Source organism: Musca domestica, unplaced genomic scaffold (genome assembly GCF_030504385.1).
Source record: "Musca domestica strain aabys unplaced genomic scaffold, Musca_domestica.polishedcontigs.V.1.1 17, whole genome shotgun sequence".
Lineage (NCBI taxonomy): Eukaryota > Metazoa > Arthropoda > Insecta > Diptera > Muscidae > Musca > Musca domestica.
This window is the reverse complement of record NW_026712230.1, coordinates 11,381,075-11,525,253: the sequence shown is the minus strand read 5'-3', so window position 1 is coordinate 11,525,253 and position 144,179 is coordinate 11,381,075. Positions and strand designations below refer to the sequence as shown.

Below are 144,179 nucleotides of genomic sequence, written 5' to 3'. Positions count from 1 at the left end.
AAAATTTGAAATTTCCAGCTTCCCTCCGTTCAACTTTAAATAAATTGTTCCAAATTCAGTACCATTTAGTACACATAAGTACGAATTTCCAAAACTACCTACATAACTCAATTCTACAATGTAAGTAATCTAATTACAAATTAGTACCAATTTCGAAAACTACCTTCATGTCCCAACCCTACACTCCAACAGTAATGTTAATTATAAATTTAGTACTTTTCATATACATGAGTACACACTTCCAAAAATACCTCCTTACATCGATCCTAGTCCTCGCCCTTGATTCCCATTCCAAATTTCAAGTTTTAAGCTCAAATCGTTCACATGATACGAAATGGTAGGAAATATAGTATATTTTAGCACTTTTCGTACACTTATAGTGCGATTTTTTAATAAACCCCTTAGTACATCCATCATATACTCACTGGTTTGTCTTTAGAATGTTGTTTAAGCTTTAAACGTTTGCAGAGGAGGTGCCAAATTTAGCAGGACCCGACCTGTTAAAAATTATTCCAGTGACAGTTCATTATATTGTTTACAAGCGTACAAAAGCATTTTGGTGAGAATTTTCTAGAAAAAAGTTATTCGTGATGAAATTCAAACGTGATAGTGTGATTTCTATATATTCGGCTGGAAAACCACAAGTGGCTATCGTTAGAGCACTCCAGCATTTAAATGTGAATACATCTTTTGTGTCTCGTGTCCCATCGCTCGTTACCGTGATACTGGTAGCGTAGCCCGATGTCAAGGAAGTGGACGGAAGAAAACAGCAACATCAGCAGAAATGGTTCGAAAAGTAAAGATGCGACTTGATCGAAATCCGCGTCGCGGGGTAAAGCCATTGAAATCCGCGTCGCGGGGTAAAGCCATTGAAATTCCAAAAAGTACAAGAACTTACACCGCAACAAAAGAGCTTGGCCAAAAGAGGTGAACTGCCGAATTTTCTCCGATGAGAGAACTTTCGTTGTCCAGCAGTTTGTAAACAATCAAAATGATCGTGTTTACTTGCCAAAGAGGTCAGCTGAAAATGTGCACCTTCGGTTGGCCACCAGAACTCAAGCGCCGGCCATGGTGATGGTGTTGGCCGCCATAACAGCCGATGGTCGCTCTTCGCTCGTATTAATCGACCGTGGCATCAGAATAAATGCCGAATATTATCGCGAAAATATTCTGTAGGGTGATGGACATTCCAACAGGACTCAGCACCATCACACTCAGAATGGTTACAAAATGAGATTTCTCGCTACATTTCCAGCTCACAATGGCCACCAAAATCTCTGGATAACAATCCATTGGACTTCTGTGTGTGGAATATTTTGGAAAGCAAGGTTGGCACTAAAAAAGATGAGGTGTCGATCACCTCAAGCAAGCGCTTCACCGGGAATGGGCCAAAATATCGCAGAGTAACATTCGGGCAGCGAGTGACGGTTTCATTGGCCGTTGGAAGGCCATATATCTTGCCAAAGGTGACCAATTCAAAAAAATCTAAACTTATTCTAAAATTTGATGCTATTTCCGACATTTTTTGCTTTCATTCAATAAAATTTAAAAAAAAAAAATCTAAAAATTATGGCGTTTGACTTTGTTGCTGTTTTTTATCTCACCCTGTATATTCTTGATCAGCGTAAAATTCTAACATGATTTAGCCCTGTCCGTCCGTCTGCTGTTATCACGCTAGAGCCTAAACGAATTAATTAGGGAGTTCAAATTTTGCACAGATCAGTCTTTTGTCTGCAGGCAGATGAAGTTCGAAGATGGGCGATATCGGCCCTCGATATCGCATATCCCCCATACAACGGTATCTCCAGATACCCGTATTTTTATGATTTAAGTCACATTTTTAATGGAACTGTCTCAGAATTCACACCAGGGGTTCCTTCTGAGTACTTTACCGAATGGAAAAGAATTGTCTATATAAGTCCACGATATCGTATATCCACCATATACTTTGCCCCCCCCCCCCCCCCCCCCCCCACTCGGTATTTTGATGATTTTAGCGACATTTTTGACCGGAATTGTTTCAAATTTAGTATTTAAAGTTTGAAGCTCGTAATAAGTACCACAACCTATGACGAAAAATTGTGTATGCAGGTCCACGTCTTCGTATAGCCCACATATAATGGTACCTCCCATTTTTCGTTATTTTGATGATATTTTCAAGATCCTTCAAAATGGTGGCCGAACATAGCTGCTTTTTTACCTGTTTAAATTCGTGTTTTTTTTTCTTTCTCCTCCTCATAATGTTGACCTTTTATGGGGAAAGTGCCAGTTTTTCTCTACATATAGTTCTGTGAGAAATATTTAGTTGTTCGTCGTTTGAAGAGAATAGCTAGCTGAACCCGGTGTGCTTCGCTACCCTTTTCGATCTTATACACATTCATTTTTATTATTCATTATTTGTTGGTTTTATTAAAAAAAAAATATTTATTTATTAAAATAAATTATTGTAATACTTTAATGCGTAAATAAACAAATAGCTCGGTCTACCAACGCGTAAACATGCTAGGAACTGCTGACACTGAGAAAAGCAGGAACGTACCAAATTTAGTCCGTCACACCTTCCATATTTCATTGAAATTGGTGTTTCAAATGTGTGAAATCGGCCTAGAATATATATATATATATATATATATATATATATATATATATATATATATATATATATATATATATATATATATATATATATATATTAATATATATATGGGAGCTATATTCAAATCTTAAGCGATTTCCAATTAATTTGTCAAATTGATTATTCCGCCTCACATTCTGAATTTGATTGAAATCGGTCATATATATGTGTTTGGTGCATAACATACATGAAATCGGCCGAAATATATATATATATATATGTGACCTACACCTAATTTTCAATTTAATTTAATTTCAATTTTATTCAGCAATTTTTTTAAGCTCCAGATTTCGTATCTCTATCCAAATTTCATTCGAATCCAAATCTAAAAACTTATATTGGAGCTATATCCAAATCTGGATTCGATTTGTATATAACTTGACAAATTTATTGTTGTTCCAAATTTAATCACTCATGTCGATTTTCATTGGAATCTGACATACGTATCTTGTTTGGCGCATCAAATATGTGAAGTCGGCCGAAAATATATATGGGAGCTATACTCAAATCTGAACCGATGTCAATATAATTTGACTAATTTCTTTTCTGATCAAATCCCGTCACTCATTCTAAATCACATTGGAATCGAACATACATATTGTGTTTGGTACATCAAATAAACGAAATTGGTCGAAAATGTATATGGGAGCTATATCCAAATCTGAACCGATTTCAATATAATTTGGCACATTTATTTTTATTTCAAATTCCGTTAGGCATTCCAAATTTGGAGACTGTATCTGTAATCTATCAATACATATGTCATATAAAATCTAAATTTTGGGAGGCACCTCCGATTCTGATCCAAGATTGGGATGCATTTTGGCGACACGCTTGCAGAGGCCCTCAAGGCAATGTTACATATTTTATCAATAAAGCAAATGTCAGAGCAATGTCCAAATACGTCCGTTTAATTCGGAACAGAGTATCTTCTGTCTATAGAAATTCTTTTATATAATTTTTTCTTAGAATTATGATACGAATTTTGAATGCTTATGGAAAATAATTCATTTCAATGGCAATGGTAGCTGGTTCTTGATCATTTTATGACAGTTTCATTGTCACATCAATTATTTGTTACACAATTGCTAACACACCATGTAATTTTCCCATCATCAACATTTTTTTTTTTTAATTTCTTGAATTTTTTCAAAATTATGACACTCTTCTCAAACCACACACACACAAATACATCTATGCAGTGTTGTAAACGATGTAAAGATACAAAACAACATTTATCAACAGTTTCCATTAGTTACCATCTGTCGGCAATTACTCTACGGCAGTGTTGGTACTTCTACCAAGAAATAACCAAAAATTAAAAAAAAAACAGATATTAGAAACAAATTTCGTAAAAAAAAGTTTTGTTATTAAAAAACTCATATTAAAACGACACCAGAGTAGCGTGTGAACTTCTTCACTCTTCGTTGTTTTCATATTGGCTTATTAATACTTTGCAGAGCATTTCTAAAAAGAAAAAACCATAAAAACCTACAAAAATGCTGGCCAGAACCATGAAAACATGTCTGAAAGCGAAAAAATGCCGTCGACTGACTGACAGACTGAGTGACAAACTGAGACACTTCTTAAGCTTCCGTCTGTGTGTGTCAAATTCACTGGAAAGACTCTGTCAGAACTCCACACGCACTTAACAACTTAAAGGTCACAGCGAGAGAAAAATAACAAAACAGACCAAAACAAACATGGACAAGAGCTAAAAGCGACATAAAATTTCGTTAAAACATTTGGCCACCACCAAAAAAAAATTCTTGTCATTTTGTTTTTCTAACAAACTTCAAGTCTGGTGTGGATGGTGTTATTTAATAGTCAAACGCAGAGAGGAGGTCGGCTTGAAAATTGTGTAAACCACGAGGTAGACATGAGAGAGGATATTCTCTGTCTAAAAGAGACCCCCCAGACAATCTTCAAAATACCCCCTGATTGTCTTCTATATATACACATCTAAGAGACCTTTAGAGGGTCCTCTGCATCAAAAAATCTTCAGAGGGTCTGTCATGTCTAGAAAATCGTCAACAGGGTTTTTTATGTCCCAAAGGCCTTCACGAGGTTTTCCATGTCTAGAAAACATTGTTAAAAACTAATAGTTTTCTATGTATAGAACAGTTAGGCATGAGAGACCTCGAGAGGGACTTCTGTGTGTAAAGAATACCCACTGACTGTCTTCTATATATTGAAGAACTGCATACGATATTTTGTCTAGAAAAACTTCAGAGGGTCTTCTATGGCTGGAAGCCCACTTGACTATCGTCACATTTCTAGAAGTCTTCTAGATTACCTCTAGAGGGTCGTCTGTATTAAGGAACTCTAGAGGAACTTCTATATCTACAAGACCTTCAGAGGGTCTTCCATGTGAAGAAAATCATCAAAAGGTCTTTTATGTCCCTAAGGCCTTCACAGGGTTTTCCATGTCTAGAAAACATTGGAGACCCATTCTAGAAAACTACCAGAAGGCCCTCCTCCAGAGGGTTTTTTATTTTTTTGGTTTTTTATTTTTATTATTTTTTTTTTTTTTTGAGTCTAAAGTCCTTTAGGGGGTCTCCTACATCTAGAAAATGTATAATGAGTTCTCCATGTCTGGTAAACTTCACAGGATCTTTCATGTTTAGAAAAATATAAGAGACCCATGTTCAGCAAACCTTCAGATGGTCTTTTGCGTCGTCTAGAGGGTCTACCGTGTCTAGAAAAACTTGGGAGACCCATGTCTAGAAAACCTCAAGAAGACCTCCCGATAGTCTTCTATGTATAGAAGACCTCCCTACAGTCTTCATTTATAGAATCTGCATTTATAGACTTCTAGCGAGCCTTCAATGCCAACAGACCTATACAGTGTATTTTACGTCTACAAGACCTCCAGAGGATCTCCCATGCCCAGACAACTTTCCGAGGATGTTTGTTAAGAAGAGCTTCCCATGCCTTGAAACATTCCCGTTGATGATTATTATTTTTTTTTTAAAGACGAAGATCTCCAAAGAGCTTTCCGAATGCCTTCTATGCTTGAAATACCCTGTGGTAGTCTTCTATATCCAGAAAATAACATGTGGATTTTCGGTCTACAAAAGACCATCAGAAGACCTCTTGGTGGACTCCTGAGAACAGGAAACTTTTTATGTTAAGAAGCCAGGTTTAATTTCGAAGATCTCCAGAGAGTCTGGAAGTCTCCTATGTAAGAAAAACATACCGGCCGTTATCTGTGTAAGGATGACCTCTCGCCGGTCTCCGAAAACTCTTCAAATGGTCTCCACCCTGTGTGAAATTTCCTTATGGTATATGGTATGGCCCAAACTGTCGTCCAAGTATATCGATAAAACATGTATTTTGTAATATCTTCCAACTCTTCCCAAACTCATCATACCCACCTCCCTCGCTACTTTAAGTGATTAGAAGTATTCCAAGAAATTCATATCAGACCTCCACTTTGATTTTCTGTTCCTCATCTTTGTTTTTGTTGTGGTTTCTTTAAATTGTTCAACTTCACATTGTTAGTGCGCTTATAGTATGACTGACAATCCAGCTGTCTATTCGACTCTTCGTGCTCCTCAAGCCCAACATTTTGTTATGATTTGTTATTGTTTTTTTTTTTATTTAATTTATGACAATCTGGCGTAATTTTATGTCATCGCCTGTGATTTATAGGTACGAAATTAAAACATGTTGGCGATAGATGTCGCTACAAGTCCTCCGCTATTTATTATTGCCGGCTGCTGGCTGTATGGGCCACCATCAAAGTGACATATTAAGTTTGGGAGCAAGTTTTTATCATCCCGCTAGCATTTGGTCGGTGGGTCAGTCGACCAGTTAGGCTTTATGTTTTCTTTTTGAGATGACAATGATAAGCATCTGTTATGTTGTACCACAGCAATAACAGCAAAACCAACAACAAAACATACAAAACAAGTAAGCGAAAGTGGTGCAACATACAAATGGGTTTGAATGTCAGGTCTCTGCTGTTTGAAAAATCTTGGAAATTATTATAATTTTGTTATAATTAAGAAAATGAAAAGATGTACCCCACCCTCGGAGTGACAACAACATATTTGAAATATAAGGTCCGGCAAACATGTGTTTTTTGGAAGACCAAAAAAAAAACAAAGCTCCAGGGAAATTAAGCATAATTTAGGCCTAAACTTTTGGTTTTTTAAGATGTAAAGATAAGTTTGATTAGCTGTTGTTTGAGATGATAAGATCCTATTATGTCCCTGGGAACGAAAGGGAAACTAAATTTGTACGTAAATTTATTTTGCAATCAGGTGTTTCCTGTCGCTTGTTATTTTCTACTGTTCCAAGGAATTTGAAAATGGAATTTTTCATCGTTTAACGTATTATTTGTAATTTGACTTGATTTAGGTGTGAACTTTGAGTTAACTTCCGGAGGTTTGACTCAATAACGCATAAAAATATGCGTCATCACTGCTACAGGGAGACGAAGCGATAATTTGTCTTTCCTGGCGCCCAACGTAATAGAAAATATTTTAAGCCTCTCAACTTAACTTATGATTTCATCTCACATTAAATCGAAAGCAACATATGTGAAAGCCCAGTATTATTCCCCATATTGCCTATGACTGCTCCTTAGAAATTTGATAGCTACAAATTCCAGTGACATGAAAAATTGCTACTGAAAATTAATAGATTTTAAAAATTATATCAATCGCAAAAGTAATTGCTCTCGACGATTACCACAATGCTGTGATTATCTCAGCAAATTGACGGAAATGTAGAGCGAGTGGTCAGACAAAATGATTTCTATTATCTGCCAGCACTAAAAACAATAAATACGTAACACACAACTCTCCAAAAATAAAAAGAAGTCAAGAAATAGCCAAAACAGAAACATGATAAAAAAAACAAATAATAGCAAACCACAGCTAAGCGGCATCGAAAAAGAAGCGATTTTTCAAATAGATTCCAATAATGATTAATTACATAATAAAATATGAATGCTGACTTCCAATAAATAAGCAGTAACAACAGATTTTCTCTATGTGCGTTATTGTCCGAGCATGCGTTTGTTGGTGTGGTGGGGGCTGGCTTGTGTTGTATGGCACATGGCGGAATAGTTTGATGCATCCAACTGCATTGTATCTGCGTTTTATTAAATGTTAACTATCAATTGATGGCCGTTATGTCGGCCGCTGCACCCACCAGATTGCGGCCCATTGTGCGTTTGTGACAAAGTTACATGTTGCTCCGACTAGGGGCCAGCCTCTTTGTCATACCATTAGGAATGATCGCATTATGGCTCACAACCGATTGTCCAACATGTCGTTAGAAAACAAACATCGAGACCAAGTTTAACTTCACTAGATTTGATATCAGTGTTGCCGTTTTGGGATTTTTAGACCAAAACTTGTAGAATTTTGTTTGCGCAGTATTTTGGTGTTTTGAACTTTCAATGTGTTCTCCAATGAAAATATAAGTATATACACAGGTTTCCAACCGATTGAATGTACCTTGACTCTTAAATTTCGTATCAAATAAAAATTAATTTTTCGGAAAAATATAGGCGAAATAAACTAAATAAAGATCTTTTTAAGTACCTGATCACATTTTCAGCCGAAATAACTGTATTATTTGAAATCGTAGTTTCCTACCCACAACACTTTTTATATTTATTCAAGATTTTGGAATAGGTCCAATTCAGTATTTTTGTATACCTAGCCCAGATTACTAATTATTACACGTGTATTGGCGTTTTGAAAGTTAACGTCGAAATGTAACTAAAATAGAGGGCACAAGTTCCCCCCCCCCCTCTTTCACACTTTTGGAAATTTTCTAATTAATATTAATCGAAATCAGTGCATTTTAGGTACATAGTGTCTTCGGCAATATTGCAGATAAAAAATACGAAGAATATTTTGGTAGCCAGAGCGAGTCAACGAAGTGGTCTTTTTGGATCTTTTTTTGAATATTGTTTAAAACTCCCTTTAGATGGGATCGAAGGAAGTCAAAATATTCCACAGAATTATTTGTCATAAAATTCTACTATAAGTCGTGAAATACGTCAGGAAATCATATATATTAACAATAAAAAAATAGTAAGTTCGGCCGGGCCGAACTTTGAATACCCTCCACCATTTAGAACGAATTTGGAAATTTTCAAAAAAAAAAAAAATAAAATCCGTTAATCCTCCCTGCTTACGAATTTTATTGTCATACCCATCACGAACTTCAAATACCAAATTTGTTACAATTCCGGTGAATAATGTCGCTGAAATCATTAAAATTATCGATTATCGGGAGCTATCATTATATGGGGGCTATACGAAGACGTGGACCTGCAAAAAAAATGTTTGTCATAGGCTGTATGTTGTGTAGCTGTAGTACCAATTACGAATTTAAAATTTGAAATTTGAAATAATTTCGGTAAATACCGTCGCTAAAATCATGAAAATGACGAATATCGGGAAGTACCCTTACATGGGGGGCTATACGAAAACTTGGACCGACATGGCCCATTTACGAACTTAACCTCCAGTATGCAAAATTTTAGCCTTCTATCTCAATTCGTTCGTAAGATAGCGTGATTACAACAGACAGACGGACAGACATCGCTAGATCGTCTTAGAATTTTACGCTGATCCACAATATATATACAAACGGATTGACAAAGGTATAAAAAACGGTGAAATTTAAATAAAAAACGGTAAAATACATGAAAATACCGAATTTCGGGTGTACCATTATATGGGGGATATACGATATCATGGACCCGTATAGACAATACTCTTCCAGGGGTAAAGTACTAAGAAGAAACTCATTTTGTGGATTTTCATTGAAAAATTTGGCTACAATTATCAAAATACCGTATATCGGCGGTACCGTTATATGGGGGCTATACGATATCGTGGACCGCCCATCTTCGAACTTGACCTGTCTGCTGACAAAAGACTGATCTGTGCAAAATTTTTGCTTTCTTAATTTGTTTTGACTCTAGCGTGATTACAACAGACGGACGAACAGAAAGGGTTATATCGCCTTAGAATTTTACCACCAAAGAAAAGCAATCTTTATTTCAGTTCTATGCCAAAATATTTTTGCATTAATGTTCCGGAAAAATATCGAGAATATTTCTTAATTTTTTAAATTCATTTTACCTCCACTTTCATTGTCTGCTGGATTTTCCCCTAAATTATTTTTTTTTTTTTTTTTTTGTTGCACAGAGTAATAAAATTTTTCACAAAATCAAAATAATTGGATTTGATTCCGTGCGTTAATAATGGGAATAGGACACGAATAAGTTTAAATGATATCTGCTTTTCCAGATTTTGCCAATAAAGAACATTAATTTTGAAAGTAACATTTTTTGGTAGAAAAATTTAGTTTAATATGGCAACATTGTAATGCATACACCACAACATACATAGGTGTTATGTACGTCGTCCGAAACTCTTTCGTTTTCATAACAACCAATCTCATTTGGATGCTTAGCAATATCTTTTATGACATTTTCAAAGTGATCTCAATATGGGAGCCCCTCAAATGTCAGGCGTCTGCCAAAGAAATGGACACTGCTAACAATAACACATTTCCCGTTGTTTCGACAACGATATGAGGGTATGGGGGTTATTATTTTGATGTTTCTCCCATTTAGCAATTGGCCACTGTTTGGCATTCGATTTAAAGAAGTCCCCCACCCCCGGCCTGATGTACTTTGTTACTTAATAAAAAAACATTAAAATTGCCAGAGCAGAATGGACGAAAAACGACAGTATGAGCATCAGTGCAAGCGACAAATAAAATAAAATTCTTTTTATACCCTCCACCATACTATGGAGGATATATTAACTGTGTCATTCGTTTGTAACTCCTCGAAATAGTCATGTCGGACCCAACAAAGTATATATATTCTTGATCAGCGTAAAATTAGCGATGTCCGTCTGTCTGTTGTAATCACGCTATCTTTCGAACAAATTGAGATAGAAGGCTAAAATGCACACATGTTTATTTTGTCAGTAGGCAGGTTAAGTTCGTAAATGGACCATGTAGGTCCACGTTTTCATATAGCCCCCACATAACGGTACCTCTTGATATTCGGTATTTTGATGATTTTAACGTCATTGTTCACCGAATTGTTTCAAATTTGGTTTTTGAAGTTCGAACTAGATACTACAGCCGAAGACAGAAAATTATCTGTGGAGGTACACGTCTTCGTATAGCCCACATATAACGGCTCCCTATATTCGGTATTTTGCTGATTTTAGCGACATTATTGACCGGAATTGTTTCAAATTTGGTATTTGAAGTTCGTAATGGATTCTACAGCCTATGACAGAAAACTGTCTGTACAGGTCCAAGTCTTCGCATAGCCCCATTATAACGGCACCTCCCAATATTAGGCATTTTGATGATTTTAGCGTCATTTTTCACCGGAATTGTTTCAAATTATGTATTTATAGTTCGTAATGGGAACTACAGTCTGTGACATAAAATTGTCTATGTAGGTCCACGTCTTCGCATAGCCCCCATATAACGGTACCTCCCAATATTCGGTATTTTGATGATTTTAGCGTCATTTTTCACCGGAATTGTTTCAAATTACGTATTTAGAGTTCGTAATGGGAATTACAGCCTGTGACAGAAAATTGTCTATGTAGGTCCAGGTCTTCGTATGGGCCCCATATATATTAGTACCTCCATATATTCGGTATTTTGACGAGTTTAGGTACAATACCCACCGAAATTGGTTGAGATGTCGTATTTAAACAGAAAATTGTCTATGCCGGTCCAGGTCTTCGCACGGCTCCGATATAACGGTACCTCCCTTTATACGATATTTTGATGATTTTAGCTACATTATTCACCGTTTATTTCAAGTTTCGAATTTGAATATGGTAATGGCTGCTGACAAACAATGCTACGTCGTATAGACCCCAATATAACGGCTATAATCGGTATTTTTAAAATTTTAACAGAATTTTTTAAAGGGTTTTTTAAAATTTCCAAATTCGTTCCAAATGGTGGAGGGTATTCAAATTTCGGCCCGGCCGAACTTACAGCTCTTTTACTAGTTTTGTTTGAATTTAAAAAAACAAACAACAGCTTTCTTATTCCCAATAAATATAAAATGGGAAATAATGGTGTTATAAATTCCAAGATAGCAGTCAAAGTCACAGTGGTTACAAACTACAAATATTGAGTCAGACCTAAAGACATAAAATGATAAAGACTAGACAAAATGCATTATGGAAAAATAGTTTATGTGAAATATAGGTATGTATGTAACATTTTCTGTAAACCAAAAATTTGGACTCAAATTTTTATTCCATTGAAGTTTTCAATTAATCATATTTGTATTTGCTATTAAAGCCACTTAACATTCGTGAGTATTATGTTATGATATCATAACAACAGAGATAAATTCATTTTCATACTTCTATGACTCTGTCAAAGCTAGGAATAGGACAAAGCCCTAGCATAAAATACCTTGTAGGACCAGGGAATAAAGACCATGTTTCTAAATTTTATTGCCCTAATCCTTTGGAAAATGAAACTATTTGAATGATTTACAAAACGTGAACCAATATGGCCCATTTTCAATACCAAACCAGTAAGGAAAGGTCAAAAGTCAGGCGAGACCCTACTACGCGTATTTAGTAGAGCTCCCATAAAAGTTTATATCTGAATCGATTTGCATCAAATTTGACGGAGGTTTTTGTTTCTCTAGTACCAACTAGCGTTGCTGTATAGTACATAATTATATTATAAAGTATTTATTGGAGCATTAGATATACCGGACCGAGTTTCACCAAATAAAAATTCGGCTAAATATGAAAAAATTATCAAATTTGGGCTGAAATAACATATATGGTTAACAATAACCGTAAAATCGGATAAAGATGTCTGTATATATCGTATTGAAATACCTTTGACAAAGGTATTTCAATACGATATATATAGTACCAAAGATCATTATTGTGGATTTCATATTACGCATTTGTGGAACTTAAACCCCCAAATCGGATGAAACATATATATCGGAGATATAGCTATATCTGCTCCGACTTTCACAAAATAGTCGCAAGTTTGAAATACTTGCTGAATTCCGCAGGAAATACCAAAATTCAGCCCATTTGGGCTGAATCGAATATTAGCCATTTGGTGCACAAAAACCTAAAATCGGATAAAGATATGAGTGGGAGCTATATTCAAATCTGAACCGATCTTGACAAAATTTGAAACATTTATTTCTGAGCTATATCTGATATCTGGTACCAAAGATCATTGATGTTGAGTGCATGTTACGCATAAAACCCTAAATCGGATGAAACATATATGTATATGGGAGCTATAGCTATATCTGAATCGATTTTCAACAAATTTAAAGTACTTATTCCCAGGATTAATTCAGTCGAAATTGCAAAGATTCAGTTCATTTGGGATGATATTAGGCATCTGGTGCACAATAAACCTGATATCGGATAAAGACATATATGGGAGCTATATCCAAATCTGAACCGATCTTGACAACAATTTTTAGATGTATTTGTTATCTGGTACCAACTATCATTGTTGTCAATTGCATATTACGCATGTGAGGAACTTTAACACCAAATCGGTTCAAACATATATATGTGAGCTATAGCTATATCTGAACCGATTTTGAAGTACTTGGGTCTGGGCTGATTTTATGAGAATTTTTTTAGAATTTTTTTATTCATAAACCTGAAACTCCTATAAATACAAAAAAATAGATGTCTTTTTTATAGAATGGCTAAAATCATGAAAATACCCAATGTAGGAGGTACCGTTATGTGGGGAATATACGATATCGTGGACCTATATAGGCAATTCTCCTTGAGGGGCTAATGTACTCACAAAGAACTTCTTGTGTAGACTTTCAGACAATTCCATTAACAAATTGGCCAAAATCATCAAAATACAGAATATCGGGGAACCTTTATTTGGGCGCCATACGATATAGTGGACCTATATAGACAATACTCTTCCAGGGAGAAAACTTCTCAGAAGGAACTCCGTTTAAGGATTTCACACAATTTCGTGGAAAAATTAAAATGGCGAATATTGGCGGTACCGTTATATGGGAGCTATACGATATCATGGACCGATATAGCCCATTTTCGAACTTTACCAGCCTGCAGACAAAAGACTGATCAAAATTTTAGCTTCCTATCTTTATTTGTTTTGACTCTAGCCTGATTACAACAGACCGACATATGGAAAGAATTTTACGCCTTAGAGTTTTATGCTGATCAAGAATATATTTACTTGATGTCTTATTTCGGAATGACGAACTTAATGTACCATTCATACTATGTATGGTGGAGGGTATAAAAACTAGCCATATCACACGAATGCGCACCAATACTGGTCCTCCTGCAAATTTAAAGATTCAAGCTTCTGGGCTTTGATTCTCTGTCATATTTAGATAGATTTTCAGCTCTTTTCATAAAAATAAGACTTAAGTGCGCTTTTGCATTTTGAGCTATAAAACCCACTGTGCAATACCAGTTAGTTCCACCAACACCAGTTCGCAATCGGCAACAATGACATGACCAGTAACCGTGCTATATTAAAACAGAGCCAGCGAACATTGTCTGGACGCGCCATAGGTGACATACAACCCACATATTCCATGGACTAGACAACACCACCATCGACCACAAAAACAACATCTAAATGAAATTAGGTGGCCAAATAGTTGTCTGACAATGATTTAAAGAAAACATTTTTGAAATTGTTTAATAGATTCATAAGACACACGTTACGATTCCGGTTTGATGTGGGACAAAACAAAAACCAAAGACACAAACCGAGGGGAAGGTTGTCTATGGATTAAAATTGAATTGGATGGCTTATTAAAAAGTCTAAGAAAATCAATGTTGTCGATGGAAATAAAATAAGCAGCAGCAGCAGTCTGTTGGAATAATTATGCATATGAGAGGGATATCAAGCTACACTACTGGCCACATTCTAGGGTAATGAAGTTGTTTGTCGCTAATGGTGGTTGTAGTTGAGATATGTGCGTGCGTGTGTTTTGCGTTCCCATTTTAATATCGACTCGAATTGACTTTTTGAACTTGAGCTTCTGGCATTTCCGTCCCCTCCAGTTTTCGAACCAAGTGTATGCTTCAAGTTTAATATCGTAGGAAGGACACTCATTCTCGCCATTGGCCGCTGTGTGGCCTCTTTTATGGGTATTGGATTTCTGGGACATTCTCTCGCTCTCACTGTGGAAAATACACGTACAACAACTCAACGACTTGCCGCATAACTTCATTTAAGGATGTGAAATTGGATACGACTGCCGCCACATGTAAAGGTGAGGTGAAAAAACTTCCATTGGAATATTTTGCCGTTTAACTAAATCGACACATTTAACGGTATCTGTAGCAACATATGGCCAATTGATCACGGCTGGTGGTTGGTGACTGTTAGCCGGTAGCATGAAATTCCTGAAAGTCATTCAGGTCTGTTACGTTTAACATTCTACACTTTACGTGGCGTTGTATGCAAAACGTTCACGGCGACTACGATGCGGAGAGCAACAGAGGCCTCCATCGTTGATCCATCGCTAGTTGGTGGCATTTGTTGCCCTTTCCGTATGAGTGACAGCATCCATAAATAAACAACTGCAACAGCAGCAGAAACATGCTTCATATATACATGGCTTAGGAATTTATCGATTGATAATTGAAATTGAATAAAGAATCTGACCTTATGTTCGTCCATTCGCTGCAACATAATGTTGCCGGAACGAGGCAATATTTTTTGTTTTGAAATTTACAAGGACAACGAGATATTGTATTACAACAAACAACAAAATAGTTTATGATGCGGTTAAAGGTTCATATTTGCATTTTGATTGGTATTTTCAGTTTGATTCATGGACTGGTGGAGGTGGAAAGGTGCGTGATAAGATAATTTAAAAATTACAAGTAATGCACAAAAAATATCCATACTAAAGTTCATTGACATCTTGCGCAATCCTCGGCGATGACATGGTATATCGTATAGATTGGTGTGGATATTTTAAATAAGTAGGACTGGTATTTATAAATCCCATAATAATAAATGGAATGTTTTTCAGATTCTATCAAGTCCGAATATGGCATTTTAAAATTTTGAAAAATTGGTTCTATGTCCTTGGAACCTGAAATTACATTATTTAGGACAGCTAAAATGACGCATGGAAAGCGACGTTTTCACATTTTCTATTTAGCATATTTGTAGTATGGCACAATAAAAAGGTAAGGTATAGTTACAAGCTGATATTTTTCTATGTTAATATTGTGTACGCCTTTATTTTTTGAAAAATTAAAAACAAAATATTTTCCAAACAATAGTAGCAGGAAATGTACACGGGGTGTGCATAAGAGATATTGATCAGTTTTGATATTTAATTGAAGACCTTGGACCACATTTTTAAGAAAAGTAAAACAGCAGCTAAGTTCGGCCGGGCCGAACCACCATTTGGAAGGAACTTGAAATTTTTCACAAAAAAAAAAAAAAAAAAATCCGAAAACTACCACTTAAATTAAAACCGTTATATAGAGCTATACGAAGACATGGACCTGCATACGATTTTTTTTTCGAATTTTGTAGTACGAATGCGAAATTTGTTACCATTACGTTGAATAATGTCGCAAAAATCATGAGAATACCGAGTATCCGGAGGTACTGTCATAGGGAGGCTATACGAAGACGTGGACCTGCATACGAAATTTTTTGCCATAGGTTGTAGTACCCATTAAGATCTTCCAATACGAATAATACGGTGAATAATGTTGCTGAAATCATCAAAATACTGAATATCTGGAGGTACCGTTATATGGGGGCTACACGAAGACATGGACCTGCATAAAAAATTTTTGTCATAGGCTTTAGTACCCATTACGAACTTTAAATACAAAATTTTAAATAATTCCGGTAACTAATGTTGCTAAAATCATGAAAACACAGAATATTGGAACGTACCGTTATATGGGGGCTATACAAAGACGTGGACCTGCATACAAAAATTTTTTCATAGGCTGTAGTATCCATTACGAACTTTAAATACGAAATTTGAAACGATTTCGGTGAATAATTATGCTGAAATCATCAAAATACCGAATATCGGGAGATACCGTTATATGGGGTCTATACGAAAACGTGGACCAATATGGTCCATTTACGAACTTAACCTGCCTACTTGTAAACTATGCTTGTATGCAAAATTTTAGCCTTATATCTCAATTCTTAAACTTTGTAGGGTGTATTATGTTAAGTTACAAAGGAAATAACAAAGCTAAGATACCCTCCATAGAGGGTATAAAAACGTGTTTCATATAATTTTGAATAACTCTGAGGAAAAGCTATCCTAGCCTCAGGGCTGTATTTCCAAAATTGTTCGAAGCTGTTCAATCTCCTTATTGTACCATGATTTATAGCAAACTATTCAGCACTCACAACACTATTTAAAATATTTAATAAAATGCTATACTATATTACTACAATAAAATATTATATGCTGATACTCTACTTATACTGAAATTGTATTGATTCATACTGCACTATAAAACATTTATTTTTAGTTAAAAAGAATTATGGACGTGGCTTAAAGTAGATAAAGGTACAAAAGTCATTTTGCATATTTCTCTAATAGACATTGTCACATTTATATTTGGAGTTTGTACAGCATACCTTTTTGCGCATGCGAATAGTTTTGAAACTTAAAAAAAACCTATACTATATAAACTACTTGTTATATTATAAATAAATTAATTTATTTTTATTAGCTTAAAAATTTTGTGGAGCCCTAAAAGTATACAATATAAATTCTAACGATAAATGTGAAAAATCACTTTACATATGTCTAGACTATCCTTTACTGAAAAGTGATGCCTTATTCTGCGTTTATATTTATATGATTTTCAATGACAAAGATCCCATGGTAAAATGAAAAGGTAAGTTGGAGCTGCTTACAATTTTTTTCTAAGTGTGCCCGACCAATTTTGTGAATGTATGCCTTGCGGGGTGCACATTAAATATGTAAACCAGTGTTGACATGGTATTGAAAGATTAAACGCTATAGATCATATTTTTTCGCGCTTATTAACCCATTTCAAATGCGGAAAAATGTTATATAAATGAAAACAAGTTTGGAATAATTCTGAGAGAAATGGGGACATAGCCTTAGGGTGGTATTTCAGTCATTTTTATACCCTCCACCAAAAATGTATGGAGGGTATATTAAGTTCGTCATTCCGTTTGTAACTCATCGAAATAATCATTTTAGACCCAACAAAGTATATATATTCTTGATCAGCGTAAAATTCTAAGACGATTTAGCCCTGTCCGTCCGTCTGTCCATCTGTTTTAATCACGCTACAGTCTAAACGAATTAAGGTAGGAAGCTAAAATTTTGCACAGATCTCTATTTTGTCTGCAGGCAGGTCAAGTTCGAAGATGGGGTATATCGGTCCACAATATCGTATAGCCCCCATACTAATGCCGGTACCTCCCGGTATTCGGCATTTTGATGATTTTAGCCACATTTTTCAACGGAATTGTCTGAAAATCTACACAAGGAGTTCCTTGTGGGTACTTTATACCTCGGCAGAGAATTATCTATATAGATCCACGATATCGTATAGCCCACATATAACGGTAAACCCAATATTTGGTATTTTGGTGATTTTATCCACATTTTTCACACTTATCAATGGAATTGTTTTAAAATCCACACAAGTAGTTCCTTGTGTGTACTTCACCCCCTGAGAGAGATTTGTCTATACAGGTCCACGATATCGTACATCCCCCATATAACGGTACCCCCCGATATTCGGTATTTTTATGATTTTACCCACATTTTTCAACGAAACATGGGGTATATCAATCAAGTTCGAAGATGGGGTATATCGGTCCACGATATCTTATAGCCCCCATATAACGGTACCTCCCAGTTTTCGGCATTTTGATGATTTTAGCCACATTTGTCAACGGAATTGTCTGAAAATCCACACAAGGAGTTCCTTGTTGGTACTTTATACCTCGACAGAGAATTATCTATATAGGTCCACGATATCGTATAGCCCTTATATACCGGTACCCCCGATATTCGGTATTTTGATGTTTTTAGCCATATTTTTCAACGGAATGGTCACAAGGGGTACTTTGTACACAAGGGGTTCTTTGTGAGCACTTTACCCCCCGACAGAGAATTCTCTATATAGGTTAACGATAACGTATAGCCCCCCATATAACGGTACCCCGCGAAATTCGTTATTTTGATGATTTTAGCCACATTTTCCAATCGTATTGTCTGAAAATCCACATACGGAGTTCTTTGTGAGCACTTTACCCCTAAAACGGAATTGTCTATACAGGTCCACAATATCGTATATCCCCCATATAACGGTACTCGCCTATATTCGGTATCAGTCATTTTTATACCCTCCACCAAAAATGTATGGAGGGTATATTAAGTTCGTCATTCCGTTTGTAACTCATCGAAATAATCATTTTAGACCCAACAAAGTATATATATTCTTGATCAGCGTAAAATTCTAAGACGATTTAGCCCTGTCCGTCCGTCTGTCCATCTGTTTTAATCACGCTACAGTCTAAGCGAATTAAGGTAGGAAGCTAAAATTTTGCACAGATCTCTATTTTGTCTGCAGGTCAAGTTTAAAGATGGGGTATATCGGTCTACAATATCGTATAGCCCCCATACTAATGCCGGTACCTCCCGGTATTCGGCATTTTGATGATTTTAGCCACATTTTTCAATGTAATTGTCTGAAAATCTACACAAGGAGTTCCTTGTGGGTACTTTATACCTCGGCAGAGAATTATCTATATAGATCCACGATATCGTATAGCCCACATATAACGGTAAACCCAATATTTGGTATTTTGGTGATTTTATCCACATTTTTCACACTTATCAATGGAATTGTTTTAAAATCCACACAAGTAGTTCCTTGTGAGTACTTCACCCCCTGAGAGAGATTTGTCTATACAGGTCCACGATATCGTACATCCCCCATATAACGGTACCCCCCGATATTCGGTATTTTTATGATTTTACCCACTTTTTTCAACGAAACATGGGGTATATCAATCAAGTTCGAAGATGGGGTATATCGGTCCACGATATCTTATAGCCCCCATATAACGGTACCCCCCGGTTTTCGGCATTTTGATGATTTTAGCCACATTTGTCAACGGAATTGTCTGAAAATCTACACAAGGAGTTCCTTGTTGGTACTTTATACCTCGACAGAGAATTATCTATATAGGTCCACGATATCGTATAGCCCTTATATACCGGTACCCCCGATATTCGGTATTTTGATGTTTTTAGCCATATTTTTCAACGGAGTGGTCACAAGGGGTACTTTGTACACAAGGGGTTCTTTGTGAGCACTTTACCCCCCGACAGAGAATTCTCTATATAGGTTAACGATAACGTATGGCCCCCCATATAACGGTACCCCGCGAAATTCGTTATTTTGATGATTTTAGCCACATTTTCCAATCGTATTGTCTGAAAATCCACATACGGAGTTCTTTGTGAGCACTTTACCCCTAAAACGGAATTGTCTATACAGGTCCACAATATCGTATATCCACCATATAACGGTACTCGCCTATATTCGGTATTCTGATGATTTTACCCACATTTTTCAACGGAATTGTCTGATAATCCACACAAGGAGTTCTTTGTGAGTACTTTACTCCCTGAAAGAGAGTTGTCTGTATAGGTCCACGATATCGTATATCCCCCATATAACGGTACCCTCTGATATTCGGTATTTTGATGATTTCAGCCACATTTTTCAACGGAATTGTCTGAAATTCTACACAAGAGGTTCTTTGTGAGCACTTTACCCCCTGACATAGAGTTCTCTATATAGGTTAACGATATCGTATAGCCCCCATACAACGGTACCCCCGTTATTCGGTATTTTGATGATTTTAGTTATATATTCCAATGGTATTCTCTGAAAATCCACACATGGATTTCTTTGTGAGCACTTTAACCCCTGAAAGGTATTTTTCTATATAGGTCCACAATATCGTATATCCCCCATATAACGGTACCCCCGATATTCGGGATTTTGATGATTTTAGCCACATTTTCCAATGGAATTATCTGAAAATCCCCACAAGGAGTTCCTTGTGAGTACTTTACCCCCAGACATAGATTTGTCTATATAGGTCCACAATAGCGTATATCCCCCCATATATCGGCACCTTCTGATATTAGGTATTTTAAAGTTTTTAACAGAATTTTCAATGGATTTTATTTTTTTGAATATTTTCTAATTCGTTCCATATTGTGGAGGGTATTCAAAGTTCGGCTCGGCCGAACTTTATTTAAGAACGGCCTAGTTCAATTGAATAATTCACTGAACAGAACATGGTCACAGGTAACCTGATCAACTACACCTTTTTATACCTTCAGTCATATGTGCCTCATCGAAATAGCCGTGTGAATGGTGCGCACGAAAACTCTCTAGGGAGGTATCCGATTTTATCCGAATTTTGTACATTGTAATATAATTATCAAAGTTAGACCGAGTTCAAAGATGGGAATATCGGTCCACTCCTTCTAGTCAGCAACGCATTCCAAACCCGGTATATCTAAATATTTCTCTCAACCAATGATCTGATGTGAATGTATAATTTATCGCCCAACCTCTCAACCCAACCCCAACCTCTTCTGGTACCTCCCCCACAAAAAGTTCGAATTTTGCATGAAATGTTCGATTTTCTTTAAATGTTTCAACCGAAATATTTTTATCAGTATTAGAGAAAGTGGAATACTACATTTCACTAAATCTAGTGCCTCAGGTACATTTCAAAAATTTCCAAAAACTATCACATACACATTTTTATTAGAATTTTTGTTGTTATCCACCAGCAACAACTGCATAACACTATAACTCAAAAGTTCGACTTATTGTAAAATCATCCTTTTGTGTTTCTAATGTAATCACCAACGGCTGTAATCAGTGGCCAAAACATAGTTTAGGTTATTAAATGTTATATTTCTAAAGAGTTTTCGAGCATCCCAAGAAATCAATGTGTAATACAATTGTCCAATCACAAGCCAATAAATTCGATTTTCCTAAAAATAGATAAATGTATTATATTGAGACAACCTTAATCTTTACAGAAAACGTTTATACAGAAGTTTTGATATCTAAACATTTTAGAATTCATAACCCGGTATGACTTATATTCTTTAGAAAAAAAAACACAGAAAATTGTAACTTACCTGTGTAGAATTTCACATTGCGCATTTTTGATAGGATTTCCCATTGGAACGTATTTATGTGAGCTTTTCATAAACCTGTGAAACCCTTACGAAACGTTGTTTTCAAGTTATCGCTTAAAATAGGACAGCGGCGAATATTCAAGAATTAAATTAAATTTTCAATTTACTAAATTCAGATTTCCAATTTACTAGACAATTAGTAAATAATAATTATTCACAGATATGTTTGATATAAGTGTTCACGTACCGGTCGATTGAAAGTGTTTTAAAATACCTGTACCCATATTTAAGCCGTGGGCTTCAAATGTGTGGATGTGCTATATAATCTATTAAAAAGTATATATCAATCTTATCCCCATGTAAGGGATCAATTTAATTTCCAGTCATTTGGAATTTACTGTATTTTGTACACCTCATAATTGAGGGCTGAATGATTTAAGAATAGCCAAAGTTAATTACTTTTTCAAACCCATTAGAACCTTAGATTGTGCATTAAGTCCTCATAAGTCCCCCTAACCATGTCGGTCTGTTTGTCCGCCAAAAGGTGGACTATTACATGGAGAAATTTCTAAAATTTGTAGATATGTTGAAATTTTATGCGAAGAGGTTCTCTACCCCCTTAGAAACAAAGATGCTAAATAAGGGCCAAGAAATGAAAAAACTGGCCAAGACCCCAAAAATAGCGTAAATCATACGATGGTTATATAAATATGAAATCGGATTGAACCCTTATCCGTGAGTTATGATCGATATCATGACCTGCAAAAACGATTTAAGGTATCTTGAATGTTTGGGAAGGATAGAAATCCTTTTTTGCACCCTTTATATTTGGTATTTTATTGATTGTACTCCCAAATAATTTTGCATTTTATGCTCTCATTGGTCGGATTATTGTCACATGAGGCTTTTTCGGTCATTTTTGTTAGTTTAAATGTGTTCGCATCTTCCAGCTGAACCACGATGTAGGCCCTGGAGTTGAAAGGTAGATGTCAGTTAACATCGTAATCCGCACTTATTTCATTTTTTGGTGAAAAATTGTATATAGTGAAAAATTATTCTTTATTTTGTTCACAAAAAATCCACTGAATTCAATATGATAATACAAATTGAAAAAATTGACAAAAAAGAATAAAAAAATAAAAAATATTAACTTGTTCGCTGATTTTTTACAGCAAATGTTTAAAGATCCTTACAAAGTTTGTCAATTTAATGTACTATTATTTTAAAATTCGATTCCATTGAAATTGTTTTTTGATTTTTTTCCCGATTTGAGAATTTTTTCTTGTGATTTTTTAGCGATTTTGAAAAAGTAATTAGCTTTTAACTTTGGTGTGACTGCATTAAATTATTTCGATATCATCTATTTCGTTTCGAAACTACATTATTCGGTACTACACTTCGCCATCAATTTCAGTTCTCAAGAAATCAAGTCAATTAAATAAATTGGTATTAATATTCGAATTCATAAATAAAATATAATAAACACTACAAATGTACATTAGAAAAAATGAAGTCAAATTGAAAAAAAATCATGCAAAATAAAACATTACTAAAATTTTTTTTGGATATTACCCTTTTCGCATAGGAGACAATTCCGAATTTGTATGAATCGTTAAAATCAGTCCAGAGGTTCTTAAGTTATAAGCGTAGTAACTAACACAATTTTGTTTTATATATATAGATTAACAACAGCTTATTTTTATTTCTGGCATTGCCATTGATTGGAATTAGCTGTCATCTGTTTATTTTATCACTTTCCAACACTTAAAAAACAGACAACGGCGTCAAAACAATCATATAATCGGCTATGATTACTAGTTCACAAAACAAATAATGTCTATGCAAGCCACACACGATACAACCGTTGGTACAACCTGGAGGGTTGTTAAGTTGTATGCTTCAGATACAAACGATACAACTTTGTATACAACCTCATTTGAGTTAAGATGACACCGGAAATAATTTCGTGTTCTATAATTTACTTAATAGCCTTTATTTATTATTAATTTTTGAAATTTGGTTTTATATATATATTTTTTTATTTTCATTGCAACCAGACATTTGATTGGATTTCTTGTTGTTTTGGTGTGCGAAACAATGGTGTTGCCTCTTTGAAAATAAACACATAATGAAATTGTATGCGACATGCCCACAAACATTACAATCGGTTGGTACAACATGCCAAATATCAAAAAATTTTGAGTTTTTGTACAACCGAAACACAACTTCGTACAATCGGGCCACAAACGATACCATCTTGAATACAACCTCTCCAAGTTGTACAACCAGTTGCTTCGTCTAATTAAGCCAATATAACGGCATTACCTAAAATCCGACGTAGCGCATACAAATATTCAACTCCCTACGGTAGAAAAATATAGGTAGACGCATCAACGCTTGGGAACATTGAGTCAAAAATTGTTTAATGTTTTTTCAAATATAAGTAGATTTTTATATGTTTTCTTACACGACGACATTCGGAGGTTTTTCAACATTTTTTACAAATTCAAATATTTTTTCATTCAACATTTTCAATTCCAAAATTGGTTTGACAGTTCATTGTCCCAGCAGCTGTGTCGATGCGTCTACATATATTCTTCTACCATGGAACTTCCCCATTATGGCTAAATGTTTTGTACTTTCGTATTACCCAACAAGTTAAAAAGCAGTAAGTTCGGCCGGGCCGAACTTTGAATACCCTCCACCATTTGGAACGAATTTGGAAATAAAATCCTGAAAAAATGTTGGTAAAATTTTAAAAATACCGAATATTGCCGTTATATTGGTGCCTATACGACGTGGACCCATTATTTGTCATGAGTCATTACCAAATTCAAATTCGGAACTTGAAATAAACGCGAATAAATCTCTAAAATCATCAAAGTATAGAATATAGGGAGGTACCGTTATATCGGAGCTGTGCGAAGACCTGAATCTGCGTAGACAATTTTTTGTCATATTCTGTAGCATCCATTACGAACTTCAAATACGACATTTCAAACAACTTCGGTGAGTATTGTACCTTAACTCGTCAAAATACCGAATATAGGGAGGTACCGGTATATGGGGCCTATACGAAGACCTGGACCTGCATTGACAATTTTCTGTCACAGACTGGAGTTTCCATTACGAACTCTAAATGCGTAATTTGAAAAAAATTTGGTGAATAAAGACGCTAAAATAACCAAAATACCGAATATAGGGAGGTACCGTTATATGGGGGCTATACGAAGACGTGGACCTGAACAGACAATTTTCTGTCTTAGGCTGTAGTATCCATTGCGAATTTCTAATACCAAGTTTTGAACAATTCCGATTAATAATGTCGCTAAAATCATCAAAATACCAAATATCGGGAGGTACAGTTACATGGGGGCTATACGAAGACGTGGACCTGCACAGACAATTTTCTTCTTAGGCTGTAGTATCTATTTCAAACCTCAAATTCTAAATTTGAAATAATCTCGCTAAAATCATCAAAATACCGAATATCGGGAGATACCGTTATATGGGGGCTATATGAAAACGTGGACCTACATGGCCCATTTACGAACCTAACGTGCCTATTGTAAAAATAAACCTGTGTGCAAAATTTTAGCATTGTATCTCAATTCGTTCGAAAGATAGCGTGATTACAACAGACAGACAGACGGACAGACTGACATCGCTAAATCGACATAGAATTTTACGCTGATCAAGAATATATATACTTTGTTATGTCTGACATGAGTATTTCGAGGAGTTACAAACGGAATGACAAAGATAATATACCCTCCATAGTATGGTGGAGGGTATAAAAACATCAGGTCCATATATTATAATCTTCCATATATAAACGTTGTAAAAATTTATAGTTTTTCAAGTTTTCCAATTACAAACATTCACATTTATAATTTACTAACTGGCCAGGGCTGCGTTGCCGGCCCGTACTTTTAGTCTTTAATGCATATTTTTAAAAGCCTAATAGAACACAGACCTGAATTATGCTAGCGGCACAATTTTTATTATAACTAAAATAACTTAATAGTAATTTTTAAATAGAAATAAACATTCATGGCAAAAATTATAATGGTAACCACCCACCGTCGGTTTTAGATATTGTGAATAGGCTGATCTTATTTTTCAGCCATAGGCTTTAATCGGGTGTTAAAAACATATAAGATTTAGAACATCTATAATACCCTATGCAACATTTTCCGTTCAAATGAGCTGTAATTTGGTATTTGTATTTACAACGTTTAGAATACCGTACTGTGTGGTATTTAGTTTTGTCCACCTCATAATTAGGGACAGAATGATTTCATAGTCTACACCCTTTACCGTAAGAATGGAATTTATTTATTTTTATCTATAACATTGTGCGTTAGAGACCCAAAATCTTACCATGGTACCATTGAAAAGTTGAAAATGATTAAATTTGAATTTTTCACGACCGATGTAATTGGCTAACTTTCATATAAGTAAATGTGTTTTTCTTGTGAAAAATTAATATTTTCGACGGTAATATGTAAAACACTTTACATGACTGAACTTATTCATCACATACTGTTTTTGTCGATATATTGCTTTTTCCAAAGACAAAATGCTATTATGAATTTGCTTGTTTGCCAATCAATATTAGTTAGCATTTTTTCGTAATACTTTAACTTAAGACGAAATCGTGAAAAAAGAACGTCTCTGAATTTTTTACACTATTAAGATCATATTGAATTCAAATTTCAACTGACTTTTAACATTTTCAGAATTGTGTTGCATGTTAGCCCCTATTAATATTACCCGAGCTTACGGGGCTCAATTTTTATCGTTCTCTATTAAACTTGCCTGCCGTATTCATACAAAGAAACTATTTTCAGAAAACGCCAAAGGCGATGGTTCGGAAGCATTTTTCCGGTTGAGAAACATCGACACCACGTTAGATAATATATTCGTATATTTCATGTTTCCTAAAATTGCAAAATGTAGAATACTTTATATATGTATATATATTTAGGAACATTTGTGTACCCTACGTCGAATTTTATGACCGCTATTATTCAGTACAATACATACACTTACAAAAACTGTGTACAAGTTATAACATTACAACACCACAAAAAGAAAAAAATGTATTCATATGATTGCTTGTCTTCATAAGGAGGTAGAACAGCTTTGAAAAACTACAGAAATACAACCCTGAGGCTATGCCCGCTACCTGTCAAATTTGCATGCAAACAAATTGTTTTCATATATTCAATATTTTTCCTCTTTTCTAAAATCAGTAAACGGCGCGAAAAATGAATGAAATGGCTGGATTTTCTTTCAAAAATATGATATAAATAGTTCGATCTTTCAATTACATAGTAAAACTGGCGAATAGGTTTAATCCGCGTCCCGCAATGTACGCGTCTTCCAATCATTGATTTTAAAAAATTTTTTGTTTCTATTTTTCAGTACAATAAATACATACACAAAATTGGCAGGAGTCGGGTACACTTAGAAAAAATTATAATCAGCTGGTAGCTCTACCTTACCTTTTTATTGTGCCATGGTTTCTTGTAAATAGGAAAATTGTGAATAATAAAAAAATTTTTAAAAAATTTCAAATTCTATTGAAATTCATATGTACTTTTGCTTTTTAAGTTGAAAAAGAACTTGTTTCATTTGTTAATGTGGGAATACATAAAGCGCTTATCTGGTTGGCTTAAGTCATTGGATGGCTTCTTCGGAAATGAACAAAGGAGGCTAGGGTCAAAATCGAACTAAGTCAACCTAAAACTCCTTTGTTCATATACGAAGAAGCCAGCCGATGACTTAAGCCAACTAGATAAGCGCTTTATGTATTCCCACATTAACAAATTACAAGACTCTAGCTTCAGCGTTGTATTATTTTCACACAAATTCAGAGGCCCTAAAATTGTATTTCATTCAAAAACTATGATTTTAATGTGGCGTTTCCACTGCATTGGATTCGTTCTCTATTCGTTGTTTGACCCTTAACTATGAAAAAACTACTTAATTCTTCACACAAAATTTCCTGAGCGAACACTCATATTGTACATTGTTCAAATCAAATCACTCTCAGAACAACGAAAAATATGTCCCATCCCTAACAAATGAGAGCATTTATCGAAAAAATTAATTATGACATTTAAAAATTGAAAATAGAAAAATTTAATGAAATTTTGAAAAATTTTGGGAAGACTGAAATTTATGAATGAAAACTACAATGTAGAATAGCGTATGTACATTCAAACGAAAGTAAATTTTGTTTCCTCTCTTATCCGAGGTACGCATTTTGTCCATGAGTTGGAATTACCACAGAAAACAGGAAACAAAAGAGGCAATATTTTCAAAATGTTTGTATCGGCAGAAAAAATGTTTGACAAGTGTCTCTCCAGCAGAATTTAAAAATAGAAAAATACAAAAATATGTTCAAAATGTCAACATTTACACAAAAAGTTGGAGACGTGAATGAAAATTATAAAATTAATGTTATAATAAATCTTTGGGAGAAAAATAATCATTTCTTCTATTCATATTAGTGAGAATTTAATGTATTTTAGTATAAATCCCCATTAAAATCAAAAAACAAAATTTTGAAAAAAGGAATTATTTTACTATGAATTACGAATCGAGCCGTATGAACGGGTTAATTCGTGTAACTAATTCTGAGAGCGAACAACGTTGTTCGGTTTCCAATGGAAACATGCTATAAGAGTCAACAAAATTGTTCAATTGCCGATGAGAATATGGATTAATGAATCAAAATATATGGCTACGTGTAAACCATATCTTACCTTATTCTTAGTGATAAAATGTTCATATCGATAACAGAATAATATTTGAAGGTTATCGATTACTGATTTCCCACTACCGACGATTAGCAAAATAATCATATTAATTGTCATTCATTTCGGTCGACGAGTGTGTTTAATCGGGGTTTCTTTCATTAATATCTCGCAGAGAATTGCATTTATTTTAAGAATAAAGTAAATAATTATTTATTAAATATATTAAAAATATTCCCTTAAAAAGTGTTTCTGTTTCTCTGTGTTTGTGTTATGTTTAGGAATGGCTCAAAGCAAATTGAATGATTTGGCTGGTAAATTCGGCAAAGGTGGTCCACCAGGCTTGACCACCGGTCTTAAACTTTTGGCCGCTGTCGGAGCTGCTGCCTATGGTGTCAATCAATCGTTGTATACCGGTGAGTTTTCAAAACCGTGACCATAGTTCTAGAAAAGTGTTTGAATAACGAGACAATCTGGAAAACATTATTGTGAAATAACCTAACCTCAAAACGTCGTGTGTGAGAGTGCATGCAAAGATGTTACCGATAATTGTCTTGTCGGTAAATTTCATAATAACAACGTGATGTTGCGAAGCAATAAAATTGTGAGAATTATTAAAAGAGTGTAACTAAATAGTATTCAAAATTACTAAATGACCTATATAATCAATAGCTTTTGCAACAATTCTGTCAAGAAATGTCATGTTTTAATTCGTTTAGACATTAGACCGGTTGCATAACCTTTAAACCCATGTATCAATTGCCGCTTTGGTAGTTGATGTATTCTATTACTTGATAGTGAGTTTAACTAACATTGTATATATGTTTGTTTTTTACTTTTATTCCAGTTGATGGTGGTCACCGTGCCATTATCTTCAGCAGACTTGGTGGCATTCAAAATGATATCTATTCTGAAGGTTTACATTTCCGCATTCCATGGTTCCAATATCCCATTATCTATGACATCCGTTCTCGCCCCCGTAAAATCTCCTCACCCACTGGCTCAAAGGATTTGCAAATGGTGAACATTTCATTGCGTGTCCTTTCACGTCCCGATTCGACTCGTCTTCCCACAGTTCATCGTCAATTGGGTTTGGATTATGATGAGAAGGTTTTGCCCTCCATCTGTAATGAAGTTTTGAAGGGTGTCGTAGCCAAATTCAATGCATCCCAATTGATTACACAGCGTGCTCAAGTAAGTTGTAAATGTTGGATGTCCATACAGAGAATAATCTTCATTTTTAAATTTACGTTTAGGTTTCCCTTTTAATTCGCAAAGAATTGGTGGAACGTGCCCGCGATTTCAACATCATTTTGGATGATGTTTCCTTAACAGAATTGAGTTTTGGCAAGGAATATACCGCCGCTGTTGAAGCCAAACAGGTTGCCCAACAAGAAGCCCAACGTGCTGTGTTCTTTGTTGAACGCGCTAAACAAGAGAAACAACAAAAGATTGTTCAAGCTGAGGGTGAAGCTGAAGCCGCCAAAATGATATCCTTTTCAAAACACTTATATATTTATTAAACTTAGTGGGTATGGTAAATTTAGATTCAATATTTTCCCCAGAATTTAGGATTTGAAAGCATATTTGGCGATTTCAAATGTAGGGATACTTGCTACAAATCTCCACATATTTTTAAAAATTTAAATAATTGTATAATTTTTCTTTAACTGTAAAAATTCTTCACAATTTACTACCCTAGGACTTTAGCGTTACTTATGACGAAGGACAGACACACTTGAAGGTCCAAAAAATTATTTTTTTGTTTCAAGTGTCGTACGGTGTGGATATTCTTGGCCTGCTTGTTTAGAAATTTTGCACAAATTGGTGTATCGATTGCCGTCAGGATTAGTTAAAAAATCAAATATTTAGGTACAGCAACGGCTTCCGACATGCACGTCATTTTGGGTCTAAAGTGGAGACGCAGCGCCCTTACTAAAATAAAATATAGATCTTTACCTTACGGTACCTCCCGATTTTCCTTTAAATGTGTGAAAATTTAAAAATTCGGTCCCTCCCAGAGAAACCTTCCATACACAACGTCAACGTTTGGGCAAGCCTAAGCAAAAATTTTGTAAAAACTGTAGGTTAATTTTTCGGGGGTTTGTCAAAATTTTGAACCAATCTCACTCTATTTCCCAACGTTTAGATTATCAGTACATATCTATGTTGTGGTTTAGCTGTAGTCTTTCATTCCCATGGTTTACTTAGGATTTACCGACATATATTTGTATTTTAAATTCTGCTAACCAAAAAACGCATTATTTTTTAAATCTGATATTATATAGTTCAAATTCTTGAATCTAAATTTACCATAATCCGATCTACATATTATCCCAAATATTCCCCCAAATATCTGCCAAAAACAAAACATGGTTTTCTTAACTGCAAAGTTTACTTAGGTCTGGCTGTTAAACAGAATCCCGCCTACTTGAAATTGCGTAAAATCCGTGCTGCTCAAAGCATAGCTAGAACCGTAAGCAAACTAACGTTTACTATTATTTTCTTCTCTCTCATTAACAAATATTCTTCATCTTCTTTCAGATTGCCAGCTCACAGAATAAGGTCTACCTCTCGGCTGACAGCTTGATGTTGAACATCCAAGACTCCGGCTTTGATGACATGACTGAAAAAGTTTACAAAAGTAAATAAACGTTTCTAAATCAAGTGAACATCAAAACTCCCCCATCAACTAAAAATAAACAAAATATCTTAACCAACACCATGTGTTAAAAAAAATTAACAAAAAAGTGTTAATGAAAGAAAATGCTGTTTAAAATAATATTGGGCTGACCATGTCATATTGCATTTGTGTAAATAGGTACCATTATTGTTGGTACCTGTTCAACTATCCTTATGAATTTACAAAACTTATTGTTCACAGAGATGTAAATGAAAAATTTACTTGTATTTTCTCTATCTCTCTTTTTGTATTTCTTTCTGCTTTTTGATATGAATTTATTGCTATCTATTTTGAACTTCAATAATATATAGCATTGCCGGAGGATTTATTTGATCTTCCACGACATCAGCAACAGCAGCAGCTACACTAACATGAACTTTATTCTAGAAATGCATTTGATGAGCCATTCAGTTTTATTCATTTCGAATCACTTTTTTGTTAATTTCATTTATAATAACTTTTACATTTATTTTATATTTTTTATTGTTTTAAAAATGCTGTATCCATATGGGAAACACAAAATTTATCTGCAATTTAGTAGCAGCTCCTCCCTCTTCTAATCTATGGATATAAAAAATGTATAATTTCGTCATGTAGTTTTTAAGTTAAGTGAAACACACACAAAAATTGTTAAACAATAATTGAGTTGCTTTTGTAAAAAGCTTCACAGCGAACTCTGAATAATTTTTATTACCATATTCGCATTTCGCCAATGTGTCAAGTGCACATACAAAAGCATACTTAAACAAGAAACAAATAAAAAAGTTATTGTTAAAAAAAAAACAAGCAATTTCCTTAAATGCTGTCTACGATTTGTTTAATAACTATATAAACTAATAAAAGAAGCGATATAATTTCTGTTTAAAAGAACATGTCAATTTCGTTGTTTGTTAATTCTTATTATTTCTCCCAACATTTTGCAGTTGGCGTTGATTATTGGCTTGATGGATCCACAAAGACTTTAGGCAAACATTCCTTGGGGACAAAAAGTGTGGGAGCATTAGCTCACCACACGGCAGATCGTTTGGTCTAGCAAAATATGCAACACAATGAATAATTATGTGCCTTACGTTTTTTGTTTGTTAACAAATTTATCTTCCGAATTGTTTTCAAAATGTGTTTTTATACTGCTGCTGAAAATCTAAATTTTTGAAAAATGTTTTTTGTTTTTCAAATTGCAATAAATTGTCGTACCTTTTTAGTACAAAATACTGTTTTTTTTTTTTTTTTTTGCTCAAAAGTAGCCTGAAAACCAAACTAATCTCACGTCAACTGCACCTGTTAGGAATGAGGGAAACACTCATCGTCCAGTATTAAACATTTTTAGCCCAAGCCCAAACGTGTATAGGGTCCTTTTGGACCCTATATTTCTTTAGACGAAATTCGCTTCGGCACATTTGGGATCGACCTAACAATGTCCGATCATTCATCGGTCTGGCGGGTTCGCGCAGAGTATATAGAGTATATACTTCGAATAGAGTATATTCTTCGTCTCGTATAAAGCGTGGTAAGTACACAATATGCTCCAAACTCTATAGTACCACCCTATACAATAGTATAGAGGGTATATTAAGTTTATCATTCCGTTTTTAAGGAGTAGTATGGAGGGTATATTAAGTTTGTCATTCCGTTTGTAACACCTCGAAATATAAATTGTACACCCCACAAAGCAGATTGATCAGTATAGACATCTATGTCGATTTAGCAATGTACGTCCGTCTCTCTGGCTTTAGGTTGATAAAATTTTACTCAGATGCGGTCCACGTTTTGTCATAGACCCCACATATATGTACCACGAGTTATGTGGTATTTTGATGATTTGTGCTACACTTTCCACCCGAAATTTGTAATTCGAAGATCGTAATGGCTACTACAAATTGTATATGCAGGTCCAGGTATTTAGTGTTGATGGATGGAGCTGGAATTTTGAAATCTTTATATTGGGATCACTGTATGTGTGTGGGGCTAAGATTTGATCGTGATCGTATTACCAAAAAAATACGAAAAGCACTAAATATCACCGAAATTTTTGGTATTTGGGGAAGGGATGTATTTGGAAATCTTAAATTTAATATTAAGCTCCATTTTTATAAGGTAAGGTCTAGATTTGGAGGTGTTTTTTGAAAAGTGTACTACTGAAATTTGGTATGAGGGTCTCTTATGCTTTGTAGGATAGACGAATACAAGGTTTTTTGGAAACTCAAATAATAATTTTGAAATGTTGGTATTGGGGCCACTGCTGGTGAGTAGGTTTGAAATAATGAAGTGGTTTTGTAAATGCGTGCCAAAAATGTACGAAAAGTACTAAGAGGTACTAAATTTGATTTTGGGTGAACGGATAGTGTTCGATATCTGAAATTTGGCATTAGAGCCACTGTGAATGTATTGCATTGAGATTTTGAGGTGGTTTTGAAAAAGTGTTCTAGGAGAGAGTCTTCGAGAAGGAGGAGAGTTGGAAATCTGAAGTTCTAAATGAGGTTTTTTTGTGTTGTGTAGGCCATACCAACCAAAGGGTTTTTGGAAACTCTAACAATATGTGCACCAAAATTACTAAAATACACTACATTTGGTGGAAGTTAGAATTATGTGAACAGATAGAGATAAAATCTTGAAATTTTGTATAAGAGTCAACTGTTGGAGTTAGTAAGATGGTTTTTGAAATGTGTACTAAGTGCAAGAAATTTTCTATGTGGTACAAAATTTGGAACAATGTGGTTTTGGGTGAATGAATAAAGGTGGAATGTTGGAATTTAGTTAGAAAGAGGTTGATTTGGAATGCGTACAAGACGTGAACGAAAAAAAAACTAAATTACACTAAATTAAGCATATTGTGTAGGAGTAGAACAGGAAGCTATATCTGTTCAGATATAGCTTCCATTTATATGTTTATCCGATTTGGTGTTAAAAGTCCCTCACAAGCGTGATATGCATTCCACAATGATCTTTGGTATCAGATATCAGATACAGCTCTGACATAAGTGTATCAAGTTTTGTCAAGATCGGTTCAGATTTGGATATAGCTCCTATGTATATCCTCAACCGATTTCGGGTTAACTGTGTACCATATAGCCAAAATCAGTCCAAATGACCCGAATTTTGGCATATCCGACCGAATTCAGTCTAGAAGCAAGTATATTAAATTTGGCGAAAATCGGTTCAGATATAGCTATAGATTATATATATATATATATATAGATATGTTTCATGTGATTTGCGTTTAAGTCCCTCACATTCGTAATATGCATTCAACAACAATGATATTTGGTACCAGTTATCAGATACAGCCTAGAAATACCTCTGCCAAATTTTATTAAGATCGGTTCAGATTTGGATAAAGGTCCGATATATATCTTCAACCGATTTCTGGTTAAATGTGCACTAAATGACCAATATCAGTCCAAAGTCCTGAATTTTGGTACATTCGGCCGAATTCAGCCTAGAAGCAAGTACATGGAATTCGGATAAAATCGCTTTAGATATAGCTATAGCTTCCATATAAAAATAATGGCTAATATCAGCCCAAATGGAGTGAATTTCGTAATGTACGTTTTTATTTTGTGCAACTCGGCGATATATTTTTATACCCTCCACCATACTATGGAGGGTATATTAATTTTGTCATTCCGTTTGTAACTCCTCGAAATACTCATGTTAGACCCAACAAAGTATATATATTCTTGATCAGCGTAAAATTCTAAGACGATTTAGCCATGTCCATTTGTCTGTCTGTGTGTCTGTCTGTCTGTCTGTTGTAATCACGCTATCTTTCGAACAAATTGAGATAGAAGGCTAAAATTTTGCACACATGTATATTTTGCCAGTAGGCAGGTTAAGTTCGTAAATGGGCCATGTAGGTCCAATTTATCACATAGCCCTCATATAACGCTACCTCCCGATATTCGGTATTTTGATGATTTTAGCGATATTATTCACCGGAATTGGAAATTTGGCATTTGAAGTTCGTAATAGATACTGCAGCATAAGACAGAAAATGGCCCATATAGGTCCACGTCTTCATATAGCCCCCATATACCGTACCCCCCGATATTCGGTATTTTGATGATTTTAGCGACATTATTTACCGGAATTGTTTCAAATTTTGCATGCGAAGTTCATAATGGATACTTCAGCCCAAGCCAGAAAATTGTCTGTGCAGGTTCACGTCTTCATATAGCCCCCATATAACGGTACCCCCCATATTCGCTATTTTGATGATTTTAGCTACATTATAAACAGATTTTTCTTCAAGTTTCGCATTTAAATATTGTAATAACTTATGACAAAGGTAGCCTATGCAGGCCCACGTCGTCGTATAAGCATTCGGTATTTTTAAGACTTTAACAGCATTTTTAACGGATTTTATATATTTTTTTTTTTTTTTTGGAAATTGCCAAATTTGTACCAAGTGGTGGAGGGTATTAAAAGTTCGGCCCGGCCGAACTTACAGCTTTTTAACTTGTTTTTAATATAATCCTTCTCCAAGTGATATCATGCACTCTAAGCAAACTATAACTGCTCTAAAGCCAAATGTTGATAAGTGGTATGATCTACTAGAAATAAATTCTTTTGTTACGGGAGCTCTACTAAATATGCATAGTGGTGCAGAGTATCATATAGACCCGCCCGGCTTTTGAAATTTCCCTACTGGTTTAAATTCTTGAAAACGTTTTATTTTCATTTAAAAACCACAAAGTATTTGTATAAAATTTTTGAAAGCACTGAAGCGAAGCTATTCTTATATATAAATTAAGTTAATACAAATTCCAAGAAAAGAGATCAATAGTTTGACCCAAGGATTAGTCCTATTGAAATTGGTTATAATCGGCTATGATTTGGATATATGATTTTGTACACCAAATGCAACATTTATTTTAGAACACAATCTCAAATTAATTTGTAGTTCCTATCCCATAAGTGTCATTTTTAAATATCGATACAGAGCTCACATACATGTTGCATAAAGTTACAGGGAGAATAAACGTAGGACCAAATCGGTCTGCATATCCTATTTTTTATTATAGTATGCATTTCATGGTCATATTTTGCATTCTAAAACAATGCAATGTTTTCGCATGCAGCTTAGAAATACCCCTCTCGATACCATTAATTAATGAAACAACGTTTTTATTGAACTTTTGAAACACTTTTTTTATTAGAAATATGAATAAATTATGAATGTGTTTTTTTATTTTCATTTCTTAATACCATAGAGAATATGGCAAATCTTTTCAGATTTGCTTTTATATTTATTTATTTTGTTTATTTGTAAGTTATGAATAATTTTCCTTTTTGATGTTTTGATAAGTTATCAATAGTTGTGTTTTTTTTGTTTTTGTAATTTTTCATTAAACATTTTATAAAAAAATTGTTCATAAGAGCAAAAAAATTTATGCTATTCTCAATATTTCATAAAAAAGATGTAAGTGGGCTTGTTGTTTTAGGTTAGGTTAAGTTTAGTTTTGGTTAGGTTAGGTTCGACTCTATTATAAATTCATATTTGTTTTAGTGAATTCCTTTATGAAATCCAATCAATACTTATGATTATTATATATGTATATTTAGAACACCTTGTATAGCTTGTGCAAGGCATTTATTAATTTGGTCTTTTGTTTATTTCTTAAGAGTAATTTAAATCAATTCCACAATACAAAAAAAGTTCTAGTATGTCCAGCTACAGGCTTCTTCGATCCATAGATTAAAGTGTAAGTGTTCAGATAGGTTTTCTTTTGTATATTTTAATTCCCTAATAAGATACCAGTATTTTAAACGTTTCCTTTCTTTCTTTTGCTCTCTTGCGGGATCTGTTTTTTAGAGAAGAGTTTGATTTTGTTTTAGGGCCTTGGCCCTCTTGTACCACCTACAGCAAAAGGGAAGGTAAATCGAAGGAGCAGGAGGCGAAGAACTGGGTAGTAAGAAGGCAGTGAATTCGTTGGGCATATGTCAAAACTGTAGGTCGAACGCCTTATCTTATCTGTAGTACAAGTATCAGGCAGTTGATGGTTTGCCGCTGCCATCTTCGCTGTTGGGCCGCTCAGTGCGAGGGCTAGGCTCCGGGGCTGGGTTGCGATCACGGTGCCGCCTCAAGGTGGATGTCGATGATGATGGCGCCGAGGTGCTTAGAGTATAGGTTGGTGGCAAGACTACATTTAATAGATCCCCCGAAAGCATGCTACGTCCGCTCACTGCTCGGCCAGGCAAGATTGGATTGTTGGTGGTGGTGACACTGTTCGAAGATGTCGATGCCAGAGAAGACAATGTTGAAGTCACAGAATTTGATGATGTGGCAGCAGCAACAGATGCCGTTGCTGATGTAGTCATGCCGTTAGTGGCAGTGGGTGAGGAACTTTTCGAAAGAGTTCCCGTCGCCGTGCCATTAGCGGCAGCTGCATTAGCAAACGATTCAGCAATGGAGCTCAGTGCGGGTCATAAATTTGTAGTCTGTACTAGCCCCCTTTCCAAATGGAAGCAATCCAAGACGGCTGCACCCACCGAACTACGTCGAGCCACCATCGAATTAACAATGGTCCACTTGTTCAAACGTATATCATAACGTTCCACGGAATTCAACGAAGAAGAGCCATCATTACCGCCCAAGGCGTATAGGGCACCATCTACTTCCACAACTTCATGGGTGGACCGACGTGAATGCATGGCGGCTACGGGTTCCCAGCAGTTGCGTCGCAAATTGAACCTCTCACCACTGGACATACACATGGTGCCATCATTACCTCCAATACAATAAAGGTAACCATCTGCCGAGGCCACACCACAACTGCTTCGTCTAGCCGTCATACTCGGCACCGGATACCAGCGTCCAACTCTTGGATCAAAACGTTCCACACTCGACTGATAATTGGTGGAATCGAAACCACCCAGTGAATAGATACAATTATCCAAAACAGCCAGGCGACAATAACGGCGTCGTGTATTCATGGCCGGACAAGAACTCCAAATCGAAGTCAACGGGTCATAACGTTCTGTGCTACTCAAGCACGAAGCTCCATCATAGCCACCGCATACATATAGCAAACCATCAAATGAGCAAATACCCAAGCAAGAGCGTTTGGTACCCATGGGTGTAATGTAGGTCCATTTGTTGGTCAATGGACTGTAACACTCCGCGGTGGCCAGATCATTGACACCATCATAACCACCCACCACGTATAGACTTTTATGCAGCGCGGTCACACCCGATCGGGAACGACGCCACAACATTGGGGCAATGGTTGACCAGGCATTTGTCCGTGGATTATAAACCTCACATTCATTGTGTATGGCAAAGAGACTGCCACCACCAACAGCAAATACATAGGGCTTCATACCGTCCGGTCTTCGTTCATGGGTCCTCTGGCTGCCCATAAGACTTCTTTGTTCGGGCAAGAGATGATATTTCATTGCCTCCAACAGCAACTCCTTACATTGTGAATCTTCACGGATCAGCGGTTCCGTCTCCACGCAAGTCATCAAAAAGTCACGGCTTACAAGAGGTAAACGCACATGACTCATCAATTCAGCAATGTGATTTTGACGCTCATCCAAATCGTGCTTGACCCAATTCAACACGGCATGGAACACTTTCTCCTCGGAGGATATATTCAGCAAATTGTTTGATATTAAATCTTTGACCTGCAGGAGAAAGAGAGGGAGAGAAGAAGAAAATAAAATTTAGAAAAATTTAAATAGATCTGACAAACTCTGGGAGTCGAAGATAACTCTTTCAATTTGATTAGAATTTTGTTAGAGTATTCAAGGAGGTATTCTGGCATTTGTGTCTGAACTAATATTCATCGAAATCCATATTATTTGAGCTAATACTACGCTTTTAGGCATAATAAACGTGAAATCGGATGAAGATATATATATTTGGGAGCTATACCCAAATCTGAACTGAGCAGAGGTATTTCTATGCTGTATGTGATAGCAGGGATCAAATATAGTTGTTGTGAAGACCATTTTGCGGGTCTGAGGGACTTAAATACAAAATCGGATAAAACATGCATATTGGACATATAGCTATATCTTAACCGATTTTCTTCAAATTTGATAGACTTACTTCCAGGCTTAATTCGTTTGTATTTGCCAAAATCCATTCAATTTGGGGTTATATTAACCATTTGGTGCACAATAAATTTGAAATCGGATAAAGATATATATGGGAGCTATATCCAAATCTAAACCGATCTCGATAAAATTTGGCAAATGTATTTCTAATCTGTGCATATCGCGGCTATGGAGAAGAAATTGGACAAATCGGATGGACAATATGTATGGGGGCTATGCACAAACCGATTTCCACAAAATTTGAGATACTTGCTTATAGGCTCAATTTGATCGTATGTTATAAATTCCATACTATTTGGACTAATATTACAAATTTGGAGGACAATAATAGGTAAATCGGACGAAGCTATATATGTGTATGGGAGCTATATCTAATTGGGCCAACCACGTTATTTGTATAAAATTTAATCCCGATCGGGCAATAAGTGCGACCTATACATTGCTTAAAAAAATACATGGATAGACGGACATGCATAAATCGACTCAGAATGTGATTCTATGCAGATCATTGAAATGAACTATGGGTCTCTCTCGCTTGCTTCTCTGTGTTACAAACAAATGCACAAAGGCAAAATACCCTGACCACAGTGTGGTGTAGGGTATAACGAGTGGACAATCAACTTTATATAAAACTTACAACCTTAGATCACTCCCGCTCGAGGGTGCGTTTTAATTGGGAGTAAGAACGAGCAAATCTCAACTAGGTAGTTATTCAATGGATTTCTCACTATAACACTTTCAAGTCACATTTTAAATATACCCCATACTCAATATTTTCCAATTATCATGGCAAATGTTAGATTCAATGCAGTCAAAAGCTCCTATCTTCTTAACAAACTCCCAGCCCTTAGCACGCTCTCAGGCAGCTCAAGCTCCCAGCTCAATGCTCTTAGCCAGCTTCCACTAACCGATCTCCTCCCCACAGCAAACAAATACAAATCATAGTCACACACCCGAACCAACAACCATCCGATTGTCCTGTCTCTTTAAATTTTAATTCTTCGTTAACTATTTGTTAAAGATTTAAGTTCAATTTGTATATATTGAACTACGAAAATGTTGAAATCCAATCTCCGTCTCTTTCCAAGACACCCGAAACTTACCTCTTCAAATGGCAGTAATAAAAATTCCTCTGTTCCAACGACCTGTTGGAAATTTTGTAATGCATATTTATGCGATCTGGTGTGCAGCTCCTTGCACGAATGGGCATCTGTAATGAGAAAGTTATGAAATCTCCTTCCAATACATGTTATTCATCTTCAGTTTCCACCCCCAACTTACCGGCAAAACTACGAATACCCAAACAGTTCGAAGGATGTAACTGACGTAACAAAAATTTACAGCAGGCTTCCCTAACCGAATGCATTTGCAGCAGACTCGATGCAGGCAATAGGACCTGAACATTTTGTTCGGTTATGGTAATCTCTCCCGTATAAATGTAATCGATTAAATGTTTGAGGGCAGTTACATCAATGTCATGCAGACGTACAATACCCTGTGTACGTTCCAGCATATCATCTGTAAAGGACATATAGAAGGCGGGAAGAAACAAAAAAGATGGGAGGAGGGTAAATTCAGAGCATGAAATATTATGGTAGTCAATTTTAAGAGCATTAAAGGAGTGTTTGTCTGGCTGGCGGAGACTTGATAAGAATGTAATATTTCACATACTGGCAAATAGCCCCACATACACATACAAATATACATATATGTGTTCATATGTGTAATTCCCATTTGTGTCTCAAAAACGTAGGTATATTTTTGCATTTAGGGATTTGCTCCGTTACTTACCATTGAACATGGCATAGAAATAGGGGGAGACTGAGGCTAAAACCACTTTGTGGGCATGTAAGGTTTCACCGCCAACTTCCAAAGTAACATCGCATAACTATAGACAGCAAAAGCAAGCGTGGTGGCAGCAGACAGTTGAAATTCCGTAAGACAACGAGTCGGCGAGTAGATGTGTGTGTTGGTGTTTTGATAGGATATCACCAAATGATGTTTTGGGATTTTGCATTAAAAGAAAAAGAAAGAAAAAATGAATGTGTGAAAATCTTTAACGTTTTTGTGAAGAGGTTTAAATGTTTTTACCGTGGATCAAGTCATATTTTTTTACTTCTAAATAAGATATATTTTCTCATATGGAACAATTTTCAAGATTTCTTTGGTAAGGATTAAGTAGTAGTCGTAAGTAGTATAAATTTTCATCTGAATAATTACATTTGGCTTTTGTAAATCATTATGAGCAACCGGTGCGTATAGCTACTGATCTAATTTATTATGTAGAATTTATTTTATACTTATCGCCATTAGGATGGGAAATATAGAACTATGAGGCTACCCTAATGTTACAAATATCGGTATTTAAATTTTCGTTCACTCAAATTTGTTCAACCAGTTAAAAACCTATTAAATCTATGGTTAACAGTAATATTGAGATACACGAAGTTTGAAATCGCTGACATGTTTTACATGTTAAACAATTAAAATAACTCTAAGTTCGACCGGGACGAACTTTGAATACCCTCCACCATTTGGAACGAATTTGGCAATTCTCAAAAACAATAAAATCCGTTAAAAATCTGCTAAAATCTTATAAATACCGAATGTAGCTATTATATTATGGTCTATATGAAGACATGAACCTGCGTAGGTAACATTTGTTATAAGCCATTACAATATTCAAATGCGAATCTTAAACAAGTAAAAAAACATTAAGTTCGGCCGGGCCGAATTTTTAATACCCTCCACCTTAGGGTAATGGAAACACTAGAACCAATTATGACCCACAAATACCAATTTTTAGACATATTCGTGGGAAAATGTGGCAAAAATCATCAAAATACCGAATATCGGGAGATACCGCTATATAGGGCTATACAAAATCGTGCACCTATACAAACAATATTTCCCCAACGGAGCAAAAATTCATTATGACCAACAAATTCCAATTTTTAGACAAATCAGTGATAAAATATAACAAAAACCATCAAAATACCGAATATCGGAAGATACCGTTATATGGAGGCTATACCAAATCGTGAACCTATACATACAATGTTTCGGCGCACGAACTAGGACCCAATATGACCTACAAATACCAATTTTCAGACAAATCCGTGAAAAAAAAGTGGCAAAGATCATCAAAATTCCGAATATCGGGATGTACCGTTATATTGGGGCTTTACCAAAGCGTGGACCTATGCATACAATGTTTCGCCGCACGAACTAGGACCCATTTTGACCTACAAATATCAATTTTCAGACAAATCCGTGAAAAAGTGTGGCAAAAATCATCAAAATACCGAATATCGGTATGTACTGTTATATGTGGACTATACCAAAACGTGGACCAATATATCTCATTTTCAATACCAACCATCCCATTATTCTGCTAACAGACAGACGGACATCGTTAAATCATCTTAGAATTTTATGCTGATTATGAATATATATACATTATGGGGTCTACGACGAATATTAAGAGATGTTACAAACGGAATGACAAAGTTAACATACCCTCCTTTCCAAGGTGGAGGGTATAAAAATCGGTTATAATGTCGATAAAATCAAAATACCGAATATCGGGAGGTACCGTTATAATGGGGGCTATACGAAGACGTGGACTTGCTTAGACAATTTTCTGTCTTAGGCTGTAGCATCCATTATGAACTTCAAATACCAAATCGCTAAATCAACATAGAACTTTACGCTGATCAAGAATTTATATACTTTATGGAGTCTAAATGGTGTTACAAACGAAATGACAAACTTAATATACCCTACATATTATGGGGGAGGGTATAAAAATAGTAGATTCTTGCAAGTTATGGAACAGAGGAAAGGTTATAATTAGTCAAAAAGTTGTCAGTTTGTGGGGAAGGTACCAGAAGAAGTGAACCGATATATTCCATTTTCGAACCAGATGTTGCTTTGGTAGAAATAAGAGAATTCTATTTTGCATTTTATGATCGTTTTTGGTTACTTAAAATGTTGACCCTTTGCGCGGTATGACCAGAAGGAGTTGACCGATATTTACCATCTACCCAACAGATCCTCAGTTGATAAAAATATTGAGATGTGCCGAGTTTGAAGGGAATCTGATGCTCATTTAACGTTTTACGAGCTACCAAAAGAAGTGGACCCAAATATTCTATCTTCTCAACCGATCTTGCATTGATAGAAATATTGAGATGTGCCGAGTTTGAAGGGAATCTGATGCTCATTTTGCGTTTTACGAACTCCATGGCTATTCAAAATCTAGTTTTGGCGGTGGTTCTAAATGGAGTAGACCGATATATCCCACCTTCTCAACAAATCTTGTATTAATAAAAATATTTAGATGTGTCGGCTTTGAAAGGAACCTTATGGTAATTTCGAGTTCTACGAGCTTCGTGGCTATTGACCCCGTGTGGGGGAGGTACCAGAAAGAGTTGACCAATAAGTTGATAGAAATATTGAGATGTGTGAAATTTTAAGACAATCGGACTTTTATTTCACATGTCATAAGATTTAGAATTATTCCTTTGTGGAGGAGGTACTTGATGGAGTGGGCAATATTGTCCATTTTCTCACCTGACCTAGCCCTAACAAAAATAATGGGATTTGCCAAGTTTGCACAAAATCGAATGATCTTTCCTCTTTCTGAAAATGTTGACCTTTTGAAGGTGTGGACCGATGTTGTCCATCTCCGAACTCGATTTGACAATAATATTACGATGTACCAAGTTTTGAACAAATCGGACACTTCCTTCGAGAGTTATCGTGGGCACCAGCCCGACAAACGAACGTTGAAATGGATTTGTTATTACTAAAAAACACTATATCTCGTACCTTTTGCTATTTTGTGATCGAATACAGCTAAAATCTTGACTTTTGTATGTGTATGTGCTTAGTATAACAACTGAACTTACTGGTACTAGATTCGGTAATATTTGGTTTTAGTTGAAAAGGTTGATCTAATATTGGGTATCTGCTGGTGGGTAGGGATTTAGATAGAGAGTTGGGTTTCGAAATGCGTTCAGTAAGCGTAGGAAAGGTACTAAATTTTGTATTGCATGAACGAATAGTGCTTGAAATCGGAAATTTGGCATTAGGATCACTGTTTGAGTGTAGGGTTCATATTTGAAGGTGGTTTTGAGAATACGTACCAAAAAGTACTGAATGGTACTATATACGGTACTTGGGTAAATACGTACTAAAAAGTACGAAAATTACTAAATTAATTATTAACTTTGGTATTTGGGGAAGAAATAGAGCTGGAAGTCTGAAATTTGGAGTGGGAGTCTTTCAGATAAACAAACTAAAGGGGTTTTCGAAATTCTAACAATGCGTGTACCAAAGACACCAAAATTGGTACCAATTGGAATTATGTAAAAGGAGAATTGTAAAATCTCAAAATTTAATTCTTGGAACTGAAGAAATTGGGAATGAAAAGTACCAAGTAGTACTATATTTGGTACAATTTGGTATTGAGGGAACATACAGTGCTTGAAATCTGAAAGTAGGTATTATGGTCGCTGTTCATATGTAGCCTGGAAATATGGAAGTGGTTTCGGAAATGTGTACTATAATTGTACGAAATGTGCTAAGTGATACTAAATTGAGTTTCGGGTGAATCGATAGAGCTGGACTACCGAAATTTCATATCTTTCAAGATATGGAAGCGGTTTTGCAAATGGGTAGTTAAATTATACGAAAAGTACTAAATGTTAATTAATTTGGTATTGAGTGAATGTATAGAGCTGGTTTTGCAAATGCGTCCTATAATTGTTGAAAAAGTGCTATATGGTACTAATTTTGGTTATCTGTTGATGAGATGGAGAGATGTAGATTATTTTGGATATACGTACTTAATGTTACTAAATTTGGTATTGGATGGAGGGATAGAGCTGAAATTTTTAAATTTGATATTGAGGTCACTGTTGGTTTCTAGGGTTTACATATGCAGACGTTGAAATAGTTTAGAACAGAAAAATTGGATGTGAGATCATTGTGCAATGGTTTTACTAATATCCTCCTCGGCAAACTTAACAAATTGTGCGTAACACGAACTCTTGGAAAGAATCTAAAATTTTAAGGTGCACATTTCGCTGACGAAGTAGCTGGTACTTGCTAGTAAAAATATCAAAAGTTAAAAAATACAATGGAAAAACACAAAAAATATTTTTTAGTTTCAATAAATGTCGTTGAAATGATAATGGAGTGGACTAGAAGTATGGCGGAAGTAAATTCTAGGAAATTTCGTAGATGTAGTTCATTTCCAAGTAGTCGAAGTTCGTCCATTTAAATAGGGTCACAAACACGCTCCACAATCACCCCACTCCGCGTGAAGATTGTGTAAGTAGACCCATAGTTGAGAAATCTGTTGAATAGCCGTGAAGTGAAAGAAATAGACGGCTTTTACACATGAGCAAAATGATATCCGCACTAGGTCTACGGTGAAATAATTTTTTGTTAGCAAAGTTCTTAACTCAGTGATCGGCAGTACTTTGGGAGGTCTGAACTAGCGCCAATTCCACAAGGTGTTACTGTTGCAATGTTGGTGTTGTATACACAGTCATCAAAAGCCCCATTTTATGGATAGGTATCATCCAGACGTAAGTTCGTAGGAGACCAATATTTGTGATTTGTTCTGGTACCTCATATATGTTGGATGATTTATTCAAATATAAAAAAAGCCAAACGAATATATACTTCAAGCACTCCATTGAAGGTACAAACGTTCTTGCCGAACATTTATTCTTATTGCATAAAACCTTACCATATGTATCCTTGTATCCTTTCAAAATATGTGTTCTAAAAAATCACCAAACTTTATTGAGCGCCATGACATTGTACATATTCTGTTTTATTGAAGTTTCTATCTGATTTTTGGTTGCATGTGCAAAACATCACTGCGTATACGTGCTGTCAATACGTATACGCACCATTAACTCTCCTAATTACCGAAGAGCTTAGTTAATTATTGTAATCAGACATCTTATTACAGTTATTCGAATTTTCACCTATAACAATTCAGTTTAACAGCTGTTTCATGTTACCAACAAAATCCTAATGAGATTTCTTTTAATTTTCTTCTTCGTCTTCTTTAATCACCTGCAGCACTGAGCTATATTACATTTCCATTAACTTATAGTCTCTGCAATGCAAATGCCAATTACACGTCTTAATGAACGATTATTTGGCATTAAGGCAAGTCGACAAGAAATTTTCTCAAATTTAGTCTCAGATATTCCCACTGTTCCCATTGGACGAGAGAAAAACAAAATAATCCATAGGCATAGAAAAACGTTCTGGGCTTCGAAGTGTGTTTGACTTCTACATGACCCTAAAGCAATAGCAAGACATGCAACCATAAATAATTTGTCAACCTCTTTCCATGGAAGATTTGCTGAGCAAAGTGTCACTTTAAAGAGTATGAGTATGGGGTTCGTGTACCCAGAATGTGGGTGGTTGTGTGTCTCAAAATCCTACACATGAAAACGGAACGAAGTTTTCTAATAGAATTATGTTTGGAATGTGTGTGCGCCGGTTGGCTGGCTGGCAGATTTGGAAGTTGCCTCCTCTATGTAGGCAAGTTAGGTGATAGGTGTTAAAAATAACATGACAAGTTTCGACACCAACCGTATCGTCCATTTATCCATCCAGCCATGTTCACAACAATGTATGTGCCAGCCGGCACAGAAATGTGAATTACCCTCGAGTATATGAGACAACAACCCAAGGCATGAGGAAGAACGAACAAGTCAATAAACTCAAAGTACATATGTGCACAGATATGTGTATTTCCCCGCCGTTGACAGTTTGTAACCTTTTCCAGTGGAAATTAGAAGAAATGGGGAAGTGGTCTCCATTGAATTTAATACGAAAATTGAAAAACGTAAACAACAACAAAATAAAAAACAAAACACATTCGCGCCTTCATGTCTGGCACGTATTGAATGAAACGACATGACAACGATATATGACTGGGAAACGTTGATGAGGTAGGTTCTATATACGCACACGATGAGCTTTAAATAACGATTTGAACAAACATACAGTAATTTCTGTCGATGTGGGAAATTTTTGATTTCGATTGCAATTTTTCGCCTGAAGTGAGGGTAGCACAGGTGGTTCTAAACAGTTTTTAGGGACCTTTATCAATGTAGACTTTTTTCGTTACTTTTTTAGGGATCTATTACAAATAATTTTTTTTTAAATACTGGATAGCCCAAAATATCAAATTTCAACTGATTCAGTAAGAAATTGAGGCAGCAACATTGAAAATATGGAAAATTATGAGTCATGGATATTTTAAAAAATATTTTCAATAACATTTTTTGCTTTTGAAATATGTCAGAACCTTGGTGAGTCCAAGAAACTTGGATTTGTTTAATTGCTTTAAATATTTTTAAAAGCTTTTGGAGTCCAACCAACGGGAAGTTTATACCCTACAACACTATGTGTTGGGGGTATTATAAGTTTGATTGGGCCAAAAATTATGTAACACCTCGAAATATTGGTTTCCCACATAGGAAAGTATATATGGATCTTCCTAGCTCGCCGAGCTGAGTCGATCTAGCTATGTATGTCCGTCCGTCCGTCTGTCCGTCTGTCCATGTTAATTTGTAATCACTCTACAAGTCGCAATTATGGCCCGATCTTCACGAAATTTAGAATGTAGGTGGGGCTTGGACCACAATAAAACCCTATTGCTTTTGGAGATGATTGCCAAATGTTTAGGGGTTGAAATGGACCAAATACTGAAAAAATTTCGAATTTTGCAGTAGCTATACAGGTCGCAATTATAGAACAATGGACGCGAAATTTCGCATGTAGATAGAGTTTAGGGCGGGGAAGAAGCCTACCAGTTTGGGTGATCATCGGATAATATTTAGCGGGTAAAATAGACCATATCTTTTTTGTTGAAAAAATTCAAAAATTTTCATTAAACCGCGAATATTTTAAATCCCAGCGAAATCACAAAGCGATCACAAGGTAACTTCTGACCTTTACATTGATGTTATTATCCAACAAATCGGATATATAGCAAAATATGTGCGATATATATGTCTATCAAAGGAGATATGCTTGAAAGATCTCTTATATGTCGAGAACGGCTGAACTGATTTCGACAGTTCTCATTAATTCAGAATGGCCTCTTGGCAGGAAAGAAACAACGTCTAAAAAATCGCATAAAATATCTCTCTAAAGATGAAAATATTGATTTTGTAAAATTTTCTCATATTTTTTCAATTTTGTCATATTTTCATTTTGAATTAAACATTTGGTAATATTTCTACAGCTAACAAAACTAAGTAGTTAGGATATCAGGATACCATATACAGATCGCATTTATGACCCGATCCTTACGAAATTTTGCATGGGGATAAGATGAGGGTCAGAATAGAAGCCTACTCTTTTTGGAGATGATCGCCATATATTTAGGGGTTGAAATGGACCAAAAAACTGCAAAATTGTCAGCAGGTCGTAATTGTCGCCCGATCCTCACGCACATTTGAATGGGGGTTACCGGACATTGCAAAAGCCAAGCAGTTTTGGATGGCCATCCAAAAATATTCAATATGCGAAATAGTTTGCCAACTTTTGTAGACAAAATACGAAAAGGTCCATTCCAGTGATTTTTTGGAGAATTCACAAATACAGGAAAGACGCACTTCTGACTATTACGTTAACGCTGATTTCGTTGAAGAATATAGTCAAATGTCTGTATCTCATATAGATGCGTTTCAGTCAAAAACCAATAATAAATGTTAATCTTTTGCCACGTCTGAGGGATTATAGGTCTTTGGGAAATATTGGTTCCAGATCTAGGAAGACCATTTACATGCAACATCTACAAATAAATTGGAAATGAGCAAATTAGTTTAAGTTGCTATTATTCGAAAATTAGAGAACGAAACATGATGGTTTTATTTTATTATTTGTCACAATATCTTGTGGAATTCTTTCGAGTATCTCGCCTATATAAACTGTATCGTTTATTTTAGTGTTGTAGGGTATTCAACGGTCGGCCCCGCTCGACTGTAGCCTTTGCTTACTTGTTTTAAAAATATTTCCAACATTTTATTCTATCCTTTCCCACTGGTAAACATTACCATCGTTCTCCACTAATAAACATACGTTGATTTATAAAAACAATAATAATGGGATTAAGCCTAACTATTTTGCAACAACAAAAAATATTTTCTTATTCATTTAAAAAAAAAAAAATAAATTTTTTGCTTTTAACCTACGTTGCTTCCGGCCGATCATCGGAAGCATAGCTGGTTGCTACCGGACGCGTCCACAGGTTGCAGATAGTGGAACGCCCAATAGATATATTGGGCAGCTGCGAATTAAATAAGCAGTCCGAGTGCCCATGATCCCTGGTTCGACGAGGCGAACAACTGGCGCCTCGAATTATCCAGTGATCGGTGTTGGTCTACCGAGGAATAAGACCCCCTAACGCTGGGGTGTTACGTAAACCGTGCCCATCAGCGTTCCTCGGTTTGCAGTCAGGGTACCGACTGTATTCGAACGGTTGCTTCAGTGATACCTGGGCGCCTCAGTGAGTAACAGGCTTAGTTGCCAAGTCCTTGCCATGGTAGGGAGGCTATGCCATGATGGACCTCGTCTCCTCCAAGTCCGACCTTTCATATGGAGAACAATAATAACAACAAAAACAAAACCCCAACTTCCACCAACGACACCATTGCTTCCAAAGAAGCACCGACCAAGGACCGGCCACAGGACATGATTTCAAACTCGGGAGGGGACGACATACTGAGCTACAGTGACGTCATCCATGACAACATCCAGCGACATAGCGAACAGTTGTCCGCCCTCCTGGAGAAGACAAAAACGCTAAGGCTCAGTCAGGAGAGTACTCCTTCTGGCTTTGGAGATGATTCACCACTTTCGGATGAGGAACTGGACATCACGGTCATTTCCTCGTCTCAAAGTGGTAAGTCATCTGAACAAGCCACCAAGAACACTCCCAGCGAGACTTGCGCGGAGTCCAAAACCCAGGAGGGAATAACGTCGGTCACTTCCGATGCCACCAGTCTCGATCGGCAAGACGCCATCATTGTAGGCACTGGCGGGGATCCTGCCGGAAACCCTACCTCTCGTGATGGCGCCGACCCAAAAGAGGTGAAAGCAAAGCGGGGATATAAAAGGTCGGTAAATTACTGCAAAAAATTTATCGGCAAAGACCCCGCACAGATAACGGAGAGAGAGAGGATTCTGATAAAGATGAACCTCAAGGTAATTGCTAAGTTCGAACGGAACCACCCGCACTTACCGAGTTGTTCTCTAAACCAGAATCTTCTACCTCTCCTACAATCTGCTATCAGCAGTAGGGTAAACCAATCTGTGGTTCAACCCTCTGCTGAGGGCCCTGCGGAGGTCAGCAATTCCATCGCCACCAACAAGACCACCACGGCCGATACCTCCTCACGCCCAGCGTTGAAAAGGGGTCGGTCTACGGAAGAACCACATCCTGAGGCCAAGAAGGCATCTAAGGGCCCGGCTTCTCAGCCTTTGCCAACTCCGTCCGCTAGCAAGCCGGTCGCGACTAAACCTCCCCCACCAGCCCCGTCAAGCTCTAAGCCTGATAAGGTTCACAAGGGAGAGGTCAAGTCACAAACGGCAGGCCAAACAGGACGGAAGAGGAAATACTCGCAAACTATCTACCCGGATAATCTTCGGGTAGCAATCATCGACAAGGCTGAACCGGAAGGTAAAATCAGGGACAGTCGATGGTTGCTATTCGAAGATCGTCTGAGAGAGCTTGTCTTCACGGGAGAGGGTGACCCACGAAGTATGCAGTTCGGCAGTGCAACCCTTTACAAAGGCGTGAAAGTAATGTGCTGCGAGAACCAGGAATCTAAGGATTACCTGGTCACCGCAGTATCTGGCTTTCGCGATCTCTGGCAGGGATGCGATCTGGCGGCTGTATCCTTGAAGGACATCCCCTGCCGTAAAGTATTGACAGCTTGGGTGCCACCACCATCCGTGGATCCGGCACGCATCCTGACGATACTGGGCAAGCAAAACCCCAACCTCAAGACGGACAACTGGCGTCTTGTCAGTTCAAACACTGAGGGAGGGGGCCTGGTCATCAAGGTATTTATGGATACGGACGGCCAGGAATACCTTCAAGCTCGTGGGGGAAAAACTGCATTTCGGCGCTGGATGGATCCGCTTCCGTCTAACGCCGTTGTATTAGGTGGAAGAAAACAGCAGCTACTTAGCATCATGCAGATTAATCTGCATCACTGCAAAGCAGCTGCTCTCCCTCTCGAAAGCTGAAGTAGACATAGCTCTGGTTCAGGAACCCTATATATACAATAATAGGGAAACTGGACTAGGGAGTGGGCAGTATGTCTCTTATGCGGTCTCCAATGGTGATAAGGTAAGGACGTGTATTGTTGCCAAAAAGAGTTTAAATCTTATCTTCCTTAGCAACAACAGTGGAGGAGACGTTACGGTAGCGAGATTGGAGTCTAAATCCGGAAGGGTTCACTTTTTCATATCTCTATATCTACCGTACGAGCGACCTGACCCACCTGGACATGAAGTAGAGGAGCTGCTCGAAGATCTGGCTGACAAAGGGCATCTAATAATTGGTTGTGATGCCAACGCACACCACTTCCAATGGGGTAGCAACGATACCAACGTCAGAGGTGAGTCGATTTTTGATTTTATCTTAAAATATAACCTCAAAATTTGTAATAGGGGCAATGACGCAACATTTCAGATCAAAGACAGGGCAGAGGTCATTGACCTCACCCTAACTAACAATGATGAATCCCTAATACAAGACTGGAAAGTATCTCCTGAGTGCTCGTTTTCAGATCACCGGAAGATAGTTTTCAAAGTCTTAGTAGATGGTATTCCTCAAAAACCACATAGGAATCCAAGAAAGGCACATTGGGACAAATTTACGAAGCTGGCTATACCCAGGCTTCACTGTTTCGACAACATGGTCTCGATATAGACAACTCCGTAAATGCGATAACGAGTGCTTTGATTGATTGCTATGAAAAAGTCTGTCCGCTAACCTACCCAGGGAAGAAATGTCAACCAGTTTGGTGGTCAAAGCATTTAGCCAACTTAAGGAGGGATAGTAGACGACTGTACAATAGGGCCAACAAGACCAAACTACGTACTGACTGGGATGCCTATAAGGCATCCTTTAACAAGTACAACAGTGAGATCAAGAAGGCCAAGCGCACATCTTGGGTATGTTTCACGGAGTCTATTGAAAGTGTCAACGACGCCTCCAGATTTCGTAAAGTCCTTTCGAAGGATCCTAAATCCATAGGAAGTATAAAACGAACTGACGGCACATGGACTGACTCTGGACTAGAGACTCTTAACCTGCTAGCCAACACACACTTCCCAGGCTGTATCGACGCTGCAAGCAATCGGCAAACCGATCAAGTGCATCGTGATCATACGACTAGTGAACAAAACTTGGCTAACAGAATAGTAAGCATACCCAAAATCAAATGGGCGATAGATACATTCAAGCCTTTTAAATCTCCAGGACCAGACGGTATTATTCCCGCTATGATACAGCGTGTCTCAGTGTCATTATCCCCAATACTGGGGGAGATTTTCAAAGCTTGTCTGTGTCTATCCTACATTCCTGAAGCTTGGAGAGAAGTCACAGTTACTTATATCCCCAAAGCGGGGAAACCGAGTCACTCACTTCCCAAGGACTATAGACCAATAAGTCTATCATCCTTTCTACTGAAGACTTTGGAAAGGCTGATAGACATAGAGATCAGATCTCTAGTACCCAAGACCGTCATCAGCAATGCTCAACATGCCTATATGAAAGGTAAGTCTGTTGAAACAGCGCAACATGATGTTGTAGGGTTTATAGAGAAGAACATGAATGTTTCCTTATTCACCTTGGCTGCCTTCCTCGATATTGAGGGAGCCTTTAACAATGTCACGCTAGAATCCATTCATGATTCCTTATCAAAACTTAAAATACCTCAACTCCTCATAGACTGGATTGATACCATGCTTAGCAGCAGAATTATCAACTCGAGCATTGGGGAAATATACATCAGGAAATCGGTCACGAGGGGCACTCCGCAAGGGGGTGTCCTATCACCATTACTTTGGCTTTTGGTCATCAACAATATAATTATGGATCTAGAGGTAACAGGAACGAAAGTAGTCGCATACGCTGATGACGTCGTCCTGTTAATCGCCGGGAAATTCGTGCAAACAATCTCGGATCTAATGCAAGGAGCTCTAGTCACCCTATCACGGTGGGCGCGTCGCAATGGACTAGGCGTGAACCCATCAAAGACAGAGCTCGTCCTTTTCACTAAGAGACGTAAATACCCTACATTTACACCACCGAAACTAGATGGAGTCAGATTAAACCTTTCGCTAGAAGCCAAATACCTTGGCACTATCCTTGACCACCGACTAAGTTGGAAGAGGAACACCGAGGAACGAGCTAAGAGAGGCTTAGTTGCACTCTATTCCTGCAAGAATTCTATAGGCAAAAGCTGGGGCCTCAAACCGCACATCATCAAATGGATGTATGAGTCAATCGTTCGCCCCATTCTAACCTATGGAGCTCTAGTATGGTGGCATTCTCTGAAGAAGTTAACTTATCTACGACATATTAACAAAGTTCAACGAGCCGCATCCTTATTAATAACGGGTGCCTTCAGGAGCACGCCTCAATCAGCACTGGATACTCTACTGGGTCTAGGCCCACTGAATTTATATGTGGAGGAACAGGCATCCAGGGGTGCTCTTCGACTCAGAGAACTAGGTGAATGGCACAGTCAACCCTTTGGACATTCCGCGATTCTAAGGCGTGTAAGGAATGTGGGAGAGACAGACTTTGCAAGTGACTATATTTCACCACGACTAAGCTTCCACCCACCTGACATACACATACCTGACAGAGACACCTGGGCTCAAAACAACCCACCTTTCCGCGGCATAGCTGTCTATACTGACGGTTCAAAGATGGAGTGTGGAACGGGAGCTGGTGTCTTCTGTGATACTCTTAACGTTCGTGAATCCTACAAGCTTGGAAACAACTGTAGCGTTTTTCAGGCGGAAATCACTGCAGTCAAAAAGGCCATTGACCTGCTGGTCATGAGGAACATTGAAGTCAGTAGTCCGGTGACTATATATGTCGATAGTCAAGCGGCACTGAAGGCCTTGAGTTCCTTTACAATCAAGTCTAGGGCTGTTTTGAACTGCAGGGAAGCCTTGGAAAATACTGGATTATCCATCAAGCTCTGTTGGGTTCCTGGACACTTTAACATCCCAGGTAACGAGACTGCAGACGAACTGGCCAGATTATGATCCGAATGAACTACAATTCAAGTAGACAACTCGGTTAAACCACCACTGTGCCATTTCCTGCAGGTTATTCACAAACACTACTCTGAGAAGATCCAACAAAAATGGCTGGATGTAATTGGTTGTAACATCCCCAAACGAATCTGGCCCACGCTCTCGGAGAAGAGAACAAGGTCGCTGATGTCATTGTCAAAACCTGACTTAAAACTCGTGGTGGGCATCATCACAGGTCACTGTAAGGTGAGGGCTATGACATCGAAATGGGATAGCGACGGACGGACGACGGTAGGATCTGTCAAGATGAAGAAGAAATCGAGACAATCGAACACTTACTCTGCCACTGCCCAGCACTTATTAATGTGAGGCATAGGCTAATGGGAGAATTAGTGTCACATGACTTGTCATCTTTTTCTAACACTGACCCAGTAGTAATACTTCAACTAGCCAGAAGACTCAAATGGCTTAAGACGACACGGCAAACTCTTCAGACGTAGATTCTCACTCTACTACACTATCCCTTATCTTCACTTTCTCTATCAATCACTTTTTCCTCTATCTCTCAAAACTCTTTTCTAGGATGAACACAATGGACCTATAGGTCTCCGAGTGGAGCGGTTGCCATATGGCAATCGCGCGTCCTTTAACCTAACCTAACCTAACCTACGTAGATCTTAAAAACCATTTCAAAGCCTCAACAATGCTCAATAAACGTGGATTTTTTAACAATATTTTTAAAGCCTTTCCGATTTCTTTTATATATTTCAAAGCCTTCTTGAGTCGACTTTTACAAAACCTTATTTTTAATTATATTTCCCTAAATACATATTTTCAAACATGATTTTTTTAAAAAGTATATATATCCAAGCTGATTTTTTTTAATATTTTCAATGCCGGATTTTTTAAGAATATTTTCAAAAACGAAATTTTAAACATATTTTCGTACGTGAATTAAACTATTTTCAAAGTGGATGCTTTAATAATATTTTAAGAATTTTTAGAATATTTTCAGAAGTGGACTTTTAAGTATATTTGGATTTTTTAAGAATATTTTCAAACGTAAGTTTGTAAGAGTATTTTAAAATGTGAATTTTTAAAGATTATTTTCAAACATGGGGTTTTGAGAATATTTTCAAACTTTTTTTTTCAAAAAGTTTTAACTATAGTTTTTTTTATTATTATTTAATTTGTTTATACATAGATTAAAATTAGATTTTATTTTCAATATTTTCACCAAATGATAGATTTTTTAAACCCTTTTTTGAAACATTAATTTTTAAAAATATTTTCAAATGTAGTTTTTTTAAATATTTTATTTTTTTTAAATTTTGCATACATCGATTTTTATGAGTATTTTCAAAGCGTTGATTTTTTAAAGTATTTTTATACCCTTCACCTTAGAAGCAGGATATATTAAATTTGACATTCCGTTTGTAACACCTCTGAATATTTGTCGTAATTGTGATCAGCCCATATTTCTAAGTGGATTTATTAAAATGTCCGTCATTCGAAATCGAGATACAGTCTAACGTATTATTATTTACTTTGTTTGGTATTGAAATTGGAGATAATCGGTCAAAATTTAAATATAGCTCCCATATATATTTTCGTCCGATTTGCATTTTATTGTGCACCAAACGTGTAATATCAGCCTGAATTGTATGGAATTTTGCATATACACCCAAATTAGGCCTGAAAATAAGTATGCCAAATTTGATCGAAATCGGTTCAGATATAGCTATAGCTCCCATATATATTGTTCATCCGATTTGTTATTTTTATCCTCCGCAGCCGTAATATGCACTCTATAACAACAATATTTGGGGAAATATATCAAATATAGCTCAGAAATACATTTGCTAAATATTATCGAGATCGGTCCAGATTTGGATATAGCTCCAATATATAACTTCGTCCAATTTAACTTTTATTGTGCACCAAACGTCTAATATTTGTCTAAATGGGATGGAGTTTTGCACTTACGACCGAATTGAGTCTAGAAGCTAGTACGTCAAATTTGGTGAAGATCGGTTCAGATATAGCTGTAGCTTCCATATATATTGTTCATCCGATTTGTTATATTTGTTACCCAAAACCGTAGTATGCACTCCGTAACAACGATATTCTGGGAAATATATGAAATACAGCTCAGAAATATCTTTGCCAAATTTTATCGATATCGGTTCAGATTTGGATATAGCACTCATATATATCTTTATCCGATTTCAAATTAATGGTGCACCAAATGGGCAATACAATTCCGAATTTAAAAGAAACAAATGCTTCGGCATATTTAGTCCTTTGAACTTTAAATTATAATTATAATCATAGCGTGTATGATTAAATTATCCCATAAAAACTTTTAATTGTTATGTGGAGCTCTACTAAATTAGCAAAGTGGTTTACTAATATTTTAATATTGCAGCTAATGCCTTTAAAGAGTATGGTCAAGATCTTTTAGGGCCTTTCAAACCACCACTTTTTTTTACTATTTTCCCCAAAGCCTAATTGAGTCCTATTGTTGCAAATTTTTTAAAAATATTTTCACGGTCCGACTTCTAAGAGTTAATGAAATAAGACAAATTGCAACATTTTTCTTTTATTTCTGTGCCTTGGAAATCTTGTAAGAATACATTCAAGGCCTTGCTGAGATGCAACAACATCACATTATCATCCGCGTTTACTGTATGTGTTGAAAATGTATTAGCATTTTCTTTTTTAGATAGAAATTAAAATCATCTGCTGTCTTTGTTGTAGGAAAATTAATTTATAATGTCTTCTTTGTTTGTTCTTATTCGTTGATTCCTTCTGTCTTTCATTGGCAAGGACATTAAATATAATTTAGAAAATAATTGTATTTTATTGCCTTCGTTGTGTTATTAACATTACCTGAGCATTTGTACGCATTTGATTAATCGCTGCAAACGATGCCACACAATGTCCTGGATTTTGATGATGTGCCTGTGGTAGAACTTCCTCATTTGGTCCCGGTGGGCTAAGATCACTCGGCGTCTGTGTTGAATTGTTGCTGGTGGTGGTGACATCTTCACTGTTGGCAGTGTTGTCGGTGGAACTGCAAATGATGAAAAAAGGAAAATAATAAAAAAAATTGAAATCCGCAAAGCTTTTCCCAAGGAATCAAGAAAATAAATGAATGCCAAGATATTAACAAAGTCCCGCAAGGATAATAAGTAAAATGAATTGCTTAGAGGAATATTGGAAAAAGAGATAAAGGGAAGGAAGGCTAAAATTAACTTTTGCCTGAGAATAAAAAAAATTAAAATTATTTAAGGTTACGTTTGTACTTCCATATTGAACTTAAGTTGTCTTAATCTCGTCCAAAGTCTTTCATAACAAATATTTTATGAAGAATCTTTAAAGTTCAAAAATGTTCTCATTCCGGAGCCGACAATGTATTCCCACAACCATAAAAAAGTACTTGACAACATTGTTGCTGTAGCTCTATTGCTATATCCATGTCACGGTGACCATTAGTGCGAGTCATTAAACCAAAATGTTCTGAATTTCTGGTGTAACATGTCAATGTCTTAGCCATAAACTAATGCCGAACGTTGTTGATACAAATTAACATTGATGGATGTCATAAATTTTTATGTGCACTCTAAGGCCAACCTCACCCTTAGACTACAAGATATTTGAACACAAGGGTGTTAAGTTACAACAATGTTGCTTTACTATTTATCCGGGGTTTTTTGATTCTGCAAATATCGTTGAGCAGCAGCATATCGCAAAATCAATTGGTATCCATTTTATTTGAACGAAATGTCCTCGCCAGCAATTAACCTCAATTCACTTGTTTTAGCAATACAATCCGAATTACATTTGTTCGGTTATCGGCTATACACACCACAATCCTGTAGAACAATGCTCTGACTATCAAAGTCCCCAAATGGCAATCGTTGATTGTTGGAAAATGACTCGTTGTCGGTGGTGAGCCATGAAAATCACAACAACCACCATAGCCAGTAAAATTTTGGACCAGAGTTGCTGATTTGGGGAAATGCTCGAAAAGTTGGATGCTTTTTATGAATGAAGGGCAATGGTGAGTTTTATATATTCTTAAGACCCCAATGGGCACTACAAACGTGGATTTACTATTATTATTATTTTTTTTTAATATTTCTCCATGTTTAAATAGCATTATTTTTGTGGTCCTAATGGACACTGCATGCGAGGTTTTGTCCAGAATATGAAGCATGGGTTTACTAGCAAGTGTCCGCCAAATCGTCAGCGAAAAGTCCACCTTAAAATTTTAGATTCGTTCCACCAGTTCATTTTAGTACTCAAAATTCATAATTGGTACATTATTTTTTGAATAAAATTTCCGAACAAAACTTCATACTTTCAACTTTTCATAGAAAGTGATAATCGAAAAATATTTACTTTCGAGAGGCATACTAGTTAAATTCTTGCACAATGTTTCCACATCCAATTTCTCTGGGCAAAACTTTTTCCACATCTTTTCATAAAAAAAAAAAATTGGCCACCGCCATATCTAAGTCCTAGAAACCACCAGAGACCTAGGTATCAAAATTCAGGAATCATTGACTCAACGACAAATTTTATTACTAAATAGTACTTTTCGTACAATCATAGTGGCCTCCATATCAATGTCAGAATTCCAGTTCTGTCCTTACACCCAATTCCAAATTACCATGCCATGCATGTCCAATTTACCATATTTTTCGTACAGTTAAACCATGCATGTCCAAACCCACTTTCTTCTTTCCACCCTAGACACCAATAGTGACCTCTGTACCAAATGGCGCATTTCGATCATTTTGTACTTTTCGTACTTTCAAATTACGCACTTCCACAATCAGCCCTTCTCTCAACCACAGATACAAAAAGTGATATCCATATCAAATTTCAGGGTTCCAGTACTTTTACTTTCCCCAATATCTATTTCAGATACCAGCAGAAACCTCCATATAAAATTTGAGGATTCCAGCCCTAATTCTTCACCTTATACCAAATTTAGTACCATTGAGTACAAATATAGGACGCTTTTTTAAAACAATCGTAATATCTCAACATATTTCCAAGCCATTGCCAAATCTGAAACACAACTACCATCAGTAATATAAATATCAAATTTCAAAATTTTATCTCTATCCCTTCACCCAATACAAAAACAAGTAAAAAAGCTGTAAGTTCGACCGGACCGAACTTTTAATACCCTCCAACATTTGGTACAAATTTGACAATTTCAAAAAAATAAATAAATAAAAAAATAAATAAAATCCGTTAAAAATTTGTACGGTATATGGCGGCTATACGAAGACGTGGACCTACATGGCCCATTTTCTGTTTTATGCTGCAGCATCTATTACGAACTTCAAATGCCAACTTTGAAACGATTCTGGTAAATAATGTCGCTAAAATCATCAAAATACCGAATATCGGGGGGTACCGTTATATAGGGGCTATACGAAGACGTGGACCTACACAGATTATTTTCTGTCTTAGGCTGAAGTATCCATTACGAACTTCAAATGCTAAATTTGAAACAATTCCGGTGAATAATGTCGCTAAAATCATCAAAATACCGAATATCGGGAGGTACCGTTATTTGGGGGGCTATATGATAACTTGGACCCATTTACGAACTTAACCTGCCTACTGGCAAAATATACATGTGTGCAAAATTTTAGCCTCCTATCTCAATTTGTTCGAAAGATAGCGTGATTACAACAGACGGACGGACAGACAGACGGACATGGCTAAATCGACTTAGAATTTTACGCTGATCGAGAATATATATACTTTGTTGGGTCTGACATGAGTATTTCGAGGAGTTACAAACGGAATGACAAAATTAATATACCCTCCATAGTATGGTGGAGGGTTTAAAAAAGTACTATTCAATACTTTTCGTGCAACTATAGCATACATTTCTGAAACCAACTCTATACATCCAGGATACACATGAACAGCAAACCTAATACTAAATTTCAGATTTCAAGAACTATCTGCTCGCCCGATACCAAATTGTTCCAAATACAAAACATTTCCAATTCCATTCCTTTCCTTTGGTACATCTGTCCTGCACTCCATCAGTGACTCTCCAAATTTTAGAATTCTAGCTCATTTTTTGTACCCCTTTCGTGTGAATTTTCTTACCACACGCGCCAAGACTTACCCGTGCGACTTACCAAGACTTACCCGCGCCAAGACTTACACGCGCCAAGACTTACCCGTGCTTCAGCCATTTTGTATAGGCGCTGAAGAATTCATTAGTCACTCACTAACTTACGGGGGGATGTTGTGTTTTTTTCTTTCTTTAAAAATTTTTTGGTCAAAAATCGACATTCTCATGGCAACACTATGCAGCAAAATAGTGACAATGACAATGTTACAACAATGTCCATATGAATGCGTAAATGAATGCCTCAAGGGTATGGAAAGATAGCCATTTTTCCGTATACCCCCTCCCTCAAAACAAGTCATTTTGCGGGTAGGGGGAATGGGAGGCTAATGATGACATCAAAGACGCCGTATTGTCGAACAAATTGTCTGCTGTGGTTGCGATTTTGTCTGCAGCTCATGTCCTTGTCTCAACACAACGAAATGAACGCGTCTGACTATGTTGTATTCGTCATGCAACAATGCAAGCAAGTCCTGTATTGTCGTTGAGTTGTATTGAGTTGGGGGTTGTAAGAATGTTGTTAACAACATTGTGTATGTGTGGGTGTTTGGGAATTCACATACCCAATGATGACACAATCTTTGCCGTCGAAAGGGTGAGAGCAGAGTGTATCTCGATTTATTTATTTTCATTCGAAAAAAAAGTTAGAGATTTTCCAAATAAAATTTTGGGGATGTGTTGAAAGGGATTTTTGCAAACACTGTGGGGGGTTCCACATAAAAAAGGACATCATTTGTAAAGGGATTTTTGGCCTTGTTTTAGTTAACTAGAGTATATACAGATTTCATCACCATGAAACAATGTCGGTTAAAGGCTTTAGCGGACTTTCGTTGTTTTTTCATACTCACAGATTCGATTTAACCGGCAAAAACATGATGGTGCTTAATTTAATTTGTATCCTTTTATCCAGGTTAACTGATTTTTCGGTTTTTCCTCTAGCTGCTGAACCTTAGAAAAACATTTGGTTTGTTAGAATGTAGGCTTTTTATGGTGGTTATTTTGGTTAGTTAGTATGCTTTGTTCTCATCAGTCTTATTTCCATTTAATGCAGCGGATCTGAAATGAAAGGATGAATAAGGAACATTTTATTTATTTATTTTTTTTTTTTTACAAAAAAAGTTTAAACATTTTATTATAATTGAACTTCTTAATGGATTCCAGATTTTGGCCAAAGTATCTTTGACGTAATCCTATTTTGCAGGAAAATTTTGATTAAACTCACATGAAATATGGCTTTAGCCCCAAGATTTGTCTTTAAATTTCCTAGTGTTTAGGTAAAATTTAGACTTTTGATGTATTCTAGGACCTAGAGCCTGCTTAAAGGGAGTTTCTAACCATGATTTGATAAAGGAACCTAAACGACCCTTATGGTGACCTACTTGAGAATTAAAATATTCGGCCAAAATAATACCCGTATTGTTATCAATGATATTGCCGAAGACCCTATATTCCTAAAACATATGGATTCTAAGGAATCTTAATACGAAAATTTCAAAAAGTGTGGAAGAGGGGGAATCTTGACCTCACTATTTAGGTTAGTTTGCATTGTACAGGGTGATATAAAAAACTGCAACAAAGTCAAACGCCATAATTTTTAATTTTTTTTTAATTTTATCGAATGAAAGCAAAAAATGTCGGAAATAGCATCAAATTTTAGAATAAGTTTAGATTTGTTCGAATTGGTCACCTTTGGCACGAATTATGGCCTTCAAACGGCCAACAGAACTTTCGCACGCTGCCTGAATGTTGCGGTATTTTGGCTCATTCCCGTCGAAGCGCTTGCTTGAGGTGATCGACACTTTGGTATTTTTTACTGCCAACCTTGCTTTCCAAAATACTCCAGACTTTAGTCGAACGTTTTGGTATCCGGAGATTTTGGTGGACATTGTGCGCTGGAAATTAAGCGAGGAACCTCATTTTGTAACCATTCTTGGGTTGTACGTGCTGAGTGCAATGGTGCTGAGTCCTGCTGGAGTGTCCAAGGTCTGCGGCCAAAATGTTTGCGTGCCCAAGGCTTTAATACACCCTACAGAATATTTTCGCGATAATATTCGGCATATATTCTGATGCCATGGTCGATTGATACAAGCGGGGAGCGACCATCGGCTGTTATGGCGGCTCACACCATCACCATGGCCGTCGCTTGAGTTCTGGTGGCCAATCGGAGGTGCACATTTTCAGCTGGCCTCTTTGGCAAGTAAACACGATAATTTAGTTTGTTTACAAACTGCTAGACAACGAATATTTTTTCATCGGAGAAACCCGAATTCGGCAGTTCAACACTTTCGGTCAAGCGATACAACTTTTTAGCTCTTTTGAGTTTACTTTCATTCTGTTGCGGTGTAAGTTATTGCACTTTTTAGAATTTCAATGGCTCTACCCCGAGCTCATTTTTCAATATTTGCCGAATGAAATATTGCGAAATGTTCAGCTCACGAGTCATTTTTTTGGACACAGCGACGCGGGTTTCGGTCAAGTCGGTTCTTTACTTTTCGAATCATTTCAATCAAATCGGGCTACGCTACCAGTATCACGGTAACGAGCGATGGTACGAGACACAAAAGATTTATTCACATTTAAATGCTGGAGTGCTTTAACGATAGCCACTTATGGTTTTCCAGCCAAATATAAAGAAATCACACTATTACGCTTGAATTCCTTTTTTCCTAGAAAATTCTCACCAAAATGTTTTTGTACACTTGTAAACGATATAATGAGCTGTAACTATCGGACGAGGGGCTTAGAAATGACAGCAGTCTGAATTTGGTTGCAGTTTTTCATCTCATTCTGTATTGGGATCTAATATTTGAAAATGCTGGGCGTTGGCAGAGAAAATGCTCCAAAGTTTCGTCATCTTCCCCGCATGACCTGCACGGTTATTTTGAAGAGATGTTGAAATAGTTTTGGCTAGAAAAATTGGATGTGGAACCAATGTGCAAGAGTTTAACTAATATGCTCTTTGGTAAAATTTAAAACAAAAGATTTTGGAGACTTTTTCTTTTGCACCAAATCATTTTTCGATTATCCTCTTCGATAACATAAAAACTTTAATATGAAAATCGGTGCAGGTCAAATGTTAGTACGATGCATGAGTTTTTTTGGAAATTTTGTCCAAGAAATAATGAACAAATTGTGGATCTAAAATTTTAAGGTGGACTTTTTGCTGACGAATTATTTAAAGCTTTTACAATGTGTTGACCTATACTATCTATCTTTGAACATGGATAACATTTTTTTCCAGTTTTTATCCTTTCCTGCTCATTTTTTCAAAATACCTTCAATTTAATTTGATTACCATCTAAATAAAATGGTCAAGGTATACATCACACAAACATCCAGACGTAATCTTTAAGCATATCGCGCCCACTTGGCTCGCCACCAGTCTCAGGTTGCAAATTAAAGTGCAAATAGCCAATGCATTAACTAACGGAAATATGGCGAACATTTGGTGAAGGCCAAGTTTGAAATAAAAACTAACGGCTTTTGTAGTGTTGCATGTTTACTATAGCCATGTTTTAAACAACAATGTACGCTTGTGTATAAGTGTGTGTATCCTGATAACATTTATCACAACTTCCGTTGTGATAAATTAAATTGAAAGTAATTTATTCTAAAGGGGTGTGAGGTGGGCAAAACAACCAATAAAACCATATGCAACGCCTTGTAAAGCTCGATGGAAATGAAAAGGGTTGCTTATTGAAGAATGTGACGTTGGACAATGAATTAGATGCTTAATTTTATGCATTCCGATAAAGGTGAAAAATGACATAAGAAAATTGGCATCCCTCTCCCCCCACCACAAAATATCAATGTTTAAAAGAAAATAATTTACCTTATAAATAACAAACGAAGTATCCGAATGAATTCGCACAGCTCTATGTCAGATGAGAAAATGGACGGAATCGGTATCTTAAAATTTTGAATAATAACAACTCTCATAACATGCGAAACAATTCAGCTATTTTTACACCCTTCACCATATATAGTATGGAAGGTATATTAAATTGGTCAATCCGTTTGGAACTCATCGAAATAATAATTTTAGAGATAACAAAATATATATATTCTTGACCAGCATAAAATTCTAGGACGATTTAGTTGTTGCTGTTGTAATTATAGTAGAGTAGAACCGGATAAAGATAGGAAGCTAATATTTTGCACCTGTGTCTGTGGCAGGTCAAGTTCGAAGATGAGCAATATCGGTCCACGATATCGTATAGCTCCCATATAACGGCACCCCCCAATATTCGGTATTTTGATTATTGCAGCCAAATTTTTCAATGAAATTGTCTGAAAATCCATAAAAGGAGTTCCTTCTGAGAGGTTTGCTCCCTGAAAGAGAATTGTTTATATAGGTCCACTATATCGTATATCTTTTATAACGGTACCTCACTATATTCGGTATTTTGATGATTTTAGCTACATTTTGCAATGGAATTGTCTAAAAATCCACACTAATGTTCTTTCTGAGTACTTTACCCCCGGGGAAAAATTTCTATATAGGTCCGCGATATCGAATAGCCCACATATTCCGTATTTTGATGAGTTTAGTTGTTTAAAATTTTGTATTTAGAGTTCGTACTGGGTACTACAGTCTATGACAGAGAATTGTCTATGCAGGTCCAGGTCTTCGTGTACGCCCCAAAATTCGGGGCGTACTTCAGGTACTTCAGCCTGTGACAGGTCTTCGTATAGCACTAATATAACGTAACGGTGCTTCCACGTTTTCGACCCCAATAAAACGGCTACATTCGATAGTTTTAAGATTTTAACAGAATTTATAACGGATTTTTTTTTGAAAGTTTCCAAATTCGTTCCAAATGGTGGAGGGTATTCAAAGTTTAGCCCAGCCGATCTTACTGCTTTTTTACTTGTTTTTCAATAGTTCTAGCAACCATATTTCATCAAATGTTAATATGGGATATGTTGTCCTATTTCTTCTATTACCTCTCCACAAAAGGTCAAAATTTTGGATTAACAATTGCAAATGACAATATTTGTTAATATTATCAACCTTCCATTATTAGGCAAGAAGGAGATTAGTGGAGAACAGGCATCCTTACGAGTTACCTGGGCCTACAAGCTCATCTGCACAAGATAACTGCATATGTAGAGCATGCGGGGAAGGTGATTCAACTTTGGAGCAACGGAATTTCAAATATAACCTAATCTAATCTAATATTGAATATTTTTTTGAAGCTCGATGTCTTAATAGTATTGGAAGAAGTGTGTAAATGGAATATATCGGCCACTTTATCATATAAAGTGGCAAGTCGGAATATTTATATCAGACTTAGGTCGGGTTCGGTCCATATTTGCCCACTTCTTTGTTTTGAATAATCAAAATGCAATGAATATATATAAATAATCGGATATGGGATGAGAGTAAACCTTTATCGTGAAAACCGACGTTCAAAATAGCTGACAAATAATTTCGGAATATGGAAGGAAAAATTTTTTAAATTTTCCTGCAAACCCGTCATTTAAACCAAAAAACCTAAAAATTTATAGATTTTTGAATAAATTAACCCTATTTGTCTTTACTTCCTTCAAGACATTGCTTTCGTTAAACCTCAGTTTTATATCATGACGTATTTTAAGTTTATTTTCTTTTGCTTACACCCCCTGTGACCCCAATTCCATATTAAACCTCTTCGATTTAAATCCATTATATTAACAAATAAAATAAGCCATATGTCCATAAACATATCCTTAAGTATGTATTATGCAACTTTCCCCCCCGAGACGTCAGTCATTTTTACCCCACCCATTTCCTTCCATACTCGTAGTATGCCTGAAGGACAAGTCAATCACTTATCAGCCGGAAAAACAACCACTTGATTCACTTGGTTACCTACACTTTTGACATAATCAAATTCCTCCTCAGCGAAAGTATGAGATCACGCACACACACATACGTTCGAATGAATATTCCTTGTTTACAGCGTAGCAGACATAAGTACAAATACCCCACCGACACTTAACATTCCAACAAACACGAGTTAAGTGCCCAAAATACAGGGGAACGCCAAACCACAGTCAATTACAATCCTCCGCCTAAAACATGAAATTCAATTTAAATGGAAATCTTTTATTTAGTATTATGACGGGTGGGTGTAATAGGCTGGCATGACTTATTATAAGAGCCAAAAATAATTCCGTAAAATAACTCAGTAAATTATGAAAGTTGAGCTAAAGTAAAGAAAAATACGAAGATTATTTTGGTTAAAAGTTTTACAATCATTCGTTGCACTAAGTGGTTTTTCGGGTTTTTTTTTTTTTTCAAAAAATGGTTAAAAGTCTCTTTTAAACGGGATAAAATCAACATATTCAACAAAAATAAAACCAACCTACATATCTCGATCCCAGATACCAACAGAGTCCACAATATCAAATTTCAGGTGTATCCCTTCATCCAATACCAAATTAATATTTTTTACTCAAAAATAGTATACATTTCCAAACCCTCCATATTTTACCCACAGATATCAACAGTGACATCTATATCAAATTTCAGGATTTCAACTTTATTTTTTCACCCAAAATCATATTTAGTACTATTTAGTACATTTGTTACAATTATAGTACATATTTCCAAACAAATCTCCATATCTCAATTCTAGATACCAACAGAGAGCTCAATATCAAATTTGAGGATTCCAGCCCTATCCCTTCACCCAATACCAAATTTAGTACCATTTAGTACTTTTCATACAAACCTAGGACACATTTCTTAACCACCGCAATCAAATTCAAATACCATCAATAATCTAAACATCAAACTTCATCATCCTTCACCGAATAGAACATATAGTACTATTCAGTATTTTTCGTATAATTATAGTTCCGAAACCACCTCCATATGTCCAGGCTACACATGAACAGCGACCCCAATATCAAATTTAAGATTTCAAGCACTATCCGTTCACCCAACACGAAATTGTACCAAGTATAGTACTATTTAGTACTTCGTGGTGCCCTTGTAGTACCCATTTCCAAAACCACCTCTTTATCATAAATATACCACCAACAGGGACCTCAATACAAAACTTCAAAATTCCAGCATCATCCGTTATCAAACTGTTCTAAATTTAAATCAAACTGTTCCAAATTTAGTACTTACTCTACGGACACTTAGCACACATTTCCAAATCAATCTCCATATCTCATACTCAGATAGCAAGAGACTACAATACACATTTTCAGAATTTCAGATCAATTCCTTTACCCAATACCCAATTTAGTGCCACTTAGTACTATTGAAAATAGTACACATTCTCAAGCCTCCATACTTTAACCACAGACACCAACAGTGACATCTATGTAAAATTTCAGAATTCCAACTCTATTTATTCACCCAATAACAATTTTATTACTTTTGGTACAATTATAGTACACATTTTCAAATCAATCTTCATATCTCAATTCCAGATGCCAACAGAGAGCCCCTTATCAAATATCCCTATCCCTTAACCCAATACCAATTTTAGTATAATTTAGTACTTTTATGCACCTTTAGTACACATTTCGAAAACCTAACCTGTACTCCATCAGTGACTCTCATCCCAAATTCTAGCTCATTCCGTTTGTCCACTACAAAGTATTCAATATTTAGTACATTTTAGCACTTTTCGTATCCTTATAGTACGAATTTCCGAAAGCACAGCCTTATCATACGCTTACGCACCAGGAGTGACCCTCGTGAAAATTTCAAGATTCTAGCTTCTGCCGTTTCGTTTATAAGCCATTTATTATTAATACTTTTATAAGTCTGCTCTTTTCCGGTGGGTGTCTAACTCAAAACGGTTGATAAACATTGAAAATGTTCCAAATCGACAGAAATTTTTTCATTTCATTACACCCCAATATCAGTTCGAGCACACATGAATTAGCTGTATAAATGAACATAATAACGTCGATGACGGAGATGTGCGTGTAAAAGTAATCTTGAAAAAGTGTTCTAGCGTGACTAAAATTCTGGACTAAATGAATGAAATGAGGCGGCGCTGGTGGCGGTCTTTCAAATCTTGAAATGACTACATAAATGAAGGAACATACTTTCAAACATTCTAACACACATTGTGAAACACGAGCGAAAACAACACTTAAACATTATGAGAACAACTTACTATCAGAACATCGTCAGTACTATGTTCCTTTCTTCCTACCTACCGCCCTCCTCACCACCCTCATTGACAAATGTGCATAATTATTAACATTAGATAGCTGACGTTGTGGCGGCGTTTACTTCTTTATGCTGGTGGTATTTTGAGTGAAGGAAGGTGGAGGAAGGAAAAGGCGTTATTGTAATTGTCATTAAGTATACGATTTAGATAAGGAAAATATTATGTTATTTTTCAGTTCACCAGGGGGTCGAGAAAATAACGATAAGGAATTGCTTGCGAACATGCACACATGAATAGTTTTCTACATGAAAATTCAAACATGTTTAGGGAATTCATAGCATTCCTACTGTTTTAAAGGGTCCATAAGTCTCCCAATGTTAATGCAAGACTCACCAGCCTTTGGTGTATACCCTCCACCATTTGGAACGAATTTGAAACTTTTCAAAAAAATAAAATCCGTTAAAAATTCTGTTATAATCTTAAAAATACCCAATGTAGCTTTATATTATGGTCTATACGACGACTTTTGCCATAAGCAATTACAATGTTCAAATGCGAAACTTGAAAAAAAGGCCAAACTTGAAATCCAAATTTTAACTTCTAATACCAAATTTAAAACAATTCCGGTGAATATTATAACTATAATCATCAAAATACCAAATATTGGCATGTACAGTTATATGGGGGCATTACGCAGACGTGGACCTGCACAGACAATTTTCTGTCGTAGGCTGTAGTATCCAATGCGAACTTCAAAAACCAAATTTGAAACATTTCTGGTGAATAATGTAGCTATAATCATCAAAATACAGAAAATAGGGAGGTACCATTATATGTGGGGCTATATGAACACGTGGACTTGCACAGAAAATTTTCTGTCATAGGCTGTAGTTCCCATTACGAACTTGAATTACCAAATTTGAAACATTTCAGGTGAATAATGTCGCTTAAATTACCAAAATACAGAAAATGTAGAGGTACTATTATATGGGGGCTATACCAAAACGTGGACCAACATGGCGCATTTTCAATACCAAAAGTCCTGCAGACATAACATACATTTGAGTAAAATGTTATCAACCTACTTCATTTCGTTCGGAAGCTAGACTGATTTCCACAGACGGTTAGACGGACATCGCTAAATCGACATAGAATTTTATGCTGATCAATAATATATATACTTTGTGAGGTCTAAAATGTATACTTCGAGGTGTTACAAACGGAATGACAAGCTTAATATACCCTCCATGCAGGTGGAGGGTATATTAAGCTTGTTTGTTATTTGCAAAACAGGGTGAGATAAAAACACTGAATCAAAGTCAAACGCCATAATTTTTAATTTTTTTAATGTTATTAAATGAAAGCAAAAAACGTCGGAAATAGTATCAAATTTTATAATAAGTTTAGATTTGTTAGAATTGGTCACCTTTGGCACGAATTATGGCCTTCAAACGGCCAATGAGAACGTCACACGCTGTGCGAATGTTGCTCTGCGGTATTTTGGCCCATTCCCGGCGAAGCGCTTGCTTGAGGTGATCGACACATTGGTATTTTTAGTGTCAACCTTGCTTTCCAAAATACTCCTGACACAATAGTCCAACGGCTTGGTATCCGCAGATTCTGGTTTCTGGAAATGAAGCGAGGAACCTTATTTTGTAACCATTCTAGGGTGGCACGATCATTTTGTTTGTTTACAAACTGCTGGACAGCGAATGGTGTCTCATCGGAGAAAACCAAATTCGGCAGTTCACCACTTTCGGCCAAGCGAAGAAACTCTTTAGCTCTTTTGAGTCTATTTACTTTCTGTTGCGGTGTAAGTTCTTGCACTTTTTGGAATTTTAATGGCTTTACCTCGAACTCATGAGCTGTCACAGCTGTTGGACGATGGCTTAGAAACGACAGCAGTCTAAAGTTGGTTGCAGTTTTTTCATGTCAACCTGTATTTCCAAATTTCAGAATTCCAGCGTTATCGGTTCACCCTAAATACAAATTGTTCTAAATATTATAAAAATTTAGTACACATAAGTATAAATTTTCAAAATTTTCTCCATACTTCAATCGTAAACTCCCACAATAATCTTAACTCCAAATCTCAGTATTCCACCTCTATCGGTTCACCCAAATCCAAATTGTTCCAAATTTAGTACACATAAGTATAAATTTCGGAAACTACCTACAGTACTACAATGTCTTATTTGCAAATTTCAGCCCGAATCGAAATTGTAAAAAATTTAGTACCGTTTAGTATTTTTCGTATAAATAGTATACACTTGCAAAACTACCTACTTACAACGACCCTACTCCTTAACTTTGATTTCCATTCCAAATTTCAACTCTCGAAGCGTTCACATGTTACGAAATGGTACCAAATGTAGTACATTTTAGTACTTTTCGTACACCTATAGTGCGAATTTCCAAAAACCCTTTAGTTCATCTATTATACAATCCATCAGTGAATCTCATCTCATAATAAGAACTTTTCAATACTTTTCGTACCATTCTAGTACGGATTTCCAAAAATTCAGCCTGATCTGGCCCCTTCGTACCGAGAGTGACCATCATCCAAAGTTTCATGATTCTAGCTTCAGCCGTTTCGTCTGAGCGTTGATGAATCATTAAGTCAGTCAATTACTTTGCTCTTTTATTAATATAGATTACTAGCTGAACCCGGTGCGCTTCGCCACCTCTTTTGATTTTATATGCATTGAAAATTTTATATACGAAAATTTGTTGGTTTAAAAAAATAATACATATTCAAAGAATTAAAAAACGTAATTATTGTAATACTTTAATGCGTAAACAGATAAATAGCTTGGTCTACCAATGCGTAAACTTGCCAGGCACAGTTGACCACGAAGAAGGCAGGAACATGTCAAATTTAGTCCGCATACATGAAGAGTTTGTCCTTCGGATTTATTAATTTCATAGCAAATGCCAAGCATGCAGGAAACTGCAATCTTTAGAAGTTGAGTGGCATTTCTGTTGCAATTAGTGAATTCGAGGTAGCAACATACTTCCCCGTAATAATCGTATCCTCAATTAAATTGTTGTATAGTTTGTTACTGTTAGCCTAATACCATTGCAAAGGCGTTGTGGGCCAATGCTTCTTAATAAAATCATATCTCAATTTGAACCGATTTCAATACAATTTGAGAAATAATATTACTTTTACACCAAATTTCGGCATACCTTCTATATTTTATTGAAATTGGGGGTACCCACTGTGTTTGGTGCATCAAATGTGTGAAATTGGCCGAGAAAATATGTATGGGAGCTATATCAAAATCTTTACCGATTTCTAATTAATTTATCAAATTTATTATTGTAATTAAATTCTTTCACACATTCTGTATTTCATTGTAATCTGACATACATATCGTGTTTGTTGTATAGCATATATGAAATCGGCCGATATATATATATATATATATATATATATATATATATATATATATATGTATATAATATAGGAGCTATACCCAAATATCAACCGATTTCAATCTAATTTGGCAATTTTTTTGGGATACCAAATTTCTTTTCTCTGATCGAATTTCATTGGAATCGGACATATGTATGGTGTTTGGTGCATCAACACATATGAGATCGGCCGAAAATATATATGGGAGCTATATCCAAATCTGAACTGATTTCAATATAATTTGACAAATTTATTTTCGAATCAAATCCAGTCACACATTTCATTATTTGAATCGAATAGTTGGGAGCAATATACAAATCTTTACCGATTTCAATATAATTTGGCTAATTTATTGTTGTATTTTTGGCAAATTTATTTTTATCACTCAAAGCGAATTTCATTGGAATCGGGCATACGTATCGTGTTTGGTGCATCAAATACGTGAAAACGGCCGAAAATATATATGGGAGCTATATTTAAATCTGAACCGATGTCAGTATAATTAAGCAAGCACATTTTTTAGACAAATTCCATCACACATATCAAATTTAATTGAAATGTGGCATACGCAGCGTGTTTTAATCAATAACATGAAATTGGGCGAAAATATGTATGGGAGCTATATCCAAATCTGAACCGATTTTAATATAATTTAGCAAATTTGTTTTTGTTCCTGTATCTGCAATCGATCAATAGATATGTGCATATAAAATCTAAATTTTTGAGAGGTATATCTCCAGTTCCATGCGGAATTTCATAAAGGCGATGTTGTAGTATACTTGGAAATTTTCAGGAATATCAGTGCAGCGGTTTTCGAGTCCATAAATTACAAACAAACATACAAACATTTTCCTCTTTTATAGATATAGAGATTTGAGGACTATCAATAGAAAAAATTATTTGTTTAATTTTTAGAATTCACATTTTGTTTTGTCCGCGTGGGTGGTTTAAAATGCTGAGAGATATGGGGCCGGTTACCTAGCTCTTGTTACTGAGTAATCTGTATTAAAAAAATATTGTAGACACTAAGATAATATTTCTATATTTCTTTTATGGTGGCCAAAATTGGGTTCATGTGTTTTTAATATGGATATTGAAAGGGTATGTTATTTGACAAAAGTCCTTATAGCTCTCAACTTTACTGCCGACAGTGTTTTGAATTTTTTCCCCAATATTTCAATTTGATTCTACGAGTAGCAACCTGCAACAATATCATCCGCTGATACGAGATAGAGATATTTTAATTTAAAAAAATGTTTTTATCGTTACCAAATTTGCACTTAATTTTCGCTTAATTTTCCATACCAAAAATCTGTACAGTATAGGAATTTGTCAATACCGTTAGCTTTATTATTTTAATTTATTTAATGAATGACTATTTACAAATGTTTCCATTTTTTCTGTAAAGCCAAGGAAGAAACATGAATATTTTTATCTAGACACGTACCCAAAACCTTATCTACACCCTATGACAAAATGTTGTTCCTTTAATGAATGTACAATTAATGGCAAGGCTTGTTGGGGCTAAACATATTCCAATTCCGAAACATATGTTCCTTATCCAGCCATGCAAGTCATGTTACTTGATTCCCTGGTAATTAGATATTGGTTAACACAGGAAGCCACAAAAGGCCAAATATTTGAGTTAAACAAGAAAAAAAATAAAAGGGGGAAATGCTTGGACTGTAAGAAAATGAACTGCGCAGTTGTGGGTGGGAAGTTGAGCTGGATAGACCTTAAATAGAGTCATGGTGGCATGGAATAAAAAAAAATAAAAAAATAAAAAAAAATAAAAAAAACAATGGAAAATAACCAAACATAATTAGAGCAAACATCAGAGTCTTTAAAAAGGGATAAAATGCCCGGGTAAATGTGAGATGTGAGACAAAGGAAGCGACAAAAGGATATTTAGGCGGAACAAACCAAAAGAAAAAAAAACATTTAGAAAACCCAGAAAAGGTCATGGTTTTTGGGTGATAATGGCCAGGAACACTTGAGTCCTAGAATATGTTATAAAATCCTTTGTATGTAGCAGGACAAAATAAAGGAATTCGAATTTCGAAATAAAATTCAATTCAATTTCTTTTAGGGTTTTATCAATAATTTTCATTAAGCACATGAAACGCGAAATTTGCATCCGATTATATTCCGACTTGGGGCATCTCAATATTTTTATCAACAGGTCCGATACGAAATGGTCAATATTCCGTCGGAACCTACTCCACAGAGGTTCAAAAATTTGAATAATCATAACACAAGTCAAAATAATTATAACACAAGTATAATTATGAAATTTGGAACGAGAGGCACTGATGGAATGCAGGATAAAAAACTTTAAGGTTACGAAAAGTTCTAAAATTCTAAATAGGTACAATTTGGTGTTGTCTGAAAGGATGGAGCTAAGAACATGAAAAATGGTATGATAATCAAGGTTGGAAGGTTAGTTTGTTATATGGAGGTAGTTTTGGAAATGTGTACTAACTGTGCGAACTGTACTAAATTGTACTAAATTTGGAACGGGTTGATTTAGGGTGAGCGTGAACGTATTGGGGTCCCTGTTAGTTGTTGGGGAAAAATACTAAATGGTACTAAATTTGGTTTTGGTTGAGGGGATAGAGATAAAATACTGAATTTTGATATTAAGTAACTGATGGTATTTGAAGTTGAGAGTGGTTTTGGAGATGTGTACTAAACTTGTGGTGGTGGTACTAAGTGGTACTAAATTGGGTATTGGGTAAAGGGATATAGCTGCAGTCCTGAAATTTGATATTGAAGTCTCTGCTGGTATTTGGAATTGGGATTGGAAATGTATACCATAATTGTACGAAAAGTAGTAAATAGTACTAAATTTGGAATTGAGTGAAGGAATAGGGCTTAATCCTAAAATTTGATATGGATGTTACTGACGCCAACAGAGAAGGAATGGTTATTGATATGAGTACTAAATTGTACTAAATTTGTATAATGGTGGAAAGTAAGGAGCTGAAATACTGAAATACTTAAGTCACTGTGGGTATCTGAGGTTAAGATATGGAAATTGTTTTGAAAATGAGTACTATTATGTTAGACAAATACTAAATAGTATTGAATTTGGAAGAGGTTGTTGGTATCTGTTGGTATCTGAGGTTAAAGGGATATAACTGAAAATGTTTTATTGCGATAACTGTTGGTGTCTACGATTGAGATATTGAACGGTTTTGCAAATGAGTATTAAAATTATGTTATGTACTAAATAGCAATATATTTGGTATTGAGTGAATGTTTAGAGCTAAAATCCTGAAATTAGATATTGAGGTTGGTGTCTAGGGTTTTCATATGGAGACGTTGAAATAGTTTTCAACAGAAATTTGGATGTCGATCCATTGTGCAATGTTTTTACTAATATCCTGCTCGAGAAACTTCAAAATGAAAGATTTTGGAGACTTTTTGGTATGAAAGGTAAATATTTTTCTATTAATCTCTCCGAAATAGGAACAAATGTGAAGAATATAAATAAACTTAAGAGGCTGAAAATTTAGAAGAATATTTCTGACTTTTCCTGACTAAAAATAAATTTTATGTCACTTTCATGCATCAAATCTAAAAAAGGTCGAGAAAAAATATATATTTGTATACCCTCCACCATATTATGAAGGGTATATTAACTTTCTCAATCCGTTTGTAACTCCTCAAAATACTCATGTCAGACCCAACAAAGTATATATATCTTCTTGATCAGCGTAAAATTCTAAGTCGATTTAGCGATGTCTGTCTGTCTGTATGTCTCTCTTTCTGTTGTAATCACGTTATCTTTCGAACGAATTGAGATACAAGGCTAAAATTTTGCACACATGTTTATTTTTTCAGTAGGCAGGTTAAGTTCGTAAATGGGCCATGCGGGTCCACGTTTTCATATAGCCCCCATATAACGGTACCTCCCAAAATTCTGTATTTTGATGATTTTAGCGACATTATTAATCGGAATTGTTTAAAATTTGGTATTTGAAGTTCGCAATGGATACTACCCGCCTATGACAGAAAATTGTCTGTGCATGTCCACGTCTTCGTATAGCCCCCATATAACGGTACCTCTCCATATTGGGTATTTTGGTGATTTTAGCGTCTTTATTAACCAAATTTTTTTGAAATTACGCATTTAGAGTTCGTAATGGACACTACAGTCTGTGACAGAAAATTGTCTATGCAGGTCCAGGTATTCGTATAGGCCCCATACAAGTACCTCCCTATTTTCGGTATTTTGACGAGTTTAGGTACAATACTCACCGAAATTGTTTGAAATGTCGTATTTGAAGTTCGTGATGGATGCTACAGTCTATGACAACAAATTGTCTATGCAGGTTCAGGTCTTCGCACAGCTCCGATATAGCGGTACCTCCCTACATTCGTTTATTTCAAGTTCCGAATATGAATTTGATAATGACTTATGAAAAACAATGTCTGTATAGGCACCAATATAACGGCTATATTCGGTATTTTTAAAATTTTAACAAAATTTTTTCAAGATTTTATTTTCATATTCGTTCCAAATGGTGGAGGGCATTTAAATTTTGGCTCAGCCGAACTTACTGCTTTTTAACTTGTTTTTGGTTCTTTGACAAGTTTGATCCATATAACACATTTTTTTATGCATTATGGAAATATAAATCGGTGACACTGAAATTTGATGGAAAATATAGTAGTCTTGGATATCATACTTTGAAAATAATGCTTTCTACGAAATTTTTGAATAAACTCAAATGAAGTATGGATATAACCCAATAATGTGTTTTTAATATTTATAATTTCGTGGCGTTTAGGTAAAATTTTGACTTTTCATTTTTTCTGGGACCTATTTTAGAATTATATGTCAAATAATTGTATAGAACATTTTGACTTGCTACGATCCCGTTTAAAGGGATGTTTAAAGCATTTTTTCCTCTTTGGTCACTATTATGAAGGTTGAAACTTTCAATAAAAATAATTCTCAAATTATTATCAGTAATATTTTGGAAGATATTACTATGTACTTCAAAATGCAAGGTTAACCGAAATTTTCAAAAACAAAAAAAAAACTTCCCCCTCCATCAAGATTACTTTGCGATGTAAAATTTAACAAGTAAACAAGTAAAAAAGCTGTAAGTTCGGCCTGAACTTTGAATACCCCCCAATAATTGGGAATGAATATGGCAATTTCCAAAAAAAAATAAAATCCGTTTAAAATTATATTAAAATCTTTAAAATACTAAATGTAGCCGTTATATTAGGGTCTATACGACGACGTTGACCTGCATAGGTAACTTTTGTCATAAGCCTTTAAAATACTCAAATGCGAAACTTGAAAAAAATCGATGAATAATGTAGCTAAAATCGCCAAATAACGAATATAGGGATGTACCATTATATGGCTGCTATACGAAGACGTATACCTGCACAGACAATTTTTTGTCTTAGGATGTAGTATTCATTACGAGCTACAAATACTAAATTTAAAACAATTCCGGTGAATAATGTCGCTAAAATCAACAAAATACCGGATACTGAAGGTACCTTTATATGGGAGCTATACGAAAACGCGAGCCTATACATACAATGTTCCGGCACAGGAGCTAGGACCCATTACAAACTGCAAATACCAATTTTTGGACAAATCCGTGGAAAATATGGCAAAAATCATCAAAATTCCGAATTTCGGGAGGTACCGTTATACAAAAACATGGATTTAGACAAACAAGGTTTCGCCACCGGAGCTAGAACCCATTATGACCTACAATTACCAATTTGTAGTCAAATCCGTGAAAAAATGTAGCGAAAATCATCAAAATAATACCGGGAGGTACCGTTATATGGCGGCTATACCAAAGAGTGAACCGATATTTCATTTTCAGTACCAACCATCCTCGACACACTTTTTACCCGTAAATATTTTATGTGTGTTCACAGGACAATTTAAAAAGAATTTCACAATTATTCCAGTGAGTGTTCCAGTTTACAATTACAATTAAAGTTGTTTGATAGTTTCCCAAATATATATCATATATAATTTCAGACACATAGAAAAACTCTCCCATTGATGGAGACAACCAATCTAATATACGCAAATAGATATCGGCTAATTCTCAAACCATCCCCATGCATTTAATCTGAGCTTGCATTCGATTTGATTCGGTTTTATTTTTAGCGATTTCATTTTGGCTTGTGTCAGTGGTATTTTACACTCCATTTCCCCAATCTGTTGTTGTATTTGTTGTTATGTTCAACTTTAATGGCCTGTTTTATTTTCCAACTCTGTGTTGTTGTTGTTGTTTTATTTTTCTCACTTCTCACAGATGTGCGGTTGGCTGTTCGCCTAGCTGGCCTGTTGACTGCATCTAACCGGCTGCAATGCCCCAACCCCCTTTTTTGGAATGCACTACAGAATTATTTTTTTGTGCAATTGTTGTTGTATTGTCTCGTTGCAACCGATTTGCATATGGCACATTGTACGTAGGGGCTACCACATAACATATGTATCTGTTTTTTCTGCTGTTACTCGTGGAGCTGGTGACTGACTTTCCCTTTTAATCGCCCATAAACACAAAATTGCGACCAGATAATGGTCATACTCCTCGGCTAATGTTGGCGAAGAAAATGCTGGCACTCGTCGAATGGAACCCTCGCAGTAACCGTAAAACAAAACCATTTAAAGCACAGCTAGCAGTGTCAACAACAAAACCAGAAACATGATGACGCAGTTGGTGGACACTGAACTGAATGGCGAAATGAATGCGACTAACAAATGGGCCATTGTACGGGGCCATAACACGGTGTTGGACCCATTTCTTTTGAATTTATGAATGAGAATACAAATGTAATGACCGTTGTTGTTGGTGCTGTTGCAGTCGTTGTTGTTCTTACTGGTATAACACTTCAAACTATGAGGTTTTGTTCGCTGGTGGTTCCAAGTGAAGGAGTGTACCCTACAATGGGCAATAATGTTTCTGAGACATTGATAGAAAAAGAAAGGTTTCTAGAGAGACAGTAAATAGCCTTGAATTTAATATATTTTACAGATATCCTAATATTGAAATGCACAATTCTACCTATTCTCCTACCAAATTTAGTACTATTCGCACACGCACTGAAAAACTGTTGATTTTCTAACCCATAGTTACCCTCATAGCAAAATTCACATGTTCAGCTCCAGCCCTACACTACTTTTTGAACATGTTAAATTACAGATTTCCAAATTCACCTCCTTATCTAAATGCTAAACGCTTACTGTGATCTCTATACCAATATTTACAATTAGAGCACTCTCTCTGATATACGTTATAGTACGCATTCCAAATTCGATACCTCATCTTAACGCTTCGCACTCACAGTGATAGTAATATCAAAATTCATAATTATAGGTCTATTTAAATTTAGCAACATTTAGTACTTTTATATTCACCTAAAACCAAATTGTACCAAATTTAGTACAGTTCTAAAACTTAGTTCTCTAATAAATGGTACTCAATTTCAAGAATATTTGAAAACCCCAGCTCCATCCATTCCACTGAAACCAAATTGTGCCAAATTAAGTACCATTTAGTTCATTTCTTACATTATGCACTCGCTTCGAAGAACACTTATATATTTAATGCCATATAAAAACAGAGACCTCAACATCAATTTTCATAAAATCAGGATTCAAGCTCTATCTATTCTCCCAATACCCAATTTAGGACCACTTAGCTATTTTCGAAAAATTATAGTGTATAAGAAATGTGGCAAAAACCATCAAAATACCGAATATCGGAGGGTACCGTTATATGGGGGCTATACCAAATCATGGACCCATACATGCAATGTTTCGCCACCGGAGCTGAAAACCATTATGACAAATCCGTGAAAAAATGTGGCAAAAATAATTAAAATACCGTATATCGGGAGGTACCTTTATATGGGGGCTATACCAAAACGTGGACGTATACATGCAATGTTTTGCCACACGTACAGGGACCCGTTAAGACCTACAAATACCAATTTTCAGACTAATCCGTGAAAAATGTGGCATAAATCATCAAAATACCGAATATCTGGAGGTGCCGTTGTATGGGGACTATACCAGAACGTGGACCGATATATCTCATTTTCAATACCAACCATCCTAGACACAATACCAATTGCTCTGCTAAATTTTGGCGCTCTACGTCAAATAATGTGGGCTGTATCGTGATTTCAACAGACAGACAGACAGACGGACATCGTTAAATCGACTTAGAATTTTATGCTGATTATGAATATATATACTTTATGGGGTCTACGACGAATATTTAAGGATGTTACAAACGGAATGACAAAGTTAATATACCCTCCTTTCCAAGGTGGAGGGTATAAAAAGATACAAACAATGACATCCATATAAAATGTCATTATTTCAGCTCAATTCCTTCACTCAATGACCAATTCAGTAATTTCCATTCAGTAATTTTCATATGATTATAGTTTACAGTTCCGAAACCTCTATCCCTTCCCTAAAACCAAGTACATTTTTAGTACATATTTCCAAAACCACCTCCATATCTCAACTATAAATGCACTAAATATACTAAAAGACACTAAAACGTGAAGTTTTTGAAGGTTGGTTAAAAGGATAGAACTAAAATTCTGAAATTTGGTACCATTTGGTGTTATGTGGACGGATGGAGCTTAACTCATTTCATAAGAATTAATTGCTATTTTGTACTTTTAGTATGCATTTCTCAGTTTCAAAAACTTTTGGTACATCTATCTTACAAACCATCAGCAACCTTTATTCCAAATTTCAGAATTCTTTAACCAATGGATTAAGTTTTTGACACCGTTAAGTACATTTACAGCACTTATATTTCGGAATAATCGTATTATTATTATTTCACCCCAATACATCAACACTGACAAACATGCAAAATTTCTAGATTCTGGCTTCAAACGTTTTACCTGTGCGGAAATATACACTCTTTTTGAATTCTGCTAGCACATTATGTCAATATTTCTGCCAACCTATACTTTATGCAATTATGGGGTATGTAGTTCCACTTCTACCGGTACTTTTCTGGGGATATGCATATTTCGGCAAAACCGAAACTTGCTACAAGGATATGTAAATAATTATTCTTTGGCTACTAAAAGTCGACCATTAAGTAGAGAAAGTTATTAGCGACAAAATGGAATTTTTTCAATAATTACGAAATTATGAAAGTACGAGGGCAGTTCGGAAACTTATTAGCCTAGCACAAAAAGCGCGGTATAAACGGAAAAAAGTTAAGTGTTTTGGAAACTTCCATCTCTGTTATGAACACATGTTAAATTTAGTTTCGATCTGGCAACCGCTATTTTTTTACAATGGAAAAATTAAAATTGCGTGCTGTCATTAAGTATTAACATAAAAAGGTCGATATCATGGACATCTCAAATGATCGAGTCCATTTAATTTAGCATGGTAAAACATGGATCCACCACTATACTCCAGAGACAAAAGAACAATCCAAACAATGGAGGAAGTGCCCCAAAGAAGGCAAAAATAATTCTATCGGTTGGTAAGGTTATGACAACGGTTCTTTGGGATTTCAGAGGAATTTTATTGGTTGACTATGTGCAAAAGGGTAAAACAATAAATTCAGAGTATTAGTGCAACCTTTTGGATCAATTAAATATACAAATTTGATCAATTAAATATACAAATTACAACACAAACAAATAATTTCCCATCAAGACAAAGCACCAGCGCACAAAAGTGTTTTAACAATGGCTAAAATAAACGAACTTTAAATACCCTCCACCATTTGGTACAAATTTGGCAATTTTCAAAAAATTAAAATCCATTAAAAATTCTGTAAAAATCTTAAAAATACCGAATGAAGCCGTATATTAGGGTCTATACGACCCTTGGACCTGCATACGCAACTTTTGTCATTAGGTCGTACAGAAAATTTTCTGGCATAGGCTGTAGTATCCATTACGAACTTCAAATGCCAAATTTGAAACAATTCCGGTAAATAATGTCGCTAAAATCTCCAAAATACCCATTATCAGGGGGTACCGTTATATGGGGACTATACGACGTCGTGGGCCTGCACAGACAATTTTCTGGTTTAGGCTGTAGTATTCATTACGAACTTCAAATACTAAATTTAAAATAGTTCCGGTAAATAATGTCACAAAAATCGTCAAAATACCGAATATCCGGGGGTTCCGTTATATGAGGACTATTCGAAGACGTGGATCTGCACAGACAATTTTCTGTCATACGTGGTAGTATCCATTACGAACTTCAAATACCAAATTTGAAACAATTCCGTTCAATAATGTCGTTAAAATCATCAGATTACCGAATATCGGGAGGTTCCGTTATATGGGGGCTGCACAGATAACTTTCTGTCTTAGGCTGTAGTATCCATTACGAACTTCAAATACCAAATTTAAAATATTTCCGGTGAATAATTTCGCTTAAATCACGAAAATACCGAATATGGGGAGATACCAAAACTTGGACCTACATGACCCATTTTCAATACCAAAAGCCCTGTAAAATTTTATTAACTTTCTTCATTTTGTTCGGAAGCTAGAGTGATTTCCACAGACGGACAGACATCGCTAAATCGACATAGAATTTTATGGTGATCAAGAATATATTTACTTTGTGGGGTCTAAATTCGAGGTGTTACAAACGGAATAACAGAATTAGTATACCCTCCATACTATGGTGGAGGGTATAAAAATTAAAATTATGTGTTTTGCTTTTTTCAGTTAGTCAACCTTTAAACTTAATTTTTTTTGGGAAAATGTCAAAGGAAAAATTATTTTAGAACAAATTTCGTTGCAAGTCTCTGAACAAAAGAAATTTGTATACTTTATATAATGAAAAGTGGCATCAAAATTTTAATAAAAATTTGACTCTTTTTCCAATTTTCTGTAAACTTTCGTATAATTTCACTATCCAATAGGACGTCTAGGTTTTGGAAAATGCCAAATGGAAAAAAATAACTAGTTTTTAGATCAAACCCCCACATGCGTTTTAGGTTCTTAGGCAAAATGTTGTTAAGGCCCAATAGTTTCAGATATATTTTGCAATATTTAGGATAAAGCTATGAAATTGCCAAATTGTGTTCATATTTCTTTGTATTTTTATTGCAGATATTGACAATTGTCAAAGACACTATATACATACATTGAACGGATTCCGAAGAATCAAAATCCGAAAATTTCCAAAAGTGTGTAAGAGGGGTGAACTTTTCCCTTCTATTTTGGTAACTTTTCGATGAAAACTTTCAAAACGCCAATACACGCTTCTTTTTTGCTCTATTCTCATAATCTCCTAGATTTTTATGTTGCATAGTTATATTTTTTAAAATTAATTTTCCATCGTATCAAAAACCTTTTCTTTTCTTTGTGCGCTGCTAGTATTGCCATTACTCATTATTTGGCAATGAGGAAAACAAGATCTTTTGATTTGTATTTTTAAGGAATAATCCATTACTCTCAAACTCTTGGTAATGCAGAAGGTACTTTGTTTGCATTACCATTTAATGGGTCATTCGGCTCATAAAGCTTCCTAGCTTTAGCTGGGTTTGAAAATATTTTTTTTTTAATTTATTCGATTTATTAACAATTTTTTTTACAGAGCTTTATAAAAACAGAGCAATTATTTCCCATTTAAAAATTATAAACTCCGAGAAGAAAATCTCTTCTTGTAGGTTCGCAAAATTGTAAACGATATCTATATTCGTTCTTTCACTTTTTTCTTCACTCCCATTCTTGCAGTGCGTATTAAATGGCCACAAAGAACATAACCAAACCCTTGAGGTAGCTGCTGCCGTTGATGTAGTTGCTGTTGCTGTTTTTTCTTTGGGTTTCATTTCATTCACCGTACAATGCAGTTTTGCACAAAAAAAAAAAAAACTTTCATTCTTGTTTTATGGGGATTCTGGCCAAGTAGGGCATCTGGAAACCCGAAGTGTTTTTCCAAATGTGTACGTTTGCAAAAGTGTATGTGTGTGTGATTACTTCTTTGTTCCCTATTCATTTGAGCGTGTGTAGTTAGCTAGCAAGCTACCCATTGGGACCTACAGAGGTATAAAACCATGGATTAATGGAGGTATTGCCAACGCTCAGCCGTAGCAGTGGCATTTCCCACATTTCAAATGCTTCATAAAAATGTAAGTATGTTTGTGGGTAGGTAGGAAGGTAAGGCAAGTAGGTTCTCTTTACATACTGACACATATTTTTTTCTAGGGACCTATGCTGGGGAGGGACAGGAGGTTGTTTATTTTTTCGTACTGGCGTTGTTGTTGTTTTGAAGTAGCTTTAATTCATGTGGCACGTTTTTATGTTAATTTAAAAGGTCCATATATTTGTATGTGTTTATTGTTACTACTGTTGCTGTCCGTTTGTTTTATTGTTTTGGGACTCTTTTGGCTTTTGTTTTCATAAATTATACATTTCGTTGTGGATTATTGTTTTGGGAGCAAAAATAGCAGCAACATCAAAACAAAGCAAAATTCTGCATATGAAAATGAGTGGGTTAGATTTTTTTTTTGATTTTTTTATATTCTTTAAACTACTGAGGTCTAGGGTATTATGCCATTGTGTAGTATTTTGTGAATATGTCATGCAAGAGGAGAGGGGCAAATCAGCGGTGTTAAAAGCTGTAACATATTATCGGATACGACTTCTACATAATGAATGTTGAATTAAGTGAGCTAAAAACACTTAGCAGCTGAACAAACGATTTCTCAAAATTTCTTCTAAAGAAAATAGATTTTTTTCGAATCGTTTTAGATTGAAAATGTTTTGTCCAGCAAAAATTTGGTAGACAAGTGTATACTGCTATCCAGCAAAAAATCCTATTATTATACCATACAACACTATGTGTTTTGGGTATTATAAGTTTGATTGGGCCAAAAAATATGTAACACCTCGAAATAATGGTTTCCCACATAGGAATGTATATATGGATTTTTCTATCTCGCGAGCTGAGTCGATCTAGTCCGTCCGTCTGTCCGTCTGCCCATGTTAATTTTTAATCACTCTACAGGTCGCAATTATGGCCCGATCTTCACGAAATTTAGAATGGGGTCAGAATAGAAGCCTATTTCTTTTGGAGATGATCGCATAATATTTAGGGGTTGAAATGGCTGGACCGATTTTGACAAATTTTGTCAATTCAGATTACCCTCTTGACATAAAAGTATAAAATCTAAAAAAATCGCAGAAAAATATGCCAATAATGATGTTAATATAGATTTTCTAGTATTTTGTGACATTTTTTTATTTTTTCATATTTTTTATCTCATGCGATCTTTTCAATTTGACTTATAATATTTTTTAATATTTTTTCACCTTACAACACAGGTTGGATTTATTATATAAGGATTGCAAATATCGTCCGATCCTCACGAAATTTTTGACAAAGGTAGGGTTGGGCTCAGAAGGGCTAGGCCTATTGTTTTCAAAGATGTCCGCAATATATTAGGGGTTGAAATGGACCAACAACTAAAAATTTTCCTGAATTTGCAGCCGTTATAAAGGTCACAAATTGAAACCAGAGGGCACGAAATCTCGCAAAAAGTTAGAGTTTGGGACATCAGGTACAATGGACCACTAATTTTGTGTGAAATAATACCAGCATTACTTACAGGCGATATCCGAAATATACAAAAGGCGAACTTCTGGATTTTTTATGCTGATTTCGTTGACGAATATAGCCAAATATCGTAGACAACAAATCATGCTTTTGGAGATGATCGCAAAATATTCAACAATTGAAGACAATCGACACGGCTGAGAAAGAGTTAAGGACAGCAAAGAATTCTAGCATTTTTGATGACCATTGGATTATATATAGGTTTAAAGCGGACCACACAAATAAAAACACGTCGGAGTGCGTTAATATTGGGCAAATGTCCCTGGTGACATAATTTCAAAATCTTCCAAAATGGATTTGGACATAAGGGGGCTGCTAAGATATTGTAGTGTTGTAGGGTATCACATGGTCGGCCCCGCATGGCTATAGCCTTTGCTTACTTGTTAAATGATGGGTTTCTTTTCGAGTTTCTTCGAGCAGGATCTAAAATTTAAATTACACCCTAACGATGCGATTGGTTTGTTTTCTCGCCTTCTTACATTTGGTCAATCGACCCTTCACTTTTTTATAAAGTGAAAAGAACAAGCGACATCCAAAGAGAAAATTGTAGGAGTTTGCTCCCACAAGCAGAAGTAGCTATTCTTCAGAAATACAGGACAATTTCTACAAAAAAATTAAGTCTGTTAAGGCATTAAAATGTAAAGCCATAGGGGCAAAACAAAACAGCCATAGGGACAAAAGTCAAAAGATAAACCAAAGGGGCAAAATGAAAAATGCCCTAGGGGCAAAAAGAAAAAGCCATAAGGGCCAAAATAAAAGGAAAAAAGGACAATAAAAGTCCTGAATAAAAATATTTAAATTATTTCAAAAAGAGGGCATCAAATTTTCCAAGCTAAAATTCAGAAGGAATTCCGAAAAAATGAATCAAAAAGCAAGTTTCTTAGTCTTGACAGACTATGTCTGCAAAACATTGGCATCGGCGAGCCAACTTAAAAAAATCGTGAACAAATATAAACTTCTTGTTGAAGACGCGTATTACGTTTTATAACAACAGTTGAAAAGTTTTAAAGAGAACGTTTCTCAGGTAGCTAAGGAGTGTGGAAATATTGCATTTCCCACATTTTGGAAGAGTCTGAGAATCAAATTCGTGATTTGGAAAAATAAGTCCAAGATCTGGAAGCTAAGTCGGAGCAGCAAAATAGAAAATTGGAAGTCAAGGTAGCAAAAGTCGAAGCATCAGAGAACAAAGAGAGAAATCCTATTGATGCATCGCTACAAGAATTCGAAGACATTTTTGGAGTGGATCCCAGTTATGACAATTCGTCTAAGCTTAGAAAAAGAAATATAATGATTCAGGAGGAGCAGGAAACTACGAAGAAGATAAGCGAGGCAAAGTTAAGAAAAGGATTACTAACAGCTGCCGAAATAAACTCCGTTGCTACAGCATGGCAATTATAATAAACATCAGGAATCCTCATTGACCTCAACCTCAACCGCGTATTTTTGATGTATTTTATCATCAGCAACGAGCTAACCCCGGATGCCGTAAGAAAAGTTTACACTTTCGATGATCGCAGTCAGTAACTACAAAATCACAGGCAGCCAATTTTTAAGGCCTGGAAGTTGAAACCGGCAGATAAAGGCAGTGGCATTGGCGAGGGAGGCTGGATAGAAAAATGGAGCCGTTTCCTGCAAGCGGTTACCTAGGATGATCTGTATAATACAAAATATAATTATTTTCAAATCTAAATATCTAAATAATTTTTATATAGTCCACTTAATCACCCATTTTAAATGATACAGTCCACTAAAAATATACATATACAGGGTGAGATAAAAAAACTGCAACCAACTTGAGACTGCTGCTATCTCTTAGCCACCCTTCCGACAGCTTTTAAAATTATTCCAGTGACAGTTCATTATATTTTTTACAAGCGTACAAAAGTATTTTGGAGAGAATTTTCCAGAAAAAAAGTTATTCATGATGGAATTCAAGCATGATAGTGTGATTCCTTTATATTTGGCTGGAAAACCACAAGTCGCTATCGTTGGAGCTCTCCAGCATTTAAATGTGAATAAACCTTTTGCTCGTTACCGTGATACTGGTAGCGTAGTGCGACGTCAGGGAGGTGGACGGAAGAAAATAGCAACATCAGCAGAAATAGTTCGAAAAGTAGAGAAGCGACTTGATCGAAACCTGCGTCGCAGTGGCTGAAAAATGGCTCTTGAGCTGAACATATAGCAATATTCAATTCGGCAAATATTGAACCAGTAAAGAAAGTCTTAAAGTCGGGCGAGGCCGACGTTATGATACCCTACACCACTTTGCTAATTTAGTAGAGCTCCGCATAACAATTAAAAGTTCATATACGCTATGATTATAACTTAAAGTTCAAAGGACTGAATATGTCGAAGCATTTGTATCTTTTAAATTCGGACTTGAATTACACAATTAATTTCAAATCGGATAAAAATATATAAGGGAGCTATATCCAAATCGGAACCGATCTCGATAAAATTTGGCAAAGATATTTCTGAGCTGTATTTCATATATTTCCCTGGATATCGTTGTTACGGAGTGCATAATATGGCTGTGGGTACCAAATACAACAAATCGAATGAACAATATACATGGGAGCTATATCCAAATCTGAACCGATCTCGACAAAATTTAGCAAATGTATTTCCGAGCTGTATTTGATATATTTCCCTGAATATTGTTGTTATATATTGCATATTACGGCTGCGGCGGACAAAAATAACAAATCAAGCAATATCTGAACCGATTTCGATAAAATTTGGCATACTTATTTTCAGGTCCAATCTAATCGTACGTGCAAAATTCCATACCATTCGTCCTGATATTCCACGTTTGATGCACAATAAAAGGCAAATCGGACGAAGATATATATGGGAGGTATATCTAAATTTTGACCGATTATCTCCAATTTCAATAGGGTTCGTCCTTGTGCAAAATTTCATCTGGATAGGACAATAAATGCGAGGTGTACTTTGTTTACAAAAATACATGGACAGACGGACAGACGGACGGACGGACGGACATGCATAAATCGACTCAGAATGTGATTCTATGCATATCATCAAAAGGAACTATGGGTCTATCTCGTTTCCTTTTGCCTGTTACAAACAAATGCACAAAGACATAATACCCTGGCCACCTTGTGGTGTTGGGTATAAAAATGAGCTCGGGGTAAAGCCATTTAAATTCCAAAAAGTGAAAGAACTTATACCGCAACAGGAAGAAACTAGACTCAAAAGAGCTAAGAGTTGCTTCGCTTCTCCGAAAGTGGTGAACTGCCGAATTTGGTTTTCTCCGTGTTTACTTGCCAACTTTACTGCTGAAAATGTGCACCTTCGGTTGGCCACCAGAACTCAAGCGTAGACCTTACTGATGGTGTGGGCCGCCATAACAGCCGATGGTCGCTCTCCGCTCGAATTGTGTGGTGTTTGGTTAAGTTAGATTAGTTTTAGTAGTACTTGAGGAAAATATTTTGAAATAAAGACAAAAATTTAAATTACACCCTAACGAAACGGTTGTCTTTCTTTTCTCACCTTCTTACAAGTACTATGATTGTTCAAAAAGTACTAATGGTACTAAATTTGCCGTTGAGTGAATCATTTATTTCCGTTGCATATCATATATAGAAAATATTTATTTCAATGCTTCCGAGAACGCGAACATATTTCCAATTTCATTGATAGGTTTAGTCTAAAACCCGAAGCACCTTTGGGGTTTTGATGTTCTTAGCGAGCTCTATCCAATTCTCTTGGAAATTTCCCAACTGTCTATTGGATAGCGACATTTTAAGATAAATTTTCAGCAAATTTTAACAATTTTCTCAGGTAACACTTTCGGACTAAAACTTACTTTCATGCAAAAACTCGAAAAAATTAACAAAAAATCCAAGAAAAACAAGTAACAAGTACCTACTTAACTTCTATATCCTCCACCATTTGGAAGGAAATTGAAAAACTTTAGAAATATTCGTCGAAGAATACCGTTTAAATGAAAAATGTTATATAGGGGCTATACGAAGACGAGGAACTTCAAATTACGAACTTCAAATACATATATAATAACAGTTCCGGTGAATATTGTCGCTAAAATCATTAAAATGACAAATATCGAGAGTTATCGTTATATGGGGGCTATACGAATACGTGTGCCGTCATGCACAATTTTTTTTCTTATGCTGTGGTACCCATTTCATAAAATACCACCCTAATATGCACATAAACTTTATGACTTCTAAAACCTTATTTGAACAATCATTTTTCGCTATTATCTACAATTTTCACATTATCCCATAGCATTTGCAACATTGTTTCAGCTTTGTTGTTGCTATTATTGCTGTTCTCTATTTTTTGTCAACATCTTTGACATGCAATGAATATAACATTCCTACTAAGTTATCTACATACATACAGTACCATTAACAACAAATGCTACCCAGATAAAGGATACTTGCATAAAAAGGATATTATTGTGCATACAATGGAAACTATGTCTTTTTTTCTTGTTGGGAATTCTGTATTGTTCTTCTTCTTTTTCTCGTTTTGTCATGGTCATGATTGCAACAAGATGACAATCGAAATGAGCTTTGAACATTTTACAGGATTGATAGTTATGTGACACGAGGTACGAGTGTGGTGAACAAATTGTTGTTTGTAAATATTTTGTCATCTGCAGCGGAAAGTCGTAAGTATGAGATGAATTGGTAGTGTAACCATGTAGTAAAGCAGAACACTTCTTAGTAGTATAGAAACATTTTTTTGTTTAAAACTGACGAAGAGGATTATATGACCATAACAGAGAAAATTTTTAAGTCCTTAAAGAAATAAAAGTACTGACGATTTCAGTGTAATCGCTGTGAAATATGGCTAATACTTTCGCACTCACTAAAATCTGGGGGTATATTTAAGTAAATGCTACAGTATGCAAAATATATTAAGTAGATTTTAATCGTAAGCTCAACATATCGCAATATTCCATTCGGCAAATATTGACAAGTTAGATCGAGGTAAAGCCATTAACATTTCAAAAAGTGCAAGAATTTACACCGCAACAGAAAGAAATTAGACTCAAAAGAGCTAAAGAGTTGCTTCGCTTGGCCGAAAGTGTTGAACTACCGAATTTGGATTCCTCCGATGATAAAACATTCGTTGTCCAGCAACAAAACGATCGTGTTTACTTGCCAAAGAGCCAAAGTCAGCTCAAAATGTGCACCTTCGGTTGGCCGCCAGAACTCAAGCGCCGGCCATGGTGATGGTGTGGGCCGCCATAACAGCCGATAGTCGCTCTCTGCTCGCTTAATCGACCGTGGCATCAGAATAAATGCCACATATTATCGCGAAAATATTCTGGAGGGTTTATTATAGCCTTGGGCACACAAACATTTTGGCAGCAGACCTTGGACATTCCAACAGGACTCAACACCATCGCACTCAGCACGCGCCCCCAAGAATGGTTACAAAATGAGGTTCCTCGCTTCATTTCTAGCGCACAATGACCACCAAAATCTCCGGATACCAATCTGTTGGACTATTGTGTCTGGAGTACTGGCACTAAAAAATACCAAAGTATCGATTACCTCAAGCAAGCGCTTCGCCAGGAATGGGCCAAAATACTGCAGAGCAACATTCGGACAGCATGTAACGGTTTCATTGGCCGTTTGAAGGCCATATTTCGTGTCAAAGATGACCAATTCGAACGAATCTAAACATATGTTAAAATATTTCCGACATTTTTTGCTTTCATTTAATAAAATTAAAAAAAAAAAAAAAAAAAAAACAAGTAAAAAACCATTAAGTTCGGCCGGGCCAAACTTTTAATACCCTCCAGACAAATCCGTGAAAAAATGTAGCAAAAATCATCAACCTACCGAATATCGGGAGGTACCGTTATATGAGGGTTATACCAAAACGTGGACCTATAATTACAATGACTCGCCACACGAACTGGGACCCATTATTATCTACAACTACCAATTTTCAGAGAAATTCTTGAAAAAATGTGGCATAAATCATAAAAATACCGAATATCGGGTGTACAGTTGTATGGGGACTATATCAAAACATGGACCTATACATACGTTGTTTCGCCACACGAACTAGGACCCATTATGACCCACAAATATCAATTTTTAGAGAAATCCGTGAAAAAATGTGGCAAAAATCATTAAATTACCGAATATCGGGAGGTACCTTTATATGGGGGCTATACCTAAACGTGGACCTACACATGCAATGTTTCGCAAAAGGAGCTAGAACCCATTATGACCTACAAATACAAATTTTCAGACAAATCCGAGAAAAAATGTGGCATAAATCATCAAAATACCGAATATCGGGAGGTACCGCTACATGGGGACTATACCAGAACGGATGGACCGATATATCTTATTGTCAATACCAACCATCTTAGGCACAATACAAATTGCTCTGCTAAATTTTGGCGCTCTACGTCAAATAATGTGGGCTGTATCGTGATTTCAACAGACAGACAGGCGGACAGACAGACGGACATCGTTAAATCGACTTAGAATTTTATGCTGATTATGAATATATATACTTTATGGGTCTACGACGAATATTTAAGATTTTACAAACGGAATGACAAAGTTAATATACCCTCCTTTCCAAGGTGGAGGGTATAAAAATAAAAATTATGGCGTTTGACTTTGCTGGAGTTGTTTATCTCACCCTGTATATTTTTGATCAGCATAAAATTCTATGTCGATTTGGCGATGTCGGTCCGTCTGTGGAAATCACTCTAGCTTTCCAACGAATTGAAGTAGTTATATACCCCATATAACTGCGTCGACTGTAAATTGGCAGCATATGTTCCCAATATGTAAGAAACACCCTTGTAGAGAACTGTCAATATAGGTCTATGTTTTGATATAGTCCCCATGTAACTGTACCTCCAGATATTCGGTATTTCGTTGATTTGTCTCACATTTTACCGGAATTGTTTCAAATGTGGAATTTGAAGTTGGTAATGGCTGTGACCGAATATTACCTATGCGGGTCCACGCCTACGTATAGATCCCATACATTTCTATATTCAGTATTTTGATGATTTTAGCGATATTATTTACCGGAATTGTTTCAAGTGTCGTATTGGAATATTGCAATGTCCTATGACATGAATTGCATATACATATCCACGTCTTCGTATAGGCCCTTGTATAACTCCAGAACTTTTCAACCGATTTTTTTAATTTGCAAAATTTCTTTCCAATTAGTGGATGATATTCAAAGTTCGACCAGGGTGAAATTACTGCTTTTCACATGTTAACAATAATTATGAAAAAAATTTGAAATTTGTCGCAAAGTATCTTAACCTTCTAAACTTATCGACAACCAAAAGAGATTCTATCAAAATCCCGTGTGAAACTTGCTCAAACAGTGCAGCTACAAAAGCCAAGAAGATTAAGCGTTATTATTTTTCAAAACTTTTTTCTTTTAAGGGAGGTACGAGAAGCCATTTTTCCCAGGATCGCTCTTGATCTAAGTTTGACATAAATTTATGTTTGAATTATATCGGGCGTATATGGTTTGGATATAATGGAACTCTTAAGTGATTGATATCGTTTTTATTCCAAATTTTGAAATTTGAAAATAAACAAAGATATTATGATATACGGAGTTTTGAGATCAATCGTGTACACAGACATTTTTTACGAAACTTGGTTAAAAGTTATTTTATCCCAGACTGAAGAGTGAATTTAAAATATATATTTTTTAAAGAATATCTGTAAAAATATCAATTCTTGCCAATTCCTATTCTATGGCTACCATCATTTATGGTGCCTATCACGAACTGCTGTATCATATTTTTTGCTCGCTCTCAACCCCTTTCACATTTAATTAGAATACATGCGCCGCCCTCACCTAAAGTCATTCAATCGTAACATTCATCATTATACCCTACAACACTATGTGTTGGGGGTATTATAAGTTTGATTGGGCCAGAATTTATGTAACACCTCGAAATATTGGTTTCCCATATAGGAAAGTATATATGGATCTTCCTATCTCGCCGAGCTGAGTCGATCTAGCTATGTATGTCCGTCCGTCCGTCTGTCCGTCTGTCCGTCTGTCCATGTTAATTTGTAATCACTCTACAGGTCGCAATTATGGTCCGATCTTCACGAAATTTAAAATGGAGGTGGGGCTAGGGTCAGAATAGAACCCTATTTCTTTTGGTGATGATCGCATAATATTTATTCCTAATTTTGCACTTGCTCTACAGGTCGCAATTATAGTCCAATCGACGCGGAATTTCGCATGTAGCTAGAGTTTGGGGCTGGCAAGAAGCCTACCCATTTGCGTGGTCATCGGATAATATTTAGCGGGCAAAGTAGAACATATATTTTGTGTTGAAAAAATTCAAAATTTTTCATTAAACCGCGAATATTTTAAATCCCAGCGAAATCGCAAAGCCATGACAAGGTTACTTCTGATCTTTACATTGATGTTAACATCCAACAAAACGGATATATAGCAAAATATGTGCGATATATATGTTTATCAAAGAAGATATGCTTGAAAAATCTCTTATATGTCGAGAACGGCTGAACTGATTTCGACAGTTCTCATTAATTCAGAATGGCCTCTTGGCAGGAAACATAAAACGTCTAAAAAAATCGCATAAAAATATCGCTCTAAAGATGAAAATATTGGTTTTGTAAAATTTTCTCTTCTTTTTCCATTTTGTCATATTTTTGGCATATTTTCATTTTGAATTAAACATTTGGTAATATTTCTACAGCTAACACAACTAAGTAGTTAGGATATCAGGATATCATATACAGATCGCATTTATGGCCCGATCCTTACGAAATTTTGCATGGAGATAAGATGAGGGTCAGAATAAAAACCTTTTCTTTTTGGAGATGATCGCCATATATTTAGGGGTTGAAATAGACCAAAAAACTGCAAAATTGTCTGCAGGTCGTAATTATGGGGGTTACCGGACATTGCAAAAGCCAAGCAGTTTTGGATGGCCATCCAAAAATATTCAGTGTGTGAATAGTTTGTCAACTTTTGTAGACAAAATACGAAAATGTCCATTCCAGTGACTTTTTGGAGAATTCACAAATACTGGAAAGACGCACTTCCGACTATTTCGTTAACGCTGATTTCGTTGAAGTATATAGTCAAATGTCTGTATCTCATATAGATGCGTCTCAGTCAAAAACCAATAATAAATGTTAATCTTTTGCCACTTCTGAGAGATTATAGGTCTTTGGGAAATATTGGTTCCAGATCTAGGAAGACCATTTAATTACCAATAAATTGGAAATGAGCAAATTATTTTAAGTTGCTAATATTCAGAAATTAGAGAAAGAAACCTGATGGGTTTCTTTTATTATTTGTCACAATATCTTGTGGAATTCTTTCGAGTATCTCGCCTATAAAAACTGTATCGTTTATTATAGTGTTGTAGGGTATTCAACGGTCGGCCCCGCTCGACTGTAGCCTTTGCTTAATTGTTTTTTTTTTAATTTTATGGAATAGAAGCAAAGAATGTCGGAAATAGCATCAAATTTTAGAATAAGTTTAGATTTGTTCGAATTGGTCACCTTTGACACGAATAATGGCCTTCAAACAGTCAATGAGACCGTCACACGCTGCCCGAATGTTGCTCCGCGGTATTTTGGCTTGGCTTATTCCCGGCGAAGCGCTTGTTTGAGGTGATCGACACTTTGGTATTTCAGTGTCAACTTTGCTTTCTAAAATACTCCAGACGCAAAAGTCTAACGGATTGCTATCCGGAGATTTTGGTGTCTATTGTGCGCTGGAAATGAAGCGAGAAACCTCATTTTGTAACCATTCCATTGGGTGACACGTGCTGAGTGTGATGGTGCTAAGTCCTGTTAGAATGTCCAAGATTTGCGATAATATTCGACATTTATTTGGTTGCCACGGTCGATTAATAAGAGCGGAGAGCGACCATCGGCTGTTATGGCGGCTCACACCATCACCAAGGACGGCGCTTTAGTTGTGATGGCCAACCGAAGTTGCGGATATTCAGCCGACCTCTTCGGCAAATAAATACGATAAATTTGTTTGTTTACAAATTGCTGGACAGCGAATGTTTTCCCATCGGAGTAAACCAAATTCGTCAGTTCACCTCTTTCGACCAAGCGAAGCAACTCTCTAGCTGTTTTGATTCTATTTTCTTTCTGTTTCGGTGTAAGTTCCTACATATTTTGGAATTTCAGAGGCTTTACCCCGAGCTCATTGTTAAATATTTGCCGAATGGAATATTGCGATATGTTCAGCTCACGAGACACTTTTCGGCCACTGCTACGCTGGTTTCGATCAAGTTACTTCTTTACTTTTTGAACCATTTCTGCTGATGTTACTGTTTTCTTCCGTCCACTTCCTTGACGTCGGGCTATGCAACCAGTATCACGGTAACGAGCGCTGGTACGAGATACAAAGGATTTATTCACATTTAAATGCTGGAGGGCTCTAACGATAGTCACTTGTGATTCTCCAACCAAATATAAAGAAATCACACTATCCCGCTTGAATTCCAAAACGAATAACTTTTTTTCTGGAAAATTCTCACCAAAATGCTTTTGTACGCTCATTAGAGCTGTCACTGGAATAATTTTAGCAGCTGTCTGACGAGTGGCTTAGAAATGACTACAGTCTGAAGTTGGTAGCAGTTTTTTCATCTCGCCCTATGTAATAAGGGTAACATCAAAAAGTGGTTCATTCTGAAACTAAATAAAATCAATTCAATTCTGTTGATTATCACGACGTGGACCAATATAACGTAATTTTAAATAATGTCTGATAACAGGTCATACAGAAGGTAGACTAATGAAAAGACAAACTCATATAATTTATTGTTTGCATTGCATTTATAATAATCCTTTTTTAATTTTTTCTGAACTAAAAAACATCAGTCCGTTTGTCTATCTATCTATACCGTTTTTAAGATGCACACTAAAGATTGGACCTACATATCCTATCATTAAAGTAAATCTAATGTTAGTACAAATAATGCAAATTGCGAACTTTGAGGAGAACTGGAAATAGTTCAGCATTTAAGAGAGTTAATATTATTCAAACTGTTGACCATTTACTGTGAAGGTATCAAAAGGGGCGTACCGATTGGTCCGATATTAACACTAGAACTAATGACTTTCAAGGTCTTTTATATTATTCGTGTTTTTCACTCTTCGGATAAATAATAAGACAATGATTACATTTTACACCTGAGGAGGATATAGGTAAATCATGCACAATAGGCTCACATCCAATTTTTATGTCCAAAAATATTTCAATGGCTCCATATGTAAACCCTAGAAACCAATTGTGACCTCAATATCAAGTTTCAAAATTTCTGCCCTATCCCTTCACCCAACGGCACATTTTGTGGCATTTTGCACTTTTCATACGTTCATAGTACGTATTTCCAAAACCACTTTCATATCCTAACCACAGACACATTCTCTCAATACCAAGCACTTCTAAGCCACCACCAAACACAGATACCAATGGTAAACTATATATATCAACATTCAGAATTTTATCTCCATACCTTCACCTTATACCAAATATAGTACCATTCAGTACTTTTCCACAATTATAATACTCATTTCTACCACAGGCTAAAGCTACCCTAATAGAAATGTTCATACTGCAAGCACTATCTGTTCACCCAACACCAAATTTAGTACTCATCGCACACTTAGTACACACTTCCAAAGCCACCTACATATATAAAACTTACCTTCCAACCTTGATTCTCATACCAAATTTCAAGTTTTTAACTGTACCCGCTGTCGTAATACTAAATGGTACCATTTTAGAAGTTTAGTACTACTTTAGAACTTTTCCTAGTCTTAAGGTTAGGTTTTTGGTCATCTATCTTCCACTCCATCAGTGACTCTCATTCCAAATTTCCAAGTTGTACCCTTTTAGTACCCTTTAGTACCATTGTGCAAAATGTCAAGATTCTAGCTTCAGTCATTTATATAAATATATTATAATTTATTATTAATATTATAAGTAAAAAGTAAAAAAGCAGTAAGTTCGGCCGGGCCGAACTTTGAATACCCTCCACCATTTGGAGCGAATTAGAAATTTTTCAAAAACAAAAAATAAATAAAATCCATTAAAAGTTCTTTTAAAGTCTTTAAAATATCTAATACAGGAAGGTGCCGATATGGGGGGATATACGATATTGTGGACCTATAAAGACAAATTTATGTCTGGTTGTAAAGTACTCACAAGGAACTCAGATAATTCCATTGGAAAAAGTGGCTAAAATCATCAAAATACCGAATATAGGGGAGTACCGTTATATGGGGGATATACGATATTGTGAACCTATATAGACAATTCCATTTTAGGGGTAAAGTGCTCACAAAGAACTCCGTGTGTGGATTTTCAGACAATACGATTGGTAAATGTGCCTAAAATTATCAAAATACCGAATATCGCGGGGTATCGTTATATGGGAGCTATACGTTATCGTTAACCTATATAGAGAATTCTCTGTCGGGGGGTAATGTGCTCACAAAGAACCCTATGTGTACAAAGAAACCCTTGTGACCATTCCGTTGAAAAATATGGCTAAAAACATCAAAATACCGAATATCGGGGGTACCGTTATATGAGGGCTATACGATATCGTGGACCTATATAAATAATTCTCTGCCGAGGTATAAAGTACCCACAAGGAACTCCTTGTGTGGATTTTCAGACAATTCCGATGAAAAATGTGGGTAAAATCATCAAAATACCGAATATCGAGGGGTACCGTTATATGGGGGATATACGATATCGTGGACCTGTATAGATAATTCTCTCTCAGGGGGTAAAGTAATCACAAGGAACTACTTGTGTGGATTTTAAGACAATTCTATTGGAAAATGTGGCTAACATCATCAAAATACCGAATATCGGGGGGTACAGTTATATGGGGGATATACGATATCGTGGACCTATATAGACAATTCTTTTTGAAGGAATAAAATGTCCTCAAGGGACTCCTTTTGTGGAATTTCAGATAATTCCATTGAAAAATGTGGCTAAAATCATCAAAATACCGAATACCGTGGGGGTACCATTATATGGGGGCTATACGATATCGTGGACCGATATAGCCCATCTTCGAACTTGATCTGCCTGCAGACAAAAGAGAGGTCTGTGCAAAATTTTAGCTTCCTATCTTAGACTGTAGCGTGATTACAACAGACGGACGGACAGGACTAATTCGTCTTAGAATTTAACGCTGATCAAGAATATATATACTTTTTATACCCTACACCACATAGTGGTAAGGGTATTATGTCTTTGTGCATTTGTTTGTAACATGGAGAAGGAAACGAGATAGACCCATAGTTACTTTTGAAAACCTTCATAGAATCACTTTCTGAGTCGATTTATGCATGTCCGTCCGTCTGTCCGTCCGTCCGTCCGTCCGTCCGTCCGTCCGTCCGTCCGTCCGTCCGTCTGTCCATGTATTCTTGTGAACAAAATGCAGGTCGCATTTATTATCCGATTGAGATGAAATTTTCCAAACAATATTTTCTTAGCCCAAGGACGAACCCTATTGAAATTGGTGAGAATCGGATCAAATTTAGATATAGCTCCCATATATATCTTCATCCGATTTCGGGTTAAATGAGCACCAAATGTCCACTATCAGTCCAAATTACCTGAATTTTGGCACACCCAACCGAGTTCGGCCTAGAAGCAAGTATATCAAATTTGGAGAAAATCGGTTCAGATATAGCTATAGCTCCCATATATATCTTTCATCCGATTTGATCTTTAAGTCCCTCATATTCCTACTATGCACTCCACAACCGTGATATTTGGTACCAGGTATTAGATGGAGCACAGAAATAGCTGTTTTAAATTTTATCGAAATCGGTTCAGATTTGGATATAGCTCCCATATATATCTTCATCCGATTTCGGGTTAATTGACCACCAAATGGCCAATATCAGCCCAAATGGCCCGAATTTTGGCACATGTGACCGAGATTAGCCTTAAAGTAAATACAACAAATTTGGAGAAAATCGGTTCAGATTTGGATATAGCTCCCATATATATCTTCATCCGATTTCGGGTTAATTGACCACCAAATGGCCAATATCAGCCCAAATGGCCCGAATTTTGGCACATGTGACCGAGATTAGCCTTAAAGTAAATACAACAAATTTGGAGAAAATCGGTTCAGATTTGGATATAGCTCCCATATATATCTTCATCCGATTTCGGGTTAATTGTGCACCAAATGGCCGATATAAGTCCAAATGGACTGAATTTTAGTACATCGGACCAAATTCAGCCTGGAAGCAAGTATATCAAATTTAGTGAAAATCGGTTGAGATATAGATATAGCAAGCATATATATGTTTCATCCGATTTAGTGTTTTAGTCCCTTACATTCGTAATGTTCACTCCACAACCGTGATATTTGGTACCAGGTATGAGATGGAGCACAGGAATAGCTGTTTTAAATTTTATCGAAATCGGTTCAGATTTGGATATAGCTCCCATATATATCTTCATCCGATTTCGGGTTAATTGAGCACCAAATGGCCAGTATCAGCCCAAATGGCCCGAATTTTGGCACATGTGACCGAGATTAGCCTTAAAGCAAATACAACAAATTTGGAGAAAATCGGTTCAGAGACAGCTATAGCTCCCATATATATGTTTCATCCGATTTCGTCTTTAAATCCCTCTCATTCGTAATATGCACTCCACAGAAATGATATTTGGTACCAGTTATCAGATAAAGCCCAAAAATAGTTGATTTTAATTTTATTAAAATCTGTTCCGATTTGGATATGCCTCCCATATATATCTTCATCCGATTTCGTGTTAATTGTGCATCAAATGGCCAATATCAGCCCAAATGGCATGAATTTTGGCAAATCCGACCGAAACCAGCCTATAGGCAAGTACACACATTTTAGTAAAAATCGGTTCAGATATAGATCTAGCTCCATATATATGTTTCATCCGATTTGCTCTTTAAGTCCCTTACATTCGTAATATACTCTTCACAGGAATGATATTTGGTACCAGATATCAGATAAAGCCCAAAAAAAGTCGATTTTGATTTTATAAAAATCTGTTCAGATTTGGATATAGTATAGCATAGCATACTCTTCACAGGAATGATATTTGGTACCAGATATCAAATAAAGCCCAAAAGTAGTCGCTTTTAATTTTCTCAAAATCTGTTCAGATTTGGATATAGCACCCATATTTATCATCATTCGATTTCGAGTTAATTGTGCAACAAATGGCCAATATCAACCGAAATGGCATGAATTTTGGCATATCTGGCCAAATTCAGCCTAGAAGCAAGGACACCAATTTTAGTAAAAGTCGTTTCAGATATAGCTATAGCTCCCAAATATATCTTCATCCGATTTCGAATTAAATGTGCAGCAAATGGCTAATATTGGTACATCAAATTTAGTGAAAATCGGTCGGATACAGCTATAGCTCCTATATATACCTTTCATCCGATTTGTTCTTTAAGTCCCTCAAATTCGAAAAATCTACGATACAAGAATAATATTTGGTATCAGATGCAGCCAAGAAATATCTTCTTTTTCAGTTTTACAAATATCGGTTCAGATTTGGATATACCTCCTATATATATCTTCATCCAATTTCGTGTTGATTGCGCACCAAATGTCCAATATCAGCCCAAATGTCCTGGGTTTTGGCAAATCTGACCAAATTCAGCCTAGAATCAAATACATCAAACTTGGTGAAAATCGGTTCAGATATAGCTATAGTTCGTAAAATGCACGATAGAATTAGATAGATTTTGATTTTGTACCAAATATCTCATAGAGCTCTGAAATGCTCTGTATAAACCTTTTTACGAGAGCTCTACTAAATATGCATAGTGGTGTAGGGTATCATATAGTCGGCCCCGCCCGACTTTTGAGCTTTCCTTACTGGTTTGGGTCTAAAATTATTATTTCGATGAGTTACAAACTTTTTTTTTGGTGGAGGGTATAAAAAAGCATTAAGTTCGGCCGGGGCGAACTTTGAATAACCTCCACCATTTGGAACGAATTTGGAAAAATTTCAAAAAATGGGGTATTCGATATCTTGAACCTATATAGATTCTCTCTTCCAGGGAGTAAAGTGTTTGGAAAAAAGTTATAGTTTGGATTTTTAGACAATTCTATTGAAAAATGTTGCTAAAATCATCAACATACCGAATATAGGGAGGTACCGTTATTTTGGTGGATATACGATATCGTGGACCGATATAGCCCATCTTTAAATGACCTGCCTGCAAAAGACTGATCTGGGTCAAATTTTACTTCCTATTTTTATGCGTTTTGACTCTAGCGTGATTACAACAGACGGACGGATGGACGTCTTAGAATTTTACTTTGTTATGTCTATAATTATTATGTCGATGAGTTACAAACGGAATGACGAACTTAATATACCTTCCATACTATTTATGGTGGAGGGTATAAAAATGAACATATAATTATACAAGATAACCTTGTTAATTCTACTACGATCAGAACATTAATCGTGGATATTAAAAAAGTACTTTGCCGAGGTTTGATGTGGATTTTTGAACAACAGGAAACAACAGGAAAAAAATGATACCCCTCTGCATTTGAACCAACTTTCTATTGGGGAGTTATGGCGAACTCCAGCCAGAAAGACAGACAAACAGTGATGCGAGCTCTTAGAATCCTGATATCTCAAAACAGGTAAATCTTTGAAAAAAAAAAAAACAAGGGGGCAATGTTTGTAGAGAATTTTAGAGTTAAATTTCATTAAAGTTATAATAAGGCTTCCCATTCTCGAGAAAAAAAAATATTAAATCTAAAAAAGTTGAACTTTGACCCCCAATATCCTTTTTCACTCAAGATATCAAGGGAGACATATTTGTGACAGCAAAACGGAGCTCTTCGCCAAAACTTAGCTTTGAGGGAATTTTATTTCGTTTGTCCGTCAACGAACCAATCAATCGCCGTTGGCCTTATGTTTATACTCAAATTTTCATCTTCCTTAAATGTCATAACATAAGAGTTCAACAAGATTTATAGGAAATATTGTTTTTTAAGTTTTAGAGAAACAAAACCAAATAATTAATTAAAATGTACAAATAATATATTTCGACGATTTCATTCCACGCCAATACATAAAATTGCCCCTGTTATTTATCGTATTATTGTTTTTGTTTTTTTTTCTTCGGAGTTGTGTTTCTATGACAACTATAAATTATCCAAAGTGTTTGCATCATAATTTCTGTTTCATTTTGCGGTTTTTCATTCTAAATTTTTTTGGTTTGTCGAAAAAAACATACGCTGAAAGACATACATACAACCGCTCACATTAAAGATGTTTGCAAACAATTGCCTATTTAATAGCTTGGAGAACATTTTCTCTCTGACTCACATTTCATTTTTTATTTGCTTGTTTTTCTTTCATTCTAGCCAAGTTTCAACCTTTTGTTTTGTCTCTGTGCCATGTTGGCCCAAAGTGAATGGCCGATAAAACTGAAAGTATTTTTTTTTTCAAAGTGTTGACAAATGATTTAACTTCTGTTGGGGTTGAGCTTGTCAGTTTCAAATGACACTGATAGTATCTCAGGTTCGCAGCACATAAAGACCTGGTCATTAGCAATAAACCTTTAATGTTTTTTCTCATTTCGTGCCGTTTGCGTTTAAAGAATAACTCAAATAATTAATTGTGGATATGAATCAAACCTTCGACATTGAGTTATTTGAGAGTTTGACAAAATGAAAAACAAAAAAAATACACTTGCGAAACCAGAAGTTAATTATTTATTCGATTATCTTTAATTGGAGAAGTCTGGTTAATAAACAAAAAAACTATTTTTGTGGAAAGTAAAGTACGGTAATTTGATTCACTTTCATATCACTTTCTGCTTAGAAAATTAAATGTATTTCCGGGGAACACAGAAATGAGATTTGATAGTTTGTTGGGTTAGATAATACAGTTGGTTGAGCGACTCTCGTAGTTTTTCTTAAAATCTGAAAAACATAGGCTCAGCGTGATAATTGTGGGTCTCTGCCTGTCTGTTAAGTCTTGGAATATTTTACAGTAATCAGAAAAGGGGCCCTTATTTTTATACCCTCCACCATACATAGTATGGAGGGTATATTAAGTTCGTTATTCCGTTTGTAACTCATCGAAATAATCATTTTAGACCCAACAAAGTGTATATATTCTTGATCAGCGTAAAATTTTAAGACGATTTAGCCCTGCCCGACCGTCTGTCCGTCTGCTGTAATCACGCTGCAGTCTAAACGAATTAAGATAGTAAGCTAAAATTTTGCACAGATCTCTCTTTTGTCTGCAGGCAGGTCAAGTTCGAAGATGGGCTATATCGGTCCACGATATCATATAGCCCCATATAACGGTACTCCCCGATTCTCGGTATTTTGTTGATGTTAGCCACATTTTTCAATGGAATTGTCTGAAATTCCACACAACAAGTCCCTTGTGAGCATTTTATCTCACGAAAGAGAATTGTCTGTATAGGTCCACGATATCGCATATCCCCCATATAAAGGTACCCCCCTTATATTCCGTATTTAGAAGATTTTACACACATTTATTAACGGAATTGTCTGAAATCCACACAAGGAGTTACTTGCGGGTACTTTATACCACGGGAGATTATCTATATTCTATTCTATTCTATTCTATTCTATTCTATTCTATTCTATTCTATTCTATATTCTATGTATTATCTATATAGGTCCACGATATCGTATAGCCCCCATATAACGGCACCCCCGATATTCGATATTTTGATGATTTTAACCCCTTTTTCCAATGGAATGGTCTGAAAATCCACAGAAGGAGTTCCTTGGGAGTACGTTATCTCATTGAAGAGAATTATCTATATAGGTCCACGATATCCTATAGCCCCCATATTTTCGTTATTTTGATGATCCTAACCACATTCAACGGAATTGTCTGAAATTCTACACAAAGAGATATTTGTGAGCACTTTTCCCCTGAAAGGGAATTGTCTATATAGGTCCACGATATCGTATATTCCCCATATTAAAGTTCAAATCACATTTTTCAACGGAATTGTCTATATAGGTCCACAATATCGTATATCCCCCTATATGTAGGCACCTTCCGATGTTAGGTATTTTAAAGATTTCAACTGAATTTTTAATGGATTTAATTTTTTTAAAAATTTTCTAATTCGTTCCAAAAGGTGGAGGGTATTCAATGTTCGGCCCGGCCGAACTTACTGCTTTTTAACTTGTTTTATTTAGGAATTGTTTCTTTTACGAAATCGCAGGGCTTACAGTGGATTTTCTAAATATTTTTCAAGCATTTTCAAGGTCATGATCGTGTATTTGTAAAGAAGACAGTCAGGGTCATAATTGTTAGTGTTTAAAGACTATTTTTTTCAAAAACGACAACGTGTTTTTAAATATTTCTTCAAGGGTTTTAAATATTATTCAATTTTGTGGTTTCTTTAATAATATTGTTTCAGGAGCCTTTCCCGCCGTAAACGTGGGTTTTTTAGGAATTCTTTTTCATTGGCCTTTTTATATCTTTTAGAAATCGTTGATTTCACAAAAAAATATATCTCTAAAATCCATTTGTATCATAACGTATTGTAAGAACTTTTTTGAAGAACTATCGGGTCTTAACCATGTATATTTAAAAATATTTTGTCAAAGAAACCCAGGACCATTATTGCACAATCCCTGCTGTAATAATTTTTTAAAAAACATCGTGGATTTTTTAAAAATATTTCACGAAAACCCATTTTCATTATAACATTGGATATTAAAAAATATTTTTTAAGGATAATAGTGGATTTTGCAAAAACATTTTCCAAAACCTTACTCGTCAAATTTGTGGGTTTGCCGTGATACTAGTAGCGTAGCTCGACGTCAAGGAAGTGGACGGAAGGAAGTTGCCGAAAAATGGCTCGTGAGCTGAACATATCGCAATATTCCATTCGGCAAATATTTAAAAATGGCCTGGGGGTAAAGCCATTGAAATTCCAAAAAGTGAAAGAACCTTCACCGCAACAGAAAGGAAATAGACTCAAAAGAGCTAAAGAGTTTCTTCGCTTGGTCGAAAGTGGTGAACTGCCGAATTTGGTTCTCTCCGATGAGAAAACATTCGCTGTCCAGAAGTTTGTAAACAAACAAAATGATTGTGTTTACTTGCCAAAGAGGTCAGCTGAAAATGTGCACCTTCGATTGGCCGCTAGAACTCAAGCGCCGGCCATGGTGATGGTGTGGGTCGCCATTGCAGCCGATGGTCGCTCTCTGCTCGTACCGCAAAAATATTGTGTAGGGTGTATTAAAGCCTTGGGTACGTAAACATTTTGGCCACAGACCTTGGACATTCCTGTTGGAATCGCATCTACCATCGCATTTAGCACGCGCCACTCAAGAATGGTTACAAAATGAGGTTCCTCGCTTCATTTCCAGCGCACAATGGCCACCAAAAGCTCCGGATACCAATCCGTTGGCCTATTGTGTCTGGAGTATTTTGGAAAGCAAGGTTGGCACTAAAAAATACCAAAGTGTCGATCACCTCACACAAGCGCTTCTCCGGGAACGGGCCAAAATACCGCACAGCAACATTCGGGCAACGTGTGATGGTTTCATTGGCCTTGAAGGCCATAATTCGTGTCAAACGTGACCAATTCAAACAAATCTAAACTTATTCTAAAATTTAATGTTATTTCCGACATTTTTGCTTTCATTCAATAGAATTAAAAAAAAATAATTTATGGCGTTTGAGTTTGTTGCAGATTTTTTTCTCTTACCCTGTACTCTCTCTAGCCATATGGCTGAGGGTATAACAAAACAGTCGCTTTATTTACTTGTTTATTTTTAAATTGCTCCCACAGCTGTCATAACGTTTACTCCCTCTGGATTTTGAGCGTTTCCAAAAGGAAAGCAATGTATCCTTTAACAAACAACATTTGCATGTTTCGAGCTAATCTTCGAATAAATATTGTAAATAAAGGTTTCCGTGTCTGGGCAGGCCGGACAGGTCGATTAACGCTAGTACGATGTCGTGTCACAACAGCAAATCACCCATCCCATTCTGCTATTTATCTAGATTAGCCATTATAAGTGGACAGGACAGCTATTAAACTGTTTGACCAAATGGAAAAATTTCAATGTAAAAATCTAAAGAGGAGGTCTACCCAAAAGACAAATGGCTGAATTAAATTGGAACACATTGTTGCGAGGTCAGTGAATTTATGAGAAACAAAATGTAAATATAAAAAAAGCAAGAAAAATAGCAACATATCTAGAAAAAAATATTTTTTTTTCAAAAGAAACATTCATCTGCTGGACATTTGTCATCAATATCCCGCAGTTTATTTGCAACCTTATTTGCTCTTGAATGGATCCTTTAAGTTTTCATTACAGAACAAATTACATGTTATTTCCGTTCGCAGCAGGACAACCGAGAATGCCACACATACTTATACATTTAAGCCACACACATACACATTTAAATCCATTTTGAGGAAAAAGGCAACAAAACTTTTCTCATTTGTTCCGGTCTTTGATATGAACAAAAACAACAACAACAATGCAAATCATTTATCTACAAGGACATAAAATGTCTACTTCTATGCTGATCCGTATTCTTAGTGCCTGCCGGCCTGGCCTGACTGCGGTTGGTTGTTGCAGCAGTTCGATGCAGCTGTTCTTTGCTTTCTTAAAATTTAGTTTTCTAAGTACCCTCAAAATACATTTTCCTAAAAAAGCACAATGCAACGACAGCAACACATAAGAGCTATGCAAACAACAACAACAACTGCAACGAAAAAGTTCGAATATAAACCTTCATAAACCTCAATATGAACATAAAGACGATGAAGTGGCAACAACATCCTCGAATTTTTGGTGATGTGGCATTTTTTTGTGACGTTGAAGGGAATTTGGGTCGGAACTACTCAAAGGAATAACTAAAAGCTCAAATGCCTGACATAAGAATGCGTTTAAAAGAATTTGGAAAACATTAAATTTGCGGTTTGGATGTGTGCATGCCCTACACAAACTGGAATGTAGGGGGATCTGTGTGGATGAAAGTATCAAACAGAATACAGCGATATAGTTGTACACGAAAGTCCCCCTTCGTCGTTGAAATAACAGTTTTAAACTATATGTCTGTACGAATGAAATTCTTCAGAGAACATTTAAACTCGATATTACGCTGTTCGTTCGTATCTTGGTCTAGTTGTGTGCACGGTAATCGGTAATTCTTGAAAAGTATACAAAATTGGAACCAAATTGTAAGCAGCGTAATATGTCTAGGATAGAGTTCAAAGATGGGTCACATCGGCCAATTCCTCTTCACAAAAGTTCAACTTTTTTTTTCAACATATAAAACAAGAACATGGTTTTTTTCTCAAGAAATTCGTACCCATTAAAAAAAACAAGTAAGCAAAGGCTACAGTCGAGCGGGGCCGACCGTTAAATACCCTACAACACTATAATAAACGATACAGTTTATATAGGTGAGATACTTGGAACAATTCCACAAGATATTGTGACAAATAATAAAAGAAAACCATCAGGATTCGTTCTCTAAATTTCGAATAATAGCAACTTTAACTAATTTGCTCATTTCCAATTTATTGGAAGATCTTGCGAGTAAATGATCTTCCTAGATCTGGAACCAATATTTCCCAAACACCTATAATCTCTCAGAAGTGGCAAAAGTTTAACATTTATTATTGGCTTTTGACTGAAACACATCTATATGAGATACAGACATTTGACTATATTCTTCAACGAAATCAGCGTTAACGACATAGTCAGAAGTGTGTCTTTCCTGTATTTGTGTATTTTCCAAAAAGTCACTGGAATGGACATTTTCGTATTTTGTCTACAAAAGTTGGCAAACTATTTCACACATTGAATATTTTTGGCTTTTTGCAATGCCCGTAACCCCCATTCAAATGTGCGTGAGGATCGGAAATAATTACGACCTGCTGACAATTTTGCAGTTTTTTTGGTCCATTTCAACCCCTAAATATATAACGATCATCTGCAAAAAGAGTAGGCATCTATTCTGACCCTCATCTTATCCCCATGTAAAATTTCGTAAGGATCGGGCCATAAATGCGATCTGTATATGATATCCTGATATCCAAACTACTTAGTTTTGTTAGCTGTAGAAGTATTACCAAATGTTTAATTCAAAATGAAAATATGAGAAAATTTTGTTGTTGCAAAATGGTCAGGCTTTATCCCTTTATTGTTGTTTTTATAAAAACAACGTTTGTTTATTAGTGGAGAACGATGGTAATGTTTACCAGGGGGTAAGGCAGGGAATACCTACCTAGCTACATGCGAAATTCCGCGTCGATTGGTCTATAATTGCGACCTGTATAGCTACAGCAAAATCCGATATTTTTCAGTATTTGTTCCATTTCAACCCCTAAACATTTGGCGATCATCTCCAAAAGAAATAGGCTTCTATTCTGCCCCTAACCCCACCTCCATTTTAAATTTCGTGAAGATCGGACCATAATTGCGACCTGTAGAGTGATTACAAATTAACATGGACAGACGGACGGACGGACATACATAGCTAGATCGACTCAGCTCGGCGAGCTAGGAAGATCCATATATACTTTCCCATATGGGAAACCAATATTTCGAGGTGTTACATAAATTCTGGCCCAATCAAACTTATAATACCCCCAACACATAGTGTTGTAGGGTATAAACAGTACGTTCGGCCGGGCCGAACTTTAAATACGTTTTGGTATAGCACCCATATAATAGTAACTCCCTATATTCTGTATTTTGATGATATTATCTGCATTATTCACCGATTTTTATACCCTCCACCTTGGAAAGGAGGGTATATTAACTTTGTCATTCCGTTTGTAACATCCTTAAATATTCGTCGTAGACCCCATAAAGTATATATATTCATAATCACGGATTTCACGGATTTGTCTAAAAATTGGTTTTTGTTGGTCATAATGGGTTCCAGCTCCGGTGGCGAAACATTGCATGTATGGGTCCATGATTTGGTATAGCCCCCATATAACGGTACCTCCCGATTTTCGGTATTTTGATGGTTTTTGCCACATTTTTTCACTGATTGTTTTAAAAATTGGTATTTGTGGGTCATAATGGGTCCTAGTTCGTGTGGCGAAACATTGTATGTATAGGTCTACGTTTTGATATAGTCCCCATATAACGGTACCTCCCGATATTCGGCATTTTAATGGTTTTTGCCACATTTCTTCTAATGTTTCATTTACCCTAAGGTGGAGGGTATTAAAAGTTTGGCTCGGCCGACTTAATGTTTTTTTACTTGTTTTTTTCAAGTTTCGCATTTGAATATTGCAATGGCTTATGACAAAAGTTGCCTTTGCAGGTCCCTGTCATAGTATACAACATAATATAATGGCTACAATCGGTACTTTTAATATTTTACCAGAATTTTTAACGGATTTTACTTTTTTGAAAATTGCCAAAATCGTTCCAAATGGTGGTGGAACTTACAGTTTTTTGCTTGTTTTAATATAATCCTTCTCGAAGTGATAGCATACACCCCATAGAAATATTATTTGGTATAAAAGTTTAAAATATCTCCGTCAAATTTATTGAAAATTGATTCTGAATTGGATATGCCTCCAATACAGGTTGAGATGAAAAAACTGCAACCAACTTCAGACTACTGTCTAAGCCACTAGTCCGACAGCTGTTAAAATTAATCCAGTGACAGCTCATTATATTGTTACAAGCGTACAAAAGCATTTTGGTAAGAATTTTTCAGAAAATAGTTACTAGTGATGGAATTCAAGCGTGATAGTGTGATTTAAGCTTTGGCCACAAAAACGTTTTGGTCGCAGACTTTTCACTGATAAGTGAACATGTTTTTATAATAAAAGAGAATAGCGGGGCTACCTAGTGTAGATGAGAGGGATTTGTTAAATTGGGATCTTCTTAATACAGTCCACATGAAATAAGATAAGAAAATGTGGTGAGCAGACCTTCGAGTGAGAAATAAATAATACAGAATTTTCAATTGCTGCATGTGTTATGGTGGAGTTAGATTATGGGATGTAATCTTTACTCAGACTGATAAGCAAGTGCAGCATGTTTGCTTGCCACATGTGAGATAGCTATGCGTGTGTATGACCTCCCCCTAAGGTTTATGGTGGCATGGTGCATATGCATGTGTACGGTTGGTATCTATCTCTCTCTCTCTCTCTCATTTACACTTAGTTATAATTTAGGTTAAGTCATATTATCACAACTAGTTCTTAAGAAATGTTTTTAATAAATAAATTCAGTGTCTTACAAACGCTCAAACGGAAAAGACGTTTGATCTTTTAATTGATCCCAATTTACACAGATCTTGGACATTCCAGCAGGACTAAGCACCATCGCACTCAGCACGCGCCACCCAAGAATGGTTACAAAATGAGGTTCCTCGATTCATTTCTGTCTCTATTTTGGTTACTGTTCAATGCAAACTTTCAAAACGCCGATGCATGTGGTTTCTTTTCTAGATCTCTGCTGGATTTTCCCCCTAAATATTTTGTTTTGCTCAGTGCTATTTAGGGACTTCCTGACAAAAAAGTCCAGGTTTCTAAGTGTGATCTGTTGGCAAACACTCTGAAATTTAAATGTATACGAAATTTGGGTTTTGCAAAATGATAAGTAGTTGACGGTTTTGGTGCAGTGCTGATGTTGATGTTGATGATGGTACAATCATTTGCCTTAGATCAAAGTGGTAGCAAAATAAAAAAAGAAAACAAGAGCAAACTAACCACAATTTGGCCCACAATGTCGTTGTCTGTCTGTCCGTCCGTATGTCTGGCACTTGAACACAAGACATGACATTAAATTACGACTAATATACATATGTGAACCTACATCTGTCTCAAAAGTGGTATTACAGCCTACAATGTGTTAACTTGCTGCCAGACGGGAGTGAGTGAGCGGAACAAAAATCTGGTAGCAGTAGTTTTGTTTTTTGGTCTGTCTCGTTATTCCGCAGACAAATAGGCAGACAAATCATAGGCTTAGCTCTACTTTGGCAAGAGATTTGTTCCAATTTTTTGGCTTTTTATCGATGGTAATTGAAAATTGATCGTCATTAAGTACCAATCACATATTTGCAACGCCAACGTATTTTTCGGCAATCACCAAATACTAAATCTTTCATATTATTACGTCAACCTCAAAAAAAAAACTAGTTTCGATTCTTGAAAATGTGTTTTCTTTATCATGTCTTGCCGCTGGCACAGTGATATCCTTAGCATTTGCATATTTTATAACCTTGGCATCGTTGAAATATGGTTAAGACGTGACAAGGAAGTATAATTCATTGTCTGTTAGTGGTGTTGCTGTTCTTGTTGTTGGGTGTGTTATTGTACTGCGTCAATTGCTGTGATGTCCCCAATACTCCTTAAGGCCAACGTTTTGTAAATATTTGAACAAATTTATTGAAATGAGGTCACAACATTTAGTAAGGATGAAAGATAAGAGGGCATCGAAAGATTTTTATAGAAAAAATATTTGAGAAAAATATAAGCTCCAAGACAGTTAACAGTGAAAACGAAATTAGTGTTGCTACTGAGCGACTTTTTATACCCTACACCACATAGTGGTAAGGGTATTATGTCTTTGTGCATTTGTTTGTAACATGGAGAAGGAAACGAGATAGACCCATAGTTACTTTTGAAAACCTTCATAGAATCACTTTCTGAGTCGATTTATGCATGTCCGTCCGTCTGTCCGTCCGTCCGTCCGTCCGTCCGTCCGTCCGTCCGTCCGTCCGTCCGTCTGTCCATGTATTCTTGTGAACAAAATGCAGGTCGCATTTATTATCCGATTGAGATGAAATTTTCCAAACAATATTTTCTTAGCCCAAGGACGAACCCTATTGAAATTGGTGAGAATCGGATCAAATTTAGATATAGCTCCCATATATATCTTCATCCGATTTCGGGTTAAATGAGCACCAAATGTCCACTATCAGTCCAAATTACCTGAATTTTGGCACACCCAACCGAGTTCGGCCTAGAAGCAAGTATATCAAATTTGGAGAAAATCGGTTCAGATATAGCTATAGCTCCCATATATATCTTTCATCCGATTTGATCTTTAAGTCCCTCATATTCCTACTATGCACTCCACAACCGTGATATTTGGTACCAGGTATTAGATGGAGCACAGAAATAGCTGTTTTAAATTTTATCGAAATCGGTTCAGATTTGGATATAGCTCCCATATATATCTTCATCCGATTTCGGGTTAATTGACCACCAAATGGCCAATATCAGCCCAAATGGCCCGAATTTTGGCACATGTGACCGAGATTAGCCTTAAAGTAAATACAACAAATTTGGAGAAAATCGGTTCAGATTTGGATATAGCTCCCATATATATCTTCATCCGATTTCGGGTTAATTGACCACCAAATGGCCAATATCAGCCCAAATGGCCCGAATTTTGGCACATGTGACCGAGATTAGCCTTAAAGTAAATACAACAAATTTGGAGAAAATCGGTTCAGATTTGGATATAGCTCCCATATATATCTTCATCCGATTTCGGGTTAATTGTGCACCAAATGGCCGATATAAGTCCAAATGGACTGAATTTTAGTACATCGGACCAAATTCAGCCTGGAAGCAAGTATATCAAATTTAGTGAAAATCGGTTGAGATATAGATATAGCAAGCATATATATGTTTCATCCGATTTAGTGTTTTAGTCCCTTACATTCGTAATGTTCACTCCACAACCGTGATATTTGGTACCAGGTATGAGATGGAGCACAGGAATAGCTGTTTTAAATTTTATCGAAATCGGTTCAGATTTGGATATAGCTCCCATATATATCTTCATCCGATTTCGGGTTAATTGAGCACCAAATGGCCAGTATCAGCCCAAATGGCCCGAATTTTGGCACATGTGACCGAGATTAGCCTTAAAGCAAATACAACAAATTTGGAGAAAATCGGTTCAGAGACAGCTATAGCTCCCATATATATGTTTCATCCGATTTCGTCTTTAAATCCCTCTCATTCGTAATATGCACTCCACAGAAATGATATTTGGTACCAGTTATCAGATAAAGCCCAAAAATAGTTGATTTTAATTTTATTAAAATCTGTTCCGATTTGGATATGCCTCCCATATATATCTTCATCCGATTTCGTGTTAATTGTGCATCAAATGGCCAATATCAGCCCAAATGGCATGAATTTTGGCAAATCCGACCGAAACCAGCCTATAGGCAAGTACACACATTTTAGTAAAAATCGGTTCAGATATAGATCTAGCTCCATATATATGTTTCATCCGATTTGCTCTTTAAGTCCCTTACATTCGTAATATACTCTTCACAGGAATGATATTTGGTACCAGATATCAGATAAAGCCCAAAAAAAGTCGATTTTGATTTTATAAAAATCTGTTCAGATTTGGATATAGTATAGCATAGCATACTCTTCACAGGAATGATATTTGGTACCAGATATCAAATAAAGCCCAAAAGTAGTCGCTTTTAATTTTCTCAAAATCTGTTCAGATTTGGATATAGCACCCATATTTATCATCATTCGATTTCGAGTTAATTGTGCAACAAATGGCCAATATCAACCGAAATGGCATGAATTTTGGCATATCTGGCCAAATTCAGCCTAGAAGCAAGGACACCAATTTTAGTAAAAGTCGTTTCAGATATAGCTATAGCTCCCAAATATATCTTCATCCGATTTCGAATTAAATGTGCAGCAAATGGCTAATATTGGTACATCAAATTTAGTGAAAATCGGTCGGATACAGCTATAGCTCCTATATATACCTTTCATCCGATTTGTTCTTTAAGTCCCTCAAATTCGAAAAATCTACGATACAAGAATAATATTTGGTATCAGATGCAGCCAAGAAATATCTTCTTTTTCAGTTTTACAAATATCGGTTCAGATTTGGATATACCTCCTATATATATCTTCATCCAATTTCGTGTTGATTGCGCACCAAATGTCCAATATCAGCCCAAATGTCCTGGGTTTTGGCAAATCTGACCAAATTCAGCCTAGAATCAAATACATCAAACTTGGTGAAAATCGGTTCAGATATAGCTATAGTTCGTAAAATGCACGATAGAATTAGATAGATTTTGATTTTGTACCAAATATCTCATAGAGCTCTGAAATGCTCTGTATAAACCTTTTTACGAGAGCTCTACTAAATATGCATAGTGGTGTAGGGTATCATATAGTCGGCCCCGCCCGACTTTTGAGCTTTCCTTACTGGTTTTCTATAGAAAAATTACCATACAATGAGTTTTCTATTATTATTCATCATTAAAAATTATAAGAGTCGAACTAAAAGTAGGAATCAAAATAGAGAACACAAGTTCCCATATCACGCTAATTGTTTTTGTTTTGTTTTGTTTTGTTTTTTTTTTTTTTTTTTTGAAAATTTCGCATTAAGTTTCCTTCGAATTCGCTGATTCTAGGAAGATGTGTCTTTAATAGGACAGTGCTGTTAGTCAAAATTCGATTTTTTATACCCTCCACAATACATACTATTTAGCATTGCCCGTCCGTCTGTTGTAATCTTACTAGAGTCAAAACGAATTAATTAAATTAGGAAGCAGTCTGCAGTCAAGTCAAGTTCGAAGATGCGCTATATCGGTCCACGATATCGTATAGCCTCCATATAACGGTACCCCCTATATTCGGTATTTTGATGATTTTAGTCACATATTTCAATGGAATTGTCTGAAATTCCACACAAGGAGTTCCTTGTGAGCACCCCCTACAAGAGATTTTTTTATATAGGTCCACGATATGGCCCCCATATAACAGTACCCCCGATATTCGGTATTTTGATGATTTTAGACACATTTTTCAATGGAATTCTCTGAAATCCTACACAAAGAGTTCTTTGTGAGAACTGCATGAAATAGAATTCTCTACATAGGTCCACAATATCGTATATTCCCCATATATCGGCACCTTCCGATATTCGGTATTTTTAAGATTTTAACAGAATTTTTAATTGATTTTATTTTTAATTTTCGTTCCAAACGATTGAGGGTATTCAAATTTCAGTCCGCCCGAAATTACTTCTCTTTCACTTATTTTTAATGGAATTGTCTGAAATTCTACACGAATAGCCGCCATATAAGAGGGGCTCTAAATTTTAGAATTTCATTTCTATTCCTTCACACAATGCGATATTTAGTACTTTTTGTACAATTATAGTAAACATTTCCAAACCACCTCACTATCTCTACCAAAGACACCAACAGCGACGTCTCTACTAAATTTCCAGATTTCTGCTCTATTCCTTCACCTAATATCAAATTTAGTTCCATTTAGTAATTTTCGTACAAATATAGGACACATTTCCAAACCATAGCTTACATTTCCCTCCCAATAACAAATTGTGCCAATTACAGTACTAATTAGTTCTTTTCGTTCGCTTGAAGTACATTTTTCCAAAACTAAATCTTTATCAAAAACCTACCTAAATGGAACTGTTCCAGATTTATGCGATTCCAAACCCAAGGGAAGTTTTTAATTATTTAAAAACAAGTAAAGAAAGTCATGAAGTCGGGCGGGCCGGCTTTATGATACCCTACACCACTTTGCTAATTTAACAACAACAATTAAAAGTTTTTACGTCAGAATTCAATCATACACGCTATGACTGTAATTATAATTTAAAGTTCAAAGGACTAAATATGCCGAAGCATTTGTATCTTTTAAATTCGGACTTGTATTGCCCATTTGGTGCACAATTAATTTGAAATCGGATAAAAATATATATGGGAGCTATATCCAAAGCGGAACCGATCTCGATGAAATTTGGCAAAGATATTTCTGAACTGTGTTTGATATATTTCCCTGAATATCGTTGTTACGGAGTATATATTACAAATCGGATGAACTGTATATAAGGGAGCTATAGCTATATCTGCACCGAAATTTGACATACAAGCTTCTAGACTCAATTCGGTCGTAAGTGCCAAATTTCATCCCATTTGGGCAAATATTAGACGTTTGGTGCATCAAAGGTAAATCGGACGATCTGAACCGATCTCGATAAAATTTAGCAAATGTATTTCTGAGCTGCATTTGATATATTTCCTCAAATATTGTTCTTACAGAATGCATATTACGGCTGCGGAGGACAAAAATAACAAATCGGATGAACAATATATATGGGAGCTATGGCTATATTTGAACCGATTTCGATCAAATTTGGCATACTTATTTTCAGGTCCAATCTGATCGTGCGTGCAAAATTCCATACTATTCGGACTAATATTACACGTTTGGTGCACAATAAAATGCAAATCGGACGAAGATATATACGGGAGCTATATCCAAATGTTGACCGATTATCTCCAATTTCAATAGGGTTCGTCCTTGAGCCAAACAAATGATTTGTTCAAAATCTCATCTGGATAAGGCAATAAATGTGAGCTGTACTTTGTTAACAAAAATACATGGACAGACGGACGGACGGACATGCATAAATCGACTCAGAATGTGATTCTATGCAGATCATCAAAAGGAACTATGGGTCTATCTCGTTTCCTTTTGCCTGTTACAAACAAATGCACAAAGACATAATACCTGACCACCTTGTGGTGTAGGGTATAAATAAGAACAAAAAGAGGTATGTTTAAGGTGACTCATTTGATGGTTAACATTTTGGACATTTAATATTGCCTAAGACGCTATATGCCTAAAATGCGGAGATTCTAAAAAATCTTAACCCAAAAATATCAATAAATTTGGATATGGGAGGAATTTGCTGCCTCAAATGGAAATTTTTATAAATGCCGATACATATGTCTTCTATTTTCAGCTCTACTTTCTTAATATGTAGTTTTTCTGTATTTATTTTTTGTGTTGCACAGTGTTATTGGCCATCGTAACTACTTATAAATCAATCTACAAACTCCTAATTTTAACTATATGGGACACCCGTGAAAAAATAATTTACTTGAAGTAGATCATAGCACCTATCAACATTTAGCTTTAGAGCAGTTATAATTTGGTTTCAGAAGGAACTAATATATGGGAGGCATATCCTGTTCTGAATCGATGTTCACTTAATTTGACGGAGACATGTTTATACCAAAATACAAAATATCAAAATTTTCACAGTGACTTAAGCCATATTGCAGTTAACCCAAACCCTACATGTGTGGATTTTTTCGCTAATAGCACAGAGAGCATGGACATTAAGTGTTTATTTTGTTTTATTTGCTTGTAAGTTTTATTTTTTTCCGTTGTGCGTTAGCTTTCTCGCAGCGTGTTAAACAAATAAATAATTTATGTGTATTGACACCTCCATCGTCGTCGTCGACGAAGTCGTGATCATGAATGGATGTCATAGAAGTTTTACCGTATCAAGTAAGAGACCGACAGACAGACAGACAGTCGGACACACAAGCTGTTCATTCCAAGTGCTAGTTAATGTTGACTACAGTTAATAGAGAATTGAAGAACTGGAAATGTAAATACAATTATTATTATTATTAGCATAAATTGTACAAATGTAGGTTTTGGGTGGATGGACGGATGGTTGGCGGGTTGGTTGTATGAATGTATGTTTGTCTAGATGTCAATATGTGGTTTGATTTAGAAAATTACAAGTGTTAATTAGATTTGGAAATTCACTATTTCTCACACCCATTGAGCACCATTAATTCCAGTTTTTTTTTTTCAAAACTTATTTCACGTCAATGAGAGAAGCACATTTTGAATTATTCCGAGGTTCCATACAGTGTCTATGCTTATGATTGTCGATAAAAATTAAAAAAAATCCATTAATTATGAATATAATTTTTATTGATAACAATCATACGAGAATATTAACATTTGGGAACATTTATTGTCTTTGGTCTTCTTTCTTCTTAAAATCAAATATCACAAAAAAAATGCCAACAAATCTTGCTTAAAATTCTACACAAAAACACGCCACACCCAGCGTGGCGAGAACGTGAAAGCTGGCGAATTATTGAAAGCAGCTTGAAATTATTTCTTTATTTAAATTAGAAATTTTCAGGTTTTTTTTAATGTGAATGATATGTTTTTATCACGTAACGTGATCATTAAGGGGATTCGATTTTTTTAAACTGGGACCTATGCTTAAGATTTTTTTTTGCAAAAATTATAGATACGAGAGCTAAAAAAATCAATAATTGTATTTATTTTCCTGATCAAATGGTATTGTGATTTGAGTGGATACAATCCAGCTTTTGTAATTATTTTGTAGTATGGGAAGTTGAATAAAACAAAAGGTAACCATTTAATCCCAGATTTCGTGAGTATAATTAAAAGAGTAATGATGTTGAGGAACAGCTATTACTAAATGCAAAAATCTAAGCAAAATATGGTTAAAAATTTCCTTTGAATCGTAGCAAGTAAAAATATTCTGCTAAAGGTCCTAGAAGACGTCAAGGGTCTAAATTTTACCTAAACGCCAGGAATACATAAAGAAGCTAGTTCGTGTAAAAAACTGCAACAAATCATCATTTTAGAAGGATGACGATAATTAAATTTTCCAACTGATTTGGCTGAATATTAGTACAGGGTTTCCCATATTCGACGGACCCATGTTTTTTTTTAATCAAAGAAAAAAATAAAAATTTGCCGATGTTAATTATTTAATTTGTTCCAAGTAGATTTGTTTTCATCAATTTTTGAATATTATATCTCTCAAATGGCCGCCTCTGGCGTTGATGACGTATTGTGCCCTTTTTGTTGCATTTTCCATCGTTTTTGCCAACATTTCGGCCGGAATAGTGACTATTTCTTCACGAATGTTGTCCTTGAGCTCTTCTACGGTCCTTGGCTTGTTAACGTAAACCTTTGACTTCAAATATCCCCACAAGAAGAAGTCAGGCGGCGTCAAATCGGGCGAACGCGGTGGCCAGTCCAAATCACCACTTTTCGACATAAACGGCCCGGAAACTAATTCTTCAGAAAATCGATTGTTATGCGACTTGTGTGCGGTGGAGCGCCGTCTCTTTGAAACCAGAACTGCCCCATACGCTTTCGACGAATAATTGGCATCACAAAATTGGTCATCATGTCGCGATAACGCTCCTGATTGATGGTAACAGCATGGACATTTTCATTTTGGAAGAAAAACGGTCCAATGATGTTTTCGCACTAACGCCGCACCAAACTGTGACTTTTTCGTCATGAAGAGACACTTCTTGAATCTCCTGAGGATTTTCAGTGGCGTAAAAACGGCAATTTTGCTTATTACTGGTCCCATTCAATGTGAAATGGGCTTCATCGGACATGATAATTTTGTTCCAAAATTGCTCGTCATCTTCGGCCATTTCGATGACTTTTTGGGCCCATTTCAATCGACGAGGCTTGTCCACATGCAACATTCTTTGCGTCAATTGAATTTTGTACGGGAACAAATGCAAATCAATGCGAATAATCCGTTGTAAAGTGGACCAAGCCATTCCCAACTGCTGAGAACGGCGTTTTTGGGATGTTCTTGGGGACCTCTCAACACTGGCTCGTACGGCAGCGATATTCTCGGCCAATCGCCTTGGTCGACTTTTATATGGCCTCTTCGGATTAGAAAGAGCCTTACCAGTCGAAAATTTTTCGTATAAACGCTTAATGGTGTTCTTAGAAGGCGCACTTCTCACATTTTTTAATGTTTTAAAAGCTCGTTGAGTTTTCACAATTGACTTCTTGTATATTTCAACTATTTCAGAGCCCTCGCGTGGCGTGTATTGGTTCATGGTAAAAATCTGCTTGGACTGACGCTTCAAACGCGGTATGTCATTAAGCTATGTGACATCTCTGTCAAAAGTTATGGCGTTGCCAGATGGGTCCGTCTAATATGGGCAACCCTGTATGTAGAAATATGCTTTGTAGTATGTAGTGTTTAAATGCTAGATAAATTTTTGAGTATTAAAAAACACAGTAATAATCATCTAAAATTGGCCAAATGTATCACCTGGCTGGTTCTTGAAAAAGGCAATATTTCCTTGACATCATGAATTTACAAAGGAGGTTAATCCCCATTTTTTAATAGCTGAAGAAAATAGTCTTTAAGTGTTCGTATTGCTTTGTAGAAAATTAGTAACATCTACACTCATTGTATAAAAAATTAACAAATATCTAATCCACTGTATTTTATTCTTTTTAAACTCTACAATTTTTTCCATTAAATTAAATTTTTATAGTAAAACTAATTGTTGAATTACTTACTACCAGTTAATGGTTCATTTTTTTTTTTTTTTTTTTTTTTTTTTTTTTTTTTTTTTTTTTTTTTTTTGAAACACCATTAATTAATTGTCACGGCAATCTTGATAACGGTAATGGTTGTTGTTGCTGTTTTTTGTCACTTGTCACATTAGATTGATAGGCTTCCTTTTTTGTCACTCCCACCCGTTTGATACGCTTGGTTTAGCTGGGTTAGAATTTATGCTACTCTGCCTGCTTTCTTTTTATTTTTTCTAATTGTTAGATTTAGATTTGTTTTCAGTTAACTGAAGCGTTAATTTGGCACTTCGCACATTCACTTCCGGATAAATGGGGCGGCTGAATTGCGCGAGCACTTAACACTGCCCCTATAGATTGCAACTTCAAAGAGGTACTACTGTGTTGATAGCATAATTTTAATACAGTTTTTTTTAAAAAGTATAAAATATGGTGGTTTACGCACTTCCCTACACCATGGGAATAAAACCAAAGCAACATTGTCTTTATTGGGTTAAAATGAAATCAGTGAAGAAAGATAACAACCTTCTCTAAATACAAATTCTGTAACCAGTATACCATCTGGCAAAATAATAATCTTTTAACATTACATTATACAATTTCGAATGAACAGTTATTTTAAATGGTGTAGATGAATTAAATTTCAAAATATTATAATCGTTATGAAGAACATTTTCAATTTTGGACTTGTAGGATGTAGTCTAGAAACAAATATATTTCTTTTAGCAGCAAGAATTATTACTTAGGTATTGCTAGTAGAAGGAATATTTTCTGAAACACATATTATTATGGGAGGCAGGATCAGTGCATAACAAAGGGTAACCTTCGAGAAGATTTTCTCTTACAACAGAATTTAAAATTCTGAACTTCAAAAAATTAAAATAAATAAATAAGTAAACAAAAAAAATTGTGTAAAACCTCAGATAATGTTCTAAAACATTATTATATAGATCATGGCAAAGCACCATCAGCGGAAAATTATATATTATTTATAGAAAGTACCCATAGCACTATGCATATATATACAGGATGATATTAAAAAACTGCAACAAAGTCAAACGCCATTATTATTTATTTCTTTTTTTTTATTTTATTGAATGAAAGCAAAATATGTCGGAAATAGCATCAAATTTTAGAATAAGTTTAGATTTGTTCGAATTGGTCAGGTTTGGCACGAATTATGGCCCTCTTACGACCAATTAAACCGTCACACGCTGCCCGAAGGTTACCCTGCGATATTTTGGCTCATTCCCGGCGAAGCGCTTTCTTGAGGTGATCGACACTTCGGAAATTTTTAGTTCCAACCTTGCTTTCCAAAATATTCAGGCACAATAATCCAACGGATTGGTATCCGTAGATTTTGGTGGCCATTGTGAGGAACCTCATTTTGTAACAATTCTTGGGTGGTGCGTGCTGAGTCCCGTTGGAATGTCTAAGGTCTGCGGCCATAATGTTTGCGTGCCCAAGGCTTTGATACACCCTCCAGAATATTATCTTGATAATATTCGGCATTTATTCTGATGCCACGGTCGATTAATACGAGCGGAGAGCGACCATAGTACCATCTTGAACCTATTTTCTTTCTAAAGATTGACCGGTATCTGTGAGGATTGTTTTTTCTTTCATTAATATGTTTTTTTTTTATTCAGGATTACTTCTACATATTTGACTTGATTGAAGATACCAATTATCTTATTAATTTTTTCCGGATTTTCATTAAATCGTTTTGGCCTGGTCCAGTTTTAAACTGTCTTTAGGACCAATCCGGCCCTTTTGCTCAGCAAGTTTGTTGTCCCCCTCAAAAGTAATATAACATCGTTTGCGTAACATATAGTTTCAAATACCTCCTTGGTTAAGCTCCTTAAAAGAACAGATTTCCTTTGCCCCAAATAAGAAATTCGAGTAGCAAGCAGCTTTTTCATATATTGTACAATCTCGTGTAGAGCGATTTCCACTGATATCCCTTTAACATATGCAAGTTGTTTGAATTTTAATGATTCGTTTGGAATTTTGTTCTTAATCGTGGTATCAACTATCCATTCCATGTTTTTGATCAAGAAAGATGTGAGGTTTATTGATCGGTAAGCCTTAGATAGGCCTTGCCGGGTTTGAGTATAAATACTACCCTTGCTTTCTACCACGCCGTACCCTATAGAGTATGAATTTTCAAATTTACCTCCATATATAAACGCAGCACACTTATAGCAACCGCTTTACCAATATTAGCAATTCCGATTCTATTCGTACACTGTACACTTATTGTACGCATTTCCAAACCGAACTCTTTATATCAGCTGTACACACCAACAATGGCCCCTAGACTAAAATTCAACATTCCACCAATTTCAGTATCATTTGGTAATATTACTACACTTAAATACGCAATCCTACATCTTATATCAAATTTCAAGATTTTCGCTGTCCTTCAAAAAACACCCACATCTTATATCAATTTTCAAGATTTTAGCTCTATCCATCAAAAACATACATATCCATACCAAGTTAATAGCTTTTTTTACTTTTCGTACGTACACTCCACCTTATTCCAAATTTAAGAATTCTAGATCTATCCGTTAGTCGAATACAAAGATTTCCACATTTTATAACTTTACGTATTTTTCGTGCCCTCCGCCCCAAGGTTGGCCTACACCCAAAATTGGAATTTTCAAGGTTCAGCCGGTTTGTCTGGGCTTGAGTGAATCAGCCAGTCAATCGTTCAATTATTTTATTAATATATATTATTATAGCAGAACGTCAAATTTACCTTAAAATTGGGCGCCCAACGGTATGTCTGCTGGCCGCTTTTTTGGATTTTCTCAACACAAGTGATCATCCTGACCACCATTAATAAATTTCACATCTTTCATGAAATTTTTGAGTTATAGGGTAAAATGTTTACCACAAAACAACGATGAACGAAATACCCCGAACCCTGTATGACGGAACGTACATAAAATCATTAACAAACACTTTGTTATCATCGGCCACAATGCTAGTGAGTGAGTAAACAAACATTCAGAAATCAGTTAACGAAATCCATTACAGGAAAGCTAAGTAGGGGTGGGTGGTTGTGGGCAACAACCCACACCCCACAAATACATATTATTACAATCATAATGCAATTACTGTTTTTTCAGCCTGGGTCGTCAACCTGGTTGTCCATACTCTTGTGTTATTATTTACTGTTCTCTTTTTTTCGTTACTGCGTTTTTGTTTTCATTTCAACATTTTTGTTTTTTTTTGCTTTGATTCTTCCTATTCCTGTAATTGCTGCCGGCTGTCGCCGTCGTCGCTGTTACTATCACCGCTGTCTGTTACTGTAACTGCCGTTAGTTGTTTGTATGTTAATGTCAAGAAGAAAAAAAAATATACTCTTGACTTCGCATTTAGATGCTCTCTCGCATTTCCATAAGAGCTCTATGTGTGTGAGAGCATTGGGACTGATTAAAAGAACAACGAGAGTTGAAGTGAACTGCATTCGTATAGCTTGCAAATATAACTTCTCTAGAGTTATGTCACTGTGAGTGTCCTTTCAAGAGATTAACATTTGAAAGAAGAGTAAAGACAAACGAAAAAAGAGAGGACGAGAGCGAGCAAAAGAAAGACAATTTGATTGTTTGAAGTTTTTATTTTCATTTTAAATAACGGTTAAGCAACACCCAAAACAAACAGTCGCCAGTGTTGCCATATAAATTAATTGCAAATATGCCGACCTATTGTATGTTTCGTATGTTATATTTAAGACTCGTCCCCAGGGAAGGGTGATGGTTATACCATAGACAAATTAGACAAAAAAGTTGTCTCATCTGTTATCTCTGAAAAAAGTGCTTCAATAGATGTAGTTCATGTTGTGAAAGAGGTTCAGTAGACTCACTCAAATTTTATCATTTTTGCAGTGACCGTATAAACTTTATGTGTGGCAACTGTAGGATTCTCCGATGAGTTTGCTTTGTCAAAATAAGAGCTCTAGAAGGCATTTTCAGTGCTCTTTCCAAAAATGGGCACCACAAAGTTACATGTTTCACCATTTCCTTATAGTGGGCCCAAACCGATTTCTCCGTGGAGGATCGACTGAACAACCGCACCCATTGTATTAACAGTAACAACAACAACGGCCATATAACGACTATAAACCACCCCAGTATTCGTTGGTCGCGTAATGGACAATTCAGTTTTCTGCAATATGCATTTTACCGCATAAGGTAAATAATTCTCATTAATATAGTAATGACTATCACATATAGTGTTCGGTTTGGGTTACGATGAGAGAGACTTGATATTGAAGGGGGCTTGACAAGGGATTGTTAGTGATTTTCTGAATCATTTCCTATTCTGACTAACAAAATCGTTGCTGGGAATACCTTTTCCAGAACTGACTCTCATTAAGTTAAGTGCCGGCAATTCATTTACACATGGGCTTTGGCTCGTTGTTCCTCAGGAGCTTTGGTTCCGTAGAAGCTCCAGCTCACTGTTCCACAAGAGTTTAGGTTAGCTGTTCCATATCAAAGCTTAAACATAGATAGTGGATTAAAGGTAGTCATAGACTGTAGTGCTAGATAGAATTGTGCCTTAGCCATCTTAGACGACTCATATAGCTAAACCCGAATATACACATAGTAAGCTGCCGAACCCGAACGAGTTCCGATCCATTTTCAAAGGTCTAGATATCGACTGCCGAACGTAGCTTTAGCGAGCTGCCGAACCCTCATCTACCTGCGAAGGCTTATACATCGGTTTCCAATCTTATCCACAATCCATCTTAGAATACCTTGACAGCTGCCTCGAGAGTATCCACAGTAAGTTGCCGAACCGAACGAATCTCGATCCATCTTATAAGACCTGGACAGCTGCTTCCGAGTATCTCTATAGTGAGCTACCGTCCCCAAACCGTCGCCGAAAACCAGGACATCAACATCCCAGCCACCTACATCGTAAACCCTGATTGTTCATGGCGTCAGCCCGATGACCATTTGATGAAGCTCCCGACCCCTTCTAAATCGGCAACATCCCGAAAGCCGACGCAACTACGAGTACCTTTGAGTACCTAGTACCCGGAATACTAATCGTGAACAACCCAAAATCGATAAGTCATAATTCCCGACTGTCCTCGAGTCGTTAATCTTCTTGCCTAGAAGACATCGTAAACGTCGAATTCCCGATTATCTATTAAAAACTCTAATTAGAATTCCCGAGCATCTCCGAAGTCTATTCGCCATCCTATATTCCATATTCATCTTATCGTATGTGAACACTAGAAGATTGTAATTTAGTATTTAAATCAATAAAACATCTGTTTTACACAGCGTACGAAAATAAACTATATCAAACGTTTGCAATCGTTTCGTTCTGTATTTTCTCGAAGTACGAAACAAAACAAAGCCGATATTAAGACAACGGGACTTGTTTGAAAGAAGAAAACCATGTTACACACTTCTCGAGGGGTTTGCCTTATCAAAATCAGTGGCCTAAAAGCATTTACCATGCTCCCCCCGAAAAAAACACACCACAAAGTTTTATCATTGACTATTTCTCCACATTGGTCCCAGATAATTTTCTCTTTAGAGTGACCTTTAAAAGTGTAAGTGAGGCCATCAAAGGATTTCCGTAGACATGTTGGTCTTGAGACATTTGTCGTACTCTTTTAAAAATTCATACTAGTTGCTGCTCATGACTATATAAACTTTATAGTGTCTCCTCTTTCTTTCCATAATTATAGACTTTGCTAATCAACAACATACTTCCGACACTTCACAGAATATTGCACTCTTACAACGTTTTCTTTGAGATTATAACTTTAATTTTGTTCCTTTCAAAAGACCAGTAAAATACTTTTGAATTTTCTTTACAATAGAGATATGACAGCGCATACCACATTATTTCACTTGTGGCAACTCTATTTCCCCAATCACAGGATAGTTAAATCTCCTCACTCACATTTAAAAGAACTTTCAAACTGACATTAATGCACTCGTTCAGTCCCATATACACACACACAAACACACCCGACCGCAAGGATACACAGGCACGCAGCCGGAGCGATGAAAGGGATGATTGTGTGCGTTGCTGTCTATTATTATTATTTTTTCTTTTTTTGGTAGTTTTTCATCTGCACTTCCGGAATTTTGTTTCGTTTTCTTTCCTTTTCTCCATACCCGAGATTCGAAGGGAAAAGAAACTAATAATTTAAAGGTTTTATTTAAACACCTCAAAAAATTGCAATAACATATTTTAAACACACCCACCTTTTAAACTCGCTTTCTGCTGACATTTAAAATTCTGAACACACAAAACCACACACGCACGAAGTGCCGTTATTTTCACATCGACAATTGATTCGATTAAATAATACAAAATATTCTGCACATAATTTCCGATTTCATTTCATTTGGAATAATTTATTTTTTCAATTTGTTTTGCTGTTGTTAATTTTTTTGATTAGATTACAAATGCATGCAATGGACCCAGGGTATGAATGAACCACCTACAGACCAGATACCATGTTATAAAAAAAAAAACACACGAAATGTTTTTCTTCCTGTTTTAGGGAAAATTTGACCGGTTATATGGTTTGTTGGATTTTGTTTGTTTTGCACACCACACTTGCGAATCTCCGGTTTTAACCGTTTTCCACAACTACACCAGACGACCGCTTAAAAACAACTGAACAACTGCCGATTCTAACTGGATTGTTGTGCGGCAGAGATTCCTCCCGGTGAGCATGGAAAGAAAATATTCATGCAAAAATATATAACATAGAACTTGAACTGTTGTCTATTGTGGTGGTTATTGCTCTCATTGTTCGGCTTTTCTCCCGCTCTCTGGCACGTTTGTTCTCTGAATGGTATAATAATTCATGAATGTACTCCAAAAATTAAACTTACTACGTTGTACTCAAAACTCTACCCCACTTTTGTTTACTCCCAAAGCAACCGGCCGACAACAACTTTCAGTTAACACATGTTTTCTTTGCGCTTGTTGGCTAAAATCGTTTTTGACTTAGTGCCAAACATATGGCGGGATATTACGTACACTCATCGCAGAAACTTGAAATGCAAGCTTTAGGTTTAAAGCACAGTGTCACATTTTAAATATTAGCTTTTCGTACTTTGGGACAAAAGCTTAAGTTTATTTACGACAGTTATATTCAAAATATAAAATGGGTGATTCGTTCCAATTAAGGAAGAATATTCTTAATCGTCTAAGAAAATATCGGAGCTCAGGAGAGTCGCAATATACAAATAATAAAATTTTTGAGATATATGAGTAGAGGAAATGCTTGTTTGCACCAGAAATACAAATCGAGATGGCATTTGCTGTGAGTATATACCTCCTATTCCATTTGATCTTATATAATTATGTGCTGTGAGAGTTAATGTTTTAGTAAGGATTGCCTCCATTTAATTGAAAGGGACTACTGGACCACTCATCGTATAGAACATTCATTGAAATCTGTTTACTACTTGTTATTGCAACATTGATATGTCAATGTCAAATTTCAACGAATTCCTCGATTTTGGTGTTGTGCCATAGACAAATTAGGTATAGACTAAAAAGTTGTTTCATCTGTTATTTCTGAAAAAAGTGCTTCAATAGTTGTCGTTCATGTTGTGAAAGAGGTTCAGTAGACTCACTCAATTCTCTCAAAATGCAAAATATTAAATATTTTTATGAATCTTTATTATCTATATATATAAAAATCAATTCTTGTTTGTTGGTAACGGAATCAGTTGAAAACGGCTGGACCGATTTGCATAATTTTTTGTACAAACGTTCGTCATACCCCGAGTTGGGTTTTTAAGAAAAAAATATTGACCACGCCTACTTTTGCGCCCACTAACTTGATTTATCTAAAATCTTTATATTTGCCAGATAATGAAGATATCGGTTTGAAAATTATTACACGCGATACTGTTGACTTTCCCTCCAAACTCAGGAATTTATTTGGGCGCCATGGAACTGACCACGCATACTTCTAATCTATCTATATTTATAAGGAAGTTGTGTTAGTTACTACGCTTATAACTCAAGAACCGCTGATCTGATTTTAACGATTTACACAAATTCGGAATTGTCTCTTGGCAGAAAAGGATAAAATCCAAAAAAATCGTGTAAAAATGTGAAATTTTAAAATTTTCATTTTGACTTTTGAAGTGTACAATAGTAATGTTTTATTTTGCATGATTTTTTTTTCCATTTTGACTTACTATTTCGGAATGTAAATTTGTAGTGTTTTTTTTTTTTTAATTCTAATATGATGTGTAGTCTTTTTGGGTAGTAGAAAGTGACGAAAATTATGGAGTGGCGGAACTGAATAGATGATGTCAAAATAATTTATAGTGGTCAAATCAAAATTGCTAAAAAATCAAAAAAGAGCATATTGCACTGCAAAAACTCTAAAATAGGGAAAAACTGAGAACATTTTTTTAATGGAATCAAATTTCAAAATAATAGTAAGGACCAAACTTCGTAAGGACCTTTAAATATTGGCTGTAAAAAACCAGCGAACAAGTTGAAGATTTTTTTTCAATTTGTTTATTAGTTACTATGCTTATAACTCAAGGACGTTTTGACGGATTTTCACAATTCATACAACTTCGGAATGGAATCTTGCAAAAAAAATGCGTAAAATATGCCAATAAAAATATAAAGAAAAAATCCTTTTGGAGAAGTGTACATTTTTTATTGTTTTGAATTCTGAATGAATAATATCAAAAATGAAATAGTACGCAATACGATGTTAAATGGCGATCTTTCATGTCTGAAATTGGAATTTAGCTTTCAACTCCAGGATCTACATCGTGCTTCAGCTGGAAGATGCGAACACATTTAAATAAACAAAAATGACCGACAAAACGTTATGGGGCTCATTTCAACACGTGGACCTTCCTACTTCTATCACATGACAATAATCCGTCCAATGATATGCAAAATTCATTGGGACTGCAACCTTTTGCACTTCATGATATGGGCCATAACCCCCGGATAAGGATACAACCCGATTTCAAGTATATCTTACATTTTAACCATATTTTCATACTAATTTCGGCAGATGTTGGTAATTTGGGAAGAAACCTTCCATGCAAAAACTGATCACGTTTCGTATAACTATCATATGATTTAAGGAACCGGACATTTGTTTAATCGTCGTTGAATTATACTATGATACAAGATATGGAAATTATGGGGTCTCCAACGCGCAATTTCAATGACAAATAATTCATATTACTTTAAAACAAGTAAAAAAAATTAAGTTCGGCCGGGCAGAATTATTACTATCATCCATCTGAGGGTAAAGGAAACATTTTTATATAAAAGTATCAAAATTCAAGCGTGTTTCACTTTAAACTTCATATACCAGCAAGACTGTATGGATAATGCAGTTAACTTATCAAAAAACATAAAGTGAATGAGGCCGTTATATGGGGTCATACCAAAACGGGAACCTCTGTAGACAATATTATACTTCAAGGATTGTCATCTATCAAACCTTCTAAAATACCAAATTTGAAACAATTATAAGCGTAAATGTGTGGATTATCAACATACCCGATATAGGTAGGTATCGTTATATGTGTTAGACAAATCCGAGGAGAAATTTGGCAAAAATCATCAAAATACCGAATTTCGAGAGATACCGTTATATGGGGACTATACCAAAACGTGAACCGATAGATCATTTTCAATACCAACCATCCTATACACAATACACATTTCCAGCTAAATTTTGACGCTATACGTCAAATAATGTGGGCTGTATCGTAATTTAAACAAACAGACATACAGACGGACAAATCGACTTAGAGTTTTATGCTGATTATGAATATATATGCATATTTAATGGGGTCTATGACGAACATTTAGTGATGTTACAAATGGAATGAAAAGTTAATATACCCTCCTTTCCAAGGTGGATGATATAATAGCATTAAAGACTAAAATTACGGGCCGGCAACGCGGACCGGGCCAGCTAGTTTATCAATAAAAAACAAAACATCAACTTTGTTTACTTTTACATTATCCAAATATGTCGTGAAATATAAAAATATAGAACTTAAATAGCAGAAAAATGAATAAATAGTTTTCGAAGTCGAGTGACTTCTCTAGCCCTGAGTGACATGACTGACCCAAGGTCAACAATAGTGACATCTGCCGGAAGGGAACATTTTAAAACTGTTTAGTCAATACCTTTATTTGTCTGTCATTACACATTCGTGTATTTATTAGAATATCAACAAATAATCCCTGTACTCATTTGATTATCGGAACGCAATTTTTTTTTATCGGAACGCAATTTCGGCGCATAAACAGTTAGATACAAAACTAAACGGGTTTAGATACAAAACTTTTTACGGATTAACTTACATTATCAGGATTTATTGTTTAAAATTCGTTTACATACTAAATCGCAATTGATTGGACCAATACAAAAAAAAAAAAATAAATAAATAAATAAATGTGGGAATTTTCAGACAATTCGATTGAAAAATGTGGCTAAAATCATGAAAATATCGAATATCGGGGGGTACCGTTGTATTGGGGGTATACGATATCGTGGACCTATATAAATTTTTCTCTTCCAGGAGATAAAGTACTAACAAGGAGCTCCTTTTGTGGATTTTCAGACAATTCGATGGAAAAATGTGGCTAAAATCATCAAAATACCAAAAATCGGGAGGTAACGTTATACGGGAGGTATCGTGGACCTATATAACAATTCTCTGTCGTAGGGTAAAGTACTCATAAAGAACTCCTTTTGTGAATTTCCATATAATTCCTTTGAAAAAGGTGGCTAAAATCATCAAAATACCGAATATCGGGGGTACCGTTATATACGATATTGTGAACCTATATAGACAATTCTCTTTCAGTGTGTAAAGCACACACAAGGAACTCCTTGTGGGGATTTTCAGACAATTCGATTGAAAAATGTGGCTAAAATCATCAAAATATCGAATATCGGGGGGTACCGTTGTACATTTTTCTCCTCCAGGAGATAAAGTACTAACAAGGAGCTCCTTTTGTGGATTTTCAGACAATTCGATGGAAAAATGTGGCTAAAATCATCAAAATACCAAAAATCGGGAGTTAACGTTATACGGGAGGTATCGTGGACCTATGTAACAATTCTCTGTCGGAGGGTAAAGTACTCATAAAGAACTCCTTTTGTAAATTTCCATACTATTCCGTTGAAAATGGTGGCTAAAGTCATCAAAATACCGAATATCGGGGGTACCGTTATATTGGGGAAATACGTTATCGTGGACCGATATAGCCCATCTTCGATCTTGACCTGCCTGCAGACAAAAGACAGATTTGTGCAAAATTTTAGCTTCCTATCTTAATTCGTTTTGACTGTAGCGTGATAACAACAGAGGGACAGACGGAAAGGGCTAAATCGTCTCAGAATTTTACGCTGATCAAGAATATATTCTTTGTTGGGTATAAAATTAATATTTTGACGAACTTAATATACCCTCCATACTATGTTTGGTGGATGGTATAAAAATAATATTTTTATTTGCAGATCTCAATAGAATAGAAGCGAAGTGTCCGGTTTGAGGGAGACACAGAGATTTTATTGGATATGTGGGCGGAGCGAATCGTATACGCAGATACTGCCGTCTGTCAGGATAAAAATTAAATGCTTTTAATACAAGATGGGATATTATCATATCGTTTTAGACACCTTAATCTCTTGTGTAGTCGAAGAATAATTGACGATTCTACTTCATAGAAGAAAGACAGATCACGGATTGTGTATTTGGACAATGGCCGAGAAAATGTTCAACTATTTCATTCTCCTCCTCATCCTGACAAAGCCCGCAGTAAGTCAATATCGTTTTTGTACCCCCACCATAGTATGGATGGTATATAAAGTTTGTCATTCCGTTTGTAACACCTTGAAATATACATTTTAGGCCCCACAAAGTATATATATTCTTGAACAGCATAAAATTCTATGTCGGTTTAGTGATGCCCGTCTGTCTATCTGTGGAAATCACTCTAGCTTCCGTACGAAATGAAGAAGGTTTATGCAATTTTACTCAAATGTATATTACGGACTTTTGGTATTGAAAATGGGCCATGTAGGTCCCACGTTTTTGTTTAGCCCTCATATAACGGTACCTCCCGATATTCGGTATTTTGATGATTTTAACGACATTATTCACCGGAATTGTTCCAAATTTGTTATGTGAAGTTCGTAATGGATACTTCAGCCTATGACAGAAAATTGTCTGTGCATGTCCACGTCTTCTTATAGCCCCCATATACCGGTACCTCCCGATATTCGATATTTTGACGAGTTTAAAACTACATTATTCACCTTTTTTTAACTTTATGATAAAAGTTCCCTATGCAGGTTTACATCATCGTATAGACCCTAATATAAGGGCTGCATTCGGAGTTTTTAAGATTTTAACAGAATTTTTAACGAATTTTATTGGTTTTGAGAATTGCCAAATTCGTTCCAAATGGTGGAGGATATTCAAAGTTCGGTCCGGCCGGGTTTTTTACTTGTTTTGATATATAATGGAAATAAAGATTTATTTTCTTTAGTGATTTATAGTGCATTTTGATTTCGTATATTATTGTCCATGATATCGTCCTACTAAATGATGATTTAGTTTTTAACAAAATTTTAAAAGAAGGGCCATAAAGGACACTTCGTTGATCCGTTTGAAGGTTACAATTATTGACTAAAATATATTCCTTGTTACTTTATTTACAATATTATATAAAATGCTCGGATTCCGAGGAATCTTAATCTGAAAATTTCTGAAACCACTATATAGGTTACTTCGTGATTTTAGCTTTCAAATCGCTGATATACCTTTGTTATTGTTTTAGCTCTTCTTTCATAATGTGCTGGATTTTCCGCACATTTAATTTTGTCGCACAGTGTAATAGTAGGTGGTAAAAATATCAAATACAGCCTAGCCATACCGTTACCAAATTTTGTCGAAATCTATTCTGATTTGTAAATGACACTCGTTAGAATAAAGTCATCCGAGTTTGAACCAAGTCGATTCAGATAATAATATTTTTATATAATTTATATCGATATAATTATATAATTATATTTGTTTTTTCATTTACATCACATAAATTCCCAATATAAATGCATCGTATATATGGGGTCGACAAAAACAAAAAAACTAATAAAAACAAATTAATTGAATAATAAATAGAGAATGACATTCGGCATTTCGGGTTCTCAAGAGTCCAATGCCTCATTCATTTATATCTCAATATTTTGTTCTTGTTATATTATTTTTGATGACTAATCAACAAGGCTTTAATATTAGACAATTTCGTGTTCCCAAATATTATGGACTGTAGGTGTATGATAAAACCGCTTAAGTTTATTGTAACCACCAAACAACTATATCTAATAAAATTACTGGAGAACATAAAGTCGTATGACCATTAAGTGGCCACAATGCAAGCCTAACCCATTAACCGTTTCCAAATATTCATATTTTCTACAAATACAAACAAACGACATCATAACTTCTTATCATAATTTTTATACAATTCCCTAATATGAAATTAAGGACTATAAACTTCAAGCTAATTGAATGCTGGACTTATGAGGAAGAGTAGCCCCAATTATACTTAACCACCATAAAGTGTTGTTAACGCCGAGAAAAGGCCATGCACTCCTTTGCTTCCTCAGTTAGATGCCTGCCTAACTTATGGCGGGAAGTGGCATAAAACGCATTCACAAAGCTAATTTTTGTGCGAGAGGTGACAAAGGCCAACAAGAAAAAGGATGAAAATCTAATTAAGCCACTACAACGTCAACGTTCTGCTAGGCTGTTTAGTTGCTCACCATGAAGGTTCGCCGAAGAAAGAGCTAGCCAGGCAACCAATCACCAGTAGCACCTGTAACCATATTTGGCCAACACTATTAGCCGCTATCGTAAAAACTGCGATGCCGGTGAAGATAACAATGAATGGTGCGTTAGCTGAAGGGGGGGGATTGCTGATACTCCGCATTAAAGACTCATCTCTCGCCAAGCGATTGTTAACACCTTCTAAGGAGGTGTAAAATCGCACGAAATATTGAACAGTTTCTAATATAAACGAAACTGTGGGTGGTGGTGAGAGAGATGTAGAGGCAGGATAACACTCATACATAAGCTCTTGGACAAATAAGAACAAGAATGAAAAACACGACTGTAGCATAAAAGATGTAACATCTCTTAAGCAATAGATGGCAGGGGCAGCTAACCTCCATCCATTTTATTATGACTTTTATTATTAGCCAAATGCTGAACGATGACTACGTCGTGCAAACTAAGTGCCATTTCATAACTTCATTACAAAACTTTTACTGAGTTTCAGAGAATATTTTTGTGCATTTAATTTCCGTTTGACTAGATAATAAAAAAGGCGGATGTCATTTCATGTGACGTCCAAAAGCTAGAACTGCAAATTAGCTGTTGCCGCTTGATGCTGATTTCTCTTAAGATATGGCCGAAATTTTTGGTCGATTGTTACGATCTAAAAGCTATATATTTGATGTAAAAATTATATTTTACTCCCATTTAATAACTTGCATGTCATGAATTTCTACTCCAGTTGTAGCAATCACGCAATACCACTGACATAACAAATCTAGCGAGCACAAGTCTTCGTAAAAACGCAGACTATATGTTAAAGAAACAGCAAGAAATACTGCATTACTGCATACAATCAAAATCAATTTCCAACAGAGCACCATTTGATTTGGAATTTGTGATTTTATATAAATTTTTTATATATTTATATTTTCCGAATGGATGGAGTTAGAATACGTTTACAGTTCCAGAATTTAGTAAACCCAGTGGCTTTAAATTATCAATAACATTAATTATGTTATTGGTAATATATTCTTCTAAAGCAGATTAACACGGCAAAAAGTTTAATGTAAACATACCAAAAGTTTCATAGGAATATTACGTCGCAGAATTTCGTCGCAGATAAGACACAGTATGGACGTGTCTATTAATATTTATGACCTGTAGTCGTAAAGCGTATGCATCAAATCTTTAATCCAGTGGTTTTCATTTGACGTATACGCAATTAGATTGACATAGGTTATATATCATACAAGCAAGTGCACGCTATTTCCTCAGCGAAAATTCTTCTAGTATTTTAAGTTTACAGAGGAGCATATTTGGACAATTTCTCTGTCCAAAACTTCAATATGTAAACCCTAGAAGCCAATAGTCAAATTTCAGCTTTATCCACTCAATACAAAATGTACTAACAGTAAGTCGCATTTCCAAAACAATTTACAGTTCTGCATCCTAGCACCAACAGTTATTAAAAATTAATAAGATTTTGTATCATTCGAACAATTATAGTAAGCATTTGGAAAACCACCATCATATACTAACAGACCTCAATATAGAATTTCGGAGTTCCAACTGTATCCCTTCACGCAATACCCAATTTAGTAGCCTACTTAGTACTTCTCGAATAATTGTAGTATATATTTCCGAAACCACATCCAGGCTGCACATGAACAGCGACCCTAATATCAAATTTCATATTTCAAGCACTATCTGCTCAGCTAATACCAAATTAAACCAAAAATGGTACTATTGCACTTGCAATACACATATCTAAAATCATCCTAAATTGTATCAAATATACAGGGTGAAATGAAAAAAACTGCAACCAACTTCAAACTGTTGTCATTTCTAGGCACTCGTCCGACAGCTGTTAAAATTATTCCAGTGACAGCTCATTATATTGTTTACAAGCGTAGAAAAGCATTTTGGTGAGAATTTTCCAGAAAAAAGTTATTCGTGATGGAATTCAAGCGTGATAGTGAGATTTTAAATCTGAATTAAACTTCTGTGTCTCGTACCATCGCTCGTTACCGTGATACTAGCAGCGTAGCCCGTAGGAAGAAAACAGCAACATCAGCAGAAATGGTTTGAAAAATAAAGAAGTGACTTGATCGAAACCCGTGTCGCAGTGGCCAAAAAATGGCTCGTGAGGTGAACATATCGCAATATTCCATTCGGCAAATATTGAAAAATGAGCTCGGGTTAAAGCCATTGATATTCCGAAAAGTGCAAGAACTTACATCGCAACAGAAAGAAAATAGACTCAAAAGAGCTAGAGAGTTGCTTCTCTTGGGCGAAAGTGGTGAACTGACGAATTTGGTTTTCTCCGATGAGAAAACATTCAAGCAAAATGATCGTGTTTACTTGCCAAAGTGGTCTGCTGAAAATGTGCACCTTCGGTTGGCCGCCAGAACTCAAGCGCCGGCCATAGACAACCGATGGTCATTCTCCGCTCGTATTAATCGACCGTGGCATCGGAATAAATGCCGAATATTATCGCGAAAATATTCTGGAGTGTGTACAGGGTTGCCCATATTCGACGGACCTTTGGGCCCCTCGGTCCCATTCCAATCGACGAGGTTTGTCCGCAGGCAACATTCTTTGCGTCAATTGAATTTTGTACAGGAACAAATGCAAATCAATGCGAATAATCCGTTGTAAAGTGGACCGACCCATGCCCAACTGGGATGTTCTTGTGGACCTTTCAACACTGGCTCGTACGGCAGCGATATTCTCGGCCGATTGACTTGGTCGACTTTTATATGGCCTCTTCGGATTAGAAAGAGCCTTACCAGTCGAAAATTTTTCGTATAAACGCTTAATGGTGTTCTTAGAAGGCGCACTTCTCACATTTCTTAATGTTTTAAAAGCACGTTTAGTTTTCACAATTGACTTCTTCTGTTGAATGTAAATTTCAACTATTTCAGAGCGCTCGCGTGGCGTGTATTGGTTCATGGTAAAAATCTGCTTGGACTGACGCTTTAATCGCGGTATTTCATTAAGCGATGTGACATCTCAGTCAAAAGTTATGGCGTTGCCAGATGGGTCCGTCGAATATGGGCAACCCTGTATAAAAGCCTTGGGCACGCAAACATTTTAGCCGCAGACCTTGGACATTCCACCAGGACTCAGCACCATTGCACTCAGCACGCGCCACCCAAATGGTTACAAAATGAGGTTCCTCGCTTCATTTCCAGCGAACAATGACCACCAAAATCTCCGGATACCAATCCGTTGGACTATTGTGTCTGGAGTATTTTGGAAAGCAATGTTGGCACTAAAAATACCAACGTGTCGATCACCTCAAGCAAGCGCTTCGCCAACCAATTCGAACAAATCTAAACTTATTCTAAATTTGATTCTACTTCCGACATTTTTTGATTTCATTCAATAAAATTAAAAAAAAAAATTGTAAAAATCATCTCGTTTGACTTTGTTGCAGTTTTTTTATCTCACCCTAGTCACATCTGCTGACACGATAAAAAGATTACGATTACGATGATGTTAAAAATTATATTTTTGGTAGACATTTCAAACTGATGTGGCAACCCTATAAATGATTTTTGGCAATAATATCTATGATGTCAGAGATTCGTTTTCGTCGCAATTAATTTATAATTTGTATTTTTTACGTTTGTTGTTGTTATGTGTTGCATTTACTTTTGAGAGTCCAATAAAAACTCGAAAATTGTTGCTCGTTTAAAAGGATTAGATGATCATGACAATCGATTACTCTATCAGATTGGCTTACTTAACAATATTATAGGTTTAATCAAAGTTTCACTGCACACACATATACAACTTTTTGTATGGTAAGCTAAGAATCATTTAAATTACATTCTTTTATGTAGTTATATATTCACTAAGTCTATAAGTCCCAAAAACTCTTATTGTCTAGTAACAATCTTACGTCCTTACAAAAAGGTCATATTATTTTATAATTCAAAGTAATACGACAGAAAAGGGGGTTTCCTGATGTCGCAATTCCTTGCATAATTATCTTCATAAAGAGAACAAATTATTTAATAGCCTACACAGATTCCCACCCACACACATACCCATCCATTAACACCTGGGCCACTCATTACGACGCAGCTATAGATATCCAATTGTACGTAAGTTTTCTTTTTTGGTTACTTTATTGCTCAACGAGTTAACGAACAAAATCCACATGTGACCCTTTTCATTCAGGAAATATTAATAAGTGTTGTGTACACTCGAGAAAAATAACGATAAAATTGACTATATACTGAAAAGTATTTCAGACTTTAAATGAATCCCAAAAGATATTCTATGTAGGCGACGTAAACATCATCTGTATAGGTGACCTAATGATCGTCTTTATAGGCGACCAAAAGGACGTCTGTATAGGCGACCTAAAGGTTGTCAGCATAAGCGACTTAAAGGTCGTCTGTATAGGCGAAGCAATACAGGCGACCTAAAACTCGTCTTTATAGGCGACCTAAAGGTTATATTTGTAGGCAAACTAAAGCTCGTCTTAATAGGCGATCTAGTGGCCGTCTTTACAGGCGACCTATAGGTCGTCTTGAAATTGTTATTATATCGATGAAAGACATATGTAATTCCTTCATAAATGGACCCAATGTCGATTTCCCACAGATAGAAGACAAACTTTGGATATTTTCTTTACATATAAATCGGAGACCTCCTTCCTGAAAAAGCCTGTATGTATTATCATAATCTGCTTCAGATTGACTTTTTCCTGGACTTGAAATTGTTATTATATCGACCTCATAGGCGACCTAAAGGTTGTCTGTATAGGCGACCTAAAGGTTGTCTGTATAGGCGACCTAAAGGTCGTCTGTATAGGCGAACCAAAGGTTGTCTGTATAGGTGACGTAAAGGTCATCTGTATAGGCGACCTAAAGGTTGTCTGTATAGGCAACCTAAAGGTCGTCTGTATAGGTGACCTAAAGGTCATCTGTATAGGCGACCTAAAGGTCGTCTGCATAAGCGACTTAAGGTCGTCTGTATAAGCGACCTAAAGGTCGACTTCAAATTTTTATTATATCGTTAAAAGACATCATGGATGGACCCAATGTCGATTTACCACAGATAGAAGACCAGCTTTAGATCTTTTCTTTTCATATAAATCGGAGACCAACTTCATGACTCTTACAAAAAGACCTGTATGTATTACCATAGTCTGCTTCAAATTGACTTTTTTCTTTGAGTGTTAGCATCCTTTTTTAAAACTTTTTAGCTTTTTCAATTTATGGACTCCTCTCTATGTAGCAACAAGTTAGCAAAACATGAATGAATTTACTGCTACTATGAACATACATACACCTACCCCCAATCCCTCCACCCATTACCCATGCGCATGATCTTCGTCGTTGAAATAAGTTCGGTACCGAAATGCAATAATTTTCTATCATTGCATTGTCACCCTGTTGCTTTGATGATGAGGCTGATGATGTTACATGGACCAAAAAGGAAAGCACAGCAACAACGACGACAACAACAACAACAATGGCAACAATACAATTTACCGTTACAATAACAATATCAGGTTTAACATTCAAATTGAATACAAGCCGACACAAAGGATAACACCATTCGTAGTCTTAGGTGAGTTTGAGTGTGTGCGTGTATGAGTGAGTGTTTTCGCCTTTTTTGCACACCTTTCGTCACTACGTTTTGCGCCAGCTACGTTAGCGACTATAAAAACCATTGGCCTGTAGTTGAAGTGTCACAGTTAACGCCTGCTAAACCTTTCGCCAGGTTCGCTTGCTCGCTCGTCGCTTGCCAGTGCCGTTGTCATTCTTTGGTGTTGTTGAGAGAGTGAAAGTGCGCGCGAACAAAGTGTTTTGTCAACAACAAGTGTTTATTTTGTCTGCTGTTGTAGTTGTTGCTGCTGCCTTTATATCATTTTAATTCTTTGACTTTTACGCTTTTACTATGTTGCGGATTTAACAGTGGTCTGATCCAAGCTTTTGCAGTGAAATTCCAAAGGATATCCATAGAACTAATCCGAAGAAAATCCATTTCATCTGAATGGATCCATAAAATGTCAATAATGTTAAAACTTTGCAATTTTGGAACCATCTATTTGTGGATATTTGTATTGCGAGGTATGTAATGGATTACAATCGAGAAGAAGCCGTCGGTGAGATGGATAATATATTAGGGAAATGGAAACGGTAGAATATGGATTAAATATCAACAAAATGATTTTAAAAGGACTCTAATAATATGAACTTTTGCTAAATGATTACATTAATAATAATATGATTATATTTTGTTAAAAAAGTGGCAGGAGACTAAATAGAATTCTAAAATGAAACAGAAACGTTGTTTTTGTTCTATAGGAAATGTATATCAAAGCTATATCTAAATCTGAATTGATCTCTGCAAATTTTGGCAGAGATATTTCTAAATTGCATCCAATATGTTCTACACCAAATATGATAATTATAGAGCAATTATTAAATGTTCAATTCGGATGAGCAATATATGTATGGGACCTACATTTATATCTGAACCGATTTCCAGAATTAATACAATTCTAGGCTGAATTCCGTAGTGTATCCTAAATTGAATCCACTTGGTAAGAAAGTAAATTTAATGTACACTAAAAATATATATGGCAGCTAAATTCAAATCTGAACCCGATTACCATCGACTTCAGTAGGGTTCCGCCTTGAGCCAAATAAACGAATTAAGGAAACAACAAGTAAAAAAGAAACCAAGTTCGGCAAGGCTGAATATTTAATATCCTCCACCATTTGGAAAAAATGGAAAAATGTAAAAAAATAAAGTTGAAATTAGCGCCATTATTTTAATAATTCCACTTATCTGGTGCGGTTTATGATCTCCAAACACCACGTTTAAGATTATGCTGTTGAAAAATATAGCTATAATCTTCAAAATACCGGAATATGTTGGCTACACGAAAACGTGAATTCGTATGGGTAATTTTCCGTCATAGGAAGCAGAACCCACTGCTAAATCCAAATTCCGAATGTGGCAATCATCGTTAAAAACACGCATATATGGAGGTACAGTTATATGGCTATGTGAAGATGTGGACCTGTAAGGGCAATTTTGCTGTCATTTGAGGTAGTACCCATTACAAACTCCAAATACAAATGTTGAAACATATCCTAATATCTGGAGGTACAGCTATATGGGACCTATAAGAAACCGTAGATCTCATTAGCTAATTATCTTCGAGAGAAGGTGGCGACTATTACGAACTTCAAATACCAAATCAGTCTGTTGATAAATGAAGCCCAAATCCTTAAACCACCGAATATTGGAAGGTACCGTTATATGGGGGGGGGGGGGGTTTTCTATAAGAAGGCATAGATCTGTACGGAACGTTTTCTTTCATAGGAGGTATTACTCATTACGAATTTCAAATACCAAGTTTGAAAAAATTCAAGTGAAAAGTGTGACACAAATTATCAAAATACCGAGTATCTGGAGGTGAAGTATGCAGTGCACATAGGGCCTACACGAAAACTTGGATCTCTATAGCCAATTATCTGCCAGAGAAGGTGGCGCCTATTACGAACTCCAAATACCAAGTTTGAGATAATTCTGTTAAGAAAAATGTAACTAAAATCATTAAAATATCGAATAGGGACTTTACACAAAGCTCAAGACCTCTATTTAAAGTTCTTTGCTGTGAGGATGTTTCTTACATGCTGAGAACACATACCGCCAATTTACAGCAAATTCGGATAAAAAAATGGCTAAAAAACATGTTTTTATTTCGATGTGTTACAAACAGAATGACAAACATAATGTACCCTCCATACTATTGATGGACAGACAGCAAATCACCAAAAGGGAACTCTAACTGGGTCATTTATTTGTTGTTATCACTCATACGCTCCATATATTTGTGTAGTTTTTTGCTCTTGTCGTTTTTTTTTTTCTTCTTTAACCTTTTTTTAAAAATAAAAAAATATTTGGAGGGATAAAAAATAAATAAAACCAGTTTACAATAAAATTAGATATTTAATATAAAGACCAAGTAAAAAGCTTCCCTCTAAATTCCACAAAATTGAAACTTTCAGGCTATACCTCTATTGACAATTTTCTAGGAAACCAAAATATTATCTCTGAAGGGTGATATACCAAAAAGTGGACCTTTGAGTGGTCATTGATTTTTTTACTGGAAAGTGGTACTGAAATTGGAAAAATATCGAAAGACGGATGTAGAATCCGATAATGAATATATACTTTATGTAGTCGAGAACGAATATTTCGAGTTGTTGCAAACAGAATTACAAATTTAATATACCCTCCATTTAATGGTGGAGGGTATACAAATATTTCTTTTCCTTAGTGACTTTTTGTTAAAATTGATGAAGAATATATTTGTATTTTTAATATACATGGATTTCTGGCATTTAGGTACTATTTCGACTTTTGAAGTAGTGTGAGACCTATAATGTGTACAATATTTTGTACATTTTTGTGGTAGAGAGGGGCTGTTTGCCTCTCAACTTAATTTACTTTGCAATGTTATCTTTCAAAACGCCATACGGGTATCTATTTGTAGCTCTACTTTCATTTTTTTGCTGGATTTTTCCCTGTGTCAAATGGGTTGGGCCGATATTTATCATCTTCACACAAAATTCTGTGTTAGCAGAAATATTGAAGTGTGTGAAATTAAAAGACAATCAAATGCTTATTTCGCATTTTATCAGCATTTTGATTATTCAACATTTTAACACCTTTAAGGGGGAGGTACCAAATGGAGTGAACCGATACATATTTCTTCACACCAGATCTTTCGCTAGTAAAAATATTGCGATTTTGTGTGGGAGGAACCTAAAGAAGAACGCCGATATATATTATCTCAACAACAGATATTGGGTTAGCAGAAATATTGGAATGTGTAAAGTTTAGAATTTCGCATTTTATGAGAGACATAATTATTCAAAATTTTGACCCGCTGTGAGGTAGTACTAAAAGGTACTAACCGATATATTCTGTCTTCACACCAAATCTTTTATTAATAAAACTATTGGGATATGTG

The 144,179-nt window shown here is 35.9% G+C and overlaps 3 protein-coding genes across 4 annotated transcripts in view; 2 read left to right on the top strand and 1 right to left on the bottom strand.

Annotated features, from left to right (window-relative positions):
* Positions 1 to 28,737: 28,737 nt before the first annotated feature.
* LOC131801648 (prohibitin-2-like) lies at positions 28,738 to 32,411 on the top strand. Of its 2 annotated transcripts, none has more exons than XM_059120533.1 (7): positions 28,738 to 28,852; positions 28,933 to 29,067; positions 29,499 to 29,845; positions 29,908 to 30,141; positions 31,050 to 31,127; positions 31,196 to 31,295; positions 32,258 to 32,411. In XM_059120533.1, the coding sequence occupies exons 2-7, from the start codon at positions 28,935 to 28,937 to the stop codon at positions 32,365 to 32,367; spliced, it is 1,002 nt and encodes a 333-aa protein (XP_058976516.1). In that variant the 5' UTR covers positions 28,738 to 28,852; positions 28,933 to 28,934; the 3' UTR covers positions 32,368 to 32,411. The 2 variants fall into 2 exon arrangements, with proteins under 2 accessions (XP_058976516.1, XP_058976517.1); XM_059120534.1 differs by lacking the exon at positions 32,258 to 32,411 and adding an exon at positions 31,646 to 32,212.
* A 4,096-nt stretch (positions 32,412 to 36,507) lies between these two features.
* LOC101896480 (kelch-like protein 17) lies at positions 36,508 to 128,032 on the bottom strand. The gene is made up of 7 exons (XM_005188902.3): positions 127,562 to 128,032; positions 61,749 to 61,956; positions 57,621 to 57,804; positions 41,187 to 41,283; positions 40,677 to 40,913; positions 40,499 to 40,605; positions 36,508 to 38,960 (listed from the first exon to the last, which is right to left on the bottom strand). Exons 2-7 carry the CDS (start codon positions 61,772 to 61,774, stop codon positions 37,758 to 37,760), a joined length of 1,854 nt encoding a protein of 617 aa, XP_005188959.3. The 5' UTR covers positions 61,775 to 61,956; positions 127,562 to 128,032; the 3' UTR covers positions 36,508 to 37,757.
* Positions 128,033 to 140,892: 12,860 nt separating this feature from the next.
* The window catches only part of LOC101897115 (uncharacterized), a 15,293-nt gene continuing 12,006 nt past the window's right edge, over positions 140,893 to 144,179 (top strand). The window contains exon 1 of the mRNA XM_059120532.1: positions 140,893 to 141,258. Within this exon, the coding sequence (XP_058976515.1) occupies positions 141,195 to 141,258 (64 nt within the window). The 5' untranslated portion in view covers positions 140,893 to 141,194. The remainder of the gene's footprint in view (positions 141,259 to 144,179) is intronic.

Excerpts from the sequence above, each read along its gene's own strand:
- LOC101896480 (XM_005188902.3), bottom strand. The coding sequence starts at position 61,774 with ATGTTTTTGCCGGTTAAATCGAATCT. Across the intron at positions 40,914-41,186 it reads TTTCTATGCCATGTTCAATG|ATGATATGCTGGAACGTACA; the intron begins GTAAGTAACGGA and ends TGTCCTTTACAG. Across the intron at positions 40,606-40,676 it reads GGGTATTCGTAGTTTTGCCG|ATGCCCATTCGTGCAAGGAG; the intron begins GTAAGTTGGGGG and ends TTCTCATTACAG.
- LOC131801648 (XM_059120533.1), top strand. The coding sequence starts at position 28,935 with ATGGCTCAAAGCAAATTGAATGATTTGGCTGGTAAATTCGGCAAAGGT. Across the intron at positions 30,142-31,049 it reads AAGCTGAAGCCGCCAAAATG|TTAGGTCTGGCTGTTAAACA; the intron begins ATATCCTTTTCA and ends TGCAAAGTTTAC. Across the intron at positions 31,296-32,257 it reads GACTGAAAAAGTTTACAAAA|TTGGCGTTGATTATTGGCTT; the intron begins GTAAATAAACGT and ends AACATTTTGCAG.